The sequence below is a fragment of the Akebia trifoliata genome, chromosome 4 (assembly GCF_017979445.1).
Source record: "Akebia trifoliata isolate Shusen 1 chromosome 4, ASM1797944v1, whole genome shotgun sequence".
NCBI classification, from domain to species: Eukaryota; Viridiplantae; Streptophyta; class Magnoliopsida; order Ranunculales; family Lardizabalaceae; genus Akebia; species Akebia trifoliata.
This window is the reverse complement of record NC_141378.1, coordinates 31994985-32139163: the sequence shown is the minus strand read 5'-3', so window position 1 is coordinate 32139163 and position 144179 is coordinate 31994985. Positions and strand designations below refer to the sequence as shown.

General features: G+C 35.2%; 3 protein-coding genes and 2 pseudogenes across 6 annotated transcripts; 4 read left to right on the top strand and 1 right to left on the bottom strand.

The window, feature by feature from the left end:
* Positions 1-51914: 51914 nt before the first annotated feature.
* LOC147404737 (protein FAR1-RELATED SEQUENCE 5-like) lies at positions 51915-76426 on the top strand. 2 transcript variants are annotated; one of them, XM_086440804.1, is made up of 2 exons: positions 51915-54488; positions 75638-75774. In XM_086440804.1, the coding sequence occupies exons 1-2, from the start codon at positions 52335-52337 to the stop codon at positions 75683-75685; spliced, it is 2202 nt and encodes a 733-aa protein (XP_086296930.1). In that variant the 5' UTR covers positions 51915-52334; the 3' UTR covers positions 75686-75774. The 2 variants fall into 2 exon arrangements, with proteins under 2 accessions (XP_086296930.1, XP_086296929.1); XM_086440803.1 differs by lacking the exon at positions 75638-75774 and adding an exon at positions 76055-76426 and having other exon boundaries at positions 51916-54488.
* A 5717-nt stretch (positions 76427-82143) lies between these two features.
* On the top strand, positions 82144-82641 carry LOC147404736 (trifunctional UDP-glucose 4,6-dehydratase/UDP-4-keto-6-deoxy-D-glucose 3,5-epimerase/UDP-4-keto-L-rhamnose-reductase RHM3 pseudogene; annotated as a pseudogene).
* Positions 82642-96243: 13602 nt separating this feature from the next.
* Positions 96244-111827, top strand: LOC147404735 (pentatricopeptide repeat-containing protein At2g13600 pseudogene; annotated as a pseudogene). Its single transcript, XR_015177885.1, has 2 exons — positions 96244-99067; positions 111426-111827. The product of XR_015177885.1 is annotated as a pentatricopeptide repeat-containing protein At2g13600 pseudogene (transcript).
* A 2357-nt stretch (positions 111828-114184) lies between these two features.
* Positions 114185-116127, top strand: LOC147404734 (vacuolar iron transporter homolog 4-like). The gene is made up of 2 exons (XM_086437898.1): positions 114185-114554; positions 115594-116127. Exons 1-2 carry the CDS (start codon positions 114185-114187, stop codon positions 116043-116045), a joined length of 822 nt encoding a protein of 273 aa, XP_086294024.1. The 3' UTR covers positions 116046-116127.
* Positions 116128-124357: 8230 nt separating this feature from the next.
* On the bottom strand, positions 124358-128970 carry LOC147404733 (subtilisin-like protease). 2 transcript variants are annotated; one of them, XM_086440800.1, is made up of 4 exons: positions 128599-128965; positions 128434-128508; positions 128254-128327; positions 124358-124701 (listed from the first exon to the last, which is right to left on the bottom strand). In XM_086440800.1, the coding sequence occupies exons 1-3, from the start codon at positions 128761-128763 to the stop codon at positions 128274-128276; spliced, it is 294 nt and encodes a 97-aa protein (XP_086296926.1). In that variant the 5' UTR covers positions 128764-128965; the 3' UTR covers positions 124358-124701; positions 128254-128273. The 2 variants fall into 2 exon arrangements, with proteins under 2 accessions (XP_086296926.1, XP_086296927.1); XM_086440801.1 differs by lacking the exon at positions 128254-128327 and having other exon boundaries at positions 128599-128970.
* Between the last annotated feature and the right edge of the window lie 15209 nt (positions 128971-144179).

Sequence of the window (144179 nt, the reverse complement as noted above, 5' to 3'; positions counted from 1 at the left end):
ATCGACACGGAGTCGATAAAATATTTTTAAAAAGTAATTACTGAAATAAATCGAGTTAGAATAACCTATATTTTTGTTGGCCTTAATTTAGTTCTTTGAAACCAAGGTTGGCCAGTCAGATCCCTAAGGAAGAGGCGGCACACAATGCTTTCGTAGGGTCACTCTTAAATCACCTCATTTCTTTGAATAGACGTAGTATATCCCCCTCGTATCAATAGGGCAAGATCGTTTCTAGGCACCAACTTTGATCAAGGACTAAAATTAGCACTTTTAAATTTTTTGTTTTGTTTTAATTATTATTTTTTTTTCAAACCTAATTTGTTGGAAAACATTTGGTTTCATTTGGATTGATTGTTAACCTTGATGGATCACATATGGATCAGGGTTTGGGTTGAAATCAAATATGGGTCGTGGACCCAATTTGAAACGGATATGGGTCGTGGATCCAAATCTGAAATGGATATGGGTCATTGATTCATTTAGAAGTAGATATGGGTCGTGGATCAATTTGAAGTGGATATGGATCGTGAACCCATTTGAAACAGATATGGGTCGTGAACCCATTTTTGAAGTGGATATGGGTCATGGACCCATTTTTTAAGAGAATATGGGTCGTGGGCACATTTGAAAGTGGATATGGGTCGTGAACCCATTTTTGAAGTGGATGTGGGTCGTGGACCCATTTGAACGGATATGGGTCGTAATCCATTTTTGAAATAGATATGGGTTATGGACCCATTTGAGATGGATATGGGTCGTGGACCCATTTGAAATAGATATGGGTCATGGAACCCTATTTGAAGTGGATATGGGTCGTAGACTCATTTTGAATGGATGTGGGTTTGGACTCAGTTCGGAGTGTTTATGGGTCGTAGACACGATTCGAGTTGACCCTCGGTAATAGATTTAATTGTGGTTGATAGTATGCCACGTTGGATCTTGGTAGAGAATAAACGGACTCAATTTCGATTGCAAATGGACACTTAGAAGAATCGAAATCCTATTTAAAACGATGACGAGTGGTAGGCCCTGAACTTAATTACATAAATGATCCATTTAAGCATTTTGAGGCCTTAAATTCAAAATTAAAATAAACTCCAGAATAAAAATTGTCAAGACTGATGTCAAGAACAGAATGACCAAAAAAGAATTTTTTTTTTAAATATATATTCGTATTTCATGTACGGATACGGGTATTTTATACCTATCCGTGCCTGAAATACAAACTAGTACGAATTTTTGGCTAAATTTTTTTTTTTTTTTTTAAGTTTGTGAATCCAAAATTAAGGCACATTGCTTCTGATTTTTGGCTTGGGCCAATAAAAAAATACATTTTTCATTTTTTTATTTTTTATTTATTTATTTTTTGATGATATGCATAACTAAAAAAAATCGGATTTTCCCCTCTTACATAAGGGAATAAGTAAAGAAAAAAAGCACCTAAGCCTATACAATTTGCCTTCGCGGGCTTACAACTTGGGCTTCAAGGCCTCGAAAAAAAAACTTAAACAAATATACAAGCATGAGAACACGTGTCCTAACTCATATAATCGGACACATGCATGCGGCTAATAGGTGGCTTTACGGCTACCCGATCTTCAAATCTCGATGCATACCGGAGTACACACGTCGTTGATTGGTGATCGGATTTGATGTGTTCATCCCCGACACTTGAAATAATGATCTCAAGCCGTAGAACTACTAGGCATCGGGGCTAAATATATTGAAGGTGGGGTGGCTTGTGTAGTGGGCTATGCTCGCGAGTGCACATGCAACAAGATTTTTTATTTCTTTTTCTTTTCATCGACCCCCTTACAAATATGTAATGAAAGCAACAAAAGTAAATAAATATTACAATTAGGACATGTGAAAAATAAAAAAGAAAACATAAGAAACAAACAACAAACAAACATTGTTAGCAAATAAAAATATTTTTTTTAAATGATCGAGTTGTCATGAGGGTAAAACCTCGATCCCTAGTGGAGTCGTCAGTTGTAGATACGTGATTCTCGATTACGATGGCCACTTCTATGAAAGATTGGAGTCGTCACCATTCATATTGTAAGAGGGTGTGAATGGTCACCTGATGTACATTTTTTTTTTTAAAAATGGCATTTTGGCGTTTAGTGACTCAGGATGGATAAAGTACTAATCAAACCTTGAGATCGGGGTAAGCGGCTCGATTGGAGAAAAGGGAAGGCATTAAGCACGCTTTTCTCCCCGTCAAGTGGAGATAACCTCAACTCAACTCAACTAGATCATTTTAATTAAAAATAAAAATTAAATGAATTGCCACATGTCAACAACTTGTACCCTAAGTAGGGATTTATTTTTAACTTGATTATAAGACCATTCCATTTATGAAAATGATCCTTATAAACTTTTTCTTTGAGGATTACATGTGATTTGAAAAAATATTGGCTAAGGTTGAGGGTTCATTCTCATGAGTTGAGAAGGAACCACATACCTATTGCTTCAAAACAATTTAAGGATTAAAACTGATTTTGTTTTGAAAGTGATTATAACCCTTATACTTTCGACAGAATCGAAGTCCGATCTACTGGAGATAAGGGAGGGGTAGCATTACATCCTAGGTCTTTCTAAAATAAAATTAAAGAAAATGAGAGGGATATTAGAAGAGATATATGAAGAGGGTAGAGAAAGAGAGGGAGGTGTATTTCTTTAACCCACCTTGAAGCTTCAAAGTTACTTTCTTTCTTCTTCTTCTTCTTATTTTCCTTTAAGTCTTCTTGAGTTCTTAGTAGAATATAAGAGTATTGATCTTAGAATATTAGTGTGAGAGTAGAGAAGAGATGAGTGAATAGTAGATTATTTAATGTGAGACTTGGTAGGGGAGAATTGATCCCCATTTTTGGAAAGGGATAGGGGGTATGTATAGGTGTTGGGAGGATATTTTGGGAGGTATAATGAGGTGAAGGGTTGAAAAAGAGTAGAATAATTAGGGATTGAGTGTGAGGGGTATGTAATTTTGAGTGGATAGGAGGGTAATTATGTAATGGAATAAATGGGTTGTATTTTGATCCAAATGGTTTGGATCTTACCCAAACCATTTGAGTGGAGTCTTTGGTGAGATGAGATGAGTGGTAGAGAATGGTTGTGTAAGGGGTTAGGTGTTTGATTGAGTGTTAGATTGGTTGAGGAGTTAAGGGATTTAGATTAGAATAATGGATTGTGTAAGAGGTTAGTTGGTTGGATTTTGGGAGAATTGAGAGGATGATGATATGTGGCAAATGGAAATGGGAGAGTTAGGTGATGAGATTGGTTGATTGGTGATGGTGGTTGTTTGATTAGAGAGGAGTGTGGGTTGGTTTTGTGAAAATGATTTTGTAAGAAATGATGAGGGAGGTGTGGGTTGTGATGTAAGTTGGTGGAGTATTTTAGGGAAAGGTGATAGGTTAGGGTGTAAAAGATATGGATTGTGATGTAGGTGGTTGATTGTGTTAGAGAATGGTAAGGTGGGTAGGTTAGGGAAGGGTATGGGTTGAAGTGATTTTTAGAGAAAAGTGATGTGAGTAGATAGATTGTTAGAGAAAGGTGATGAAGGTAGGTGGTTAGATGAGGGAGGTGAGATAGGGTGATGACATGTGTCATTTTTTATAATCAAAATGGTGATTGATTGATGTGGATAATGGTTGGTGGGTTAGGGTTATGGGTATGGAGGTGTATTGGATATGGATAATGGTATATGGGCTTTTAGTGTATTGGGCTTGGGTTTTAGGAGGGTTGTAGGTTATTTTAGATTGGGTAGGGTTTGTTTTGGAATAGATTTTTGAGGGTGGGTATGTTTTAGATTTTTAAGTGATGTAAGATTAAGTTTGGGTAAGGTGAGAAATGTATTTTGTGAGTGTTGAGGGTTTGTGGGCTTTAAGTGGGCTTAGGTTTTTTCAGATTTGGAGGTGGATCGGTGGAGGGTAGTGGGTATCCCAAGTGTCATTTTACATTTTTTTTTTTTTAAGGAATTTTTGTAATCATTGGATTAATCAAAATGCCACATGTTGGTAAATTGGGCTTTTTAAGCCCGTTGGCAACTTTTATTGAAATCCAGTATTTTTGGTTTCGGGAGCGGAGCGGTGAAGGTAGGCATACACCAAATCTTTTTTGGTGGGCCCCCTAAGCCCTTAGAGGGTCTTACGATCCTCCAAATCGATCAAAATGTTGCATTTCATTGATTTGGGCCTTTGAGGCCCGTTGGTAAATTTTGTTGAAAAATTGGTATTTTTGGGCCCTTTCTAGTAGGAGCCCGTTCAAATTGTGGTGTCTACAACCCCATTTCCAATAATACCTCTCCAACTTTATCCTCTTTCGTTTTCTCCCTTACTTATAATACCTTCCAACTTTATTATCTTTATCTTCCTAACGTTTTTTCCAATAATACCCTACAACTTTATTTTCTTTCCTTTTTACCTCTTACACCCTAAGAGGATGACTATGCTACCTTTCTAACCCCTTTCCAATAATACGCCTACAAATTTATTATAGTTCCTCTTTTATCTTCTTAACCCTAAAGAGGATAATCGTATCATAACCTCGTAGGCATGGGCAAGCTCTAATATATATATATGTGTGTGTGTTCATAATAAAATACGACTATCTTCCCCCCAATGTTTATACCCATAAAGAATGGTTTACATTCAATCTCACACGTATTTGAAGAAATAATTTCAACTTCATTACCTTTTCACTCATTCCTATACAAGAATATCCCTTCAACTTTATTATCTTTTCTCTTCTATTCCCTTTCTAATAATACCCCTCCAATTTTATTATTTTTCCTCTTCTCCATCTTTTTCCAATAATACCCCTCCAACTTTATTCTCTTTCCTCTTCTCCCCCCTTTTTTCAATAATACTCCTCCAATTTTATTGTCTATACCCTTTTATCCCGTGTTCAGTAATGCCTCTAAAACTTTATTGTCTTTCACTTTTACTCCCTTAAACCTAAAGAGGATGACCGTGTCGTAGGCATGGAAAAACTCTAGTTTATATATAATAACAACATACATATATATTTATGTAATAGATTTCTTCGTTAAGGAAAAATAATGATTCACATTTGTTTTAAGTCATGTTTGCTCTATTTAGTGTACATGCATGAAAAGAAGATATCATCCATGAACTAAATTGGTTTAAATAATTTTCTTTCATTCTATCTAATTTGCATGCATGTGTATGAGAGCTTTCTCCCATTAATTAAGCAAATAGGGAATTTTCATCCATTAATATGAAATTACATTAATTTTTTTAATGGGAATGAAATTACACTAGAGTAACTTAACAAACAAAATAACTTAAGTTTTATTTTTTATTAATGCAAAAAAGATACATATTTTTATTATTGCAAAACTTAAGTTTTATGAATGGAAAGCCTTAACAAACAAAATAACTTAAGTTTTATTTTTTATTAATGCAAAAAAATACATATTTTTTATCCATTTGTAGATTAAGAACCTTCAATTTTTTTCGTGATTGTGTTGCAAACAATTACCATACAAGTATTGACTTAATGGTACAACATATCTTCTAAGTGGTAATTTAGTATTTTGGAAGATGTGAAGGAAAATTGAGCTTCATAAATACTCAAGTAACTAAGTACATGACACACAGTCCTAATGTTAATCATTTCAAAAAATAAGGGAAATGGATTTCACCATGTCTAGCAAATGCATAGAAGTGGTGTGCCATGCCATAAAGCGGCATGTCCCCGCAAAAAAATTGAAAATTGAAAGTGCCATGGTGACACTATGTTTGTCCAAATGAATATTTGTATCTTCAGTTTAAGATCTTATATTTTATGTGAACAACCAATCCATGTTGTTCTCATTTTTTCTATAAAAAAAAGTGTAATACATTAACTCAATTTTCATAAGAAAACTATTATCCGTCACATTGGTTAAGTCAATTTATATTACATAATCATTTGCTAGTTTCCATATCATGGGAGTATTTAACATAATTCAAACGATGAAATGTCTTATTCCAAACATATTCTTACTTGCACCTTCATAGCATTTAAAATTTTACTATTTATTGGATGGAATGGAAAAACTATGTAAATTAAGTTTCTTATATGGTAAAATTTAAAATATCAACAAAAAACATTTGAAGAATCTAACCAAACCCCATGTTAAAGACATTTAATGGCATTACTTGATGCAATATAGTCAAGGTGCGCACCTTGGTTCACGTCAAGTTGAGGCAGACCAAAGTTGCCTTAATAAATATGAAGTGGTGCAGTATAAGTGAGGCATACCACGCACGCCTTGACTGCACCTTAGTCAAGATGCAAGGCAAACCAGGCACACTCCTCAATTAAAATCAAATAAGATGAATGCCATTTATTAGTATAGTCTTTACATACAAAAAAATTTATTTTGGAAAGTACCTTTCTTTGTCATTTGAAATGTTTAATTTTACATTTTGACATTTTCATTCAGCCTAAGCCCATTAGGGTTGGGTTAGGTCTTAGTCAACTTAGGCCCACTAGGGGTATAGGGTTGGTCTAAGATATAACCTGCCTATTTAGTGCTGGTTTAGGGCTGAAACAATCACGAACAGAACCCACCCATTGACAGCCCAATTTGCTGTTGTGTTGTAGCAGCAACGACATATGTTATTGGCTTACTCATACTACTTCTCTGTTCTTCCTATCTAATTTCTCTGTTACTGTCGACCCTTCTTCTTATTCTTTTTGAATTACTAAACGAATACTTTACCTTATTTATAAATCATATTCATACATGTTATAATTGGAAATATCTAAAACCTATCTTTTATTCTTTAATTTTTTGAATTTTATAATTTTATTGTGCCTTGTTTCACTTAGGTGTACACCTCAAGAACCAAGAGGCCCTTGTGCCTTAAATACACCTTTCAACCTTAAATACACTGGCTAGATGTGATATTAAATATCTACCCAAAATATTGTTGGATTATCTAGAAAGAAAAGGATTAACATATTTGAGTTTTTTCATTGATTTTTTTTTTGTTTTAGCTCTTTGGAGGCTATTATGTTGAAGATCAAAATTGTAAATTTTTGGGATATTTTATTTAAGGGAATTGATTTAAAAAAATTATAGGTAAAGAAAAATTTATTAATAGGTGGAAAAGAAAGAACGTGTGGCTAAGATAGTCACCCACCAACAACCAACAACAACAACGACAAAAAAACAATAAAAGTAGAAAAACAACTCTTAGGGATTCAACTAGTTCGTCCCATCTAAATATAAAATCCTCAAGAAGATTCATTTGAATTCTTCAAATGCTCTAAACGAATAAAAGATCAACCCCTCAATATCTCCAAACCTAGCAGGAAAGGAGTACACTCTCTTCAAATGTTTTACTATTTCGCTCCAGTCAAATGCCCCGACACAAGGAAAAGAGGTTTAGGGATCAAAGAATATTTTTCTTGTTCGAGATTTCTTTAAGATGCCAACATTGAAATATGATAGAATGGATTGAAGAAAACACCAAGAGAACTTGAATAAATAGAGAAAATGGTTCTAGACCTTTGAAGCAAAGACGCAATGAATAAGCAAGTGATTGGCCAATTCCACATTAGATTTGCATTAGGAACAAAAATTCACAGAAGTTGTGCTCCTAGACATGATGATATCTGTAGTAGGAATTTTTTTCAAAGGCAACTTTCAACACAAAGAAAGAGATTTTTGAAGGAACTTTTAAGCCCCATATTGCAAAAATAAGGAAAAGAAGAGAACTTATTGAGGCCCAAGGAAACATAAAAAGATTGAAGAGAGAAATTACCATTTTTGCTACCTTCCAACCACATAAATCATGCGATGCATAGTCCAAATTTGTGTCGAGTAAACACTCCATGGGATGGGCCACCTTTGAATCTCTCAGTCATTAAAGCTCCTTTTAAAACCAAGATCCCAAGAAACACGGTCTCCAAATGGGATCACGAGATCTCTCACAGTCGCGCTCTACTTAAGAGAAAGTGAAAATAGATTTGGAAATTGGGCTTTCAGCGGCAATAATCCATACCAACAATCGTCCCAAAATCTAACCATATTCTACATCCTATCCTAAAATTGATCCTCTTACAGAACTTCAGTAAAGCCCTATAAATCCCTTTTGAAAAAATCACCCATAAGGGTAAGACACCAGCCCACTCTCCCAACAGAAACGATCAGTCCCATACTCGACATGTTTTAGATGAAATACTTTCCCTGCTTTTTTGAATTGACACAATTTAGAAGAGAGGGGAAGGAAAGATGGAACTGATATTTACATGAATACAACATACCATGAAGAACACTTATTTTAATGTGTACATACCGATTGAAATAGTTAAACAACAACAAAAACAACAAAGCATTATCCCAAATATTTGGGGTCATTTAAACGAATATTGTTCCTCTATTTCATTCTATCCACATTCAAGTTTATTACCAACTAAACTGGGTATGATTATGAAGAAAGAAAAAGATATAAGAGAGAACATGCGAATAACATAATAACCATAGAAAAATGAGGCCCAACATCATAAATTATAAATGAATAGACAAAAATTGCTTCTGATTCTTCAGATGTAACATAATTTGATCATAAAATCCTCAAAAGAAATTTCCTCAATGGCAGTTGATATAGTGCACCAGGTTAACTCTCTTTATGTAAATGAATCAAGTGATTACTAAAATTAAATATGAATATAAACATAGTTAAGTCAACAAATTAGGTGAAGAGAGCCAACGGGTCCAGAGCGTTCTCTTAGTTTCCATGTTTGTTTTTTTGCTTCTAGCATCTCAATGCGAGCTTCCGCAACTTCAATTTTTATTTTCAATATGAGATTATCTTACTCAAAAATAGAAAACAGAGCACCTTTTTTTGGGATATTATTTTCCATCTCATCCTTCATCTCTTACTTTAAGCATTTCTCCTGTACAAAATTCTAGTTTAAAAAGAAACACTAAGAAATCAATATTAATTTTATGCGTACAAGACATGTTACTTTACTTTTACAGCAACTACTTTTCCCCTTGTTCCTTCTTTCTTTCAATATATTCGGAGTTTTGTTTCTCAATCCAATACTATATTTCTCTAAAAAGTGGGTGAAATATTATGTGAATTATTTGAAATTAGGGATAAATGGGAAAAGAAAATGATGGAACAAAAGCGGCCTTTATCACTTACAGGTTGTTAAGAGCTTCATCACATAGAAAATTCAAGAGTTTAAGCTTTATCAAGAAGTCTAGTTTGTCGTATCCATCAACATCTCATCGAAAATAAGATCACTTGAAAGAATTGATTAATTGAAAAAAGATTTGAGCTTTCTTAGGGTATAATTCAATTGTCCAAGCAAGTTGTCCATTGCATTTTTATTACAATAAAACCCTTATTCTGTTAAGTTTGTTAGTCAACAAACCCTGGAGTGGGTCCTGCATCATTGTAAATAATTAAACTCCTATAATACCCTTTATAGAAGGAAAAATTGGTAACTCATCTACACTATACATGTGTTAGAAAGAGAACATGAATTGGAAGGTAGATGAAGATCTTGAAGGATAAGTAGTACGTAGGACAAGCCAATAGCCCAACTTAACCTGTTAGAAGAGCAGGGCACGGATCGAAGTCTGTCCTGATTAGTAGGACAGAATGGATTGAAGTTTGCCTTGAGTAGCAACACAGACCGAATTCGAGTTTTCGTTCAATTCTTTACCTCACCCACCAAGATTCAAAATTCTAGGAAGAATCCATTGATTCATGGAATACGTTAAGGAAGGTTCCATTTATGGAGTAAGATCCCCATGATTATGGGATCTTATGAGATCAAATCCTCTGTAAAAGGGAAACCCTGATCTTGGGGATGGGATATATAATAGAAGTGGGTCTAGTAGAAATGGATTTTTTTATCTCTGGAGATTAGGAAAAAAAGAGATGAATAACATCTTATCGACAATTCTAACTTGATCATCAAAGAATCATTGACAAGTACTACACTAGTGCTGGCAAGAATGAAGAACATCTTCGAAGAAGCAACAACATAGTAGATCAAGGTAAGCCTAAATCAGCCTCTACAAATTGGCACCGTTTATGGAGAACCAAAAAATTGATTTTAGTTGAACAATGGTGAGACCCACTGATTATAATTTAAAAATGATAGAAAACATCAATGAAAAGCAAAATAATCATCAAAGAAGAAGAGAAAAAAATGAAATAAGAGATGAGGAGAAGAAAAAAGAGAAACAAAAAAGTCAATGATAGAAGAACCAAACTTACCTCTATGGAATGATGGTTTACGTGTAATTCCTTCAAGCACAATTCGAGATAGCCTCGAGAAATTAAAGAGATGATGAGGATGAGTTCTTTGTTGCTATAAAGGGGGTGATGCTAGTTGAAGAGAATGATGTTGATGGTGGTTAGTTGGAGACGTTGAAGAAAAGAATGATGATGGTGGCTGCTATGAAGGAAAGTAGAGATGGAGAAGAGAAACGATAGGTTACTTTTTGGACTTTATAAAGATGGAGGATAGGATTGTGATTGTTGTTTGGACCTTGTAAATAGGCACAATGGGGTTGCTATTTGGATGTTATATAGATGGAGGAGAAAGATCTAGTTGTTGTTAGACGTTGTAGATATGGGGAATAAGGGTGATGGGGTTGTTGTTTAGACGTTGTAGAGATGGATAAGAAGGACGATGGGATTGTTGTAAAAGAGGGACGATATGGTTTCTGTAGAAGAGGGACGATGGGATTGTTGTTTGGACATTATAGAGATGGAGAAGAGGGATGATGGGTTGGAGAGATGGGTATTTTTCTTCCTCTTCTTCTTCTTCTTCTTCTTCTTCTTCTTCTTCTTCTTCTTCTATATCTATTTCTTGTAGTATTTTTATTTTTATGGTCCTTATTCTGTTATCCTTTCATAAGATTAATTGAAGAGAAAATAGCTTAGACAATGTAATGAGAGAGGAGAGAATGATGGGACATGCCTCTTTATAGGTTTTCTTAGTTTCCCTTTTTCTCTACTTTTTAATTTTTTTTATTTCCTCTCTTCATCAATTTTTTTTTGTCGTTGGATTATTCTCTAACGTAAACCATTTTCTCATTTTTTTTTTCTTTCCTTTTATATTTTCTTTATTTGGTTAGCCGACCCAATCTATATTACGTATGGGATTCTTGTTTTTTTTTAAAAAAGGGATGCGATCTCTTGCTTCATAATTTGATAGTCCCTTGACCATATTTTCTTCACTGATTGGTGAGATGATGAATTAAATTTCAATTTTCAGTTTTGATTGGTCAAGTAAGTTCAGATTTTAACTTGATTGGTTAATTAAGTTTAAAATTCAATTTGGTTGGTTAATCAAGATTAATTTTCAATTTGATTGGTTAAAATTTTTTATTTGGTTGGTTGAAATTTTATGTTATGTTTAATTAAGGTTAAAAAAATTTATTATGTTTAAAAATTTTCAATTTTTCCTAAGCTGAGATTTCTAAATTTTTTTTATGTGCGTGAATTTCTTGGAATTTATTTTTAATCATGTTTTCTTAAGAAACAAGGTCTTTAGGTAAAAGTCAAATATCAAAGGGTATTTTGGTCATTTTACAATTTTTGGTAAACTTCTCTATTTACATCAATTTTAGTCTCATTAAACTTGAAATCATATTATGAGGATAATGAGAGTACTTTTGAGACTTCTCAAAGGTACGAAACCCACGAGGGGTATTTTCATCATTTTGTAAATTTTTATAAATTTTTGTGTGCGGCTTCTTTCAATCCCAATATGATTGTTTCTTAGTCTCGAGGTCATATTTTTCTAGCGTTACGAGGTTTCTAAATTATCAAAATGTATAGCAATCCTAAGCTTACATATTTATTAAATTAAGTGTATAATATAGCGATCCTAGATGTACGTGATTTTATATGTTAAATCGCAATGAGTAAGAGAGATGAAATGACTAGAAACAAAAAAAAATTGGGAAAGAGACTCTCAAGCTTTCAAACTCTTCGCATATTCTACACTCATCATTAGAAACCCACAACAACTCGATGACGAATTATCGAATCAGACGGATGTAAAAAATAGGGCGTCTACACCTGGCCTCCTTAATAGTAGACTCAAGCTGAGCAGCACTAGCGAAACTGGAGGCTACTTGTATGCAATCCTCAAAGTCAGCCCTGATGGAGTTCAACTCCAGGTCCTCTCCCTAAGCTCCCCCCTCAAATCGCCTTCTCTAGACATGTTCTTTGAAACCTTCATGCTCCACTAAAAGGTTTTGATGGGCCTACTCTAGCTTCTGGTGCTAAGTAGCCAGAATGTCATTGGCCTTGGTATACTCTACCAAATTGGCTTCCAGCTCTATGATGATTTCCTTGGAAGAAAGAGAAAAGGAGGAGAATTTAGTAGTAATCTGAATCATTTTCTCCGCATACTCCCTGATAATGACAACAATTTCGTTCTGGGTGTCACGCTACTTGAGAAAGGCCAAGACTCCATAAGTATTGGCTTATGGAGCGAAGGAAAATAAAAAAACCAAGTTAGAAACTCTTCCCTTAGTAGTGTAGAATTTGGGAAAGGTAAAATCGAAAAATTACTTGGAAAAGGACCTAGTAGAACCTTTCCAAAAGCCATATCAGGGTTAGCCTAATTAGCAGTCTCCATATATCGAAAAGGGAGGGAGTGAGATAGGAAAGAGGTAGCTACCAATGGGTTGTTCAAACTGTTGTGTTGGTTGTAGACTAGGTTGGCGCTTAAATCGAAAGTGGGACACTGTAGACACCCCATTTTTGTACTCGCCTGATTAATCAACTCGTCAACCCGATCACAATGATTCCCAATGATGGATGTTATTTCCACTGCTTTATTTTGTTACCAGAAATGTTTCAAAAATCCAGATGAGGTATTTCGAACAGATAAAACTGTAAATACCACGCTACGCTAGGAAAATACGACTCCAGAAACATAGAAATCATCATTTTTCAGACAAAAAGAAGCTTCACGATAAAAATCACTAAAAAATGATCAAATTATCAAAATACCCCTAACCTTAAAATATCCCTAGAGCCTACATTACGCTTAGGAAAACCCTTTCGAACACATAAAATAACAAATCGAAATCAAATAAATCATTTCGCCAATTTTCACAGAATTTGACAAACATACGAAAATGCCCCTCATAAAGTTCACGACCATTTCACACAAAAAATTTCATAAATGACACAAACAAATATTTCCATTGAATTCCTTACAAAAAATCGATTCTAAAACATCATGTAACATAAAAAATCGACTTAAAACGCAAAAAGTCCTCTCCGGGGGCAAAACGATAATTTCACAATTTTCATAATTAAAAATTGTGAAGTTAATAAATAAAATATTAAATAATTAAAGTGAAACATTAATGAAATTAATTTAAAATTTTGAACTAAAAAAATTGATCAATCAGGCTCTCAGGCAAAATTGTTGAGGGTTCGCAAGATATTTCTTTAAGGACCCCTCTATTTGGGGGTCCAAAGAATTAAAGATATAATAGAGGGGGGTTCTCCAAAAAATCAAAGTCAACCAAGCAAGACTAAAGTCAAGGTATTAAAAGTCAATCAAGTAAGACTAAATTCAAAATTAAAGTCAATTAAGCAAGACTAAAGTCAATCAAGTAAAACTAAGGTCAAGGTATTAAAGTCAATCAAATAAGACCAAAAGTCAAAATCCTAATAGAGTTCTAATTAAATAATAACTCTATTTAATAGAGTTCTAATTAAAATATAACTCTACCTAAAACAATTTTAACTAAAATATAACTCTACCTAAAACAATTCTAACTAAAATACAACTTTAACTAAAAGAATTATAATCAAACACTAATTCTATCTAAATCAACCCTTAAAAAAATCTATAAATAGAGGTCCTCACACCCTATTTTCGTATCAAATCATAAACCCCAAGAAAAGTAGGTCAAAAAGTCCCCCAAGCCTCCCATAAACCCTAGTTTTGAAGTCCCAACTCCTTACCTAACACCCATACTTCGATTTTAGCCTAAAAAATACCTAAAAGCCCTTCAAAAACACCCCAAAATCCATAAATAAATCTGAAGAATCCAGATCTAAGGAAGGGATACCTCGCCTCAAAGATCAGAAATCAGATCCGGAGACAGACCGAAGCAAGGAATTCTGTATAAGGAGTTACTCTGTCAGATCTGAGGGAACGAGAACATTGTCTTTGGAAAGGTATAGATTTCTCAAATTTTTTTATTATTACTTAGGTCTTTTAGCGATGTAGGTTATTTGGAAATTAGTAGAGACCGGCGTTTGCCGGGCGGGGTTGGTGCCTAACACCTTCCAATCCCGTAACGTGATCCCTGGACCCTCTTTTCTTTCGTAGATTAGTAATATTTACCTTTTTTTAGAGTCAGTTTGGTTCCTAGACCGTAATAACTAAGTGGCGACTCCCAAACCTCAAGGGTCAAAAGCGGATCCGCACACTCCGCGGATCGAAGGCGCTTTCAGTGGCAACTCCACTGGGAACTTTGAGGCTCAAACTTGAAAAACCCCGAGTATGGGAGCATTGCTAAAGCGATCTAGTTTTTTTTTAGTTGTTAGTTTATCTGTTTATTTATTTATTTACTTGTTTTTTTTTCTTCTTTTTTTTGTTATTTGATCATGTGTTTAGATCATGAATATTCTGCCCTTGCATGTTCGTATTATTTTATTATTTATGGTTGAATCAAGGGTTTTTTAGAACGATCCTAAATGATTAAAAAATCAAGGAGTTTAATTGAGGACGGAGAGATGACTAATGAATTATGTAGGTTTGTTTTTTTTGTTTTTTTTATTTTTATTTTTGTTCTAAGGTTCTATTCTTAAGTAACATTTTTTTTTTTTAAGTTTTTGGTGGGCGATGTAGCCTTCGACAATTTTTTATTTTTATTTGTATTTTATTTTTTTAGGTTCCATTAATAATGATAATGGGCTGCAGGAGTTTAAAAAAAAAAAATTTAAGGTGCTGTCTACAACAATGTGGGGGGCTGGTGTGTAAAAAAAAAATCGATTTTTTTTTTTTTTTTAAATTTCGTTTTTTTTTTGGGTTCTATTTACAGCAACAATTAAGTGGTGTGTAATAACAAAAATCTCATTTTTCTACTACCACATCTTCTTAAAATATCCAAGTGGTTTCATTCTTTCCAACAGAGACCGATCTAAGCTCCAACCGATCGGCTGGAATCTCAGCCCGATCGAATTCGTCAGAGTTAGTCTCTCTCAAAAATAGATTTGATCTTGGGCATTTTAATCTTTCTACTACCACATCGTATTCCCCATTTGGTTCCATCGGTCTCAACAGAGACTCAAGAACCTTACACCCCGAGTGTTCCTAAACCATGCTTTGGTTTGCAAACCTCGGCCGATCTAAGTATCAACCGATCGAGGTAGCCCTCATCCTGATTACTTCTTGATCGAACAAGTAAGATGAACAAAGGGGTTGGCAGATCTGTTGTTTGGTTGTGTCTTTCCATATCGATATTGGTGGCTATTTTTTTTTCGATCGATCGTTCTTGTAAGATAGGTGCTTCTGATCTCGATCTCGAACGTGAAGATCTTTGTGGAGATTGGTTGAATCTCGGTTTCTCACTCTCTTTCTTTCAAATAAAAGATTCAAATCATCAGAAGGCAGTTCATAGAGAATTTCTTCGTCTCAGCAAACTAAGATGGCGAATAATTTATCAAAGAATTCCATGAATTTTTCATAGGCTGCGATTCTGTTTTGTTGGTTCTCTCGGTTCTATTCTTCACACGTTGTTTGCTTGATGTCTCCGCTTCACCAATGGGTCTGTATAAAAACAGATGGCTTTGAAGGTTCTGATTTTCGTGTTGAGTGGGTTCTTGTGTTTTGAATTAGATTCATTTAGTTCTGTTGTTCTTTAAACAGCACCTAAGGTTGATCTCGACGTGATAGTAGATGAGTTCGAATTTTTGGTGGCAGCAACATGTAATTTGTTTCATAAAATTATTTTGGGTTTTTAAAATCAATTTGTTCTCTGAAAAAAAATTAATTTGTTTTTTAAAAAAAAAGATAATAAATAAAGATTAAAATGGTTTTTTTTTTTTAAAAGAAAGTTCAAAAAATAAGAAAAAATCAATTTTTAAATGTTGCTAACAGCAACATATGTTTATGTTTTTTGATTTTGTTTTGTTTTCTAAATTTCTTTTGATTGGGCTCAATTTTTTTTTAAATAAAAATAAAAATAAAAATAAATAAAAACATCCTCTTTATCTCATCAATCATTATCATATCCTCAATTCGATATCCTTTGAAATTTTGAATTATTTTGGATCGCCCCAAAATAACCTTGATTGGACCATATAAATTGTTTTTGTGAGACTTGGAACTATGGGCTTATTTCAATGATTCGGACCATATTATTAGTTTATGTTAATTGCCTATTGAACATGCCATAATCTTGTTTGAGATACATGTTTGATTTTGATCATAATGTTGATGTGATGGAATGTGATCGGATTGGTATTTTAATATTCATGTGATATCAATGTTGTAGTAATATGATCAGGCCCATGGGCCCATATGTTTGAAAAAGGCCCCGGGCACACCCCACCCTATTTTACACGGTCTCTTCGGAGATGTGACGTCATTCATGAAAACCACAACTCCAGTTATGTACCTTAAGGTATATCAAACTGGGGCATCAATACCGTCTGATCAGGTGATTCTGAGAGATATATTGATGTACCCAGGTTGGAGCGACCTGAGCCTTTTACCTATTGTGAGCCACACAGTCACATGTCCCGATTGCTAACATAGTACTAGTACATGATCGATCCCCTCGTGGATGCCAAACCATTTATGAAAGCTACAACTCTTGACTCGTATCCATAGGTATGTAAACGATAATCTAAGTATATCAATTGCACTTCTTAGCCAAAATCGGTGCCTAAGCAAGATCTTGTCCCGTTGTATCCTACTGTACGAGGGGGATAGACTACGTCTATTCTAGATGAGAGGTATTTAAGTGAGCCCTTGCTCAGCATTGTGCGCCACCTCTCAACTGGAGATCAAACTAGTTGTTTTTGGCTTCAGAGAAGTAAGTTGAGGTTTTAGATTATCACCTATACGATATATCAAACCAAGTCACCACGTATCGAGAGGTATATAGGTGTGCTTGGGCAAGGGTGGCCAGATGAAAATATATTGTACGTAGTAAGCTTAGAGTCTAGAAACCTTTCCTGTAGGTCACGACTCGAATTTATCATGGGTGTTCCTAGGTTGTTTATTGAATGGGACCTTTGGATTGATGAATATATGTGAATGATGTGAATGATGAGATCAGAGTATATGATTGTCCCCAATGATCAACAATGTTGTTTTTGGAAATTAAAATGGGTGCACCGACCCAATAAAGAATCAATTCTTTTACAATAATGACCCAGTCCATCCCGATCCAACAATCATGGTGGGCCGGGCCATTTAAATTGAAATAGAAATCAAATTTTCAAAGAAGAAAAATGATTTACGAAGGGAAAGTATTTTCCAGAAAAAGTGTTATTCTCTAGAAAAAATGTTTTCCAAGAAAAAACGTTTTCCAAAAAATATTTCCATAAGAGCAAGATTTTTCAAAAGAAAATAAAAAATTGATCTTTTACATGGACCTTGGAAGAGTAGTAAAATACCCTTTTGTGTCAAACCAGGATGTTAGCCGCTGACAATAACCCGATCGACCAGTTAGTCAAAACAACCGTCATAGGAATGCACCCTGTAGAGAAGATCAATTTTGGGAGATTCATGTTGAGGAGTGCTCTCTACTTCCACGAATTTGAGATCGACTGGAACCTCTTACATGCTATGGCTAAGCGATGGAACCCCTATCTTCACATATTCCATATGGGGTATATGCACTTGTGCCCCACTCACGAGTATTATTGTGGCATCATAAGGATATCCACTTCAGGACCTCTAGTCAGGCCCTCATTGAAGATCAGATATTTTGGTGACCTCGCCACAGGACTGAACATTTCCAAGGAAGAAGCCAAGGCCTTAGTCCATGACGGGAGATTGGACTTAGTACCTTTATTGGGCCCGTATCGCTCCCGCAGTCATCCCGTCAATGTAAAACTCGAAGCCTGGCGAGCCACTAGAAACTATCGATTATGCCTAGGAATCAGAACCCAATACATACTGACCTCTAATAGTGATGGCCAAACTATCCCTGAGTCCTTCATAAATATAGCCTCTCAACTCTCAAGGAAAGCCAATCCGGTACCTCTCATCCTAGCTGAAACTTTCTCAGGTCTAGATGCCATAAAAAAGGGTGAACGGGAAAACTTCAAAGGAAGCCCCTACCTACTCTATATGTGGCTTTGTGATCGTCTCAAAATCGTAGATGTTCCCTCAAACCTCGAATATGGGCCAGAATACTTTTTCAAGAGAAACCTGTTAGTGCGTCACAACTCAGTCAAAGCTTGGAGCAAATGGTTAGATTATCACCTTGCCTGTCATATCGGTTTTAGGTGTCCTTGGTGGATGACTGATCCCCCTATTCTAGGAACCAAAGGATCCTACTATGTCCATCTGATTGGTTTAGAAGAAACGTCTTTTTACCATCCTAATCTGATCCCAGAACAGTACGACGTACCTATAGATTATCTTTACCTCAACACAAAGCTTTCTTTCCCCCCGAGCCTTTGACTGAAAAGTTAGTATATCTCATTGAGAAAGCTTGGAACAAGCGCACCTTAGGGTATCCAGACGGACCAACAGAATTCAAAGAGCCAGTTGTTAGAGCCAAGAGGGTCAAGCCTGACAGCAATCCTGATGACCATCAAGACAAAATCAAGCGTCCATGTAAAAATAGTTCAAGTCAAATGTGTTGAAAGATGTTTTTAATGAGAACATTTATTTGTCAATCATTTTCAATAAAGTTATTTTTTTTCTTTCAAATAAATATTTACTTCTTCTTTGAATATGCATTGTGTGAATGGATTAAGTAATGGATTGGTGCACAAACCTCAATAAAATGATTCCTTAAAATGTTATCAAGGGGGTAATACTGAAATTGACTAAATCTACCCTTAATGGGGTCATATAAGATTATCATTGCGCCCAAACTCAAGCGTCCACCTCCTAGTTGGAGTCGTAAGTCCAGTCGGTTAGAACGAGCCACAGTACCAAGTCAACAAGTAGAAATGGCGTCAGAATCTGAGCTCACAGAGATCTGTAAGATCTTGACAGCCTTTGCCAATGATATCAACAGTATAAAAGGCAAAGTGGAAGTGTTAGAACAGACCTCGAAATCGATGGGTAATCCTCTAGATGACCCAAAAGGAAAAAAGGTAGAAGAGAAACGTCCACGTGAAGTCTTCGAACTCGACGGAGACGAAGAGTATGTTGATGAAAATCCGGTGTTATCTAACAGAATGTCTCAATTGGAGTCAGCTATGAAGAGTATAAAGGGTATCGATGAAATTGCAGCAGGCATTGAAGCTCTGAACCGCATCCCTAGGATCCATTTGCCAGAAAAGTTTGTGATGCCTAAAATGGACAAGTTCAGTGGGACAGGATGTGCAAAAATACATCTTAAGGTGTATATTACCAACATGCGCACTATAGGGCTCAGCGATGAACAGATGACGTTATTGTTCCAAAGAACTTTATCAGGATCAGCACTACGTTGGCTAATATCTCAATATCCAGTTATTGTGGGTACATGGGAGAATATGTCAAAGGCCTTCTGGCATCAGTATAAATACAGTACTGAGATTGAGACCTCAAGAAGGGATTTGGAAGCAACTAAACAGAAAAATGGGGAAACATTCACTGATTTCATTGGTCGCTGGAGGGCCAAGGCTACTCAAATGTAGGATAGACCTTCGGAGAAGGAACAAGTAGCGATTATCTTGAAGAACCTCTCTCAAGGATATGCTCAGCACCTAGTGGCCCAATACCTCCCTACTTTTGAGTCCTTATTACAAGTCGGAAGCCAACTCGAGGATGCATTTGCCTCTAGGATTCTTTCTAACCCCTCAGATAACAAGCCTAAGAAACCATATGTTCCCAAACCCAATATCAACCATACTTACATTGCCAATACCTCAGTTACCTCAGCTCAACCCCCGGCCCGGACTAATAACCAGGTTCACCCAAGTCAACCTCGAACTCCACGTCAATTTACCAATTTAGGGATGACCCTTACCGTAGCTTTGCAAAAATTGTTGAAAAAAGGGTTGTTTACCCCGATTCAACCCCAACCTTTACCAAATCCCTTGCCAGCCGGACACAACCCCAACTTATTCTGCGAATTTCATCAAAATCCTGGCCATCACACGGATCGATGTATCACCTTGCGCCATGCCATTCAAAACCTTATTGATAATAAAAATATCACAATCCCTAGCCCACCAAATGTCACCACTAATCCACTACCTACCTATCAACCTCCACCAACCCTAAACATGGTTTCTCACGCCTCATTGCCATTTGATCCCGTCTCTCTTATCCATCCAATCCAAGTCAAACCGCCTAGTTACCCCTTGCCGGGATAGCTTTCACTGATGAGGTTTTCACTACGAACTATGAACTATTTGATCTAACCTCGGATGATACATATTATTTATCCTCACCTCACTACAGTAGTCTCGCATTCATTAGTTACTTGTTGGCTCAAATGAATCTGAAAAGCCATGTACCTTTGACAGACGAAGATCCATACTTTTTGACTGAAGAAGATGAGCCTTTCTCCCTTTCCTATGATGAAGTTAGACATATGACTCGAGGGGAAAGAGTTTTTAAGCCACAAGAACTCTGTGTTGATAATCCTGCAGTCCTAGCAAGAAAAGAAGGAGAAGATCCCACCAAAGAAAGCATCGAAGAAAATAACTCTGTGATCAAGCAGTTGAAAAAATCAGGGGCCAATATCTCAGTATGGGGTTTACTCATGGCTTCCACTGCTCATAGGGAGGCTGTTCTCAAAGCACTAAACATAGCCCAAGTCTCCCTTGATACTTTTCCAGATTAGCTGACCAGTATAGTAGGGGCAACTTACGTGGAGAATATCATATCCTTTTCGGACTCAGATCTCCCAAAAGAAGGGACAAGCCACACTAAGCCGTTGCACATTACAGTTGACTGTAACGGGATGAAAGTACCTCTGGTTTTGATCGATAACGGGAGTGCACTGAATGTTTGCCCGCTGAACACGGCTACTTGTCTCGGGTTTAAGGCTGAAGATCTCAAGCCCACTAATCAAGGTGTTAGAGTCTATGATAACACCAAGAGGGATGTACTGAGAATTTTGCACCTTCGATTGTCCACAGGCATAGCTGAATTTCCTGTGAAATTTCAAGTCATTGATATCCAGTCCTCTTTCAATTTACTGTTAGGGAGGTCATGGTTATACCAGATCAAAGCTATCCCTTCCACGCTGCACCAGAAGGTCAAGTTTATCAAGGATAGGCTAGTGATTACTCTCCATGGAGATGCTGAAATTGTAGGGATTATAAACAGTACTGAAGCTAAGGATGAGCCGTTGCTTGAGATTCAACCAGAACAACAGGGAGTAGAGCTCAGTGGGTTCGAGTTTGAAAAGATATGCTCAGTCAAATGGGATCAATCCATGAAAGAATATTTCCCAATGGAAAATACCTCTAATTGCTATATGGCCAATATATTTAAGAAAATGAGATTCTTCCCTGGTATGGGCTTAGGTCGCAAGCAGCAAGGTATTAAAGAGGTACCAGTGATTAAAGAGGTCATCGGCACATTCGGACTAGGATATAAGCCTACTAAGGAAGATTGGGCCCAATACTGGAAGACAAAACGGGACAAGGCCATTGCAAAAAGGCAAAGGCGCACCACAGATCTCATTAAAATGAAGACCTATCGAAAGACCCTCAATGGTTATTTTATGAAAGAAGGAGAAGACTTCCGTTATTGTGGGTTCCTAGAGCCGTTCATTGATCACATCACAGGTACTCGTCTGCCGGGGTTTGAAATCTTCTTTGGCATGGAATGGCCTGAAAAAGAAGCAAACATAGAAGTTAAAGAGAAGAAAGTTGAAGATTGGCAGCTCGATCTGGACTCCCTCAACATCGATCAGCTATTTATTGAAGATCATAGTGTCTTAGTGTTGTCAGTTGAGAAAGGGATCCCAAATCCTCAGTCCGTAATCAAACCCGCTGTTGGGTGTCTCTCAAATTATCATGTAATTAGTCATGTATTGCATGTCAAGGCTAGGTCTATCAGTCCCATTAATCCTGTTCAGTCTGACATGCCAGTTGAGTCCTTTATTTCTGTTGAGTTGAGTAAGTTAGTTATTTCTATTGAGTTGAGTAAGTTAGTTGTTTCTGCTGAGTCTGTTATTTCTAGTAAGTCTGTTTTTCCTGCTGAGTCAAGTGAGTCTGTCAAGTCTGTAATGTGTTCTGTTACCCCATCTCTTTTTAATGAAATGAAAGAAATTTTTTATTACCCCGAGCGCAATAATAATTTGACTAATAATCTAGCTTCGGAGGGAGAATCTTCTGACGAAGAACCTCCCCCTGAAATAATCAAATTACTTGAACAAGAAGAGGAACGTCGGGCTCAACCTCTAATAGAGGAAGTAGAGGTTATCAACCTTGGAACAAAACAAAGTCCTCAAGAAATTCGGATAGGGGTCACTTTTTCTCCCGATGAACGCAAAGGGATAGTAAACTTGCTCAGAAAGTTCAAAGACGTGTTCGCGTGGTCTTACGAGGATATGCCGGGGGTAAGCACAGATATTGTTCAACATCGGATTCCGTTATATCCTGATGCTCGACCAATCAAACAGAAACTTCAGCGTATGAAGTCAGAATAAACTCTGAAAATTAAAGAAGAAGTTATGAAGCAGATTAACGCTGGATTTTTGGAAGTAGTAGAATACCCTGAGTGGATTGCTAATGTCGTCCCAGTGCCGAAAAAGGATGGAAAAGTTAGAATATGTGTGGATTTCAGAGACCTAAACAAACCAAGCCCAAAGGATAGTTTTCCTTTACCACACATAGATGTTCTAGTGGATAGTACAGTAGGACACACTTTGTTGTCCTTCATGGATGGTTTTTTGGGGTACAATCAGATAAAAATGGATCCTCAAGATATGCAAAAAATGTCGTTCATCACATAGTGGGGAACCTTTTGCTACAAGGTTATGCCTTTTGGTTTGAAGAACGCTGGAGCTACCTATCAAAGAGCAGTCACGACTTTACTACATGACATGATACACAAGGAAGTCGAAGTCTATGTAGATGATATGATAGTCAAATCTAAGAAACGACTGGGGCACGTTACTGCGTTAGAAAAGTTTCTTACAAGGATTCAAAAGTACTAACTCCGCCTCAACCCGTAGAAATGCGTATTTGGAGTAACTTCTGGAAAACTGTTGGGATTTGTGGTCAGTCAAAGAGGGATCGAAGTAGACCCTGTGAAGATTAAAGCTATCCAAGAGATGCCACCGCCTGGGACTGAAAAGCAGATTCGAGATTTTTTTGACAGAATCCAGTATGTTAGCAGATTCATTGCTCAACTCACCAACGTCTGCAAACCTATTTTCAAGCTTCTAAAAAAGAATGAACCAACAGTTTGGAATGAGCAATGTCAAAAGGCTTTCGACCAAGTCAATGAGTATCTCTTAAACCCGCCTATTTTGGTTCCACCCACACCGGGCGAACCACTTCTTCTTTATCTGTCAGTCACAGAAGAAGTTATGGGATGCATGCTTGCACAGTATGACAAAGATACTCGCAAAGAAAGGGCCATCTACTACATCAACAAGAAGATGTTAGAGTATGAACAAAAATATTCATCCTTTGAAAAAACCTGCTTAGCACTGGTATGAGCTACTCAGAGACTCCAGCACTATATGCTATCTCACTCAATTATCCTGTTATCTCGGATGGATCCTCTCAAGTATCTATTCGAGAAGCCGACGTTGACAGGGAGAACCACGCGATTGTTATTGTTGCTATCAGAATTTGACATCACGCATGTTACACAGAAATCTATCAAGGGGAGAGCTGTAGCAGAATACTTGACAGATCACCCTGTAGTAGAAGGAATAAGGCATGTCGATCAATTCCCAGATGAGAACATCTTGCATGTTAAAGAAGAATTGCAGAACCAAACATGGCAGTTGTACTTTGATAGAGCTGCCAATCAAAATGGGTATAGAATAAGGGCAGTCATGTTTCCTCCGGAAGGATCCCACATTCCTATCGCTATTAAATTAGCCTTTTTGAACACCAATAACACGGCAGAATATGAGGCATGCATCACAGGGCTTGAAGCTGCTTTGAACCTGGGCATTATAGAAATTGAAGTTTTTAGGGATTAAACCTTGGTCATATATCAATCATTGGAAGAATGGAAGACTAGGGATGAAAAGTTGAAACCTTATCATGAGTATTTGTTAAACATAGTCAGAAAGTTTAAAGCTATCATGTTCCAACACTTGTCAAGGGAGGATAACTGATTTGCTGACTCCTTAGCAACTTTATCTTCAATGATCCATTTACCCCCTGGCATGGAATTGAGGCCGATCACTGTTGAAGTCAAAGACAAACCCGCATACTGCCATCAGATCAACATTACTACTCGACTACCCGATGGAAAACTATGGTCCACAGATATAAAGAGAGTGTTGGAAAAATAAGAATTCCCGGAAGGAGCATTGAGGAAGGAACGACAAACCCTACTAAGATTAGCATCTCAATTCATCTTGTGCGCAGGAAGTTTATACAAAAGGTCTTATGATGGGATTCATTTGTCGTGTGTTGATGAAGATCAAGCTGAACAGATAATGATTGAACTACATTCAAGAGAATGTGGCCCTCACATGAGTGGGAAAATGTTAGCTAAGAAAATTATGAGACAAGGATATTACTGGCCCACGATGGAAATAAATTGTCATCACATGGTCAAAACCTGTCATAAGTGCCAAATACATGCGAACCTTATACGCATGCCACCATCTCAATTAGTGGGTCTGACTTCACCATGGCCATTCTCAGTCTGGGGAATTGACATTATCGGTAAAATATCGCCTAAGGTATCAAACGGGCATGAATACATTCTAGATGCCATCGATTATTTTATCAAATGGGTCGAAGCTGCCTCTTATGCTGTCCTCACTGCGTCTCGAGTTGCAAAGTTTATTCAAACGAACATCATCAGTCGATACGAGGTACCTTCGGAGATGATCTCTAATAACGGGTCACACTTCAAAGCTGAAGTTATCAAATTGTGTTCAAAGTTCAAAATCTTACACCACAAATCATCTCCTTACCGCCCTCAGACTAATGGAACTGTCGAAGCAGCTAATAAGAATCTCAAGACTATCATCAGGAAAATGTATCAATCACATCTAGATTGGTCAGAAAAACTGTCATTTGCATTATGGGCATATCGAACTTCAATTCGATCCTCCACTGGAGCTACTCCCTACTCCTTAGTATATGGCATGGAAGCAGTCTTGCCAGTTGAAATGGAAATTCCATCTCTCAGGGTCTTGTTAGAAAGTCAGTTGTCAGAAGCAGATTGGGTTCGCCAACGGTATGAAGAATTGAATTTGATCGAAGAAAAATGACTAAGAGCGTTGTATCCCGTGCAAGCTTATCAAAGAAGAGTCGCCCGTGCGTTTGACAAAAAGATCAGGGCCCGTCACTTACAAGTCGGAGATTTAGTACTCAAAGAGAATCGGGCACCTATTTTTAACCCCAGAGGGAAGTTCAAACCAAATTGGGGAGGTCCATTCATCGTCAAGGAAATACTATCAGGAAAAGCTGTCAGGCTTCAAGATCATGATGGAATCGAATTACTAGAACCAACCAACCTTGACTAAATCAAACGATACTACATTTAAGGAAGCCATCTTTGACCGAATCAATTTTCCTGCTACCCAATTCAATATCTCCTTTCTCAGCCCTTTGCAGCTTTTTCAGTAAAAAAAAATGATGCCTTTTTCTTTCTCAGCCTATTCACCTAACCTAGGAGAGGGAAAAATTCAAACTACGTTTTGGTCTGATCCCAAAATTCTGGGGTACGTAGGCAACCTGAGAAGTTACTTCAAGCCCGACCACATCCAAAAAAAAACTATTTCCCCACACAATAAAAAATCAAGAAAAAAATTCAAAAGAAAAGAAAAATATCTTCAAAATGGGGAAGAAAATTTAAGGTAAAGTAAAAGAAATGCCACACAAGGGGCATTCAGGTTTTTGAGCCTCAAAATCCCTTTCTTTTTATACCCAGTCCTAAGCTTACCTATAAAAGTCCTCCTAAATACCGTACGAAAAGTCAAAGAAGATAGCAAAGCATGATCAGACAGTAACTCTAGAAGTTCAAAGGAGAAGAAAAAGATAAAAAAATGATGAAGCCTGCTAAGTTGAAAATTCGAAAAGGGCGACTTAGACAAAAATTAAGGTAAGCTCGCAAGGTTGAAAATCTGAAAGGACAAATTTGGCAACAATCAGAGCCAAGAAAAAAAAAAGAAAAGCTCGCTAGATCGAAAACCTGAAAAGGCGATCTAGACAAAAGCTAGAGCAAGCTCGATAGATTGAAAACCTAAAAAGGCGATCTAGGCAAAAGTTAGAGCAACAAAGAAAAACAGAAGAAAATCCCAAGCTGAGAGTGGTCCGAACTGAAACATCAGAAGTTCGAACAATCAAGTTCAATACTTAGCTTAAACCAGGCATAGACTCAGAAGCCATAAGTATCTTGTCTACGATCGATCTGAAAATTCTTACTTCCCCAAGTGAACCAAGGGAGATAAGGGTGAATTCTATAATGAGTCTCGAAAGGAAATAATTTTGTTATCTTGAGCCTGACTCAAAACCTTCAATAAAATTAATCAAAATTAAAAGTTGAGTCTTTATTGCGCTTGTGGTAATCAAATATTTCAAACCTTCATACAAGGGGCGTTTTCTTTCTTCTTTAATGTAACTTTTCCCCCTTATACTAGGGGCATTTTTTTCAAGGCCATGTTCATTGTCAAACTAGTGGCATTTTGTTTTTTAGCAATGTTAATCCTAAAAGATAATGAGAACCCCAAACTTAAGGTTACCCTCTTGATAACAATTTTTCAAAAAATTCTTGAGGTTCAAAAGAAATAAAAACTCAGGTTTTAAATTCATAAAAGTTTTGGATAAATTCATAGGAGATATGGCATTCTTTCGTTCCCCAGATTCTTTTCCAGATCCAATCATTCTTGGAATCGATCATTTCTCTTCCAGATTCATTATCTTCCAGATTTATTCGTTCTCCGATTCATTCTAATTAGTCTTCTCCAAATTCATTCATTATTTCCCAAATTCCTTCATTTATTTGCCAGTTTTGCTCAGATGCCGCCAAGGGTTATCTTGGATTTTGCTCAGATGCCGCCAAGGGGTTATCTTGGATTTCGCTCAGATGTCGCCAAGGGTTATCTTGGATTTCGCTTAGTTGCCGCTAAGGGTTATCTTGGATTTTGTTCAGATGCCGCCAAGGGTTATCTTGGATTTCGCTCAGATGCGGCCAAGGGTTATCTTGGATTTTGCTCAGTTGCCGCCAAAGGTTATCTTGGATTTTCCTAAGATGCCGCCAAGGGTTATCTTGGATTTTGCTCAGTTGCCGCCTAGGGTTATCTTGGATTTTACTCAGTTGCCGTCAAGGGTCATCTTGGATTTTGCTCAGTTACCGCCGAGGGTTTTCTCGAAATTATGTTCAGTTTATGCTCAGATTATTCTCAGTTATGCTCAATTATGCTCAGTCTATGCTCAGATTATGCTCAAATTATGCTCGATTTATGCTCAATTTATATTCATTTTATGCTCAGATTTTACTTAGTTCCAACTTAAACTCTTTGAAATTTACCACAGATTTTAAGTCACACACTTGCACAGTTGTTACATCAGTCAAGGAGAATTTTCTAAAATTCAAGGATCTGACACTGCCAATGAGAACTCGCGTTCAAGGACCTGACATTTTTTTTAGTTCGAGGAGAGTTTTACCCTCAAGGATCCGAACACACCGACGAATTGCTAAATCAGGCTGCAAAATGAACTGTCACTAGCTTTGGCATTCAGATATCGCACTATCTACCAAAATAGATTTGCTATCTAGTTTGCTTCAACCCTCTGCTAAATAGGAGCATCTGTAGACACCCCATTTTTACACTCGCCTGATTAATCAACTCGTCAATCCGATCGCAATGATTATCAATGATGGATGTTATTTCCATTGCTTTATTTTGTTACCAGAAATATTTCAGAAATCTAGATGAGGTATCTAGAACTGATAAAACTGTAGAAACCACGATACGCTAGGAAAATACGACTCCAGAAACATAGAAATCATCATTTTTCAAATAAACAGAAGTTTCACGATAAAAATCACTAAAAAATGACCAAATTATCAAAATACTCCTAACCTTAAAATATCCCTAGAACCTACATTACGCTTAGAAAAACCCTTTTGAACACATAAAACAACAAATTGAAATCAAATAAATAATTTCGTCAATTTTCACAGAATTTGACAAAATTACAAAAATGCCCCTCATAAAGTTCACGATCATTTCACACAAAAAATTTCATAAATGATACAAACCAATATTTTCATCGAATTCCTTACGAGAAATCGATTCTAAAACATCATGTAACATAAAAAACTGACTTAAAATGCGAAAAGTCCTCTTCGGGGGTAAAACGGTAATTTCACAATTTTCATAATTAAAAATTGTGAAATTAATAAATAAAAAATTAAATAATAAAGTGAAACATTAATGAAATTAATTTAAAATTTTGAACTAAAAAAATCGATCAATCAGGCTCTCAGGCAAAATTGTTGAGGGTTCGCAAGATATTTCTTTAAGGACCCCTCTATTTGGGGGTCCAAAGAATTAAAGATATAATAGAAGGGGGTTCTCCAAAAAATCAAAGTCAACCAAGCAAGACTAAAGTTAAGGTATTAAAAGTCAATCAAGTAAGACTAAATTCAAAATTAAAGTCAATTAAGCATGACTAAAGTCAAAATCTTAAAGTCAATCAAGTAAGACTAAGGTCAAGGTATTAAAGTCAATCAAATAAGACCAAAAGTCAAAATCCTAATAGAGTTCTAATTAAATAATAACTCTGCTTAATAGAGTTTTAACTAAATATAACTCTACCTAAAACAATTCTAACTAAAATATAACTCTACCTAAAACAATTCTAACTAAAATACAACTCTAACTAAAAGAATTATAATCAAACACTAATTCTATCTAAATCAACTCTTTAAAAAATCTATAAATAGAGGTCCTCACCCCCTATTTTCGTATCAAATCATAAACCCTAAGAGAAGTAGGTCAAAAAGTCCCCCAAGCTTCCCATAAACCCTAGTTTTGAAGTCTCATCTCCTTACCTAACACCCATACTTCGATTTTAGCCTAAAAAATACCTAAAAACCCTTCAAAAATATCCTAAAATCCATAAATAAATCCGAAGAATCCAGATCTAAGGAAAGGATACCTCGTCTTGGAGATTAGAAATCAGATCCGGAGATAGACCGAAGAAAGGAATTATGTACAAGGAGTTACTCTATCAGATCTGAGGGAACGAGAACATTGTCTTTAGAAAGGTATAGGTTTCTCAACTTTTTTTTATTATTACTTAGGTCTTTTAGCGATGTAGGTTATTTGGGAATTAGTAGAGACTGGCGTTTGCCGGGCGGGGTTGGTGCTTAACACCTTCCAACCTCGTAACGTGATCCCCGGACCCTCTTTTCTTTCGTATATTAGTAATATTTGTCTTTTTTTAGAGTCAGGTTCCTAGACCGTAATAACTAAGTGGCGACTCCCAAACCTCAAGGGTCAAAAGCGGATCCGCGGACTCCGCGGATCGAGGGCACTTTCAGACACCAATACCCACTTTCATTCCCCTTTGTGAGGAGCCTACCCCATCCAAGTCAGAGGAATGCCAGGTACTCAAGGGGTGTTTAGAAGTCAAAAATGCCCCTGAGCCCTCCTTCAATAGTCCCATCATTTCTCTTAGGGGCGGGCTCCTTTCTCCTACACGGCTTTTGCCATTTGGGATTTTTCTATTCTCCAAAGGAGGTGATTTCCAAAACCTTGACATCTTGGGTCTACTCAGCCTGAGCAGATGTATGCACAGGCAAGATAGCCCCGTTGTTGCTCAATCGGTCCTATGGGACCTCAGGATCCCTAGGAGTTTGTCCCTTTTAGGGATCTTGAGTGTGTTACTTCCTATTATACACCCTAGGTTAAGGAGAATGGCTTGGGGCAAAGGGGTATGGTTCGAGCAGGGTTAGGAAGAGAAAGGAAAAGTTCAACAAATCTTCATGGTGGAGGGACGAAAGGGGACCTCGGTAAAATAAGAGTGGGGATATGAGAAATGGGTTTGTCTAGTCTTAATGGCAGGCAGAGGGAAGAAATTATGGGAATGCAGGCTAAGAGTAAAAGAATGGTTCACCGCAACTTGCTCTGTTGGATGATCCAGGGCAGGGTGGATGAGGAAAGAAGATTTGGTTGAAAAAAAGAAGGGGAAAGGGAGGACAGAGCGGGTTGATCCTTGCTTGCCCTTTTCTTCTTCTTCTTTTTAAGTTGTCATTATTCCCTCCTTGCCTCGACGACAAAAAAATAGAAGAATCTAAAAATAGGTAAAAGAAAGCAAGGTAAGTATTTATCAAAAATTCCAAAATTGTAAAATTCCAAAAGTATGGAACATTACTCACCCTGAAATGTCTAGGGTACTCTGAACTCCTCACAAGGAACACCTAAGCCAAATTCCCAGTCCCTAAAAATGATAAGGGGGTTTTTGTGCCACTCCTTGTCAACACTGGGAAGGGCATGAACTAAAGATAGTGATACAGTTTTGACCAACATGAGGATAGTGGAAGTTGGACTCCAAGTTGTACCTGGAAAGGAAATCATTGGGGTTTACCCCCAACTCCTCTACTTTGTCAACCAGGCGATAGAAGTTGCTTGACATCTGGCCAGGAGCTCAATTTTTCTTACTTAAGACTTCCCTTAGAAAAGGGGAAACTCGGGCCAACCTTGATTTGACCAACATAGACCATTATTTTCACCTGACAACGGTCATCAAAATCTTCAAAGATCATTAAAAATCCTAAGGGACACTAATAAAGGGATTAAATAATTTTTGCAAAGTTTGGAAAGGTTAATGGCCATTGGGATCTAAGATTCGAAATAAGCAAAAAGGAAAGGGAAGAAATTACCTTTGAACAAGAAGTGAAAAAGTCTCAAAAGCTTGTATAGCTTAGAAAGTTCAGAGGTAGAGAAACAAAATTCCAAAAGCAAAAAAGTGGACAATAGAAAGATAAAAGTTTCGAAGTGGTGATCTATTTATAGCCCAGATGGAAGGAAAGACATGCACCCTTTAGCAAAAACCCACTTAAACTCTATCGTTTCACTTCTAGGGTTTAGTAAGAAACTTAGTAGAAACATGTACGATCAGAGATGGGAAACATGATATCTCAAGCATTCAAAACATGAAATGGTGTACCATTTAATGCAATAAGATGTTGACGGCGAATGAAATTATTAGAGTTAAAAATTACATCTTATTTAATGACACCCATTCAAGAGAATGAAAGTTTATAAAGATGATAGCGGAGCTTTGCATCTTTTCGATAGGGGGTAATTGTAGAGGATAAAATTGGTAACTTATCTAGACCTTACACATGTGACAAAGGGAACATGAATTGGAAGGTAGATGAAATCTTGAAGGATAAGTGGTACATAGGACAAGCTAATAGCCCAACTCATCCCATTAGAAGAGCAAGGCACAGATCGAAGTCTGCCCTGATTAACAGGATAAAATGGATCAAAGTTTGTCCTGAGTAGCAGGGCAGACTGAATTCAAGTTTTCGTGCAATTCTTTACCTTACCCACCAAGATCTGAAATTTTGGGAGAATCCCTTGATTTATGAAATATGTTAAGGAAGGTTCCATTTACATAGTAAAATTCCCATGATCATAGGATCTTACGATATCAAATCTCGAATATAGGTGAAACCTTGATCTTGGGGTGGGATATATAATAGAGGTGGATCGAGGAGAAAGAGATCTTTTTTCGATATCTGGAGAAAGAGAGAGAGGAGAAACATTTTTTCGAGAATTCTAACTTGATTGTCAAATAATCATTGGTATGTTCCACACTGGTGGTGGTAGGAACGAGAAGCATCTTTGAAGAAATAGCAGCATAATAGATCGATTTAAGCCCAAATATGCCTCTACACCCTCAATTCTTTAAATTAATATATGTTATATCATCTCACTTCTCGAAGTCAATTCTAGCCCCAAATACGGAGAGGATATAATGGGTATTTGATTAAAAAAATTCAAAGTATTATTGGTTTTTAATTATTTACAATGTTGTAGGTTCCACTTCAAGATTTGTTAAGTAAGCAAAACACTTTCCTTAGTAAGGAAAGTTTCTTACTGCATCACTTCATGGCATCTAAAAACATGATCAAAACTCACAATGTTGTAAAGGACAAAATTCTAAGAACTTGGAAAAAATTCAAAAAAAAAGTAATTTTCCTTGTTTAATTTTAATTTTAATTTTAATTTGGGAATTTGTTGGTTGTCCATTTTTCAACACCTTGGATCAAGTTCAAAAATATATATATTTTCTCTTTTTAATCTTACTTTTTCCATGAAATCTAGAAGGATGTGATGTTGGACTTCGATAATCCATGTGGACCCAATGATCCTTAATAAGTTTTGAAAAATTCTACTAAGTTAGTAAGACTAGCTTAGTTCATTTTATTATTAACCCTCTTATAATTCTAACAGTCGCAATCTTACTTGTTCAGTTGCTTGTTATCCAACAAACCCTGGGGTGGGACCTATATCATTTTAAAATACTAAATAACTATAATACCTTCATTTTTTTAAATTAATTGTCTTAGTCTCGAGATGAGTTAATATTTGATTAATTTCCTTTTTAGCAATTATTTCCATATTTGTTTAACAAGAAATACAAAAAATGACAAGGAAAAGTAATGAAAAATGGTATAAATTTTATATGGGGTTCGTCACTCTCGCCACATAGCATCCAGGTAGACCGTAGACTTATCTGTTGCAATTTTATTGAAAAGAAGGCTCCTTTGTAGTTTTGATAACTCAAATGAACCTTATTTAATCCAGTTTGTTAGCTAACAAACCTTGGAGAGGGATTATGGAATAAATGGGTCAAATTTTATTCGAATTTCGAGTTATTTGAATCCAAATTTAGTTGGTTTGGACCCTTTGAGTATATCAGAATAAAATGTGGGTTTATGTCCCTTGACCCAAGCCGGATTCGGGTCATATACGAATGTATCCTTATGCCTGTCGAATTCGAATGATATATTGCTCTAAAAATTATATTTTTTTATGTTTTCAAAATATCTTTTGTCTGAAAATTATATTTTTTTTATGTTTATATAACATGAATTCTTATAAAATATAAGAATTACAATGGTAAAATTGAATAGACGTTGAACAGTCCAAGATTATCCAACCCTATCGACCCAAATCAAGAATTTAGTCTGGTTGGGTTCGAATTTAGTGAAAGCAAAATGATTCAGATAAGGTTTTAGTTATTAGGATCTAAGTTGGATTCAGATATGTATATACTCATATACAACCCGAACCTGACCTTTTTATAAGCCTCAAATGGGATCCACGTTCTTTTAAATAAAATATTTAATACATATGTACTCCCATTCTTTAAATCAAATAACTATTATATCCTCTCTCCTATCAAGATCGACTATTTCCCCAAAAACCATGGATCAAACTCAAAAAAATTATTTTTATCTCTTTTTTTTTTGTTAAATCTGGTTTTTACCATGAAATCTAGAAGGTTACGGTGCTACATTGTTTCATGGTCATGTGGGCCCAATGATGGTTTTTGGAGAGAATAGATGTCGAGAGGAGAAAGAAAATATAATAGGTATTTGATTTAGAGGACTGATGGTATTATAGGTATTTAAGCTTTTAAAATGTTGTGAACCCATTCCCAAGTTTTTTGAGTAAAAAGTTGATAGAGTAAGGTTCCCTTGGAGTTGTCAGAACTTCAAGGAAGTTTTTTCATAAAAATGTAACATATAAGTCGACCAGAAATCTCTTATTTTATCAAGTTCGTTACTTAACAAATCTTAAAGTGGGACCCACACCTTTTTTTAAAAGATTAAATACATGTGATATCCTCTCAACATGTATTGTCCACAAAAATATGAAGATAATACAATCAGTAGTTGTTAACAAGAATTGAGGGTACTATAGGTATTTAATCATTTACAAAGATGTAAGTTTCACTGTAAGGTTTTTTAAGAAAGAAAAACACTTTCTTTTGTTAGTAGGGAAAGTTTCCCAACAATATCTGTAGACACCCTAATTTGATCGAACAAACCCAAGAGATCAATCAAATCCAATGATGAAGATACTAAATCTAACAATAATAAATACTAAATCAATTTTGCATATCCATTGGTGACAAACAGCCAAGCATAAACTTGCATGATCGTTAGTTACCTAAAGGGCTAGCAATGGATCGATTTGATATTGGATCAATACCACTCCAATACCGATCCGAAAATTTGTAAACATGTATCCGATCCTAATGGATTAATGGATATGTGAACCAAATCCGATATGTTTCATTTCATCCTTAATTTGAAACCAATCCGAACACATGCCTAATTTTCAAATGATCAATGTTCAACAAATTTAAAAAATATAAAATCATATAAATTTTTTAATAACCTACTTTCCAACTACAAATATAGAGGGAAATTAAAAAGTCTGAAACATTTTATCTATATGTATTTATATGAAATTAAGAATTACAAAAAAATTATAAAAATATGTTCGGATTGGATTTTTTCGAAGTGGATTGGGGTAGACTAAAACATTTTTATCTATATGTATTTGATTTTTCATATTTTTTCAGATCAAGCCGGTTTGGACATCGGATATATTTCAGATCATTGCCAATCCTAGTTCTAACTATCCTTTGGGTAATGTAGAGGTTTATTTTGCATTGGTTTTACTCACTTACATGTAATGCAATTTGGTTATTACTTTTACTCACCTAAAACTAGTTCGATTGGGCAGTTACACAAGAAAATAATTTTTAAGAAAATGACCCTCTAAGTCTTCCCTAATTGGTCATTTTCACAAGAAAATAATTTTTAATTCCCTCAATGCCCATGATTTGCCCCTTGATCAATTTTTCCATCAAGGTTCTTTAGTAATCTTCTCATTCTTCTAGCATCGACTCCAAGTCCTATTTGGTCTCCATTGACAAAATCTAACGATATCTTCCTGACTAGTATTTTGGGATGAGTTATCTGATTGTAGTGTCGGGAAGTGAGAAAACCATAAGCAATTCTTGCACAAGTGGCCCTACATGTGTCTTGCAAGTAACAAAGATGTCGAGTTTCAGGACAATGTTTTTAGCATTAACAACTTGATCTTTTAAACAAAAATATTTCAAAAAAATAAAATAAAAAATTCAAAGCACGACAAAGTGAGAAGCATTTTAAATTGAGACTTACCAGTCGTCAATTGGCCAAAATTGCTAATTACAAAGCTTAGAATTGTGGTGATTATTGCCTTCTGAAATATACTTTCTATTATATTATTTGAAATTGTTATGAGTTAATCTCTAGGCAAAACCAAATGTGAGATCCAAAATGCTTTTGTTTGACCCTTAAGGTTTTACCCAAAAGTTTTATGAATTTAAAACCTGAGTTTTTATTTATTTTTGAACCTCAAGGGTTTTCCAAAAAACTGTTATCAAGAGGGTAACCTTAAGTTTGGGATTCCCATTATCTTTTAAGATTGACATTGCTCAAACATAAAATGCCCCTGGTTTGATAACAAATATGGCACTGGAGATAATTGAATACATCATATAAAATAAAAAAATGCCCCTAGTATAGGGGGAAACTACATATTAGAGGAAAATGAAAAATGCCCCTTATATGAAGGTTCAAAATATTTGATTACCACAAGCGCAATAAAGATCCAACTTTTTATTTTGATTAATTTTATTGAAGATTTTGAGTTAGGCTCAAGAGAACAAAAATATTTCCTTTTGAGACTCATCATAGAATTCATCCTTCTCTCCCTTGGTTCACTTGGGGAAGTAAGAATTTTCAGATAGATCGTAGACAAGATACTTATAGCTTCTGAGTCTATGCTTGGTTTAAGCTAAGTATTGAACTTGATTATTCGGACTTCTGATGTTTCAGCTCGGACCGCTCTCAGCTTGGGATTTTCTTTTATTTTTCTTTGTTACTCTAACTTTTGCCTAGATCACCTTTTCAGGTTTTCAATCTATCGAGCTTGCTCTAGCTTTTGCCTAGATCACCTTTTCAGTTTTTCGATCTAGCGAGCTTTTTCTTGACTCTGATTGTTGCCAAAGTTGTCCTTTCAGATTTTCAACCTTGCGAGCTTGCCTTAATTTCTGCCTAATTCGCCCTTTCCGAGTTTTCAACTTAGCAGGCTTCATCATTTTTTTTATCTTTTTTTTCTCCTCTGAACTTCTAGAGTTATTGTCTAATCATGCTTTGCTATCTTCCTTGACTTTTCGTATGGTACTTAGGAGGACTTTTATAGGTAAGCTTAGGACTGGGTATAAAAAGAAAGAAATTTTGAGGCTCAAAAACCCAAATGCCCCTTGTGTGGCATTTCATTTAAAATTTGTTCTTGAATTTTCTTCCCCATTTTGGATGATATTTCTTTTTCTTTTGAATTTTTTTCTTTTTAAATTTTTTTTATTTGTCGGGGAATCTATTCTTTTATTTTGATGTGATCGGGCCTGAAGTAACTTCTCAGGTTGCCTTCGTACCCCAGAATTTTGGGATCAGACCAAAACGTAGTTCAAATCTTCCCTCCCCTAGGTTAGGTGATCGGACTGAGAAAGAAAAAGGCATAATTTTTCTTTTTGAAAAGGCTGCAAAGGGATTGAGAAAGGATATATTGAACTGGGTAATATGATAATTGATTCGGCCAAATATGGCCTCCTTAAATGTAGTACTGTTTGATTTGGTCAAGGTTGGTTGGTTCTGGTAATTCGATTCCATCATGATCTTGAAGCCTGATATCTTTTCCTGGTAATATTTCTTTGATGATGAATGGACCTCCCCAATTTGGTTTGAACTTCCCTCTAGGGTCAAAGATAGGTGCCCGATTCTCTTTGAGTACTAAATCTTCGACTTGTAAGTGACGGGCCTTGATCTTTTTGTCAAACGCATGGACGACTTTCCTCTGATAAGTTTGCACGTGGTACGAAACTTTAAGTTGTTTTCTTAAATCAAATTTAGTTCTTCCTATCCACGGACCCAATCTACCTCTAGTAACTGACTTTCCAACAAGACCTTGAGAGACAGGATTTCCATTTTAACTGGCAAGACTACTTCCATATCATATATTAGAGAGTAGAGAATAGCTTCAGTGAAAGACTGCATTGAAGTATGACGTGCCCCTTGTGTGAATGAAAGCTTCTCTAACCATTCCCGGTGCAATTGACACATTTTCACGATAATTATTTTGAGACTCTTATTAGCTATTTGCTTCAACCACTCCATTAATCTGAGGGCGGTAGGGAGATGATGCCGAATCTTTAACTTTGAATACAAAGTAATCCTTGACTTTGAAGTGTGACCTGTTATCAGATATCAATCCCAAAGGTACTCTGTATTGACTTATAATAGTTGCAGTGAGGACAACATTGAAACGTTTTGTAACATCTTCTTTGATCTCGTTGGTGTTTTCATTTCATTGAGCGAGTATCTATTCCATGTCGGACAACACCCAAGCTTGCACCTAACATATCCTCACCAGACCACGTGAACAAGTCTTTTGAAATTTCTGAGTAAATTCATTATCCCTTCGTGTTCCTCTAGGGATAGGATGGTTTCTATTTGAATCTCTGTAGGAATTATTTTCTGTTCCGAGGTTTTAGACACCCCAATTTGCACGAACCCGTTGGAAAAATCCAAATTTCCTCGAATTTATTCTGATTTAAAACTCAAGATTTTCAACGGACCGGTATTGCCACGTGGCATCATTTTCCATGCATACATGCATCATACCACATAATTTGCATACTCAACCTTATCCCTAACCCAGTTTAAATCCACTCCACCTCTATGATCCCATCCGGATCTGTAACCGTTCTCCATTCACCGCCCCATCACCTATACCATAACCAAGGTCCATTTCCTAACCCAACCTAAGCCCAAGACAAAGCCTACCTTCTAACCCAAATTCAAGTCCATTCTTTTAGCCCACCCTTAAAGCCCATAGTCCATAACCCAAGTCCATTACCTAAGTCCATTGCCTAAGTCCAATACCAAGTCCATTCTAAGCCCATTCTTTTACACCCCCTCAAAAGATGACACATGTTGATCTCTCATAAGCCCTCAATACCCAATGCATCATCTAATTGGAGATTCAACTCTTCCTTGTGAAAATTCAAGAATGCCCTTCCCAAAAAGGTTGGTCAAATCAAAAAGGTTCTTGGATATTTGGTAATAATCCATAAAGGTGAGAGAACTTCCCATTATGCCCTCAAAATGTGGGAATATTCAAGTACATACATGGAGTTCTCCCATTGGTCCATTTCAAAAATATACTTCCACCCTTGCTTTATGAGTTATTTACAAATGAATCAAGGTCTACTTTTCACCTACCACTTCACCTTTACACATGTCATTCTCTCATTTACCTTTCCAAAAGTACTTTTATTCTCCCATTAGTCCATTTCAAAAATACACTTCCACCCTTACTTTATGTGTTATTTACAAATGAACCAAGATCTACTTTTTACCTACCATTCCACCTTTACACATGTCACTCCCCTATTCATCCTCCCAAAAGTACTCATATTCTCTCATCTCTATTTACCAAAAAATCAAAGATCAAAGAATGTTTTTAGGATTTCTTCACAAATGTCATCTTTACCCTCATACAAATGAAAAATCCAAAAAGAAACAACTTAAACCTCATGTCCATTTTCTTTATTTTTAGGGTTGGACCACTTTATCCCCAAAAGTTCTCCAAAAACTCTATAAATACCCTCATTTTCTATGAACAACTCATGCTCTCAAGCCCCCATCTCTCAACCTAAAACTCTACCAAATTCTCTACTTATCTCTCATCTCTCAACATTCAACTCTCTCAACTCACCCTCAACTACATCCTTTAACTCTCAAGTTCATCTCTTAAGCTCAAGTTCATTCAAGACTTCCAAGGGGACAAGGTGGGATAATAGTTGTTTATTTATTTATTTTTAACTTGCATCTTCTTCTTCTATCCCTCTCCTTTTTCTTTTTAGAAATCCTTAGGATGTAATGGAAAACCCTTATTCATCCCGAGTAGATTGAACCTCAACCTTGGGCATGGAATGCTTGAGGCGGTTTGGTCGAAAGGATGGAGGTTGAAGTCCTTTTTAACCCATTCTCATATCATGCATCATAATGTACACTATGCACACACCTTACACATGTTTGGCTATGATGAAGAAATGTGTAACTCTCTTGATGGGGTTAAAACACTAAGTTTCTAGCTAAACATGCATGCATTAAGGTTATAGATCTAAGGGTACTCCATCCATGGAACTTCTCTAAAATCCTAAACTAACATCTCAACTCATGCAAAAGTGTGTTGACTCCATAAAATATCTTCTTCCATAAGATATTTCTTATGTCAACACCAACATCAAATCCTCTTCTAAAGAGGTACATACACACCATGTGCACCCACCCACTTCATGCATCCCATGCATTTTACTTATTATATTAATCATTTTTTAAAAATGGCCAAATCTAAAGGTAACCACCATAGGTGGAGAGAATGGGGTGCCTAACACCTTCTCCATTCTCTAACCGAATCTCCTTACTTAAATCTTAGGTAGACCATACCTTTTCCATGATTGAGAGTCACTACAATGCCATGAAAAAATGGTTTTCAAAATAATCAATTCGGGTGCCCATTCACACCGATTTCCAAAAAAGAATGGTGGCGACTCCAAACAATATAGCATTGAGGTTCAAAGATGAACATTATCATGTCTACAGAGGTCAATGACCTTTGCTTTCTTGATTGAAAGTGGTTGAGTCCAACCCTTATCTTCTTGTTCAGGAGAAAAATATATCCTTAAAATCAGATTATTAGTTAATTCGTTAATGCGTTCAAGGTATTCAAAAATTTTCTTTATCCAATCAAATTCAGAAAGGGCGACAAACACCTCTATGACTCGACAAACTAACTTGACTCAATAGAAAAAAGAGTTGACTCAATCTAAAGAAAACATGACCTCACTGGATTGATAAAAAAAATGGACTCGAGCTAATCCAAATGACTCATGAAAACTCAAGACAAGTATCAACAACAGGCTTGATTATGGACTGAGGACTCGAGACATTGCTTATAACCGGCAAGACGGAAACACTATGATCTTTAGGGAATAACTGTGTAATTTTGAGAAATTCTAAGATCATTTCTGACTGTTGACTTGATATTAACATTTGTTCAAACTGACTGGATTTACAACCTTAGCTAGACGATGAACGATTGAGTTTAGGTACAATGATAACCCTGAAATCTAATCGAATGTGGATTTAATAAATTTTAGTGTTACCCCCTTAATAACATTTTAAATAAACCCTGAGATTTTATTGAATTTTGTGCACCAATCCATAAAAAAATTCATCCGTTCAATGATTATTTATAAGGAAAATAATTTTATTGCACTCTTGAAAATTATTGGAAAATAATATTTTTATTATATAAAAATTTTCACAAATCTGATTATTTTTTGCAACATATTTTGGTAATTTTTCAAGGTCCATGCAAAAATAATTTTTTTGTAAAAAACATATTTCAAACATTTTCTATGCAAAAATAGATCTTTTGTAAATCATTTCCTTCATTTTCTTTTCTTTTGGAAAACATTTTTTCTTTGAAAAATATTTTTCATTTGGAAAATATTTTTCTTCTGAAAAATATTTTTCTTTTATTAAAATGGATTAAAACCCGAATTAGAAAAGAGTTTGAATTCCATTTTGATTCAAATAGATCGGCCCATAATGATCGTTGGATCGAGATGGATTGGGTCACTATGAATCATTGCAAAAAATGGATTCTTTATTGGGTTGGTGCACCCATTTTAATCAGGTAAAACAAAACCTTAATCATTGAGGACAACAAAATATTTTGATCTCATACGTACATTTTGATCTCATCATTCACATCATCACATACATTCATCAATCACAAGGTCCCATTCAATAAATAACCCGGAAACATCCACGATAAGTTCAAGTCGTGAACTATAGGGGAGTTTTTAGACTCTAAGCTTACTATATGCAATGCATTTTTATCTAACCACCCCTTGCCCAAGTACACCTATATACCAGACAGTACGTGGTGACTTGGTTTGATATACCGTATAGGTGATAATCTAAAACTTCAACTCACTTCTCTGAAGTCAAAAACAGCCAGTTTGATCCCCAGTTGAGAGGTGGCCCACTGTGCTGAGCAAGGGCCCACTTAAATACCTCTCGTCTAGAATAGACGTAGTCTATCCCCCTCGTATAGTAGGGTACAGCGGGGCAGGATCTCGCTTAGGCACCGATTTTGACCAAGAAGTGCAATTGATGTACTTAGATTATCTTTGATATACCTATGGGTACGGATCAAAATTTGTAGCTTTCATAAATGGTTTGGTATCCCACGAGGGGACCGACCACGTACTAGTACTACGTTGGCAATCGGGACATGTGATTATGTGGCTTACAATAGGTCAAAGGCTTAGGTCGCTTCAGCCTTGGTGCATCGATATACCTTTCAGAGTCATCTGATCAAATGGTACTGATGTCCCAGTTTGATATACCCTAAGGTACGTGACTGGAGTTGTGATTTTCATGAATGACGTCGCATCTCCGAGGAGACTGGGCCACGCATTAGTACCACATTGGCTATAAGGGACATGCAACGTGCAATGCAATAATATAAACGTGCTAGTGGTGTGTGCAAAACAGGGTGGGGTGTGCTTGGGACCTTTTCAAATAAGTGAGCCTATGGGCTAGATCAGATCATTAATGGGCCACAATCATAGTGAATACAATCATCAAAGATTATCAAGATCAAAGTCATGGCATGCAAATTAGGAGGAATTAAAATCAACCAATCAATCAAGACCAATCAATTAATTAAAACCAATCAATCAATATGTTAGAGTTAAGATTCCATCAATCAAGATATCAAAAAGGGTGTCATCATATCAATCGGGTATCAAAAGGGAAATCATGCACCCTAATCTAGCACATAACCTATTCAAATATGGACTCATCGAGTTAACTCATCTCATAGCATTCAATCTTCATATAACATGGAAACAATATCATCATAACATATCAAGGGAATGTATAAGAACAAGCAACAAATTGTATGAAACCAATAAATTCAAACGTGTTGACTCGACTCAATACGTTCAAAATTGGGTATCATGGCAACACATTATGGTAAAATCACACAAAGAGAATTAAAATAAATAGCACACAACTAGTTCCCCATGTGATATAAGATGAGCTCAACTGAGTTGACTCACCTAAAAATTCACTCCTATGGTTGATTTTCGAAATCCAATCTTTTTTTTTTTTTTTTTTTTTTTTTGTTTTTAAACACGAACAAAACAAAATAATTAAAAAAAAAAAAACTGAACTATGTTTTACCAAGCAAACAAAAAGACTATCTCTTTTATTTTAAAGAAATTGCATTTTTTAAAATAAAAGAACCTTTAAAAAAAAAAAACTACTAATAAAAAAAATAAAGTCCTAAAATCATGTAACGACAAGTGAGTCGCTATTGCCATACCATCATTTACTAATCCACACCAAGTTTTATGTAAATCACTAAGTAATCGCCCACAATTGATCTAGTCTTAGAAAAAATTGGTATGCCAATTGTAACTCTCAAGCAAAGAAAATGATATTTTATTTTTTTATAAAGAAAACGACTACTAATTAAAAAAACTAAAAAACAAATTCCTCAAAAATTTCGTGTAACCAACCACTTCCAGCATTTTTTTTATTCACATATTGATGATTTAGGATCCATCAACAGTATCTTTTGGAAGGTTTGGGAAAACCCAGTTGCGATTATCGTCACGTGGACCTCACCTGTGTATCAATTTGAGCACCAAAGATTATATTTGCAGATGGATTTGCCAAGCTAGTCACTATCTGTGACACTGTTCACTTCTTGCAAAGTTAGGTCCTTCCCTCCAGTAATATTGTAGATCACACCCATGAAACTGGTTTTGATGATGAAACCTTAAAACCTTCATTAAGAAGCTGAATAGCAGTATGAGTACCGATAAATCTAGCCTTAGCAGAGCCAAGTATGATCTTCTTGGGACACCATTGAAGAAGAGCAAAATTATATAAAATGAACAAAATCTTGAAAACCCATAAACTAACTATGAATCAGATACCGCATTATCCACATTTCAATAACAAATCATCCAAAAACAGAGATCCAAAATAGCCACATTTTCTACCAATTAGATTTAAAAAACCATAAATTCGAAATCATTAAATTACCCAAACCAAAACCAAAACTACTTGAGAATTTGAAGATCTTCAAGACTTCGGGGCAACTTGAGAAATCTCCCCAAAAGGTTAGGGGAAACTTCGATTCGGTGCTATTGGAAACAATTTTTCCTTTCTTTCTCTGTCTTGACGTTCAATTCTTGCCGCCTCACGGTTTAAACTTCACAAATTAGTTTAATTTTACTACACAAAACAATATAACACCAAGATGAATGATTCTGATAAATTCCAATCAACTACTTTTCCAAAATCCACTACTACAGAGACAATCCTGATTCTCTAAAATCAAAATAATTGCAATAAATCCACTAAATGAACACTCATTCCTTGTAAGACACCGAAACCTTCTAAGATCGCCATGGAAGGATTGAAACTTTCGTTTCTGAGAATGTAGTGAAATCCTTATCGGAGATTCGTTTGGACCATTGATCTCTGGGATTATTTGATCGGAATCTGAACCAGTTCACTCGAACTTCGAAATCCAATAAAACATAGAGAGAGAGAGAGAGAGAGAGAGAGAACAAGAAAAACGTCTTCTGTTTGCTGTTTTTCAGCATATGGAGAAGAAGATAAAAAAATCAGTAAAAATTGTTTTCTTCTAACGGCACACCACGCGTTAAAAAATAATTTTTGCGATTTTTTTTCTGATTTTTTTTCTTGAAATCCTCTCCTCATCATGAACAATATTAAGAAAGGCAATTTTTTTGTTTCTTAGTGCATTACTCACAAATAAGTTTTTTTCACAACTCGCCAAATATGCCTAGTAACGCACCCAAAAAAAATTTATCCAAATTTTTTTTTTACATAATCATAACTCTCATCTCAACCACCATCATTCCATCCTCAATTTATGTCAATTTGAATCTTTCATTATTTAGGGTCATCCCAAAACGACCCTAGATTGAATCATAAAAAAGAAAGATTCTCCAAGATGACTTATCCAAAACCAATCCAAATAATGCCAAGAAAAAAATAATACGACCAAAAAAAATATAAAATAAATCAAATAATGAGAATGGTTCAACAACTATTTTTTCCACACTAGTATCCTTTTGACATCCTGCATTATTTAGGATCATTCTGAATGATCATAGATTGAACCATGAAAATGTCCTAAAATAAAGTATTCGGAATCCAAACAAATGATCCATAATTAAGCCAAAAAGAATGATAAAAATAAAGAAATAAACAAATAACTAAAAATCAAATAAAAAAAAAAGTCTTATAGGCAATGCATCTCATACTTGGAGTTTTTCAAGTCTAATCCTCAATGGTCCCCAGTGGAGTCACCACTGAAAGCGCCCTCGATCCGCGGGGTGCGCGGATCTGCTTTTGACCCTTGAGGTTTGGAAGTCGCCACCTAGTTATTACGGTCTAGGAATCGAATACTGACTCTAAACGGATAAAGAAACTAATCTACTAAAGAAAAACTGAATCCGGGGATCACATTACGGGGTTGGAAGGTGTTAGGCACCAACCCTGCCCGACCAATGTCGGTTTCTACTTATCCCAAATAAGACTACATTTCTAACAAAAACCTAGATAGAAAAAATAAAAGAGATTTGCTTTCGAACGCAACGGTTCTATTCCCTCAGATTTGATAAAATTGCTCCTTGTGCTGTACTCCTTACTTCATTCTGTCTCCGGATATGATTTCGAATCTCCGAGGCAAGGTATCTCTTCCTTAGATTTGGATTCTTTGAATTTTGTTATCGATTTTGGGGTGTTTTTGAAAGGCTTCTAGGTGTTTTTCAGGCTAAAATTGAAGTATGGGTGTTAGGTAAGGAGTTGGGGCTTCAAAATTAGGGTTTATGGGAGGCTAGGGAAGCTTTTGACGTACTTTTTCTAGGATTTATTATTTGATACAAAAATAGGGTGTGGAGGCTTCTATTTATAAAGTTTTTTAGAAGAATTAGGGTTTGATTATGGTTTCTTTTAGGGTTTTAATTAAGATTTTGACTTTAGTCTTATGAGATTGACTTAGTCTTTAGGGTTTTAATTTAGGATTTTGACTTTAGTCTTATAAGATTGACTTGATTAGTTTAGATTAGGGTTTTGATTTAGGATTTTGACTTTAGTCTTATGCGATTGACTTAATTAGTTTAGATTAGGGTTTTGACTTTAGTCTTATGAGATTGACTTAGTCTTTAAGGTTTTAATTTAGGATTTTGACTTTAGTCTTATAAGATTGACTTGATTAGTTTAGATTATGATTTTGACTTTAGTCTTATGAGATTGACTTAATTAGTTTAGATTAGGGTTTTGACTTTAGTTTTATGATATTGACTTTAATACTTTGACTTTAGTTTTTCTTGATTGACTTTTAATATCTTGACTTTAGCCTTACTTGATTGATTTTAAGATTGACTTTAGTCTTACTTGATTGACTTTAATTTTTAGAGAACCCCCTTTTATTATATCTTTAATTCTTTGGGCCCCCAGATGGAGGGGTCCTTGAATAAATATCCTGGCAACCATCAACAATTTTGCCTGAAACCTGATTGATCGATTTTTTTGTTCAAATTTTTAAATTAATTTTATTAATGTTTCACTTTACATTATTTAATGATTTATTTATTAATTTCAAAAAATTTAATTATTAAAATTGTAAAATTACCGTTTTGCCCTCAGAGAGAATTTTTTACATTTTAAGTCGTTTTTCAATGTTCCAAGATATTTTGGAATCAGTTTTTCATAAAGAATTCGATAGGAATGTTGGTTTTTTTCATTTAAAAAAAATTTGTATGAAATGGTCGTGAACTTTATGAGGGGCATTTTCGTAATTTTGTCAAATTTTGTGAAAATTGGCGAAATAATTTATTTGGTTTCGATTTGTTATTTTATGTGTTTGAATGAATTTTCCTAATCGTAACGTAGGCTATAGGGTTGTTTTGATGTTAGGGGTATTTTGGTAATTTGATCATTTTTAGTGATTTGTATCGTGAAACTTCTTTTTGGTCTACGAGATGATGATTTCTATGTTTCTGGGGTCGTATTTTCCTAGCGTAGCGTGGTTTCTAACGTTTTGTCAGTTCGAGATACCTCATCCGGATTTCTGAAACATATCTGGTAACAAATTAAAGCATTGGAATAAACATCCAGCATTGGGAACCGTTGCGATCGGGTTGACGAGTTGATTAATCAGGCGAGTGCAAAAATGGGGTGTCTACAACTGTATCTTTGGTGAAAAATTTATGGTTGGATAGTACTAATCATGAGAACGTTGACTTCACAAATTTCTTGATGAATGTACAAATTTAATTTATAGTATATAGATTAAGTACACTTTAATAAATAGATTTTATTTAAATATTAGGAAATTAATGTGAGAACGTTATTTTTTTTTTTTTACTTTATTGATTATAAATTGAAATCGAACTAGAAGAATTTATTTAATTGCCATCAACAATGCATAATTGTTTGAATCTCCAAGAATTATTATGTAGTGTTTATCCTTGATTGAATAAATTATGTGTAGTTTTAAGAGATTATCTTACTGAACGAATAATTCTTTTTGCACATAATGACGATGTCAACATAATCAATGTTAAAGCATTAGATATATTTCCAAGAGAAAAAATTATTTACTTGGCCACATACAAGATGGAAGAAGAAGATGTAAATGATCAAACTATTGTAAATCGTTATCCAAGTGAGTATTTGATCTCACTTGATCTGTCTGGTTTACCACCATTTACACTCAAACTTAAGGTTGGATATCCCATAATGTTATTAAGAATTTTGACACTAAAGGATGGTCTTTGTAATGGCATATGATTGGTGGTCATAGGGCTGGCAATGGATCGGTTCGATACCGGATCAATGCCACTCCGATATCGACCCGAAATATTTAAAGGTGTACCCAATCTAAATGGATTAATGAATATGTGAACAGAATCCGATTTCATTTCATCCTTAATTTGAATCTGATTTTATTTGAACACATGCTTTATTTTCAAATAAATTTTAAAAATATAAAATCATATAAAAAAAAAATCAATTTTCCTCCTACAAATATAGAAGGAAATAAAAAAAATACTAAAACATTTTATCTATATGCATTTATATGAAATTAATAATCATAAACAATTATTGAAATATGTTTGGATCGGATTGGAGTACATCCAAATCCGACCCAAAATTATTTTGGATCTAAGATTTCAATCTGAGTCTGATTCGAATAATTTGATATTTCATGTTTTTTCAGATCGGAGCGGTTCGAACATTGGATATATTCAGATCATTGCCAACCCTAAATAGTCGTGCAATGCTTATCATGCATAATTGAAGTGAAGATTTTAACTGGAGAAAAATCTAATAATTTAGTATTTATTCCTAGAATCTCCCTAACTCTGCCATCTTCAGAGCTACCGTTTCAAATGACATGATTATAGTTCCTAATATGACTGACATAAGTGATAATGATTAATAAATCACAAGGGAAATATGTCAAATACATTGATATTAACATACAAAATCCTGTGTTTAGCCATGGTTAGTTGTATGTACTCTTTAGATGCACTTCTTCACATAGAATCAATGTCTCATATCTCACAAGATGCTACAAATTTCACAACAAACATTATTTACCCTGAAGTTTGCTAAAGTACTGAAACGATATCCGAATATTATTATTTGCTCGGATTACACACACAATTTTTAGGTACATGATGCATATGCTCTTTATAAATTTTATTTATATTATTTTCTGTCATCTTACATGAATTTCAAATGACATATGTTGCAGTCGTGGGGTCATCACAATAAACTAACATTGAAGGTGAATGATAAAGTGTGGAGGAATTGGCCATCTGACAGAAATATTGAACGTGAAAAGATAAAAATATATTTTCTTATTAATTTAATATTTCAATTTTATAATAGTTCATGCATTAACAATAACTAAATCAACATTTTTTTCTTCATCAAAGAAATTGTAATTTCTAATTATTTTTTAATGAAAAGGTTAAATTGGCCGTATACAGCCCAAAGTGGTCACACTTCGTACATGTGGATCATGTGACTTTCTCAAATGTAATTTTGAGAATATTTAAAGAGAGGTACATTTAACAAAAAAATTATGAATTTTTATTTTCATAGATAAATATGTTTAAACTAATGTTTTTGTTAACCATCTATAATAGTGAAAGGAAGAATGAGAAGAATGGATAAACTTGATTTTGTGGGGTAAGCTATAATACTTTTATCATTTTTTGTAAATGATATGATGTTAGGAAAATCTTATAGTTGTGAATGCTCTCCACTAATAACTAACATATTCCCTTAAAACCACCCAATCTGACACCCCATATAAACGGTAAGCCCACAAGAGATGTTAGGAAAGTCTACTTTGATATGCTACAAGGAAATGAGTTTTTTTAATGATATCTTTTAAATATAGAAAATACTTTAACTTACATAAAGGTTAGCATACGAGTTAGATTGAATTATATATATTACTCATCTAAATGCGAGGTATGTTCCATGCATCTAAGTACTCAGATTTTTCATCCTTTAAGTTTAATATATAATTTTAAATTTTAAATTGTATTTAATTCATTATCTTCATTTCTTATTGATTATTTTATTTCCATGATAAGGTTAATTTCATCTATATATACTTAGAGATTATAAAAAAAAATTGACACAATGACTTGTGCATCTATCCTAAAAATCCAAAATAATAATGGTGGATGCCTATTTGATGATTTTATCTTTCAAGTTGCTTTATAAGACAACTTGGGTGGAAGAAGAGACCTTCATATATTCTCTTTGTAAGAAAAATGTTTTTTTATTTTTATTTTGAGGAATTCGTGTTTTAGAAGAAAAAAAAATGAACATTTTTGCAGGTTGAGATGTAAAGAAGACATTTCGTTTGGTTTCTAGTAAAAATGACTATTTGGGAGCAATTGTGAATTTTTAAGATAGCGTGGATTCCTTTATGTGATTCAGTTTCGTGTTTTAGAAGATTTGAGGCGATAAAGCGTTTAGTTTAGAGGACATTAAATGTGTTATGAATTTTTCAGCCTTTTAAATGTGCTAAATTGATTTCTTTCCAATTTTAAATAAATTAATATATATAATCCTCTAGTAAATAAGGAATTATTTTTAAGACTTTTGTAACCTCATCCCACTGTTGAAGCTCTCCATTAACATAACCACCAGGATAAAAGGAAAAATGCAGAGAAAATCTGTACTAATTAAATAAGAAGAGAAGACCATTGATAAGGAACTTTTAAATGTATAGAGTAAGAAAATGAAATTGAATACTTGATATCCATCTCTAATAAGTATATTTTTAAAATGAAGAACTTCAATTGAAATAATGATTTCAAGATTCAATATTTAATTCTTTCTTGGATTTCTATCTATAGTCTTACATTAGTCAATATCATCCCTTTATAGAGAGTGGATCAAACTAATATGAAATTGTTACCCTATGTAAAAGAAATTCACATAAAAGACTATATCCCTTGTATTAGAATTTAAAATTGGCTCCAATAAGTAAATGTATGACTCAAGCATTTTTTTTATAAAGAAATGATATTCAAATAAAATAGACAAAACTAACCCCTTTGTACCCGAGTGTATATAACAGTTCCATTGACCCCAATCAACTAATTAATTGTACCCTTACATCCAATTTGTACACATGTCTAGAGAATGTTCAATTAACATCATTTTTTCTCCTTTGATAGATTTTTCTTCGTAAGAATGAAGTGGTGGAACCCTAATTTGCAGGCAATTAAAATGATTGGAGAAATTGTCTTTGACCTTTGGACGGGTTTTGAGTCAATAATCAAGTCAACTCCACGAGAGGATGATGAGGACATTTTTAAACCCGTTCGATTGTAGCATCTTCTGTGAATATCTTTTGATTTTGAAAAACCTCCATGAAACTATCAAATTTATCATCTTCCTCTAAAAACAAAGAAGATAAGTGAATGATTGAGAATAGCTAAAAGTTGGGGTGCCAATAGAAATTCTATCTCTCTCTCTCTTGCTAGATTTCTATTTTTTGGCTTTAAGATTTTTTAATTAGTAAATAACCATTGAAATTGTTTGAATGAGTGATACAATGTTTTGAAATGTTGAGATTATAATTTGAGCCAGACCTTTATAATGTTTGAAGAGTGTGTTTTAATATTTAATTGGGGTGTGATAAATAATTTAAGAAATTAGAGTGTAATAAGTAAAAGTTGGGTGCCAATAGCAGTTCTCTTATTTTATCTTAAGAAATGATGTTAGAGAACCAAAATTTAGGAGCTTAGAAATTTTTTTCTCAAAAAAAAAATGTTATTTTGCAAAACATTAGATCAAAACCATCAAAAAAATTCTGATTTTTTCTTCCTTCTAAATTTGTATTTTTCGATGAAATCTATAGGGGTGTGATGTTGGAGTGCTAACTTTGAAAATTAAATTAAAAAAAAAAAAATACAAAATCCTTTTTTTAAACACTCAAGGAACACATGCACAAATACATTAATTTGATAATCTCGATATCATTGCAATTTCGTGATCTAAATTTATCCCAAATATTTTTACAAATTTGTACTTTGACTAAAACATATGATTAGACAAACAAATATTTATATTAAAATTTCAAAATTTCAAGAATATTCAACATGTAAGGAACATGTGCACGTGTCACACAAGTATTGTAGGCACGAGCATTCCCTAGTATATTTAAACAAGATAGATTAAGATCCTGCGTGGTACACTACAAATCATTTGCATTTGCAAATGATAAACACTACAAATGTTTTGCAATACAAATGATTTGCAATGAATGATTTACTATTACTAAGTAATCATTGAAAAATCTCTTGCGAATCTTTTTTTTATTTTTATGATTGGGTGATCTTTGAAATAAAAAGATTTCATTGTAATTTTGCAAATGATTTGCGGTGTTTTTTGTTTTGCAAATCATTTGTTAAAATTTCTTAAGAATTCAAATGATTCATTCAAATATTTTGCAAAGCAAATTATTTGCATTGTGTAAGTTTGGTACCAATAAAATTAATTTCAAAAAATTATTTGCATTTGTGAATGATTTGTAGCACACCAACGAAGGCCTAAAAGTATAAAATTGTTTGAATCGGCTGAGTCTCTCAGCCGAGATTTTCAAAATACTGTTCTTGTCCCATCTCGTTTGTCTTGGGAGTGGGGCGAACACTTTGTATGTAAATCAATCTCGTTCGTTTAAAATAGCGAGATGACTCGAGCCCATCCCGTTCGTTTAAGATAGCGAGATGACTCGCCCGAGTCATCTCGATCACGGATGAGATTTGAAACCATCTGTCATGTCTCATGTACATCTTTTTCATCGTGGTGGGTTCGTGTCAAATACTGGATCATTGCCCTCTGTAACCCGCTGCAACTCCGACGCCCAAAATCCCAAATCAGAAACCCTTGAAATCCCTCTAAATACCTAGAAAGCTAGGGTTTTGGAAGCCATGGTTTTTGTTCTTCACTCTCTCCGCAAACTCCCCAAGAAACCCTAAACTAGAAATCTTGTTTTCTCTGTAAAATCCTTGAAAATTTTCTCTCTTTGTAAGTTTTTTTTTTTGCTGAAGATCCGGTGGAGCTCCTCTTCATCATAGATTCATCTGGGTTTCGTTCAATTCAAGGTCAATTTCTTTCTGATTTGAAATTTTGTATAATGCCCTAGATTTTTCTAGTTTTAATTCGAAAAACAAGAAATTGAGTGACACCAAGTGTGCTGTAGTTTATTATCGATGGAGTTCGAACCATTGAATATGGAAAACGAGGTTATTGAATTTGATATGGGGTTGGGAGACGACGCAGTCGACATCGAGCATCCCGTTGAGGATGACGATGAGATGGTCGAGAGTTCAATTGGTAGAGAATTTTATTTCCCTGATGGAGAAACAAATCTTGAACCTTATGAGGGGATGGAATTCGAGTCGGAAGAGGCAGCCAAGGCTTTCTACAATTCGTATGCTCGTCGTGTTGGGTTCAGTACTCGTGTGAGCATGACACGTCGCTCAAGGCGAGATGGGGCAATAATACAAAGATCATTTGTTTGTGCCAAAGAAGGTTTTCGTGTCGAGAGAGAGAAGCCTGGGAGTGATGGTAAGGTGAAACGGCCACGAACTGTTACTAGAGTAGGTTGTAAAGCGATGTTGGCAGTAAAAGTACAAGATTCGGGGAAATGGGTTGTGTCTGGTTTTGAAAAAGAACATAATCATGATTTGGTTCCCCCCGATAAGGTACATTGTCTTCGGTCTCATAGACATGTATCGGGTAGCGCAAAGTCCTTGATCGACACGTTACAAGGAGCCGGGATTGGCCCAAGTGGGATTATGTCTGCTTTGATAAAAGAATATGGTGGAATTAGCAATGTTGGATTCACCGAACGAGATTGTAGGAATTACATGAGAAGTAGTCGTCAGAGGACCCTCGGCGGAGACACCCAAATTCTTTTGGAGTACTTGAGAAACATGCATGCTGAGAACCCGGCATTCTTTTACTCTGTGCAAGGCGATGAGGATCATTGTATGGGTAATATCTTCTGGGCTGATCCGAAGTCTCGGATGAATTACACTTACTTTGGTGATACAGTTACCTTTGACACGACTTACAGGTCAAATCGATATAGGTTACCCTTTGCTCCATTTACTGGTGTAAACCATCATGGACAACCTGTGTTGTTTGGTTGCGCTCTCCTTATAAATGAATCCGAAGCATCATTCATTTGGTTATTCAACACCTGGGTTATGGCAATGTCCGGTCGCCCTCCCGTCTCAATTACTACCGATCATGATCGGGTTGTAAGGTCAGCCATCAAACAAGTATTTCCAGAGACCCGTCACCGCTTCTGTAAGTGGCACATCTTTAAAGAAGGTCAGGAGAAGTTGTCTCAGGTGTACCTTGAACATCCGAATTTTGAATCAGAGTTTCATAAATGCATAAACCTCACGGAGTCGATAGAGGAGTTTGAATCTTGTTGGTTCTCTCTGATTGGTAGTTATGATCTTAGGGAGCATGAATGGCTTCGATCGATATATGAAGCTCGCCGGCAATGGGTCCCAGTATATCTTCGGGACACGTTCTTTGCTGAAATGTCAATAACCCAACGGAGTGATAGTATGAACTCGTATTTTGATGGGTATGTGAATGCATCGACCACTCTACAGATGTTTGTTAAACAGTACGAGAAGGCTTTAGAGAGTCGGTATGAGAAAGAAGTAAAAGCAGACTATGAAACGATGAGCACAACCCCAGTTCTCAAGACACCATCTCCAATGGAAAAACAAGCGGCAGATATATACACAAGAAAATTATTTATGAAATTTCAAGAGGAATTGGTCGAGACACTTACTTTCATGGCAACCAAAATGGAGGATGATGGGGCAATCACGGTTTATCGAGTGGCCAAATTTGGGGAAGATCACAAAGCTTACTTTGTTAGACAAAATGTTCTTGAGATGAGAGCAACATGTACATGTCAGATGTTTGAGTTCTCAGGTCTTCTTTGTAGACATATATTAACAGTCTTTAGAGTCACAAATGCTCTTACTCTCCCATCTCACTACGTTTTGAAACGGTGGACTAGAAATGCCAAGAGTGGGGTTATATTGGAAGAACGTGCGAGTGATCTGTTGAATAGTAGTCGGGAATCTATTACTGTTCGATACAATAATTTACGTCATGAGGCTCTCAAGTATGTAGATGAAGGGGCGAAAACTGTAGATATTTACAATGTGGCAATGGGTGCTTTACAAGAGGCTGCGGAAAAACTTGCTTTGGCGAAAAAACACGGTGGGACACTTCCAATGGTCAATGGAAACAGTCGTGAAGACAGTCTTACTGATGGAAGTTATACCATTGGTGGTCATCAATGGGGTTCAGCTCAACCTCAATCTGTGGTCAGTTCTTTTCTTGTTGTGCATTTTAGAAATTATTACTTCTACATTTTCTTCTCCAAGAAATTGATCAATATTTCCATTGCCATGCTTTGTATTGTTTCTGTACCAAATTTTGTCTTTTGAATAATCCCTTTTTTTTTTTTTTTTTCTTTATTGATTTGTAGCTTTGCTTATGTGATTTTTAGGGATAGTATTACTGTTGGTTACCTACTCTTGGAATGCCATGATCTTTCTTTCTTTTGTGGACAAAGAAATGACCAATATGACTGGTGGTAAAAAACCCATTTGTACTTTTTAGTTATAATCTCGTATGAAACAGAGTTACTCAACTGCAACACCCAATTTTAAGAGGTATTCGAATAGGACTGGGCTTGGCAACTATTTTGACATTTTGGGGCTTCCTTTCACAAGCATTTCATACCAGTAAAAGAAAGGAATATGCATGCATTATCACAAACATATGGTATTTGAGGCTGTCGAAAAGTCTTTATAGGAGTTGGTTTTATTGATTTTGGGTTGTTGTTCATTTGGTGTAAAGTGTAGAAGGAATTTAGGCAAGTCTTTTTTGATGATTTGTGCAGAGATGCGATTGGGTTTGTAATCTTGAAATTATGTAAGGGTTGTTGGTCTTGTTTTGCTTGTTTTTGTTTGTTCTGTTTCAGCTGGTCATCTCGATTGCCTTTTTTTGCTTGGGTAAAAATCCATCATAGGAAACATGTGACACAGAAACAGAAGATCAGATTAAATCTTAAATGACACTGTTCCATTAGAAAAATTGGTAGAATCAAGACATTACAAGAAATCCTCAGAATCTTGGGATGATAGCCCAGAATGATTAAAGGAGTGGAATCAGCATGTTGAAAGGTTGTAGCAATGGAAAGTAGCAAGAATTAAGGCACTAACCTAGGAGCAAATCAGGGACACAAAGAGCTATAAAAATCAGAATACACCACAACAGTAAGGAACGCAAACAAAAACCTTAGTTTTGCCTTCTATTGGAAATTGAATTTGGCCTTGTTGTCGGAGAACTTCTTCTATTATGCAACAAGAATCAAGAGAAATCTTAAATTGGGTTGGGGAGCCTGGAATTACTTTTGGTCTCCTACTTTTCTCTTGAAGAATTTCTAATCAGAGAATATATCTCAAATAATTTCTTTCCTTCCCAAAAATGGTTATCCCCCCTTCTGGGCTTGCAACTGCTTGCCTTCACTCACTCTTGGTTAGTGTGGAAAACCTCATGTAGGTATTCGGTACTCCTCATTTACCATCTTTGCATGACCTTGGCATCATTTTCAGACAGTGGGGATCACACGATCACATCGATCACAACTTTTTGATTGTCTGGCACCAACATTCGGGGTGTGGATGGAGAAAGCTTAAGATTCTCATGCCGACCTCCTGTTTTTATCAACCATATACGGAAGCATGAATTGCTTCAACAGTGTATTGCTGTTGTTGTTTGGCAATATTCTCCCTCATCTATTCTACTTCTAGTTGTGGAGACAAATTTCAGGGGTTGGTTCAATGGAGGCTTCTATGCATGTTTTGCTTTTCCAACCTCAGTGTAGGGGTTACATTGGCTAATTCTGGCCATATTTCTTTTGTAGTCATTTCCCATAGATGACGCAAAAGATGGGGATGTTTTTTGTTTATACATAGTGGAGATTTGACCATCAAACGCCTATCACACAGACCTCCATCTTTTTTCCTTTTTGATTTCATGTTTTGCTCATGAATTGAGGCTTGGAGTACAATTGGTAGGTACCACATCGGTAAAAGGTACGAGTTACCTTCGTTGGGTCCTTAGCTCTAGTTTTGCCTTATATTTATAGCATGGAAGTCGTATTTCCACTAATCTCTCACAGAATTTTGGGCTAGTGTTAATCTTCTCAAAGAATTCTTGATTCTAGGAGTTATTGGATGTTGAGTCCAAGTGTGTGTTCCCTTACAAATAGCAAAAGAAAGATGTGAATTATCAACCATAGGAGCACTAAAGGAAGGAATTTTGCAAGGGATGTTACCTGAGTCCGAGGAAGGAATTACTAGCTGTTGTGGATCAGCCATTGGTTGATGTATTTTTGAATAAACTCTCAATTCTGTCTTCTGGCCCATCTTCGTCCTGTGAACTAGTAGAATTAATTAGTAGGGCACATGAACAATGGAAATAGGAAAGAAAATCTCTTCACCATTATTATCCCCTTGAAATGATATACTAAAAGAGGCAGAAAAAGAATAATCCATTGACACATGTATTGTGGATGATTAAATTTGTAACCTTTTGAGAAATTGGGTACCCAAGGAGGACGTACTTGAATGTCTTAGGATCAAATAAATACGGTGAGAATTTCGAACATGAACATAACATACACAAGCAAAAAACCTTCGTTGGAATAGAAAAGGTGAACGATCAGAAGGAGTTCAAATGGAGATTTGAAGTTTAATGCCAGATATGGCATTTATTAATGAGATATGATGTTTTAAGAACAATCCTTGGCCAAAAGTCTTTGGAACACTCATTCCAAACAGGAAAATGCGACCCTTCCCTGGCTTCCCATTGGATAAAGAACATTAATTTGTTTATCAAACTGAATAAGGATCATCTTAGAAAAGTATCGGAAAATGGAGTATACTTCTTTTGACTTTATATGATTCTCAAACAATGAAGTAGTGGGGAAGGTCCCCAAACATCAGTGTAAATGACGGAGAATGGAGTGGCACATTTATTACTACTAAAAGGATAAGAGGAACAACAATGTTTAGCTTACTCACAAACTTCACATTAAATATCCGTAGTAACAAAAGTAAACAAATGCGGAAATAAACGATGGAAAGGCTAAAAAGATAAATGAACAAAATGATAATGCCACCATACTTAGTGGGCTTTATCATTTAATCCAATACTATTAGAATACTAGACTAGTGAGCTTTAGAAGTAATTGGAACTTTATTAAGGAAGTACAGTCCACGTGCCCTACGACCACTATCTATCGTCCTTTTGTAGATATCGTCTCCCATGAATCTTTCTTTCCTTGTTTTCTTTTTTCTTTTGTTGTTGGCCAGCTTGGCCAATCTTTCACTATTTCAATTAAATTTTATACTTATAAAAAAAAGAGTCCTATAACACACAGTAACTTGAAAAAAGTTAGTACAATTCAAATATTTTGTAATATTATGAATAGACAATAGAAATGTAAAAGAGGAGACTAGACACATTGGGAAGAACCATTGACAATCCCTAATTGATGATAGAGAACCATGAGCAATACGAACTCTCTACCACAATTGACGAAGTAAGAGGATAACAATAGTCATACTTTTATTATGTGGTTTGAAATACTTGATTCAATAATCCATAATGGGGAATTAGAACTATGAGATGCCAAAAAAGTAGATCCATAAGTACTTGTCTATGCAAATGTTGATGAAGAAGTACTCTCTGGTTGGGACACCATACTAGATTTTCCAATTCGTACCCAGAAATTGAGACTATTCACATTTAAGGGAATAACCTATGCATGCATGTCATGAGTCATTATCTCTGAGTCTTGAGATATAGTGATGTCAGATGATTGCATACCCTCAAAAGATGAAGCATTGTTGATGGGGACATTAGAGTTCATGTGCCTACTTATTTGGGTCATGTAGTTTTAAGATTTTATTTTATTTTAATTATTGGGCTTTAGTTACGAGCCTATTTTATTTTTTTTAGTCTTATTTATTCTTGAAGTTTATTATGATGTTAGTTTAGGAATTGGATTTAAGTCTAGATACTATTCACGTCACTATTTTTAGATCTTATTTTGAGGGGTCAAAACTTATTGTATTAAGGTTATTTTGGTGTTGTTTGAGAGGTTATTAAGTTCCTATCCAACAAGTCCAAGATTTTGCGATTCCGATGAGTTTTGAGAAAGTTGTGGTCAAAATAGTGACAGGGTATTCGTTCTACATGAAATTTGCATCTCAAGGTCAAAAGTGTTAATATTTATATAATTTTATTATTAGGGTTTTGATTCTAGCCTATATATATGACTATTGTAATTGATTTCAAAAAGGTGATGAATGAATAAAAATCAAAATTATTTTCTTATTTTGAATGTTGGTGCATTCAATGTAGTTGATGTCATGGAAATCATTGGGGTGATTCCAAGGTAAGTATATCATTCTCTTTAATCATTTTATTATCTTTTATCTTCTTTCTCAAATTTTCTTTTCTACAATTCTTTTTTTTTGATAAATATAAATTTCATTAAAGAGGAAAAAGAGAGGAGGAGGCCGAGAAAGCCCCCAATCAACAATACAAGAAAAAACAACTAAAAAGAAGCAAGATAAAAAAATAAACCTGGCGGGGATCTACAAGTTACAAACGGTTTCCCAATTAAAGACAAAATCTTGGAAGTTCACTCCTTCAAAGTCTTTACTCAACTTTGACCAAAAGAATAGATACCCCAAAATCTCTAAGATCATCGTGTGAGACAAGCTCTCCTTGCTGTGGAACACCCTGTTGTTGCGCTCTCTCCAGAGACCCCAAGCAATTGCGAAAGGAAGGATAGCCTAAAGATACCTCTTCCTAGAAGAGAAGATATTGAAGCTCCAACCCTCAAAAAGTGCAAAGACAGATAAAGGAAGAACCCAATCCACTTGAAAACGAGATAAAAAGAACATCCAAATAACACGGGAGAAAGAACAATGAATAATAATGTGGTTAACAGACTCTCCGTCCCTCGAACAAAGATTACTAAAATTTGGAGTAATCCACCCCCGACATATCAAATTATCCAAGGTAAGGATTCTACCCAAAGAGGTAAGCCAAACAAAAAAAGACACCTTAGAAGGAACAAGCGAGGACCAGATGACAGAGGGAGCAAAAGAAACCTCACCCGACGGAAGCAAGCAGAAATAGAAAGACTTTACAGAAAACTTCTTATCCTTAGCCTTGATCCATTCTCTTCTATCCTGCTCGTTCTCTCTGAATTAGATCGTATTGAGGAACTCTAGAAGAGATGTAACCTCCGTCAATTCCCAATCATTGAAATTCCTCCTAAAACCTAAAACCCAAATCCCAAGAATCCGTGTTCCCGTTCCGAATCAGACACTGCCTTACTGAGTTATTTTTTTTCAAAGAACAAATGTACAAGGATGAGAATTGAGTAGACAGAGATGAAGTTTCATACAAAAAATCCTCCCAAAATCTAACCTTATCCCCAAACCCAACTTTGAATCTAATCTCCCTATCAAACTTATCAACACCCTTCGGTATACCTTTCCACACACTGCATCCATAAGTTCCTCTCGCCTCATCACTATACCAACCAAAACCCTTCTCACCATATTTAGCCTGAACCACCCTCCTCCACAAGTTGTCTCTTTCTTCCCCAAATCTCCAAAGCCACTTGCCCAGGAGAGCTTTATTTGTTAATCTTAGCCCTCTAATCCCCAAACCTCCATTCTTCTTTGGAGTACAAACCATCTTCCAATTCATCAAATGATACTTTCTACCACCATTGTTATTATTCCACAAAAAATTCTTCATGAGTCTTTCAATCTTAACTTCCACCGATTTAGGCAATGAAAAGAGGGATAATCAAGAAATCATCAAGAATCCATCAAGAACCCTTTAATCCTTTTAAGAAACCAATCCATAAGCTTTGTTTTCTTGTTTTTTTCAAGAATTCTTAATTCTTGTTTTTTGATTTCTTGAAATCTTGAATCTTGATTCTTAAATTCTTGATTCCTCTTTCCCCTTTCCTTTAACCCTTATCCAAACCTAACTAAAATATCGTAATTTATGAAATTTTGCATTTTACATCTCAATAGTCAATTGGGATTTTGGAAACCTTTTTCTTATTGTCGCCCAAATCCTTAACCCAAGTCCAAATCCCAAATCAGATTTCTCGTATTTTTCTATCATCGTATTGCATCAATTGTGCTGTGGAGGACCCTAATTAAGTGATCTTAGCTGGACGACCAACCAAGTCCCAACATGATTCTTTATTATGTCCATCCTACAAAAATTCCAACACTTCGATTTTTCTTTAACTTTGTCTTGCACTCCCTTTACCTCCTTTTGGAAGCAATTTAAGAGATGTAAGTGTTGGCTCATCCAGAGCTAGAACGTTGTACTATTGAGTAGCATTTTTTCTATTGTCTTCACTTTATATCTAAGCATATAAATGACATAGTATTCAACTCTTCTCTACTAAGTAAATGTATTCTATTTAATTCAAACTTTAGATCTGGGCCAATATGAAACTCAAATATATATCGATCAAAAAAAAAAAAAAAAACTCAAATATATAGGTAAATTTCTCCTTTTTGTAAGCAATGTCATCCTCTCAACCCAAAACTATCATAGTGAGAATGCTCATTCGCTCCACATTCTATGAAGAGAAGCAAAGTAACTAGTCAATGTTTTCTCCCTTTGTTGATGATGAGAGATATTTTAGGTTAGTTGTTATATCTGGGCATAGTTTTCATCGGGTTAGTTTGGATTATAGCATCCTAGATCTCTTTGGTGTCCTCAAGAATAGAAAACCCTTATTATTCTCTACCTACATTGAATGGAGAAGCCACGACATCACAAATAAATCATCTACTTCCATTTGTCGTGAGCAAGACCAAATAGGTTGGGTTATTGCATCCTTCCATTTATATATATGTCCAAGTTTACTTATAAAAAAAAATATATGTCTAAGTTTACCTCTTCACCAATAAACATCCCTGTAGACCGCGACCTTCTAAAATCCAAGTAATTTGATCCATCTAGTTTTATGATAGTAATATGCCACCCAAGTTTTTCTAGAGGAATATTTGTAGTATCGAACCCTCTAGAATCAGATGAGTTAACCTCCATAGTACTTATTGTTGGTCGGCATTTACTTTTTTTAAGGACTTACAAAATAACACTAGGTGATTGATGCAGGACGTAAGGGGATGTTATACGGGGTAGGGAATCTCGTTTGGGGTTGCAGGGTTTTATTCTGACGTTTTGTGATTACGAAATTTTGCAATAGGGTGTTGTAATTAGGTTTAGGGGTATTAATTAATATGATTAATTTTTAGATGCACCAGGGTAAGTTTGGGTGGTTTCTTGTAGACCAAGAAGGGGTTGGTAAGGTGGTTGTTGATTTTTGGGAAGGTTTTAGGGTATTTGGTTGGGATTGGACACGAGCTAGGGATGATCTAAAATCGAAAATAAAAAAATGGAGGTGATGTGAAGATGACGACGAAGAGGAGATAGTACCTAGGAATCACTCCAAGATGGCCTCACAGTCTCACACCATATCCAATCATTGGAGAAATCTTAGAAGAGATTGTTTTGGGTAGGCCCAGATGTGTAAGGAGATTGATTTGCAGTCGACTGGGCTGAACTTGCATTTAGAAAGGGCAATAGACCTGAAGGACGCGTCCTTAATGTGGGTTTTATCATTTTGGTTATTTCTGGAGGTCTGCTTTCAGAACCTTAAGTTCCTAACTCTTCGTAAGTGGTTGCCCAAGATCCTAGCCCTATTCCTCTCCATCCTTCTTCGTTGGACTTAGTGGTTCTTGATTAGTTTGTGTCCAGACATAGTAGTTTTAGTTCAGAGATTTTAAGGGTAGAGCTGATTGATGTGGGAGGAGGAAGTCGCATCCTTTCTTTGTTGGGTGGTGGTAAAGGGGTGCGTGTTCCATGGTTAAATTTAGTTTCTTTTAGAACTGTATTTGGAATTAGATTGGCTTCGACTAAGATTGGAAGGGGTGTGCATGGTGTGATGGATCAATCGAGATTAATCCAGCATGGAACAAGGGTAGGCAATCAATTAACTTGGGAAAGAGGGGATTCCTTTCGTTTGGATGCGGAGGGGGTTACTTTGGATTTGTCGTAGCTGTGGGTGAATGTTTCAGAAGCTCCAGAAAAATCTGTTGCTTTGGCTACTATGGTGGATGGTGTGGAGGTGTCGACTGTTGACAAGGAAGTTCAAAGTAACTTATTGCATCTATCTGAGCATATCTTAGCCAATAGGGTAGAATCTAGGTTGAAAGTGGGGATGTTAGTAAGAAATGAAGGAAATGTTTCTCAACTATTGATTAATGTGGTGTTGAAGATATGCAATGGAGTACAATTTTGTATGCAGAAGGTAGTGGGACAATGGTCTATTTTTGGTGGTGATTTGTCTGGTCAGGTGGCGGTGGATATGATGTCGAGGAACTACTTGAAACCTAGTTTTCCAAGATGAAGATAGTGAGACCCTTTTCTTGTTGTGACAATTTTTTTTTTGTGACAATAGTGTTAAGGAGAAGAATAAGAGCCTGAGGAAAGAAGTTCAAGACCTAAAAAGATTAGTGGAGGAGTTTCTGCTTAAGGCTTTAGACGGGAAGAGGGTTGATAGGTGCTCAGCTGGTCTTAATGTTGATTAAAATCTTCTCTTGGAACGTGGGGTATCTTAATGAGGCCTAGAAGAGTAGCGATTGAGGCAATTTTAAGTAAGCAAAAGCCGCATATTGTGGTATTGCAAGAATCAAAGTTGGAGAAGGTGAATGAGAGGCTAATTAGGGAGTTATGGGGGCTTCATTATGTTGGTTGGTATGTTCTTCCTTCATGGGGGGCTTCGGGTGGTATCATCTTATTGTGGGACAGGAAGTCGATGGTGGTGGAGGATTATCTAATTGGGACCTTCTTGGTTTCAGTCCTATGCAGATTGGTTGGTGAGTATTTTATTTGGGTTTTCTCAACGATCTATGGGCCAACTCGGGATAGAGAGCGGAGTCAGTTTTGGAAAGAATTAGATGATATAAGAGCTCGGTGGGATAAACCTTGGGTCGTGGAGGGTGATTTCAATGTCATTTGTTTTTATTTTGAGAAGGGCATTCGATGATCACTTCAAAAATGTGTAAATTCACGGAGTTTGTTGATCGGAATGAGCTAATTGATCTACCGCTTTGTAGAGGAGACTTTACGTGGTCAAATAACCAGGATAATCCGAAACTCATCAGATCGAGTCGTTTTCTTGTGTTGACATGTTCAGGGGCGGAGCCAGGATTTTGCCCATGTGGGGGCAACCAAGAGTAGAAATTTTTTTTTGTGGCGACAACTAAGTGAAAAAAATAGTTGTGGGGGCAAGAGTGAAAAAAAAAATAATTGTGGGGGCAATAGTGGTAGATTTTTTTTTCTACTAAAATCTTTCGCAAATCGCAATAGCTCACTATTCGATAGACTGAAAATTCTTGTGGGGGCAAGTGCCCCCATTGGAAATCTGCCCATGGATGTAACATTTTGGGAGGATGGGCCAAGAAAAAATTCCAAATCTTGTATCAGATCATTGTTCTATTTCCTTGGTGGCAGGGGATTTGAAGGATCGTCCTACTCTATTAAGATTCAAGAACATGTGGTTGTTGCATCATGACTTTGCAAATTTGATACATTCTTGGTGGAATGAGTTTTTGTTTGATGGTAGGCCAAGGATAGTGTTAAGGTTGAAACTGAAAGCGATCAAAGATAAGTTGAAGATTTGGAATAAGGAAACTTTTGGGTTTTTTAATGTAAAGAAGAATGTTGTGTTGTTGGAGTTACAAGAGATGATGGAATGGAGGAAATAGAAAGTTTGGGTGTTGTGGAAAGAACAAGATTGGTGAATCTTAAAGTCGAGTTCCAAAGCTAGTTGCTATGGATGAGATCAGTAGGAAACAAAAGTCGAGAGTTCGTTGGCTCAAGGAGGGGGATAGAAACACAAACTTCTTCCATCGCATGGTGAATTTCTACAGTCGTGTAAATTTCCTTTTGAAGCTAAAGGTAAATGGTTCGTGGAGGTTGGGTGAGGAAGAGGTGTATGATAGGGTAGTGCAATTTTGTAACAGCCTGTATTATGAAGAGTGTGAGTAGACCTACCCTCGATTACTTGCAATTTGATAGTATTACACTCTGGATCAATAGAGATGTTTAGAAAGGTTGTTTGATGTAGACGAAGTGTGGGGAGTGGTTAGTGGTATGGCTAGCGATAAAGCCCTGGGGCCAGATAGTTTCTATATGAGTTTTGTCAAAGTTTGCTGGGAGACTGTGAGAGAGGATGTGATGGCTACTTTGGATGATTTTTCAAGGAAGGTTTCTTGGATTTGGGTTCAAATTGCATTTTTATTGGCTTGATTCTAGAAGTTATGGGAGCGGAAGACATTTTGGATCTTAGATTGATTAGTTTGATGAGTTCGGTGTATAAGATTATTTCAAAAGTTTTGGCATCTAGGCTAAAAATGGTGTTCGGTAACATCATTGGTTCGGCTCAAGGAGCGTTTGTTGCAGGGAGACAAATTTTGGATGGTGTGCTAATAGTCAATGAATGCATTGACTCGCGAAGAAAATAAAAAATTCTGGGGTTGGTTTGTAAAATTGATTTGGAATAAGCATAGATCATGTAAATTGGAGTTTGGTGAAGTATTTGTTGAGTAGAATGGGGTTCAGTGAAAGGTGGGTTCGGTGGATTATGAAATGCATTTCCACACCTACCTTCTTGATTTTGGTGAATAGGTCTCCAATAGGTTATTTTAAAAGCTTGAGGGGGTTTCGACAAGGAGATCCGTTGTTACCTTTCTTAAGAAGACTTCCTTTATTTAAGAAAAGTAAAATTCAAGGTTGGGAGAGGGAGTAAGGTGAGATTTTGGGAGGATTGGTAGTGTGGGGATGAACCGCTTAAGGACCTTTTCCTGGATCTTTTCGATTTATCTTTGAAAAAGGATTGAGAAATTTCTTTGTTTAAAACCATTGGGAATGGGAGAACAATTGGGACTTTGGGTTTAGAAGGGCTTTTAATGATTGGGAGTTAGAAACTTTAGGGAGATTGATTTATTTGGTGGAGAATAGTCACATGGAGGTTTCTTTGGTTGATTGTAGATTGTGGGGTGGTGCTAGGGAGGGAGGTTTTTCGTCAAATCAATTTACCACACCATTGCACCAAGGAGTTCAGTGACATTCCCTCCAAAATTTTTGGGTTGGTAAGATACCTTCTAAGATCTCGGCTTTTAGTTGGGTGGCAGCTTTAGGAAGACTACCAACGTTGGATCAATTCATTAGAAGAGACGTCATTCTCCGAATCAGTGTTGTATGTGTAAATCATGTATGGGAACTTCAGATCACTTATTCCTTCATTGCCGGGTTGCTCATCAGATTTGGTCGCACTTCTTATCTCTTTTGGGTTTACTAGGATGTTTTATGTTTTTCTCGTTCGGTTAAGTTGGTATTGGATTTGTAGTTTGCTTAGGGAGGCTCATTTTCTTCATCGAAGCAGATTCTTTGGTTTTTGACACTGTTTGCAATCTGTTGGGGTATTTGGAAAGATCTTAATAGTCACATTTTTTATGGGAAAGTTTCTAAGATTGAAGATTTAGTTTTATTGATTTGGGCATTTATGTTCTCTTGGAGCAAACTTTACAAGGTATTCAAATGGGTTTTCTTTGAAGAATTTATTGTTAGATGGGATAGGGTTTATACTTTGTCGCCGGAGTAGTTGTTTGGGATTTTCTGTTCTCTCTTTTTTTCTTTGTTTCTCTTGTTGTTTTGGGTTGGTACCCTTGACTCCGTTTGTTTTCTTTTCTTTCTAAATAAAATTATCTTTATCAATAAAAAAAATAAAAAAAATCTTAGAAGAGAGCTGTAAAATTTTTATTCCATGAACTATCTGAAATCAATTACAATAGCCATATATATAGGCTCTTATGTTTTAGATTCTAAACCTTAAACCTAATATGACTTAAATATTGACATTTTTGACATTGAGAAACCAATCCCTTGTAAAAATGACACCCTATTAGTATTTTAGCCATGACTTTGTCAACATCTATCGGAACTGCAAAATCTTGGCTTATTAGATAGGTAATTGAATAATCTTACAAAAGACACAAAAATTAATTTAATACGACATGTTTTGACCCCTACAAAACAAGGTCTTAAGAAAATGGTGTGAATAGTATCCAAGCTCAAATCAAATTTCTAACATAACCTAAAACAAATAAGAAGAATCTTATCTCTAAAATCCTTCCAATCCATTAATGGGCTACAAAATCTCTAAATAACAACCAATGATCTCCGATCCCCCTATCAATTCTCCCTGATTGAGAAGATTTCGCCATCGGTGAAATAAAATTGTTGTAATTCCCTAATAAATGAAGTTTCGATAGTCTTCATGCAATTTAGCTTTGCTCTGCTTCGTAATATCAACCTATGCATCTTCCACACTCCAACAACTCATGTATTTTTCCAATGCGAGGTCTTCTGAATGTTATGCACTCGACATCTTCGAAGTCTAATTCCTCCTAGAGTGGGAGCTTCCATTTCAATTCCTCCCTTCATTCGATTTTTTCTTAGATGTAGAAATCAATGAGCTAAATACATAACCTCAAGGCTCATAGTCTTTGATGAATTAAAGTTGATATTCTGAGGTATTCCATGTATGGTGTAAACCAATATCTTATCTTTGACATTTTTTTACCTCTACTTTGTCATAGGATAAGGCTAGTGCAAGAGACAAAAGATGTGGCTCAACATCTCCTCCAATGGTTGCTCTTAGATTTTGTCAGGCTTTTCTAGACTTGATGGCATTTCTTCCAATTTCTTTACCGATGGCTCATATTCATCAAGCACAAATTCTTTGTCAAGAACTATTGACGCGTCACACTCATCAATCTTGCTCTGTGTGTGGCAAGACATAGATTTCTTCCTAGTTTTCCTTATTACTCATCTTGAGTTCAGGCTCATGGATGTCAATCCTATGCATTTCATTATCCCCATTCGGGTATTCCAATTTATGGTGTCCAAGACGGTTGTACTTGCAACATAAGTTCTATTACTTGAGTTTTTAATCTCGTTGTTTCTGTATAATATTTGATCACGTGCATAGCAAGATTATGCTCAAAAGTGGTGCATTCGAGCAAAAGTTTGCTATGTATGTGATCGTATTATACAGAAACAACAAGATTAAAAGCTCGAGCAACAAAACTTATGTTGCAAGAAAAACCGTCTTGGACACCATAAATTGGAATACCCAAATGGGAATAATGAAATGTATAGGATTGACATCCATGAGCTTGAACTCAAGATGAGTAATGAGGAAATCAAGGAAGAAATCTATTAGTCTGGACACCATGTTTGGTGTAAGCCAATGTGTAACGGCCACATCATCTGTCACCTAGAGTTAGGTGTAAGCTCGCCCCGAAGCTACCCGGGAGCACTCATGTAACAGTATGTAAGGCTCGTTATGAAGCCATGTCAGCCCCCATACCAGGGCATATCTGTTAGCTTAGGGTACGTGTCAGCCCCGTGCCAGGGCACACTTGTTAGCTTAGTGGCATTTTCGTAATAAGGGAGTATGACCGGCCTCTACTTTTGATGTTTCCTTCTGGAAACCTAGTAAAGACTTAGCATACACTTTGTAGGAAGGGTGTCAGTGCTATCCCAATCCCCGACCTACACCCACGTTGTTGAAGCCCTTAAAGCCCAGCTCCGTGGAAGTCCCGCGTGTCATAGGATCATCATTTGCTTGTAACGCATCTATTTGCTTTTGTAACGCGTTACACCGTGTAATCAATATTATATCAACAAAGTTGCCTCCGGGCTTTATCTCGTGTTGCCTCGTTTACTTGTTTGCTAGCTACGTGTGTGTGGTGTACGATCATTTTACAGGCTTGCAAGTGGATTTGACCCCCTTGCGCCGCACGACCCCGCTTCGAAAGAATAGGGCCGTGACAGTTGGTATCAGAGCAGCAGTTGTTTGAGCACAGTAGGTATTCCCCCTAGCTATTCCCCCGAGATTCCATTCAGTTCACGCGAACGATGGTAAGAGGAACTACTAGTACCGCGGACCTACCCGCTCCAAACACACCAGCACCACGTACAAACAAGGAACGCATCGAGGTATTGGAGGAAAAGATAGGTATGCTATCCGGTATTGTTGATGGTATTGCACGAATAGATGATCGCCAGAGCACGCTGGAGGAAAGATCCGAGACATTCAGAGCTAGAGTGACAGCCCTCGAGGAAGATACCCGAGACAACCTAGCCGTCTTACAGGAACAGATTACAGAACTCACTACAAAAGTAGGTCTCCTGGTCCGCGCCGTCGGTAACGAACGGCCTACCAATAGTGATGCTTCTCCCTCGCGCTTGCGAGTACCCGAGCCACGTACCTTCGATGGTGTTCGCGATGCGAAAGAGCTCGAGAATTTCCTGTTCGACATGGAGCAGTACTTCCGTGCAGCTCGTCCGGATTCCGAAGAGGTAAAAGTAACAACTGCTTCTATGTATCTTGCAGGTGACGCCAAGCTATGGTGGCGGACAAAGTACACCGAGATGGAAAGTGGCCAATGTTCCATCGATACATGGGAGGACCTCAAGAAAGAATTGAAGCACCAGTTCTTACCAGAGAACGTGGAGTTCATTGCCCGCAGAAAGTTGAGGCAACTCCAACATACAGGTACAGTTCACGAGTACGTCAAGCAGTTTTCCACCTTGATGCTTGATATCCGTGATATGTCAGAGAAAGACAAGCTGTTCTCATTCCAAGAAGGACTCAAGCCTTGGGTTCAGACAGAACTCCAACGGCAACGTGTGGAAGATCTCGCGTCTGCAATTGCAGCAACCGAGCGGTTGACTGATTATACTCCCGCGGGAGGGAGCCAACAGTATGTACATCCTCAATCGAAGGGTTACTACCAGCAACCTGAGTACACAAAGAAGTCTTCGAATGGCAAGAATGGAAGGCATAGAAAGAGTTCCAGTCCGGGATCGTCACGGAACTCCTCTCCTTCACAGAGCAGAAGTACCTCGCCAGTCAAGCGTCGTCACAAGCATGGATGTGTTTTGTGTGGTGGGCCTCACAAGACAGTTAAGTGCCCACAGCGAGCCAAACTGACTGCACTATTAGCTTCCCAGAGTGACCCTAGTCACGAGAGTACGAGTGGGCGAGATCATGAAGATTCTCCTCACATGGGAGCCTTGCATCTTTTGAATGCAATGAAGCAGACATCTGAGACTCAGAATAGCCAGAAACGGAAGGGTCTTATGTATGTCGATATTGAAGTTGGTGGGAAGACCACCCAGGCAATGGTTGATACAGGAGCTACTCACAGTTTCATTACCCCTGCAGAGGCGAAGCGTCTCAATATCCGGCTCGATAAGGGTTCAAGCCGTATGAAAGCTGTAAACTCCCAAGCCACTCCTATCCAAGGTTCGGCCAAGTCAGTGTCCGTCAAGATAGGTACATGGAAGGGTAAGCTTGATTTACTCGCAGTTCCGCTCGATGAGTTCAGAGTTGTCATTGGGATGGATTTCATGCGACAGAACAGGGTTGTACCAATGCCATTTGCCAACACCTTGGGCATGCTAGGTGAATGTCCAAGCTTTGTTCCCGTCTCCACAGGCAAGGAAGAGGGAAATTTGATTTCAGCCATTCAAGTGAAGAAAGGGTTGAAGAAAGGTAAGCAACCGTACATTGCTTCCTTGAGAGTTGAAGCCGAAGAAAAGGACCATAGTTCAACTCCCACACAAGTTACACAGGTTTTAGCAGAAGTTGATGATAAGATAGCGAATTTGCTTCCGAAGACACTACAGCCACGTAGGTCGAATGATCATCAGAATGAATTGCTACCTGTTGCCACACCTCTTATAGGGAGGCCTTACAGGATGAATCATCCAAGACTAGCTGAGTTGAGCAAGCAGCAGTATGGGTCTTCAAGACGTTGTATCGATTATCGAGCAGTGAAGAAGATTACCATCAAGAACAAGTATCCTATCCAGCAGAGTGCCGACTTGTTTGATAAGCTTGGGACAGCCAAGTGTTTTTCAGAGTTAGGTCAGAGATCAGGTTACTGTAAGATTCAAGTTGCAGAAGAAGCCCCTCAGCCACTTAGTTAGAGTGTCGGCAAGAATTGTGATGTACCTCAGAGTGTTGTCAGCGTCAGAGATTCAAGAGTCACAGGGAAGTTATGGAACGGACCATGCAGACTACTTAGATTCCAGCTTGATTTTCCGAGCAGTGTACATCATCAATCAGTTTGGCCAACGGAGAGATTCAGTTCTGCGTTGGAGTATTTTAGGCATCTTGCCAATGCCGATCATCCGAATTGGGTGAATTTGTTCAATTCCACCACTCAGAAGAACTCTTCCTCCAACAAGAGTACTTTTGAACTTATATCAGGCCAACAGTGTTTAACTTCTCACACTATTGTTTCAGGCTACAGGAGACACAGTCCAAGGACGTACAGGTTTGCTAAACTCTGGTTACCGTACAGGTTACACAGCATCTACTCTGTCCTCCATGCAAGAAGTCTCAAGCTGTACCAAGCAGATCAAGGAGATCCCGCGCGCAGCATTCCAACACGTACCACTTCTCATTCAGCTTTTCAGCCAGAGCGTGTTGTCGACAAAGTTCTCGAAGACGTCATTTCAGCAGCAGTTCCATTCAGCAACAGCAGCAGCAGCACGTGGAGTACTTCGTCACACAGGACATGCCAGAATTTGAAGCCACACAGGAGAGTGCAGAGAACCTACAACCTTTCAAGCAACCGATTGAAGAGTTTGCCAGGTCAATGCGACGAGGACGTCTGCAGAATAGGTGGGGGAGACTGTAACGGCCACATCATCTGTCACCTAGAGTTAGGTGTAAGCTCGCCCCGGAGCTACCCGGGAGCACTCATGTAACAGTATGTAAGGCTCGTTATGAAGCCATGTCAGCCCCCGTACCAGGGCATATCTGTTAGCTTAGGGTACGTGTCAGCCCCGTGCCAGGGCACACTTGTTAGCTTAGTGGCATTTTCGTAATAAGGGAGTATGACCGGCCTCTACTTTTGATGTTTCCTTCTAGAAACCTAGTAAAGACTTAGCATACACTTTGTAGGAAGGGTGTCAGTGCTATCCCAATCCCCGGCCTACACCCACGTTGTTGAAGCCCTTGAAGCCCAGCTCCGTGGAAGTCCCGCGTGTCATAGGATCATCATTTGCTTGTAACGCATCTATTTGCTTTTGTAACGCGTTACACCGTGTAATCAATATTATATCAACAAAGTTGCCTCCGGGCTTTATCTCGTGTTGCCTCGTTTACTTGTTTGCTAGCTACGTGTGTGTGGTGTACGATCATTTTACAGGCTTGCAAGTGGATTTGACCCCCTTACGCCGCACGACCCCGCTTCGAAAGAATAGGGCCGTGACACAATGGCATATCTTCGACATTTTTTTTACCTTTACTCTGTCATGAAATAAGTCTAGTGCAGTTGCTTGAGCTTTTAATCCCGTTGTTTCTGTATAATACGATCATGTACATAGCAAAATTATGCTTCAAAGTGGTGCGTTTGACATAAGTTAGACTATAATTTTGAACTCCTTCGAGAACATACCTATTGGGTCCATCTTCCCTCGACACGATCTGCTGATTTGTGTTGCCTGAACCTAGGTTCTGATTCCAAGTTGATGTGGGACAGGATGGAAAATGTAATACGGGGTAGGGAATCTGATTTGGATTTTCAGGGTTTAATTTTAATATTTTGCAATTATGAAATTTTACAATAGAGTGTTGTTATTAGGTTTAGGGTTGTTAAATAAGATTAGGCTTTAGATGCAGTAGGGTAAGTTTGGGTGATTTCTTGTGGACCAAGAAGGGCTTGGTTAGGTAGTTGTTATTTTTGAGAATGTCCTGGGGTATTTGGTTGGGATTGGACAGGGGTTAGGGATGATCTAAAATAGAAAAAAAAAAAAAAAAAAAAAGAGTCGTGATAATATGATGCCCCCACCCCCCCCCCCCCTCCCCCTCCTCCCCCTTTTGACATACGCCCCCATCACAAAACCGTAGATCATTTGCCTTGGGATACACAAGAAAAAGATTTATGGTTCTACGTATCCCAAGGCTACTGATCTATGGTTCTATGATAGGGGTGTATGTCAAAAGGGGGAGTTAGAAAATCATTATTAAAAAAAATGAAGTAGAAGAAGAGGAATATTACCTTAGAATCACTCCAAGATAGCCTCACACCACATCTAATCACTAAAAAAATCTCAAGAAGGGAGTTGTAAGAAATACTATCATGTTTTAGACACTAAACCCTAAACTTAACATGACATAACATTAACGCTTTTGACCTTGAGAAGCCAATCCCATATTAAATTGATATCTTATCAGTATCTCGACTATAACTTTACAAAAAATCATCGGAATCACAAAATCTTGGACTCGTTGGATAGGTAATTGAATAACCTTTCAAATGACATAAGAATCAATTTTATACAACAAGTTTTGACCCCTCAAAATAAGGTCTAAAGAAAGTTGATGTTAATAGTACCCAGACAAATCAAATTCCTAAAATAACCTAAAACAAATAAGAAAAATCTTACGTTTCTAAAATTCGTCAAGCCTATTAATGGGCTCAAAATTGACTTAGTAATGACCTATGATCTCTGATGTCCCCATCAGTGACTCCCAGGCAAAGTAGAGCCACTTGTCCTGGGCTGAGTTACACAATACGTCCAAGAAGTAATCTCACACCCTGAAATTTGATGCACACATCAAATAATACTCCCAAAGGTATTCCCACACTTGACTAGCACAAGTTAATAGATTTCTACAGACCAAACATCATTGACAACAGAAATCAGTTCTTGCTCATCAACATACAACGAAGAAATAATCTAACTTCTTGAAACTTAATGCACACATCATCAACTAATACTCCCAAAAGTATTCCCACGCTTAGCTGTCATCAATTAATAGGTCTATATAGACCACCTAACATTGCCAACGATGAAAACCAGCATTGGTCGTCAACATGCATGAAGGAAAAATCGACAAAACTCCTTCAATGCTGGAAGGAACTCAATAACATGTTTTGTTAACTTTATAAGAAAAAATTGAAGGCCAAGAAGCATCATGTTAAAGATTCTAGCATACCAGAAATGAGTATATTGAGATGGATGCGTGGAAAGACCAGGAAAATTAAAATTAGAAAAGAAGCATTCAAAAAAATGTAGTAGCTTCAATAGGTGATGAACTCAAAAAAAGTTGACTGAGGTGTTTTGGGCATGTTCAACGAAGGTCAATTATTACCTCGTTTAGAAGAAATATTCAAGTTGAAGGCTCTTCAAGAGCAAGAGGAAGATCCAAAAGAACTTGGATTGAGATAATCTGATAGTGATAGGGGATAAGGACGCGTGTTCAATAACATAAGACATGGCTCTGGATAGAGTGGAATGGAGGAATGTCATTTGTTTAGTGGACAACAAATCTTTGGGAGAAGGCTTTGATTTTATGACAGCAGAAAAAAAAAGACTCATCTACTTCAAATAAATCATCTAATAATCATTTCTAGTACTACCATCCGATTGTGCAAAATTGGATTTTTTGGGGAAACCAATCGGATATGTTCAAAGCATATCAATCAGCTCCAAAGGAATCAGGAAAATCACCAATAATCAATATATTTCTTTGAAAATTACCTTTCTTGAAGAGTGGGTGGGTGGGGGGGTGGGGGTGCTACTGTTGTGCAGTTTGACATTGGTAATTTTTATGGTCTTCCCAATTTCTATGATGATTTCTTCTTATTCTGCTACCAACTTTTTTTTGATCGGTAAGTTTGTTTTTAAGGAGTTCAGTAACTCAGTTCTAGCGGGATTTGGAAATTAGTTTCATCCAGCTTTCCCATACCAATTTCCATGTCCATATCTAGACATCTTATATGCTATTAAAAATCTCATTTTGTTTAGTGATACATACCAATGTTTCCAGACGCTAAGGCGCTCGGCAAGGCGCTCAGTTGGTTTACATCTCGAGGTGTAAGCCTCAAAGCGTAAAGCGCAAGCCTCACATGCATGATATTTTTAAATAAATAATATGATATAAAATTCAAAATTAGGATGGCCATTGCATATTTATATATTTCAAATACACACAATCGAATTTCAAGCTTTAATCCATAAAAATATAAAATATTATTACTTTATATTTTAGCTAAATAGAAATATTTGTATTACAATAGTTGAAAGTCTCTATAATAGCTAATTATTTTATATTCATTATAGAAGTACAATTAAATATTATTTTTTTAAAAACTTCATCTGTATAATACTAAATACTACAAAAATTATATATAAAATAACTTAACTCAACGATTTTCTTTGTATTCGAATTCATTTCTAAGTGTTCCAATTATATTGTGTTCAAGAAATAACAAAGAAACAAAAGTAGAAAAAAGGAGAAACTTATAACATCTCACTTAGATAATAAAAAATAAATAAATTAGCTATAAAAGAATATAAAGAATGAGGAAGAAATGCATTATTTAAAAAACTAAAATAATGTGAGGTGTATGCCATTTAGGTGCCTCATGGTTTTAGGTGTAAGCCTCAGCTGCTTTAAGGTTTTGACCTTATGCCAGTTCTTAATGAGACTCATCTTGAGGCTTGCCTTGAGATGTAAGCCTCACACGCCTCTAAAAACACTGATACATACTATACCTGTTTAAACACATTTTTTTATTATAAGAATAAACAAAGAATATATAAATTTATTATTTTGCATAAACATATTAACGTATCACTAAATATTGTACTGTTAGCATGAACAATAATATGATTGCTACCATAGAGTCTATAGATGAGAATATTTTGTATGGATATTAACAATTGAAGTTACAATTTATGTTGTCCATGGATGATTGGTCTGCATCGACTGTAAAGTGCAAAGGGTGCATATTTGTACATGTTCATTTATTTACTTATTGATTAAGTTGCATTTGTATCTGAGCTTGCAAAAGGCATTGAATATCTATTATTTTCTTGTTTGGTACATCTAATTTATTTTTACAGTTTGCTAGGTATCTCATTCAATTGGGTTTTACAGTTATTTGATCGATGATGTATGAGCCATTCTCCAACATTCATCGTACTTCACACATCCTCCATCCATTTCATCAAGATATGTGGGCTTGGTGTTTTATTATGATATTCCATACATATCATGATGTAGTTAGTTCATCAGTTCATCCTTTTTTTTGGATAAGTGAGGCGAGTTGGTGGTTAGTAATTAGTGGCCTGTATTATAGGCACCCCAATTGTTTGTAAGGGCGCCCATCTTAGTAAGGTCACCCTTTTAACTTATTTCTATGATTTGAGCACCCCACTTTTTATTTTTATTTTTATGTCAACATAGGCCAAAAAATGTTCTGGAGGCATGTCGACATGGGTGGAGTTGCTCTAATCATCACTACTTCGTGGGTGCGCTTATTAATACGGTGGGCACCCTTAAACACAGCCTAATTAGTAGGTGAGGGGAGGTTTTGAACCCAGATCGTGGTATCTACACTAACAGAATTTTAGCAATTTATCAATTCTCACTGATGTGCTTTGTAGTTTTCATTTTGTTATAAAATTTATGTGACGCTGTACACATTGATGACAGTATCGGTACCCTTGTTCTTTTTCTATGAACCAATAGATGGGTTGTACATGTTATGATGGTTGATTAATGGTATATGCATTTGATCATATCTTTTGATGACATGATGTTGAGCTCTGTTTTTTACTGAATTATTGAACAAATTTGTAATATCATGTTTTCTTTTTGTAGGATGACAAGGACAAGAAAATTCAGGACCTATCTCGTGAACTGAACCGTGCCAATCGAAAGTGTGAAGTGTATAGAGCAAACTTGCTTACAATCCTTAAAGACATTGAAGAACAGAAACTACAGTTATCAGTTAAAGTTCAAAACATAAAGCTTGGCATGAAGGATTGAACTTCTGTAATCACTCTCTCTCTCTCTCTCCCTTGTCTCTGTAGTTTAACTCGCCAGTCTTAACTAAGCTGTTCATCTTGTTGTGGAAAAAGTTTTAGCTATAGTTTGGGTAGTTGTTAAATTGTTTGTTGCATTAGATGCACAGAGGTGTTCTTCAAGATGAGGTAATCTTTGTACTTTGAAAGAATGATCTTTATCTGTGTATTTCCCCATAGCACTCACATCTAGGCTGTCAATGGATAGGATCAGACCTGAAATCTGCTTCTTTACGATCCAATAACTTTGGGTCTGGATCGATGATTCTGATGAGGATCCAATCTGATATCTTGTCAGATCGGAATAAAATGTGAGAAACTATATTATCAATGTATTTAAATATATGAAGTAAATTTAGAATTTGTACCTCAAATTTGGTTTGGTTGGATCCAATTGTTATTAAATTGGTTTTGGATCTTAATATTTAGATTCAATAAAAACCCCATCTGTTAAGAGCCTGATACGATCCATTGACAGCCCTACTAACATTGATGGTTTATAGTCTCAGGTTTAAGAAGATTTAAAATCCAACACCACAAAAAATGTTTGAAAATAATCCCTTCCCGTGGAGATAGTTTTCCATCAAAGATTTTGTTGTTCCTTTTCTTTCTGATAATCTTCTATGTAAAAATATCCTAATCTAACTAAGATTGGAACAGTTGCGAAGACTGAATCAATCCGAAGTATTTTAAGAAAATGAGTTCCCATTTTTATTAAGGTATTTTTTTTTTTTTTATCTTCAAAATGGACAGGAGACCAAACTGAAAGGGGTATAGTTAGTGGTGGGGCTGGCAATGATGCGATCTGAATTAACTATATGTATTTTATGAAAAATTGGATTTTTTGAACCGGATTCAGATTGAAATCTTAGATCCAAAATAATTTTATATGTACCCAAACCCGCTCCAAAAAAATCAAATCCAAATATATTTTAATAATTTTTTTAATTCTTAATTTCATATAAATATGTATCGATAAAATATTTTAGTCTTTTTGGTTTCTCTCATTGGAAAGTAGATTTTTTTTTTTTTTTTTTAATTTAATGATTTCATATGTTTAAAATTTTGTGAAATTGATCATTTGAAAATAAGACATATGTTCGGATTGGTTTCGGATTAAGGATGAAATGAAACGGATCGGATTCGGATCACATAGGGATGTACAAATCACCCATTACTTGAAATTGAACCGGACTTGGATCAAAACCCGAACGGACCGAATTGGACCCGATCCGAAAAGTTTCGGATTGGGTTTGGTTTCTATCTTTAACTCTATCCAAATGAAAATAATTCTTTTGCAAATATTGGAGAGGTGGCTAGTAATGAACCTGAATCGTCTAGTAGCCCTCCAAAAGAAAAAATACAACGATCTGCAGTTTGGAATTATTTTACGGTAGTAAAGAGTTTAAATCCCGATGAATCTAAATTTGAAAAAGTTAAATGTAATTGCGATAAATCTTTAGTTTGTTCAAGTACTGGGACTAGAACTAGTTCGATGAAATTTTTTTTGAAAAAAACATGTTAAAAAAAAAAAAAAAAAAAACCTAATCTTAGTCAAAATTTAATTAATTAATCAAGTGCGGGTAATATAAGCATGTGGTCTTATTTGGAAGACATAACACGATTTGAAATGGTAAAATTTTTTATTAGGGAAGAAATACTATTTTTAATTGTTGAAAAAGAGAGTTTTAAAGAATACATTCAAAAAACACATTTTATTTAACTTTCGATTTATGGTCTTCCGATCAAAATATACCATATATGTGTTATGGTACATTTTATTGATCATGATTAAGTTATTAATAAAAAATAATATTTTTTGCATTATTATCTACAAAATATAGTGGGGCTGTAATTGGTGAAATTATAAATAATATTATAAAAGATTATGAAATTTCTAATAAAATTTTTACAATTGTTTTGGATAATGTAAAAAATTAATGATTTACTTGTACCTTTTCTTAAAGATTATTTATTAAATGAAGAAATATTAAAAGATATATTTTATGTTTGTTGTACCGCACATATTTTAAATTTAATTGTAAAATCTGGTATTTCATATATAGGTAAAATAATTGATAAAGGAATGCCACAACAGCCAGTGGTGCATTGATCCAAATTGATTGTTTTAAAAGAGAAGTGAAGATTAGATAGAGATAATCTGCAGCTAACAAGCTACAACTAAGATCAAAGCAACTGTAAAAAATAAGAGACCAAAAGATCAGATGGGTACCAACACATTAAATGTAAATCCTAAAGAGGTGAAGACCATACTTGATTTGATGTTAATTTTTAACTTGTGTTTGGATTGAGAGGAATGGGTTGAAGAGTAAATAAATGAGTTTCTCTCCATTTCTCTTGTTTGGATTGTTAAGTGGGGAGAGCGGAGAAAAGAATTGGAGAGAAATGGAGATCCACGGTGAATTTTCTCTCTCTAAAAGTTGAGAGATTTGGAGAGAGACCCTTTTAAAATATTTTATAATTCCAACTCTGCCCCTAGATCTTTTCAAGACACTCTAAAATTTCAAAGTTGTCCAAATTTCTCTCTTGTCAATTGAAACATGGTGGAGAGAAACTGAGTTTCTCTTCTCTTAACCCTAACAAAGTGTTAGGGTTATTGGATTCGATTTAAATGGAGATAATAAATATAGACTTGAGAGGGAAATAAATAGAAAAAAGTCTTGAGAGATGGTCGAGGAGAAGAAGAGAGATTCGATCAAGAACACCTTGACGAGCATGGTCTATGTGTTAGATTACAAAGGAATAAACGAAGAGAATATTAGAGATTTGAACAAAAAGAAGAAGAAAAATCAAAGATTTATACCTTTGACTGATTGTCAAACTAGAAGCATGAACAACCCAAGTTCGTTGGTTGTAGACAAAGGAGCTCTTGTTTTAGGGGGTTACAAAGTAAAGAATAAGAGGAAGTTTTGAAGATGATAATGATTGTAATTTTCATAATTCACGAGGGGCATACTTGTCCTAGCATCGTCATTTTGACGATGTTTTGTGGTGCTATGCAAAAGTAGTTTGAGAATTACCAAGTATGTGTTATTCGATAGATACCTGAGAAGCGAACAAGTATAAATCCCCAATTTGGTGCTTATGGATTAATGAACAATTGTCTCCTAGAATACAACGACCACACGTGTAGATGAAGCACTACAAAATACACGTCTAACAAACCGAATGCTAAGTTTGTACTCTCAAAAAATGTAGACGAGAAATCAAAATGCAAGCAAGTTAAAACATAAAATATTAATAGACATGGTTGTAGACACCACATTTTTGCATTCGCCTAATTAATCAATTCGTCAACCTGATTGCAACGATTCCCAATGATTGATGTTTATTCCAATGCTTTATTTTATTGTCAGATATGTTTCAGAAATTTAGATGAGGTATCTCAAACTAACAAAACTGTAGAAACCACGTTACGCTAGGAAAATATAACCTCAAAAATATAGAAATCATCATCTTGCAGACAAAAACAAATTTTATGATAAAAATAACTAAAAAATGACCAAATTATCAAAATACCCCTAACCATAAAACATCCCTAGAACCTACATTATGATTAGGAAAATCCTTTTAAACACATAAAACAACAAATTGAAACCAAATAAATCATTTCGCCAATTTTCATAGAATTCGACAAAATTATGAAAATGCCCCTCATAAAGTTCACGACCATTTCGCACAAAAAAATTCATAAATGACACAAATCAATATTATCATTGAATTCCTTACGAAAAATCGATTCTAAAACATCCTGAAACATCAAAAACCGACTTGAAACGCAAAAGTTCTCTTCAAGGGTAAAACGATAATTTTCCAATTAAATTTTTTTTTAAAATTCTGAAATTAATAAATAAAACATTAAATAATGTAAAGTAAAATATTAATAAAATCAATTTAAAAATCTGAATCGAAAAATTCGATCAATCAGGCTCTCAGGAAAAATTGTTGATGGTTGCCCATATATTTATTAAAGGACCCCTCTATCTAGGGGCCCAAAGAATTAAAGATATAATAAATGGGGGTTCTTAAAAAAAAAACAAAAATATATTCTTAGTCAATCACATAAGTCCAAAGTCAAACCCTAATCTAAAGAATCTATTCAATCAAGTAAGACTAAAGTCAAAATCTTAAAGTCAATCAAGTAAGAATAAAGTCAAAATCTTAAAGTCAATCAAGTGAGACTAAAAGTCAAAACCCTAATAGAATTATAATTAAATAATAACTCTATTTAAAACAATCCTAATTAAAATATAACTCTACTTAAAATAATTCTAATTAAATTATAACTCTACTTAAAATAATTATAATTAAACACTAACTCAACAATTCTAATTAAAAATTAACTCATCTACAAGGCACCTAAAAAATCTATAAAGTAGGGGTCCCTACAACCCATTTTCGTATGAAAAAATAAACCTAGAAAAAGTAGGTCAAAAAACACCCCTAGACTCCCATAAACCTTGATTTTGAAGCCCCAATTCCTTACCTAACATCCATATCCTAACTTTAACTCAAAAAACACCTAGAAACCCTTTCAAAACACCCTAGAAATCTATAAAAAATTAGAAAGATTCAGAAGGAAATACTTTATTTTGGAGATCTGAAACGAATTCGGTAACAGAACAAAGCGATGAGTGTTGTACGAATAACTATTCTACCAGATTTTAGGGAACAAGACCGTTGTCTTCGTAAAGGTAAATATTTTTAAAAAATTTATTGATTAGGTTTTTTTAGCAATGTAGTTCTATTTGGGAATTAGTAGAGACTGGCGTTTACAAGGCGAGGTTGGTGCCTAACACCTTCCAACCCCATAACGTGATCCCCGGACCCATATTTTTCTTTCGTAGATTAGTAGTATTTACCTTTTTAGAGTCAGTATTCCATTCCTAGACCGTAATAATTAGGTGGCGACTCCCAGGTCAAAAGCGGATCCGCACACCTCGCAAATCGAGGGCGCTTTCAATGACAACTCAACTGGGGAGTATTGAGGATGAGACTTGAAAAACCCCAAGTATGGGAGCATTGCCAAGATGACCTAGGTTTTTATATTTTAGTTTTTTAGTTTTTGTTCTTATCATTCCTTTTTATGCAATTATTGATTACTTGTTGGATTTTGAATATTTTGACCATTTTTTTAATGGTTCAATCAAGAATCATTCGGAATGACCCTAAATAATGCAGAATGTCAAGAGAGTAGTTTCATTCAGGATAAAACAATGGTTGCTGGATCATGAGGTTTATTTTATTACCTTTAAAAAAAAAAAAAAAGGTTTTTGATTTGTCTTAGGTACGTGTGTAGATCTACCCTTTGGAATGTTTTATTTTTTAAGATCTGTACATCTATCGGTTGACAGTACATAACAAAAAAATCTGTTTTTATTAAGTGTGTGTCAATTTGCCCATTAGTAATATTATTTAGGCATGTGCCAATTGGCAACAAGCAATAGAAAAAAAACGAGTTTTTTTGGGGTGGTGTTGACAACAGCAATGCATGAGGGTTTTAAAAAGTGTGTCGTTCGTAAGAAATTATTTTTAATTATTAAAACCTATGTGTTTTAACTTAATGGCTGGTGTGTGAAAAGGAATTTTGTTTTTGACCTTTTCTATCTTCTTCTCAACATGAGAAAGAAGAGGACAGCAGGACGTCTTCTTTACCACCTCTCTCTCTCTCTCTCTCTCTCTCTCTGTCTCTCGATTTCTCGAAAATTACAGAAGTCAAGTTGTATTTTCTCTCTCAAATCTCTTACTTGTTTGAAGCACACAAAATCCTTTTATCTCAGCTCTCACGGACAACTGATCGATCTATCTAGATTTTTTGATCTTTCTGATCCTACTTCTAATTCTTGAAGTGAAGGCTGCTTGGATATGGCCACATATACACCTAAGAACATCCTAATTACTGGTGCTGCTGGTTTCATTGCATCCCATGTCGCCAAGCGGCTTGTTGGAAACTATCCTGACTACAAGATTGTCGTCCTTGACAAACTCGATTACTGTTCAAATTTGAAGAACCTTATTCCCTCTAGATCGTCCCCAAACTTCAAGTTTGTCAAGGGAGATATCGGCAGTGCTGACCTCGTTAATTATCTCCTCATTACTGAGTCCATTGACACAATAATGCACTTTAAAGCCCAGACACACGTTGACAACTCCTTTGGAAACAGCTTTGAGTTTACCAAGAACAACATCTATGGCACTCATGTACTCCTCGAAGCATGCAAGTTCACCGGCCAGATTAGGAAGTTCATTCATATGAGCACAAATAAAGTCTATGGGGAGACAGATGAGGATGCTGTTGTGGGAAACCATGAGGCTTCTCAGCTCCTCCCAGCAAACCCATACTTTGCAACAAGCTGGGGCTAAAATGCTTGTTATGGCATATGGGAGGTCATATGGGTTGCCTGTTATTACAACTGTTTTCCGATCCTAGGTTTCGAACTCTAAGGTTTTGGCTGCAGGTTCATTTGGTTTTGTTTGGAAATCAAGATACCTGTACATTTTATTTTAGTTCTGTTTTCAGCCTTTTTATGACAGCTGATGAGGTTAAATATGCTTCAACTCTTGAAAAACTTGAGATTCCATTCCCAAGGAAAGGAGATGATGGATGCCGATATCCTAAGTTGGGCAAACAATAAATTGAATAGCACTGACAGAACTTCTCAATTGGAATGCTGCAAGGATGAAAAATTATCGAATGGGATTTTCTTCCTCGAGCTTCTTAGTGCTATGGGGCCAAGGGTTGTTAACTAGAACCTTGTTATGAAAGGTGAAAACGGTAGGTTTCCTTCCAATCGGGTAGAATTTAACTCCATCATGAGTTTCGACATTGTGGTTGCTGTCTTTATCTTGGGATTTGGTTTTCAATCTTGAAAATTTTGATTTTAATCGTAGTTAAAAAAATATATAGAATCTTTGTGGCCAAAATTTCATCGTAGAATTGATCATTTGACACATTTTTTGATTCTGATTGAGAAGAACTCCATACAAAAGTTGATTTTTTTTTGTGTTTTAGTAAGGAGAGATTAGTTGACTTGGTTTTGGGAGCAAATTTGGATCAACTTCTCTAATTGTCAACATGTTTACGAAATCTGGTGCAATTTATCACTCGAGGAAGTAATTTCAAAGTGCAAACTATGATATTCTCCACGTAATTGAACACACAATCATAATTGCTTCTCCGAACGAGCTCAAAGTGAAGAGAGATTAAATTGTTGACTTGTGGATTAGCCCGTTGTACGGGATATGACTGCAACAAGTTACCAATAATGAAAGAGAAGAGAGGATGAAATTTATTTTTCTATTGTCACACCAATTTTTATTTATAACACACCATCAGTGTTTGTTAATTATTTATTCAAGTTGGTGTGGCCATGGGATATTTCTCTTTAATTGGGATGTGTTTTAGTTTTTTTTTTTTTTTTTCTCTTAAAAAAAAAAAAATTCATACTCCTTACAACCATCATTCTATCCTCAATTCAATATTCGTGGGAAATCTTGATTTATTTTGGATCATCCAAAAGTGATCAATGGTTGGACCATAAAAATAAAAAATAAAAATTTTGTTTTGATTAATTCTATGTTGATTTGAATGTTAGATCTAATTGAATATTCTATGATTACCCATCTAATATACCATGATTTGATGATGTGCATGCTTTGATCTCGAATTGAATGGATGTTGTTTATATTTGGTTCAATATTTGAAGTCCATATTGTGATAGTAGCCCATGGGCCCATTTGTTTGAAAAAGGCCCCGGGCACACCCCACCCTGTTTTGCACACACCACTAGCATGTTTATTTTATTGCATTGCACGTTGCATATCCCTTATAGTCAACGTGGCACTAGTGCGTGGTTCGGTCTCTTCAAAGATGCAACGTCATTCATGAAAACCACAACTCGAATCACGTACCTTAGGGTATATCAAACTGGGGCATCAGTACCATCTGATCTGGTGACTCTGAAAAGTATATCGATGCACCCAGGTTGAAGCGACCTGAGCCTTTGACCTATTGTAAGCCGTACAGTCACATGTCTCATTTGCCAATGTAGTACTAGTACGTGGTCAGTCCCCTCGTGGGATGTCAAACCATTTATGAAAGCTACAACTTTTGACTCGTACCCATAGGTATATCAAAGATAATATAAGTACATCAATTGCACTTCTTGGTCAAAATCAGTGCCTAAACGAGATCCTGCTCCAATGTACTACGGTACTAGGAGGATAGACTACGTCTATTATAGAAAAGAGGTGATTTAAGAGTGCCTTTGCTCAAGCATCGCGCGTCACCTCTGATCTGGGAATTAAACTAGTTGTTTTTGACTTCAGAGAAGTGGGTTGGAGTCTTAGATTATCACCTATACGGTATATCAAACCAAGTCACCACGTACTGTCTGATTAAGTACACTCGAGAGGTATATAGGTGTACTTGGGCAATGGTAGCTAAATAAAAATGCATTGCACATAGTAAGCTTAAAGTCTAGAAACCTCTCTTGTAGGTCACGACTCGAACTTATCGTGGGTGTTCCCGGGTTGTTTATTGAATGGGACCTTGTGAGTCATAAATATATGTGAATGATGAGATCAGAATGCATGGTTGTCCTCAAGGATTAAAGCTTTTTGTTTTACTCGATTAAAATGGGTGCACCGACCTAATAAAGAATTCATTTTTCACAATAATTCATAATGACCCAGTCCATCTCGATTCAACAATCATGATGGGCCGAGCCATTTAAATTAAAATGGAAATTAAATTCTTTTTTAAATTCGGGTTTCAACCCATTTTGAAAAAACAAAAATGATTTACAAAAGGAAAGTATTTTCCAAGAAAAGTGTTTTCCAAAAAAAAAAATGAAGGAAAAATAACTTACAAAAGATCTATTTTTTCAAGGAAAAATGATTTACGAAAGATCTATCTTTGCATGGACCTTGGAAATTTTCTAAAATCTTGTTTTTCTAAAGAAAAAAGGATTTTTTAAAAAATTTATTTTTGCATGGACCTTGAAAAATTACTAAAATATATTTTCCTAAAAAGAAAATGACAGCAAAAAATAATCAGATTTGTGAAAGTTTTTTGAAAACGTTATTTGTCAATAATTTTTCAGATTGCAATAAAATTATTTTCCTTTTGAAATAATAATTGTATGAATGAATCGTTTAATGGATTGATACACATAATTCAATAAAATCTCAAGGTTCATTTAAAATGTTATCAAAGGGGTAACACTGAAATTGATTAAAATTCACCTTCAATGGGGTATCTAGGGTTATCATTGTACTTAAGCTCAATCGTTCATAGTCTAGCTAGGATTGTAAGTCCGGTCAGTTAGAACAAACGTCAATATCAAGTCAACAGTCAGAAATGACCTTAGAATTTCTCAACATCGTCCAGTTGTTCCCTAAAGATCATAGTGCTTCAATCCTATCGGTTGTAAGCAATATCTCAGTCCTCAATCCTAATCAAGCTCGTGTGGGTACTTGTCTTGAGTTTTCATGAGTCATTTGGGTTAGCTCGAGTTCTTTTTTCAACAAAGTCATGTCTTCTTTAGGTTGAGTCTATCCCTTTTATTTCTATAAGTCGAGTTCGTTTGCCAAGTCTAGAACGACGTCCGTCTCCCCATTTGAATAAAGGAAATTTTTGAATACCTCGAGCGCATTAACGAATTAACTACTTCAAGGATAGATTTCTTTCCTGAACAAGAAGATAAGGGTTGGGCTCAACACCTTTTAATTAGAAAGCAAAGGTCATTGACTTTGAAAAATAATTCCTAAAGAGATTCAAGTAAAAACCATCATATCCCTAGAGGAACACGAAGGGATAATGAATTTACTCAGAAATTTCAAAAGACTTGCTCATGTGGTCTGATGAGGATATATTAGTGCAAGCTTGAGTGTTGTCCGCATGGAATAGATACTCGCTCAATGAAATGAAAACACCAACGAGATCAAAGAAGATGTTACAAAACGTATCGATATTGTCTTCACTGCATTTCAAGTTGCAAAGTTCATCAAAGCAAATGTCATAAATCAATACAAGGTACTTTTGGAATTAATCTCTAATAATGGGTCATACTTCAAAGTCGAGGTCATCACCCTATGTTTAAAGTTTAAGATCCGACATCACAAATCATTCCCCTACCTTCATCAGACCTATGGAGTGATTGAAGTGGAATTGATATCTGATAATGGGTCATACTTCAAAGTCGAGGTTATCACTCTGTGTTCAAAGTTCGAGATTCGACATCACATTATCTCCCTACCATCCTCAGATTAATGGAATGGTTGAAGCAAACAGCTAATAAGAGTCTTAAAATAATCATCAGAAAATGTGTCAATCACACCGGGATTGGTCAGAGAAGTTACCATTCACACTAGGGGCATATCGTACTTCAATACAATCTTCCATTGGAGTCACCCCCTATTTTCTAGTGTATGATATGGAAGCAATCTTACCAGCTGAAATGGAAATCCCGTTTCTCAAGGTCTTGAAAGAAAGTCAATTGTTAGAAACAGATTGGGTTAGTCAGTGGTATAAAGAATTAAACTTGATCGGAGAAAAATGACTTAAAGCTCTATACCACGTGCAAGCTTGTCAAAGAAAAGTCACCCATGCATTTGACAAAAAGATTAAGGCCCGTTACTTACAAGTCGGGGATTTTGTACTTAAAGAAAATCAGGCACCTATCTTTAACCCTAGAGGGAAGTTCAAACCAAATTGGGACGGTCCGTTCATCATCAAGGAAATATTACTGGGAAAAACTGTCAAACTTCAAGATCATTGTAGACACCTCGATTTGAACGGGCCCTCACTCGAAAGGGCCCAAAAATAGCAATACTCTAATAAAGAATTGGCCAACGGGCCTTAATGGCCCAAATCATCGAAACATGACATTTTTGCCAAAATCCAAGCCTCTAACACCTCTTAATGGGTTAGTAGGTCCACCAAAAGGATTCGGCTATCTCCCTTCTACCCCGATCCACTCAAAACACCGATTTTCGACAAAATAGGCCAACGGGCCTCTGAGGCCCAAAACATTTAAAAAATGGCATTTTGGATCGAACCGAGGTCCTTAAGACCACCCAACGGTCTAAGGGACCCACAAGAAGGATTGTGACCCGTCCCGCATGTGTGCAACATCACCGCTCCTCGCTTACATCAAGAATCGATAAAATCCTTCAACGGGCCTAAAAAGCCTGATTAGTCAACACGTGACATTTTTGATCAAATCAATAATTACAAAAACACAAAAAAGATTAAAAAATTAAAAATGTGAGACTTGGGATACCTACCCCTCATCTATCATCCACCACTCCGCCTCGAAATCCGTAAAAATCCTAAACCCACCTAAGGCCCACAAGGCCTCAACTCTTTCCTAAACCCATTTCCCAACCCTATCATTGACCTAAAATCAACTCCACACCACCTAAACCTAAAACTAACCTATCCTCAAAATCTCAATCCAAAATAAACCCTATCCAAGTCAATATAACCCACAACCCTCCTAAACCCAAGCCCAACACTTAAAAGCCCACTAACTATTACCCATACCCAACTCATTATCTAACCCATAACCTTAACCCATTACCCACATCAACCAATCAACCCGTCAATATCAAAAGATGACACTTGTCATCACCACCCTTCACCTCCCTCATCCAATCACCCACTCCCATCACCATTCTCTAAACAACTCATCTAACCCATCTCACCTCTCTCAAAAAAATACCTCAACCCATACCCTACCCTAACCTAACCTATCCCCATCCTCTAACATCATCAACCACCCACACCTCCACCCATACCCTAATCCATCACCATTATCTAACATCATCAACCACCCACATCACCACCCATATCTCTACTCATCATCTTCTTTAAAACACTCCAATAAAATCCACTCAACCCATACTTCATTCATCATCAATCAACTAACCCATTTCTCTTTCTCTAATCAAACAACCCCCATCAACCAATCAACCAATTTCATTCCTCACCCTCTCATCATGATTGCCACATGGCACCATCTCCCTTCTCCTCCTAAAAATCAATATACCCACCTCTTACACAACCCATTTTCCTAAATCTACACACCTCACCTCATCAACCAACCTAACACTCCTTCCCTAAACAACTCTCTTACACCCCCACTCCTCCCATCAACCATCACTCACCTCATCCCACCCAACACTCTACCCAAATGGATTTGGGTAGGATCCAAACCATTTGGATTGAAATACAATCCATTTCCATTCTTTACAAAACTACCCCTAAATTCACTCCAAATTTCATACTCTCATTTTCTAAAAATCATGCCATTCTCTATTCTCTCAACTCTTCACCCCATTAGATCCCCAAACCCCCTCCAAACATCTATAAATACCTCCCCTCTCACCCCAAAAGGGGTTACCAAGTCTTACAAGAAAAAATATTTTCTCCACTCATCTCTATCATACCATCTTCTAAAAAGAAATTTCACTTTCATACTACACTAAGGATTTAAGAAGCCTAGAAGAAGAAGGAAGGGAAGAAAAAAAAGAAGAACCTTGAAGATTCAAGGTGGGTTCAAGACCCCCCTCTGCTCTCTCTCTAATCTTCTTCTCTTCCCTCTCCTACCACCCCCTTTCTTTTCATTTTTAACAAGTTGAGTATGAATGGACCCCAAGGCTAATGGTCTAAAAGGGTCATTTCCATTAATGAAATGACCCTATGATCAAGCCAAAAATGAATCCCTATCGAAGGTACGAACACCTCCAAGTGGCACTTTATTTTCCCACATTTTGTTAAAATTAAAACGACCGGGTTACGTTGAGGTTACCGCCACTTGACGGGGAGAAAATGGTGCCTAACCCCTTCCATTTTCTCCAACCGAGCCACTTACCCAAACCTCTAGGTTTGATCAATCTTTATCCATTGTGAGTCACTAACGCCCAAAATATCACTTTTCACAAAAAATATACATCGGGTGACCATTCACACCCACTTCCAACTTGAATGGTGGCGACTCTAAACCATCGTAGATGTGACCGTCGTAATGACGAAACCTACGTAGCTACAATCATGATGGAATTGAATTACCAGAACCAACCAACCTTGACCAAATTAAACGGTACTACATTTAAGGAGGTCATCTTTGACCGAATCAATTCTCCTATTACCTAGTTCAATATATCATTTCTCAACCCCTTTGTAGCCTTTTCAAAAAAAAATCATGCCTTTTTATTTCTCAGCCCGATCACCTAACTTAGGGGAGGAAAGAATCTGAACTACGTTTTGGTCTGATCCCAAAAATCTAGGTACGTAGGCAACCTGAGAAGTTACTTCAGGCTCGACCACATCAAATATATATTTCCCTACAAAAAAATAAATATATATATATATATAAATAAAAATAAAAATAAAATATTGTCAAATAGGGAAGAAAGTTCAAAGAAAAAGAAAAAATGCCACACAAGGGTCACTCGGGTTTTTGAGCCTCAAAATTCCTTTCTTTTTATGCCCAGTCCTAAGCCTACCTATGAAATTCCTCCTAAGTACCGTGTGAAAAAGTCAAGGAAGGTAGTAAAGTATGATCAGACAGCAATTCCATAAGTTCAAAAAAAAAAAAAGAGGAAAAAAGCTTGCTAGGTTGAAAACCCGAAAAGAGCAACTTAGGCAAAAATTAAGGCAAACTCGCAAAGTTGAAAATCCGAAAAGACGACTTTGGCAACAATCAGAGCAAAGAAAAAAAAAGGAAAAGCTCGCTAAATTGAAAACCTGAAAAGGCGATCTAGGCAAAAGTTAAAGCATGCTCGCTAGTTTAAAAATCTGAAAGGGCAATTTAGGCAAAAGTTAGAACAACAAAAAAAAACAAGAAAAATTTCTAGGGATTTAAAAGTTAAGAGCGGTCCGAACTAAAACATCAGAAGTCCGAATAATCAAGTTCAATACTTAGCTTAAACCATACACGGACTCAGAAGCCACAAGTATCTTGTCTACGATTGATCTAAAAATTTTTGCTTCCCTAAGTGAACCAATGGAGAGAAGGGTGAATTCTCTGATGAGTCTCAAAAGGAAATATTTTGTTCTCTTGAGCCTGACTCAAAATCTTCAATAAAATTAATAAAAATTAAAAGTTGGATCTTTATTGCGCTTAGGATGATCAAATATTTCAAACCTTCATACAATGTGCACCTTCTTTCTTATTTGATATGTAGTTTTCCCATTATACTAAGGGTATTTTTTTTAATTTTTGCATGATGAGTTCAATTATCTCCAATGCCATGTTTCCTATCAAATTAGGGGCATTTTATTTTTAAGATTGAGCAATGTTAATCCTAAAAAATAAAAGGAACCACAAACTTGAGGTTACCCTCTTGATAACAATTTTTCGAAAAACCCTTGAGGTTCAAAAGAAATAAAAACTCAGGTTTTAAATTCATAAAACTGTTGAAAAAAAAAACCTTGAGGTTCAAACAAAAGCTTTCCTGATCTCATTATGATTTTTGCCCAGAGAATAAGTCACTTACTTAGAACAAGTGATAGGGCATTCTTTCATTCTCAGCTCCATTCATTCCTAGATTCGATCATTCTTTTTCAGATTCATTATCTTCCAGATTTATTCATTTGTTCCCCGATTCAATCGTTCTTCTCCAGATTCATTTTCAATCTCATTCAGTTTCATTTTAATCATTCTTCTCTAGATTCATTCATTATTTTCCAAAATTCATTCATTCCTCAGCCAGTTTTGCTCAGTTGCCACCAAGGGTTAACTTGGATTTTGCTCAGTGCCGCCAATGGTTAACTTGGATTTTGCTCAGTGGCCGCCAAGAGTTATCTTGGATTTTGCTCAGTTGCCGCCAAGGGTTAACTTTGATTTTACTCAGTTGCTGCCAAGAGTTATTTAGGATTTTGCTTAGATTATGATCACTTTTGCTCAGATTATTCTCAATTTATGCTCAGATTATGCTCAGTTTTTTTTTCAATTTTTACTCAATTTCACACAGTACACATACTCACACTTACACTTTTTAGTCAGAGAGAATTCTCTAAAATTCAAGGATCTGACACCGTCAGTGAGAGCTCGCGCTCAAGGACCTGATACTTTTTAGTTCGGGGAGAGTTTTACCCTAAAGAATCTGAACACCCGGACGAATTGCAATCAGGCTGCAAAATGAATTGTCACTAGCTTTGGCATTCAGATATCACACTATCTACTAAAATAGATTTGCTATCTAATTTACTTCAACCCTCTACCAAAGAGGGGCATCTGTAGACACCCCATTTTTGTATTCGCCTGATTAATCAACTCGTCAACCCGATTGCAATGGTTCCCAATGATGGATGTTTATTCCAATACTTTATTTTATTACCAGATATGTTTCAGAAATTCAGATGAGGTATCTCAAACTAACAAAACTGTAGAAACCACACTACGCTAGGAAAATATAATCTCAAAAATATAGAAATCATCATCTTGTAGACAAAAATAAACTTTACGATAAAAATTACTAAAAAATGACCAAATTATCAAAATACCCCTAACTTCAAAACATCCCTAAAGCCTACATTATGCTTAGGAAAATCCTTTTAAATACATAACACAACAAATTGAAACCAAATATATCATTTCACCAATTTTCATAGAATTCGACAAAATTACGAAAATACCCCTCATAAAGTTCACAACCATTTTGCACAAAATTTTTTATAAATGACACAAACCAATATTCCCATTGAATTCCTTACAAAAAATCGATTCTAAAACATCCTGGAACATCAAAAATCGACTTGAAACGCAAAAGTTCTCTTCAGGGGCAAAACGGTAATTTTTCAATTAAAAAATTTTAAAATTCTAAAATTAATAAATAAAATAGTAAATAATGTAAATTAAAATATTAATAAAATCAATTAAAAAATTTGAATCGAAAAATTCAATCAATCAGGATCTGAGGCAAAATTGTTGATGGTTGCCCATATATTTATTAAAGGACCCCTCCATCTAGGGGCCCAAAGAATTAAAGATATAATAAAGGGGGGTTCTTCAAAAAAAATAAAAATAAAAATATATTCTTAGTCAATCACATAAGTCCAAAGTCAAACCCTAATCTAAAGAATCTATTCAATCAAGTAAGACTAAAGTCAAAATCTTAAAGTCAATCAAGTAAGAATAAAGTTAAAATCTTAAAGTCAATCAAGTGAACCTAAAAGTCAAAACCCTAATAGAATTCTAATTAAATAATAACTCTATTTAAAATAATCCTAATTAAAATATAACTCTACTTAAAATAATTCTAATTAAATTATAACTCTACTTAAAACAATTATAATTAAACACTAACTCAACAATTCTAATTAAAAATTAACTCTATCTACAAAGCACCTAAAAAATCTATAAAGTAGGGGTCCCTACAACCCATTTTCGTATGAAAAAATAAACCCTAGAAAAAGTAGGTCAAAAAGCTCCCCTAACCTCCCATAAACCTTGATTTTGAAGCCCCAACTCCTTACCCAACATCCACACCCTAACTTTAGCCCAAAAAAACACCTAGAAACCCTTCCAAAACATCCCAGAAATCTATAAAAAAAATTAGAAAGATTCAGAAGGAGATATTTTATTTTGGAGATTCGAAGCGAATCCGGTGACAGAACGTAGCGAGGAGTGCTGTACGAAGAACTATTTTACCAGATCTGAGGGAACAAGACCGTTGTCTTCGTAAATGTAAAGATTTAAATTTTTTTTATTGATTATGTCTTTTTAGCAATGTAGTTATATTTGAAAATTAGTAGAAATCGGCGTTTGTCGGGCAGTGTTGGTGCCTAACACCTTCCAACCTCGTAACGTGATCCCCAGACCCGTATTTTTCTTTCGTAGATTAGTAGTATTTACCTTTTTAGAGTCAGTGTTCGGTTCCTAGACCATAATAACTAGGTGGCGACTCTCAAACCTCAAAGGTCAAAAGCGGATCCGCGCACCCCATAGATCGAGGGCACTTTCAATGGTGTCCCTTGAAAAAAAGAAGGTTCAAAGAAACATAATATCTCTTGGAAAATGAAGGATGTTTCTTAAGAGACAACCTAAAAAATTCGAATTTAAGCCCAAAACCAACACATAAATTAGCAAAAAGAAGATTTTTTAGACTAATGATTTAAATCCTTCTTGAGCCCATGGGTCCCTTGTGCACGTGCGTAGGCTTATCCAAGTCTCTTTCTCATATTTACTTAAGTGATATGAGAAGTTCTATATAAGAACTAGACAAATTTCTTATTCCTATCCGATGTGGGATTAAAGAATTTCACTAACAAATTCAATAGTTCTACAAACTACATGCAAAAAATCAAGGCTAGTAGGAGTTGTTTGGAGCCAATTTGTCATTTACCCTAAATGGATTTTTGTCAATTAAATAAATGAAATTATTCTCTTCAATGAGAAGAATAAGATCCCAAGTGGTCTCACCTCAAATAAAGTATGGGACCCACTTAAATTGTACTTCAAATAGATCTACTCAGTCACAAAAATCTGAAAAAACTACAGATTTCTTCCAATAGTATGGCACTTAACGAAAAAGCATAAAACAACTCCCAAGTGAACTACTTAAATTATGAAGTTCTTTGTCCAAACACTGTTGAATCTTCTCGTAGGAGCCAAAAACACTTAGAAAAGTCGATCAAACACCTACTTTTGCCACCTAATTAGTAAAAAAAGTCTTTATTTTCTACATTTCCTTCACCACATTAAGAATTTTCTTAATCACCCTCACCCCATAAATTTTTTTTTATTTATTTCTTAATGCCCCTCACTTATATTTGTTAATGCCCTCCTCACCCCGTAAAACTTGCATACTCAAATCCTCAAGATCGAAGATTTAACGAGTTGAATCATTTAAATGGTCATACTAAAACTTCGAACTCTAACTATCAATACTATTTAGTTTATCAAAAGAAAAAAATAATAATATTATTACTAGTTTTTGAACCGAGGTATTCGGGCCTCTAGAGCATCTGACTAATCCTCGATGCATGTGCAATCTCCTCCCCCTTATACACACCAAGCAAACCAAATATTTTATTATTATGATACATTAAATCTGAATTTAATTTATAGTGCTTCAATAAAATGATATTTTTTTATAGCCAAATATGAAGTTTATTACTATGATGAAGAGATGCATAGTGGTGAAGAATAGGGGTGGCAATGGGTCAAGTCATGCCGTGTTAAGGAAAGGGTATTATGAAAATTTACTTAGCCTAAACCCGACCCATTTAATAATTGTTCTAAAAAGTTAAACTTGAATCCAACACATTTATTAAATAGGTAATTTGACCCAATCCATGTAATCTGTTCAGTAAAATTAAAATGTTAAGTGGAAAAAATAAGTTTTATTTCTACCATCAAAATAAAATACAATTACTAAAAATAAAGTCACACAACCATAAACCAATATCTACCAATATAAATTATCAAAAAATAATACAAAATTAAGTATTTTTTTATTTCTTTTTTCAAAGTCCTTAGAATTTTGTCCTCTATATCCATGTGGAAACAGATCATGTTTTTTGATGCCACAAGGTAATGTAGTTAGGAAACTTTCCTTACTAACTCAAAAGAAAATTCTTTTTCTTTCTCAAACTAAAAACTTAACCCTTAATTATATGAAAACAACCTTTATAATTAATTTTTAAAAAAAATGAAATTCTAGTAAAAATAGGTAATTTTACAAATCCTTAAATAATTGTTGATATTTGGATATCTCTTACATTTCATGATTTAACAATGTTAATGAGATAATAATTAAACGTGTCAAAACAGGTTGATGTCCCTAACTTAGGTATGACTTAAACATGTTAGATGGGTTGACACTATTATGACTCAGACCCAATTAAGCATAACCTAAACCCATTAATTTAGTGTTGCTTCCTAGTCGTGTTAAAATTACCACCGCTAGTGAAGAAGCTATAGTGGGCAAGGCCATATTTGAGTTTTTGAGAGCGCAATTGAGCACTAGACCTCCCATTTTAAGACGTTTGCGAGTTCACTATTTGTTACATACAAATGTTGATTGAAAGAAGGATCTCTCTCTCTCTCTCGCTCTCTCTCTCTCTCTCTTTTCAAAATTTTTTAACATTTTCAACGGAACACCATAATATAATGAGTGCTGATTTTTAAACTCAATCTGACAGGAGGACTCTAAAACTCACGAACGTGGCATGGGCAAATAACTGTAGATTCTGTCCCTCGGAATACACAACCAACCTGCCATCTGTAGTTGTGTATCCTGAGTGAAAGAGTCTACGATTCTTTGCTCATGACACATCAATGAATTTTTGAGTTTGGCTGTCAAGTTGAGTTAAAAAATCCTTAGTCTAATATAATATTGGAAAGAGTCCGAATCCTATACACCCAAGTGGAGGATTGAAACCCTCTTCCCACGCCTCAATACATGTCAAGTAACCTATAATCTTAGAAATTAAAGTCAATAATATCTCATTTTCATAATTTTCTTGGATGGTATAATTTATCATAAAAGAAAAGTTGGAATTCGAATTCGAATCCAAATCCAAATTCGAGTCTGAGCCAAGAAACTTGTCCTTTTCTTTTTCTTCTCCTTCTAGCATGGTTTAAAATCTATCGTCCATCAATGGGGTGGTGAGATAAGGTGACTCAACTATGCGGAATCTCGTGAGATAAATGAGATGACTCGGCTGAGTTAATTAGGAATTTGTATATTTTAATTAAAAATAATTATTTTTTAAAAATTTACATGCATATTAATTAAATAAAATATGATATCATGAATAAACATCTTCTAATAAGCCTTATTTTATATATATAAAAAAAATTATAATTATTTTTATATAAATAAATAATTGTAAACCGAGTTGAATGGTATATCTCATACGAGACGAGTTTACTCTTCTGAGCCAACTCGGTCTCCTCATGGACGAGACGAGACGTCAAAGTGACATTTAAAACCATGGCAGGGGCCAGGCTTCCCTCGCATCAGTTCAGTTCAGGCCTCCACTCTTTTCCCACAAAAACAACAAATGAAATGAGATCTCACTGTTACAAAACTCTCTCTATTTTGAATGCTTTTCAAGCTTTCATGGCCGCGCTCCAAATTTCTTTCCCAAGACCTCCTCCGTTATTACATCACATACCCACAAAACTTCGCAATCGAAACCATGAAATCTCTCTATCTCGACTTCTCCACAGAAAAACCCTACATGGTTTTCTCCCAAAAGTTCTCCGAAGCCATGAAATCCTGCAAATCAATCTCTAATGCTCGAAAACTCCACGCTCACCTCATCTCCACTGGTTTTGCTTCTTCTATCTTTCTTCAGAACCACCTCCTTAACATGTACTCGAATTGTGGCTCAATCGAAGACGCCGTCAATGTTTTTAAACAAATTAAGGATCCAAATGTTTTTAGTTGGAACACAGTGATCGCTGCGTTATCAGATTTTGGCCGAATAAAAGAAGCAAGACAAGTGTTTGAAGAAATGCCTGACAGAGATTGTGTTTCTTGGAATTCTATGATGTCGGGTTATTTTCAAAATGGAGAAAGTGAAGAAACTATAAAGGTTTTTGTTTCGATGATTCGAGATTGTAACTGTAACGCAGATCCATTTTCGTTCTCCTGTGTGATGAAAGCTTGCAGTAGTCTTCGATTGCTTGAACTAGCCTTCCAACTTCATGGCCTTGCAAAGAAATTTGATTTCATAAGAGATCCATTTGTTCAAACTTCAATTCTTGACATGTATGTTAAATGTGGAGCCATGAGTTTCGCCGACCAAATGTTTCATCAGATTCCCAATCCAAGTCTGTTTTGTTGGAATAGCATGATATTTGGTTATGCAAAATCATCCGGTGTAGATCGTGCATTTTCTATGTTCAATCGGATGCCCGAACGGGACACCATTTCGTGGAACACAATGATTGCAATCTTCTCGCAACATGGGTTTGGGGCGGAAACTCTTTCTTTGTTGATCGAGATGTGGAGTCAAGGTTTCAAACCGAATTCCATGACTTATGCTTGTGTTCTTAGTGCATGTACAAGCATTTTCGATCTAGAATGGGGTAGGCATTTGCATGCTCGGATAGTTAGATCCGAATCAAATCTTGATGTCTTCGTGGGGAGCAGTTTGATTGATATGTATGCAAAATGTGGGTGCTTAGAAGCTGCGAAGAGGGTGTTCGATAACTTATCTGAACACAATGCAGTCTCGTGGACTTCTTTAATCGGAGGGTTTGCACAATGTGGGCTTGAAGAAGAAGCTTTGGTGTTATTTAATAAGATGAGAGAGTTTCCAATCGTATTGGATGAGTTGACATTTGCTACGATTCTAGGGGCTTGTTCAAATAGAAAGGATATTTTTCTTGGGACCCAACTCCATGCTTGCATGGTTAAGTTTGGATTTGAAGATGACATTCCCGTAGCCAATGCTCTTGTAACAATGTATGCAAAATGTAGAAGCATTCAATTTGCAACTCGTGTGTTTCAATGGATGCCCATGAGAGACCTAATATCATGGACGGCAATGATCACCGCGTTCTCCCAAATTGGTGACGTTGAAAATGCCCGTACATATTTCAACAAGATGCCAGACCGAAATGTTGTAACATGGAATTCGATGTTATCTGCATACATACAACATGGATGTTGGGAAGAAGGTTACAAATTGTACATGTTGATGCTAAGGGAAGATGGTGTGCACCCAGATTGGATAACTTACGCAACCCTATTTGGTGCGTGCGCTGATTCAGCAGTGTTGCGACTCGGCAACCAAATTATTGCTCAAACTACAAAGTTTGGACTTGATTCTAATGTGTCAGTTGCAAATGGTATTATAACCATGTATTCAAAATGTGGATGGATTGAGGAAGCACAAGAGGTTTTTGATTCAGTTATCAAGAAGGACTTGGTTACTTGGAATGCGATGATCACAGGTTATGCTCAAAATGGTCAAGGAAGGAAGTCAGTTAAGATTTTTGAGAACCTTTTGAAATCAGGTACCATCCCAGATCACATAAGCTACATTGGTGTTCTGTCGGGTTGTAGTCATTCAGGGCTTGTATCAGAAGGAAAATACTACTTTTATTCCATGAAAAGAGATCATGGTATCTCTCCGAATTCCGATCACTTTGCTTGTATGGTGGATCTTCTTGGGCGAGCTGGATTGCTAGAAGATGCCAAGAATATTATTGATGGAATGCCCATTCAACCCAGTGTCGGTGTTTGGGGAGCTTTGCTCAATGCTTGTCGTATCCATAGGAATACAAAACTAGCAGAATGTGCAGTGAAGCATTTGTTTGAGTTGGATTCGAAAGATTCGGGAAGCTATGTTCTGCTAGCTAACACATATGCCGAGACGGGAAAATTGGATGGTGTTGCAGAAGTGAGGAAACTGATGAGAGATAGAGGCATCCGGAAGAATCCCGGATGCAGTTGGATTGAGGCTGGGAATAGGGTTCATGTGTTTACTGTAGATGACACTAACCACCCACGAATCATCGATGTTCATAGAATGTTGGAGGAAGTAGTTAAGAAGATCGAAGATACGGGCAAATATGTGAGAAATAGTAGTTCTGTTGGATACCATAGTGAGAAGCTTGCAGTGGGTTTTGGTTTGATCAGCTTGCCTTCATGGATGCCAATACAAGTTATGAAAAATCTTAGGGTCTGCACTGATTGTCACACTGTAATAAAGTTGATATCGCTCGTTACAGCAAGGGTGTTGATAGTGCGAGATGCAAACCGTTTCCATCATTTCAGATATGGATCATGCTCTTGTAAGGATTATTGGTAATTGAAGGTATGAACTCTATATACCCTTTTTTTTTCAGTTTTTTAGTAGAGAATTATTTTATGATTTTATTGTTATATATGAAGATTCAACTAAATCTTTGTAACTTAACACAAAAGAAAACTGAAAGAAATGGAAATGTTTTCCTAGTCAAATTTTGAGTCAATAAAATTGTTTTTTTTTTTCCTTATTAGGTAAACAGAAATATATTAATAACGAAGAAAAAGGGAGTTGAATCAGCCACAGATACAAATTTTGAGTCTATAAAGTTGTCTTCTAAATTTAGTTCCAACAATTATAGTGGAGTTTCAGGTACCTTTGATCAAAGCCTTGTGTCTAAGTTTGGAGCCTTTTAAAGTAATTGATGTATATCAGTGGAGGTAGTTTTGTCCATGTGAGAGTTAGATTTAATTTGAGTCTACTTACGAGTAGTCCCTTGGAAGGCTTCAACTTTGTGTTGGAAAATTCTCACACCTCTAGATATGAATGTGAATTTAGGTTTACCACTTGGATCTTCTCCATCATCTCACTTATCGGAGTGGTACATGCCAAATGCACTCTGATGTTCAAATTAGGTCACACAAACAATGCAGGACTACAAAAAAGAAAAAAAAAGAGGATCCATTACTTTATAAAAGAGATTGAATCCAATTCATTATTTGGTTGTTTCAGTTGGACACAAAAATCTGATCAGTGGTATTTGATGACAACATTTTATCTAATTGTTCTATGGAGACACTTGTGTTCAATAGAATAACTAGAAATCCTTGGAATGAATTTTCAAAAGTCAATAGTGTTGGACAGAAATATAACTTATTCTAGAGAGCTTTCGAAGATGTTCTGTAGTGGAGAAGCTGGATTATTATTATTATTATTGCTAAAGATAAAATTATTAACAAGAGAAAGGAAAGGGGAGTCTGAGGAGACCAACCAAAGAAAACAAAGAAGCAAACAAAAAGAAGAAAGGAATGAAAAGAAAGACCCCCAAACAAAGCTAACCCAACCTCAAGTTACAAACCCTTGCCCATCTTACAATAAAATCTTCATAAAAGATCCCTCTGAACTCCTTAAAGAGTTTGCTCCATGAGAATAAGAAAGCCAAAATAGATAAAACAAATCTTGAACCTCTCTCCCCTAAAAAAATATGATTATTGTGTTCTTTCCAAATACTCTAAGAAATCGCAAAGGGGGCTAGGCACCAAAGAATCATCTTGGACAATGCAAATGGGCCTCCCCAAGCAAGTCAAAGTTCAATCAACGACTTAACTGAATGCAGAAGGCAGCCCACTAAATCAAATAGAGATAAGAAATGCGATAAAATCTGACAAGCAACTTGGCAATGAAAGAACAAGTGATCTGATGTTTCTGCATAGGATCTACACATACAACATACATCACTGATTAAGAGAGATGAAACCTCTTCTGATTAATTGGTCCAATGTTAGCAACCTTCCCAAAGCTGCCAGCCAAATACAAGTCGAGACCTTTGAAGGCACCTTTCCACCCCAAACAAACACGTGGGGGAAGTTCAAAGAGCTCCCTGGTGGAGGAGATGGATTGAAAATGATTATAGTATTGATCCCTAAAATATTAACCTTTCTGTGTTCAAATACAAATTATTTACTATAGAAATTGTGTCAAAATTATAAAATTGATATTAATTTAGTAAAAATAGAAATTAAATTAGAATTGCTCAACGAAGTGGAGGCTGAAGTAGATTCAATTTCTTGCACATAATTTGATGTGTGTGGAGGTCATTTTAGTCACACCACAAAATATGGACCCGTGTCAACAACTAATAGTGTAAAGGAATAGGAGTCCACAATGAAGGGTGACTAAGCCACGTGTCTCAGGCAGAATATAGTACAACATGGAAGGATGGATGGTATCCTTTTTCAGCATCAATGCTATAAAGTACAAGTAAGCCCAAGAAGTTTGAGTTCGGTCATAAACATTCATCGTTCTCAAAGAAGAAGTAGATTAACAAAGGCATACTTAGGAGAACCAATGAGACCAACCATTACTGCTTGTTTCAAAACCGAGGTAGTAAGTAGGAAGTATAAGCTTGCACCCGAATGCCACGAGAAAATTAATGGGCATAATTGAGACCAAAGCTTCGCAAACCACACGTAAGTTCAGTTGATCACTCTTCACTATGAGCCTAGCAAGTCGATCCGAAAATAACTCAAGTCAAAAGACCACTCCCTAATAAGACAAAAAAGTGAATATGATACGCGCTCTTCTGCGCATAAATCTCGACATTAAATGCAAGATTTGAAAGTTCTTATCAATAGTAATGAGGTTTACTCTGACATACCAACTCATAAACAACAAAATCACACCCATTATGCATAAATGAGGGGTAAGACATTACAAATCAGTCGGAATAAAACATTAATGAAGAAATATGGCATCGATCTCAAAAAAGCCAATGATCTCCATCAAACAGAGAGAAGATAGAGAGGGACACTTGTTAGTAGGGAGCTGAGATATAAGAAAGAAAGAAGAGAAAAAAAAAAAAAAAAAGGAACTGTGAGTAATTCGACTATTCATCATCCTTGTCTTTTAGACTTTTTTCTCTCTTTTAGATAAAATCATCGAACTAACAAGATTGGCCAGAGCAATTATTTTTCTTGGCCATACCTAATCCTTGATCAGTCCTGGATTGGCCTTACCTACGACCAGAGGTGGTTTTTGGTATTGTCCATCTTCACCCTCAACCATAACAAGTGTTTGGCTTGTTTTGAACTTCACCCATGGACTGAAATAGAACCTGGACTTTTTCCCACTCTTTTGACTTCTTGTGGTGAGTTTAAATCCAAATCAAGTGTGTCTTCACATTCTTACTTAGAGTTGAGCCAAGGGTTCATTAGTATTGAGGATAACCTTACTCTTAGGTTCAAACTCAAGGTCCATTGAAGTATTCTAGATTTTCTCAAGTATAGGATTAAGACTCAATGTCATCACTCCAATTACCATAGTTTCCCTATGCATTTAAGTGGTTAATCCTTACCTGGGTAAACCTAATCGAATAATTTGAATTTAGAAAATCCTAAAAAAGTTAAGAATTCGTTTCGCATCTTGATCATACCAACCTCTAGGATTTGTGGTGTTCTTTCCAAATTAGACTTAAAGTTCTTATTATTTATATCTAGGTGTATATATAGGTCTAAAAGTACTCATCCTTTCAAATCCAGCTCAAATCCCTAAGTCTAAGTTGCTAGTCACTTCAACTCCAAGAGAGGTGAAATAATTTTCATTTCAATCCCTAGGATAGACCTCCACTCTCCCTTTCTTAGAACTTCGAGATTTTTTAGAAACATAATGCTATCAATTCTCATCTATTTTAGGTTTGTTAGAATCTCTCATTATCGATCCCACTTATGAGCCACTTCATTATTCCTCACCGACAAGGGTTGTGCAATGCCTTCAATTCTCATCCATTTTAAGTTTGTTAGAACCTCTCATGATTGACCCCACTTGTGGGTCACTCCAATCATCCTTCGCCAACAAGAGTCGTGTACACAACCAATCTTTATCTGTTGTAGGTTTATTAGAACCTCAAAGCTCAATCCCACTCATGGGTCACCACGATCTTCGTCGGCAAGGGCCGTGCAATCCTATCAAAATTTCATGGGTTCAAATCTTATACAGTCGAGATACCTATTTCCAAGGTTGAAAGACAAAACGATCTTATACAACGAACCTTCTCCAAGACCTTTCGGGTTCAAATCTTATACATTCGAGACACCTACTGCCAAGGTTTAAGGGCAATGCGACCTTATACAATGTACCTTGTTTAAGGTCATTTGGGTTTTGCCTCGTACACTTGAGGCACCCAACTTAAAGGTTTTAGCATAGCACTCATACAAGGGACCTTTTCTTTTATGTATCCTACATTCGAGACATTTTCGTAGATTTTATCTTTTAAAGACCTTTGGACCTCTTAAAGATCACCTTAGATTATAGATCGGGCTTCTCAAAGACTTTTGGACCTCTTAAAGGTCAACTTTGTACACTTTTCTTTTGTAGTTTGGGTCTCTCAAAAACCTTTGGACATCTTAAAAGTTAATTTATGTCGTAGATCAAAACTCTTAAAGATCTTTGGACCTCTTAAAGGTCAAATTAGCTCGTATTTCCTTTCGTAGTTCGGGTTTCTCAAAGACCTTTAGAGCTCCTAAAGGTCAAATTAGCTTGCATTTTCTTTTGTAGTTCGGGTATCTCAAAAACCTTTAGACCTCTTAAAGGTCAAATTAATCGCATTTTCTTTCCGTAGTTCAGGTCTCTCAAAGACCTTTGGACCTCTTAAAGGTCAAATTAGCTCGCATTTCTTTTCGTAATTTGAGTCTATCAAAGACCTTTGGACCTCTTAAAGGTCAAATTAGTCGCACTTACTTTAGTAGTTCGAGTTTCTCAAAGGCCTTTGGACCTCTTAAAGGTCACCTTAACATTCATTTATTTCTTTTTCGCTTTTTTTTATCACTTAAGAGTTCTTAGTATAACGTCATACATTCGTTTAGGATAGTTCCTCTACATTTCTTTAAGTGTCAAAAAAATATATAAATAATAAAGGGTTGCAATTAGGATCATTGTTTTTCCTAAGTTTTTCACGGTTTGTTCCAATTCCACCATAAGAGGAGCTTGCCTTGACCTAGACTTTCATTAAAATAAAAGCAATCAAATTAAAGTTATCTTATTATGCTGCTAATGCTAATTTGATTTCTTCTGTTATCAAGGTATCAAGGATCACACAAATGTTGGTAAGTTGATCTCAGTTAATTTTTAGGTCATTCTGGCCTAAAAAAATATTATTTAAAAAAATGGTTCTTTTAACTATTGCATTCCCTCTAAAGATCTTAATGGACTTTCGTCCTCGGAGGGTATTTGTTTAGAAGGTCCACCTTTATTAATAAAATCTAAAAAAATTTAGAAAATCAAAAGCTTGCAAAGTTGTCTGAGTTTGGAAATATGTAATTAAATGATTGTCACCACGAATCCAACTTCGATCTCTTAGAGATTGAGGAAGAGTTTGGTGTACAAGAGGTCGATGTACCAAAAGAACTGAAAAAGCTTGTAGAACGTCATGAATAAGAACATTAAGCAAATGTTGAGGAAACAGACTCAACAAATCTCATAATCGAAGATGATCCAAAAATAATCAAAATCAGATCCTTTCTAACCCCAACCCAGAAGACATAAATGATTGAATTCCTTCGATAGTACCAAGATGTGTTCGCATGGTCCTATCAAGATATGTCGGGACTTGACACCAATCTTGTAGTACACCATCTACCCATTCTTCCCAATGCAAGACCTACCAAGTAAAAACTCAGAAGATTGAAACTAGAATGGACTCTCAAAGTCAAAGACAAGGTGATGAAGTAGATTTAAGCAGGATTTTTAGTAGTATCAACTTATCTAGAATGGCTTGCAAACAAAGTGCCAATGCTGAAGAATAAGTCGATGAGAATTATGTTCGACCCAATGGATTGGTTTAGTTAATCAAGTAAGTTGATTTTATTTGGTCGGACCAGTATTTCGGATTCAATTTGAGCGGTGTGGACCAATCCGCTTACTTACTTGTTGGTTGGATTAAAAATTGAGCAACCTGAGAATACCTATAGTTAATTCAGGTTGTGGCTTATTGGGACTACACATAAGTTTGGATTTATAAGCTCACTACATGATTGAGCCTAGGTTACGAACAAACTTAAGTCATTTCAGCCTAGAACATCAATATACGTTCTAGTTTTGCTTGGTCAAACAGTACGTGATGTTCAATTTGATATATCTAGAGGTACTAGACTGAAGTTATATCGTTCGTATGCGTTACCTGTGTCCCGAGGGATCAGGTTAGTAGTGCTCCGACTACGGGGCTTTTAGAGTCAAGACATGATGTAAACATGGATATATCTCCTCCTTCCCTCTCTCCCACTCCCATTATATATCTCCATGCCATTATCTATGCTCTGATACCATCTTTAATCGTTTATATGACCAACCAGATGCTCCTTACTCGTCGGTTCCACACTTGCCTCGATAATTGTAAACTCTGAAACTAAAAAAAGAAAAGGAAATGGTGAGTAATAATAGTTACCTAGTAGATAAATAAACAATTCTCACTAATAACTTCTCTTAACATGAACTAGTATGCATTCTCAATTATTTTAATACATGTGTACTTTTACAAGATAAACTATGATTAACTAGTACATATAACCAGGGATGAGTAACTAAATAGTTAAAATTCACATTTCAATGAGTAGTAGTACTGATAATATAACATTATCTTTTTACATAATTCTAATTGATAATATTGAAATAGTAAACATGTTTTTCAGTTTATAATTCAAAATAGAACAATAGATACATAATACACAATGGTGAAGTAGTGGAATTAGAAAGTTAGAATTCTACAATTGAATCGTTCTTAGTTGGACATGATGCTGCAAATACTTTACTGGTTTTTAGTTCCTGATTTGTGGCTGGTCACTACATTAGTATGGTTGGTTGACCATTTATTCAATTCTAACTGGTCGTTTGAATTCTCTTTTCAATGTGTCAAAACGTTTAACTACTGTGATTGTTAGTGATTATTAACCAATCATCTTCATCTATTCCTATTAGGAATGTGCGTGATTACCATTATACATCCCTATTCGTGTATGACCACCATTACAATACAAGTTCACTGGTAAAGATAGAGAAGAGTAAACTTGGATTCCAATTGTAATACTCTCATACATTACAGGATAGTACATCACTTCGAATGATACAACAGACTATCCTTTCAAGCATTCACAACCTCTTTAACAACTTTCAAAATAACTATATATATATATCATTTTTCTTTGAAAACAAAAGAGAAATTAACATAACATAGTTGAGAATGAATATCCAATTTTCTACCATGCAATTGTGGCCTCTGGCCTAAAATAAATAACAGTATGGAAAGTAAACCAACGCCTCACACTAACAAAAAGGAAATAAACATGCAACCGAAATAATCACCCCTGGATATTCATTCATCAACCCACACACAACACAACAATGTAAAATGCAAATATCACCCCTCGGATGTGATTCTAACATTCCACCATTTCATTCCTTCTTATTTTTCTTGTATTTTCATTTTTTGAATTTTCAAGCACCACATTCATTTTCTGATATTCATCAACTAAATATGAATTCAGTGAATATCACATCATTTTTCAAATTTTAAAATTCATTTTGACAATTAAATTGAAAAAATATCACAATTTAGTCACAAATGGGGTCCAGGCAATTATGCGGAACCAAACTTCCAAAACTATGAAAAACTAGTGGAAATTTGGCCAAGTGCTGGAATAATGATTTTTCATAATTCTTTAAATTGAAAATGGGTTTTTGAAAATAAAAGTCTTGAATAAATAAATTGACATTGCATAATTTTATAACTCAATTCAAAGTACCGCAAAAGATACTAAGGTTTAAATATGTGAAGAAAACATTGAAATTTACGTTTTGTTCTTGGAACAAAAAATTAGATTTTGATATTTTGAGATTAGGTTTTTAAACCATTTCCTCATTAAAGAACTTAAAGTAAATGGACATTAAAGAGTACATTTACTTAAATATTTTTAATGAAATAAATGGTAAAAATTACATATAAGTAGTGGGGAGAACAAAACAAGAACAAACTTTCAAATTTGTCAAAATTTTGGTTCTAACGACGGTGCTATTATTCCTGACGTTGGCAAACGGCAGTGCGTGCTAACAATAAGTTGCTATCTATGCATAAATTTTGTCTTTCGTCAAAAAAATTTAGATTCCTTCACCGTTTCTTTGATCCATTAACCCACCCACAAATCAATTATTAAATCATGTCAACACCTTTCAATGATGCATGCTGAGTATCTTCTTCAATATCATAAACAATTTCTGAAAGTCTTCATGGATGATTTATTTGTGTTTGAATCTAGCTTCGAAAATTGCTTGAATAATTTGAAATGAGTATTAGGTAGATGTCAAGAGAAAAACCTAGTGCTTAACTAGGAGAAGTGCCATTTCATGATAACCTATGGTATCATTCTAGGACACATAGTTCCCCACAAAGGAATAGAGGTAGATAAGGTAAAAATTGACTTTATCGCTAATCTACCTCCACCAAAAACTGTCAAGGAAGTCCGATTATTCTTAGGGTATGTAAGATTTTATAGGTGTTTTATCAAATACTTTGGGAAAATTTTCAAACCCTTGTGTGAATTACTCGCTAAAGACGCTTGATTTGAATTTTCAACATCCTATCTAGAAGCTTTTGAGAAACTCAAAATTAAATTAACATTTGCACTTATTATCTAGGCACCTAATTGGAACCTCCCTTTCGAGGTAATGAGCGATGCATCATATTACGCTATAAGTGCTATTTTGGGACAAAGAGTTGAAAAACTCCCCCATGTTATTAAGTATGCGAGCAAAATGCTTAACGATGCCCAACTCAACTACTCTACCATAGAGAAAGAACTACTAACAATAGTTTTTGCATTGGACAAATTTCTATTCTACCTAATTGGATCTAAGATCGTAATTTTCATAGACCATGCTGCGTTGAAAAACCTTTTTCGCTAAGAAAGATGCAAAAGCACAGTTAATATGATGGGTCCTCTTACTCCAAGAATTTAATCTCGAAATTTGATACGAAAAAGGATGCGAGAATGTGGTTGTAAACCATTTACCCAAGTTAATAGTTGAGTCTAGTTCAGATTCTTTTCCTACTTCTGAAAAAATTTAGATGAGCAAATCATGTCAATCTCCAATCTTGACACACCATGATACATTGGCATTGTTAATTACCTGGTAACAGGATAAACTTCGGTCTCATGGACTAAACAAGAAAAGATGAGATTTTTCACCAAGTCCAAATGATTTTTCTGAGATGATTCCTATCTATTCAAATATTGTCCAGACCAAATATTGGCACGATAAGCACATTCGTAGAAAAATGTTTAATGTAGGTTAGAAGGTATTGCTTTACAACTCTTGCTTACATCTATTTCCTAAAAAGTTAAAATGTTGATAGACAGGACCCTTCATGGTTCATCATAATTACCTACACAGAAACATCAAGGTAATTAATCCAAAAGATGATAGTATTTTTTAGGCCAATGGCCAAAAATTGAAACCATTCATTTACTTTCTTACATCTCAAGAACGAGAATCGATTTTGAGTGATCTTGTGTACTAGGATTAGCACCATATCTTTGTCTGGCTGAAGACTTTAAACTTAATGCTTTTGGGAAGCAACACTTGATATAGAAGGCTTACAAAATTATTTTTGTTGCTGCGTAGGACAATTTTTTTCACTTCCTTATATCAATTTGAACTCACCATTGAGGGTTAAAATGAGTTAATTTTGAAAATTTTTATAAGCAAATTTTCGTAGAAGATTTATTTTCTTGTAAATCTAATTTTCCTGAAAATTTGATTTTTCAAGAATTTTCCAAATCAGAAAACTTATTTTCATGAAAAATTGAGCACTCTTTTAAAAAACCTAAACCTAATCTCTTTCTCATCAGTTCATCTTCTCCAAAGCCTCCATTTCCATTTTCACTCATTTCTCAATGATTCGGCCGAATGAAATCCAACCGTTCAAACTTCAATCCGATCACCTCATTATATTCCTCTATGCAAAACGATCACCCTCTAGCCTCCGCACCACCATCAACCACCACCCACTGCATCGCCTTCTCCATTGAAGCCACTATGATAATCCTAGGGCTTACGGTGCCATTTTTTCGAAAAAGATTCCCATCATTTTACTCTTTCGAGCCATGGCTTCAAAAATTTGATCAATTTTTTCTGAAGAGGTATACTACGATGAATTCGATACACCCCTAGGCACATAGTTTAGCAAGGAAATCCTTGCACATGGTCGGAGTCATCTACTCTATAAAGTGGAAGAAACATTTGCCTATGAATTAATCCAGGGATTTTATAGTTCTTATGTCTCCATCGATCCCTCCACTCCTTTAATCACCATTAATTTTTGTGGCATCTTGATCATGATCGACGCTGTAGATATTCATGCGATCTTAGGAATCGAACTTGTGGAAAATGGCGTGTGTGAGCCCACTTTTGGTTTCGATTACTATATCACACGCCTCGGTCTCTCCAAGCAAGATTCGCATCAAAGATGACGGGTTGAAATCCAAATTTCTTTACGAAAATCAAGATCTATGCTAGCACTGGATCACGACCAATGTACTCAATACAAAACATTCAACGGAGATGTATACCAAGCATCTCTATATCTTGCACGCCATTTAGACACGTGACCCAACATTTTGTCCGGTTTGTTTGCTTATGGAGACACTGGTCGATGTCATGACCAACTAGAGTCGATCATTTGCGTTCTCTTATCTTGTCTATCGCATTCTCTAATGATGAATGGGTGCCCAAATGTCTGGTTTGATCACACATGGTAGACTTGAACGAGTTTCACCCTTAAAAGGTAAAAGGGCTTTAAAAACCTATGTGCAAGACTTTTGGGCCTAAGGCATCAATAAGGAAGAACACGAAAGCCCCATGGATATAGGTCCCCAAGAAAAGAATTTGATGAACAACCTGAGGAGGAACGAATACCAAGCCCAGACTTCGAGGATATTTCATGACTCGATCAGATACATTAAAAAGGGCACCACAATGCCTTTTGGAAAAAATTTTAAGGGACTCAAGAAGGTCAACCAACGCTACAAGGATCTACAAACTGGTTAACACTTGTTAATTGAACAGCAAAGACAGATAATGTGCTATATTGAGGAACATAAGGCACGTGCGAGTGCACAAGCTTTTGCAAGTTCAGATTATGATGTATTTTCTTAGATTAGTCATTGTTTTCCTAGTTATGATGCTTTCTTTTTCATAGTTAGGATTTCTATTCATGCAAATACCTAACGATTATACGTATGTTATAACTTTTAAATCTTTGTAGATAAGTTGTAACATCAATGCCAAATATTGCCAAAATTTTTTCAGGTGTGATCTAATGTTTTCTCTTTCTTTATTGTTTCATATTGAGGAAAATATTTCGTTTACAATTGCATTATGTATTTATTTTCAAGTTTTCAAAATAGATGAAAAATCAAAAAAATATACAATACTTTTGAAATATTATCTTCAAATTCCTTGCATGTATTATTTACATATGAATTTCAAATCTCAAGCTCATGTTTTAATTTTTTGATCATACATTATTTTTATTTCTCATTAAGAAAATCATAAAAGATTACTTTGAAAAATTCACGACACTTCCGATTGAGTTACTAGAAAAAGAAGATTTTATGGAACAAGAGTTGACTCTCTTCTCTATTTAGAATATTAGGGGAAACCTAGTATAGTGAACTATGACTTCTTTGTCCTTTGGCTGGCTAGTTAAAAGAAAAATAGAACTAGGGTTAGTATGACTTGGACAACAGCCATAGGATTAGACTAAGTACCTTGAAAACAGTTATCTATTTTTTTTAAAAGAACACCAGAAAAATGGTGATATGTGAAAAAAGTTAAAAAATAAAAAATAAAAAAATGTGAAAAAGACCAAATCAAAGTAAAAATGCTTAAACTGAAAAAATATAAAAAATGAAAAGAATCAAATGAGACCAAATAAAGTATTTTCAATAGTGTGAAAATCGCCAATGGTAAAAATATGAATAAGGTGGAATATCACAGATAAAGCCCCTTAGACGTATTAAAATGAACATCCACATATCTTGCAATCCTAGGCAGGATGCTTAGTTTCGAGTTAGAACTTAGGTAAAACCAACCATTTTTAGTAATTAAGAGGTGAAATCTTATTCCTAAAAAAGATGTTTCTTTTAAAATTAGAAAAATTGCATGGACGCTAAAGTTATTTTTGAAATTTTATAAACTGAGGAATGGGAACTTAGAACTTTGCTCAAATGTAAAGGACTTTTGACTAATTTGTGAAATGTCGTTATGTTCACTTTACATACTTTGATTTTGATTTTTATATTTGCCTAAATTGTTGAAATTTTGTGGGTATATTTACTACAAACCCCCAAGAGTCAAACTCGTCCACTAGGGGTAACCTAGGGATTTAAGGACTTGCTATATTCGCTTAAAGCAGTTGTGTAACCTACAAAAGTGGTTTATAATTTAGTTTTTACTTAACTTTTTCTCGGGACTAGAAAAATCTAAGTTTGGGGGTGTGATCAGACTTTAAAAAAGTAGTTTCTAAAATTCTAATTACATAGACTTTACGAGTAAATTATACACTAAATCCTCTAATTATATATAATGTTAGCCCATAATAATTATTGACTTTCATAAAATGATGTATTTCGAATTAATTATAGTTATTTTTGTGTAACAGAAAAAAGTAACAAATTTCCAGAAACAAATCAGAAACTCTGAAGCATTCATTACGATCACGAATCCAAATAAAGTCAACTGACCAAAACCCAGACCCATTGGGCTCATATAGATCGCATCACCCAAATTAGGTAGGGCGGTGCAATGAACAGAGCATGAAATTCCTCGAGATTTGTACAAAGTGTTGACAATTGAAAAGAATTTTAATTGAAGTCAACTTTTAGAGTCGTGTGAAGTCAGAAGATTATCCTAAACTTCAAAACCCTAATCCAGTATCTCTATAAATAGGAGACCAGACCAGAGCTTAAGAGATATGGAAAATAGGAGAGCTGAAAAGAAGAGACCAAATATCTCTACAATTAGATTTAGAGAATTAGTTTTTATATTTCTTGCTATTTTCAATTTTTGTAAGAAGACTACTAGATCAGTAAAATATATGTCTTTCTTTTCTCATCTATATTCTTTTTATTTTGCTATTATTGTTCTTACAATGTTTATGGGTTAAACCTCTGTTAAAGAGGTCAATGAAACCAAAGTAATATATAATGAATAAACTTGTTCTGAATTTATCTTATTTAATGTTCTTAGTGATTTACTTTTTTATCATAAATATCAACAATCAATTTTAATTATTGAGAGTTCTTATGGTTTAATCTTAGATAAGATCTAGTTAAATCATGCCTATTTCCAATAGTTTGATTTTGATTTTGATATTTGTTTATTTAAAAAGAGAATCATACTTTATAATTAATTATATGTGCTAAATCATATTTACATTCCAATCTTCGGGGATTAGCTTTGTCTGAGTAGATTGAGATAAAAAAAATTCAAACTTGGGTGGATTTGATTGATCTAAATTTTTCTCTTATAATTTTAATCTTTTCTTTTTATTAGTTTGATTGATAAATATTTTCAAATTAGTTTTTAATTAGTTACCCAAAATCCTTATTTGATTTGAGTTAGAAAGATTAATTGGATAGCGTTGTCTCTGTGGATCGACCATTGCTTACCAAGGTTATTTTATATTTTGTTCTATTATTCTTATTGATTTAATATTCGAAGAACATAAATACAAATAAAAAAGGCCTAATATAGTTTAATATCCCTTGACCTGACTCGAATCCAAGTTGGATACAAATCCATCCCTAGATCTACTCAAATCCAAATGATATATCACTTTGAAATTTATATGTTAAGATTCTCAAAATATCATAATCTACTATTTTCTACAATATGAATTCTTATACAATGGAAGAGTTGTAATGCTAAAACATAATAATATAACAATTAGCAAAGAAATTAAACACCAAAAATAAGGCCAAACAGTCTCGAATTAGTCGACCCAAATCAAGTAATTCGGATTGGGTCGGATCTGACTTTAGTGAATACAAAATGGTTCATAAATGCTTTTAGTTAGTAGGATTTGAGTTGGATCTAGATTTGGCTCAATATAAAAAATATGGATGTGACTATGAATATACATTTACTTATGACTCGGTCCAATCCATTTTATTCCCTAGTGTTCTACAGGGGGTTAGGGCAAAGTTGAAAAATGATATATAAAAGATAAAATTGAATAAATTAAAAATAATTCACCATAGATTTCGAAGACTTTGAAAACTATGGAGTTTATTTAGATATAGAAATCAAGGGCATTGTAATGGTAAATATTTGGACTTACCTCAAACAACTCAAAGTGCTCCGATTGTGTGTGAGACCTTTTTCTCGTCTGATAAGTTCGGGCTTCATTGTGGAACCTACCAAACCCTCTTCGACCCTTAAATTAGATTGGAAGTTGCAGAAAATAATGGTTATGAGACTAAAACCACCTTTAAAAAAAACATCCTTTCCTTCATGGCCTCCTCCTATATTTGTAGGTTAATCCATTTTCTTAACCCCCTCCTTTGACATGTCACCCATTTCCTTACTTGAAGTGATCTTCTAATATATTCTTTTAGATCTTCAAGGTCAATTAAGGGAAAACCTTCTCAATATTGGACGTTCCTCATTTTGGAAAGATCGTGATTCGTATAGTTAACTACTCCTAGATTCTTGGGATACCATCTTGATCTAACTATAGAAGTACTCGTCTTGGGTGCTTACACTATTATTCTGACAAGTAACTAGGTCGACTCAGTCGTGTAGAGTCGATCAATTCTGCAGGTACCACACAATTGGGCCATGTTGGAAGACAAACCTTATTCATTCCTCCAACTCCTCATATCATTCCACGTGTAGGGATAGGATTTAGCTCAAACTGTATCCTATATAGGTTTATTAACTAAAGATTAAAGATAAGGGTATTTATGACCTTTTTCATTAATTTATAGGAAAAGGCCACATCTTATATTTTTAAAATACAGGGGGCGTCCCAAATATTCTCCTTAATGTGTAGGGGTATGGCGAGTTTACCCTCAACGTTATTGTTTTGCTAATGTGTTTCTGTTAAGAGGGGGGAGAGAGAGAGGAAAAAATAAAAAATAAAAAATTCGCTTAGACCTCAACGTCCTCCCTCTATTATTCTACGGTACCACCTATGCCCACTGATGCTTCCTATGAATCCTATATTCCTGGATTGGCTTCTTTATGTCTTAACTTTTTTTAAAGATAGAAGAATAGATAAATATGAACACACGCGCTCTGAACGTGTTCTAACATGGAAAGCCACACTCCCCCTCTCCACATCTAACTCAATTCTCTTCTTCTTTTTTGTTCCATATATATATATATATATATATATATATATATATATATATATAAATGGCCGATGAAACGATACACGTTGTTATTGGTGAAGACGAAGATGAAAGAGTGGAACAAGAACGAGGTCAGTGGGTCCGAGCTGCAATACTTGGAGCAAACGATGGATTACTTTCGACCACCTCACTCATGCTTGGTATAGGTGCAGCCAAGGAAGACCGTTGGTCTATGGTCCTCTCTGGATTGGCTGGCGCTGTTGCTGGTGCTTGTAGCATGGCTGTTGGTGAGTTTGTTTCGGTTTCCACTCAAAGGGATATTGAGGAGAAGGTTCACTCTCGACGCCTAAGGATTTCTGAAACTCAACAACAAAACCTCAATTCTACTCTACCAATCACCGCTCCCTCGCCCTCAACTAAGACTCATATTCAAGGTGAACAAAATTTGAATGTTTTTTTTTTTTTTTTTGTGTGTATCCTATTCATAAACTCATCGAGTCGACTTGAAACTCAACCGAGTTGAGTCAACTGATCAACTCGATCGAATCAGCTAAAACATGTACCAAGTTGGAACAGAAACTTTACTGAGTTATTTAGTAAAATGTAATTTTTTTTTTTCTTTTTGTGGAGGATAAAAAAATAAATAATTTCATTTATTTTAAAATATTAAAACTCTTGTTTTAAATAATTATAAATTAGAATATTCTTTTTTACTTATATGAGTCAACTCGTGAGTTTTTGAGTTGACTCTACTTGATGGACATTCCGAGTTAGAGTTTTCCAGTTTTAAATAAAACAAGAGGAAGGCTAACTCCCACGTTCCTACTTCCTAGTGTGAGAAGGGCTGTCGATAGATTGGGTGTGGATCAGATAGGGTTGATTTGGACCAATCCAATAAACAACGGATCCAAAACTGACCCAACAAACATCGGATAGGGTTTTATTGAAATCCAAACCCAAAGCTAATCGAATCAAATTACAGGTCTGACCATCCAGAAGCCACACCCTCTACATTTTTCTTAATATATGTGACTTAAAGGCACACCTTAAATACACATTGAGAATTGATTTTTGTCATCAAAATCAATAAAATTTATTTATTTTTACCAAAAGTATCCCAAATGCTTATTTCCAAGGTGTAAATTTAATGCTGGAACACATGTTAAACAGAAGCCATATTTTTGATACCTTGATGTTTTCAAGCTGATGACATGAGCCATGGTCTTCTCTGATAAAATAATAGGTGGTGTGACCTCAATGCCCTAATCTTCATCACTATCACCATATCCTCATCGAATCAGATCCTAAGTTGAACCCAAAATCCTTGATCCGGATTCTGGACCTAGATTAATCCAATCAAGATTCGGATCTTATCCAATTGATTGGTAGCACTACAGATGAAGTTACATAACAAGAATGCATATATAGATTATATACATCTCTAAAAATATCCCTTCATTTATTCTATATCAGCTGCTATGACACCCGATAGGAGATCACAAATTATGTCTCCTGGACGGTCCCCAATGATGAAGGTGATTTCTGTGGATACAACCACCAAACCTATAGAATCAAAGATGAAAGATGAACAAGGGTTTGAAGGAGAGGGGGAAGCACCACTAACACTACTACCAAGCCCAACTAAGGCAGCATCAGCGTCAGCTTTCGCATTCCTTTGTGGGTCAGTCGTGCCATTGGTGTCGGGTATGTTGGTTAACGATAACAAGACCAGAATTGTGGTGATTACGTTGGTAACGTCCATAGCTCTGGCTGTGTTTGGGGGAATAGGGGCTCATCTTGGTGGGTCAAGAGTTAAAGTGTCTGCAGCAAGAGTTCTCCTTGGAGGCTGGATTGCTATGGCTATTAGCTATGGCTTGCTTAAGCCTTTTGATGATAAAGGTACCAATAAAACAGATGAAGATTAATTTCACCATACCATAGAGTGATAAAATTAAGAATTATGTAAGGTGATTTCTATGTTTTGGTAAAATATTTTTCATTATCACATTTTGGTGATATTGTGTGTGGAATTGGTGAATGTTCCTAATTTCCTTGCCACATTTTTGTATTGAATCGTGATAATATGACTCACCAGGTGGCATACTCAATCGGCTCCATGACGGGGACCGTAGAGATCTACACCTTGGGATACACTTTTTTTATGGGGAAGTGCAATCATGTATCCCAAGGCGTACAGATATACGGCTCCCGAACTTGTCACGTCATGGAGTCGACTGAATATGCCACCTAGCGAGTCATATTATCATGACTCGTTCTTTAATTATCAAAAATGACAATTCCAGGTATGAGTGAAAATATGATAGAGTAGGATATTTGACACCTTCGTCTCCATTTTATAAATGAAGCTACTGTTATACAATACAACACAAACACGAACTAGAGATTTTTGTTTTAAAATCTCTTAAAGACAATGTTTTCTTCCATTAAATTCCATGAATGTTTGTGACTCTAAACTATAAGTACAAGGTTTGCACACATCATGAAGTTCCATGTACCTTACGCAGATTAATTTGATTGACTACACATTCTACCCCAGTGCCTAATTGGAAAATTTCCTTATAATAATTTCCAAATCAAAAGATCTTTTTGCCAAACAAAAAAATCATCAGAAATAAATATTTTCTTTCCAAACTAATAAATCAAGAAAATATTAAAATCATAGTTAAAACTGCAAAATTGATAAAACCTAGAAACATAGATAAAGGGTAAAATGGTCAAGATTGATTTCAAGGACATTAATGATTGGGAAGTCAACTTGGTTGCCATCCTTATTAGGGGTATCAATGGGTACCCATTTATCCGGAACCAAAAACACAGTTTCTGGATCCTATTTTAGTGAAACCGATAAGAATCGTGTCTTTTGATAATCCAACCATTAGTAACCGAAACCGATGGATGTAATCCAATGGGTACCCACGGTTATTCGATTCGAACTGAATACCATTTATTCCCAAATAAGAGTTTGAACTTTGAACCATAGAAATTCCTCAATCCTCTTCCTCTCATCTTCAAATCAAAGAAAAGCTCTCAAGGTGCGACGTCTCCGTTGCTTCAAGGTATGCAATCTCTCTCTCTCTCTCTCTCTCTCTCTCTCGGTCTATGTGTATATGATTTTGATTTTGAAGGGTAAGGATCGATTAAACCCCTCATCATTATAAGACTTTGAGGTTTCATTTTGGATATTGATTTGATTTTTTATTCAAGGTGTTGCATCCAATGTGTTAGATGGATTGTGTGAGAGAATAATTAATGCAAATAGGGCTACAATTTTTTGAGTTAGGAAGTCAAAAAACTGGTTTTGTGAGGTTGTTTTAGTAGTGTAAATCTTCATCCTTGATGCCTATTTTTACACTTTTAAAGAATTTTTTCAAACTAATTTTGAATGGTAAAAGAAAATTGGATTTTATGACTTGTTTTGGTATAACAAAAACTTGGATTTTGGGACTGGTTTTATGCTGTCGAACAGATTTTCAGGGTGGTTGTGATGATGTAAAAAATTATGATTTTTGAAACTTTTTTTTTTTTTGGGTGGGTGGGGGGGGGATTGCTTTTAGTGCTAAAATGTTGTTTGTAGGGACTGATTTGATGTCATAAAAACTAAATTTTGGGGTTATTCTAATAATATAAAAAAAAAGATCTTTGGGGATTGATTTTCATACTATAAAAACCAAATTTTTAGGACTGTTTTGATGTGATAAACTTGGATTTTGGGATTATTTTAATAGTGTAAAAATCAATTTTGGAGACTATTTTATTGGTACAAAATGTTATTGTAGATAATTTGATTTATTTTTTGTAGATCAAAAATGTCATAAAGAGAAAAGGATAATTATCAATTTCTATGGAAAAATCAATTATTGATATGCCTACAAAGCGAAAAAGAACCTCGGAGATTTGGAATGAGTTTGAAAAAATTGAAGTAGATGGGACGATTGCATCAAGTAAATATAAGCATTGCAAAAAGGGTTTGGTAGTGAATTGTAAAAATAAGACTAGCAATTTTTATAAGTATCTTACTTCAACATGTTTAGTTTTCAAGAAAAAAAACAACAATTAATGAGTCAGACGTTGCTTAAAGTAAATGAAAGAAAAGGGGAAGGGACTGCTAATTTTCACAACTTCAAGTTTGATGCGGAAGTAATTCGTGAAGCAATTGTTGAGATGATTATTTTGCATGAGTATCCATTTTCAATGGTTCATCATCTTTGATTTAAAAAAGTATTAAGTTCAATGCAAACAACATTTAAAGCAATCACATGTAATATAGTTAGATTAGATTTCATGAAGATTTATGAAAAGGAAAAAAATAGATTTTGTATAAGAATCTTGAGAAACTCCAGTATTGCATGTCATACATCTAATTTTTGGAGTTCAGGTCAACAAAAGTTATATGACTTTGACAACCCATTATATCAATGAGGCATGGAAATTACAAAAGAGAGTTTTATACTTTTCCAATATGAATGGTCGACATACTGGAGAAAATATTACTAATATGTTGTTGGAGAAGATGTATGAGTGGAACATAGATAGGAAGTTAGCAATCATTACATTGGACAATGCTTCAAAAAATGATGTGTTAGTTCGTGAACTTTTTAAGAAACTCCAACCAAAGGGGACTCTTATTTTAGATGAAAAATTGCTTCAAGTGTGTTGTTGTACACACATCTTTAATCTCATTGTTCAAGATGGATTGAAAGAGAACTTGAGAAAATTTGTGGTACAATTAAATTTATCAGACACTCACCCCAAAGACAAAATAAATTGGAAGATGTGCTCAAGTCGGGATCACCCCCAAAAGACTTGTTCAAGATGTATCAACAAGATGGAATTCTACATATATGATGCTTGAGGTAGCATTAGAATTGAATGATGCATTGTTTCATTTTGCCAAAGTAAATTATGATTTCAATTGTATCCATCTTGAAATGGAATGAAATAATATCAGACTTGTTGCTGAATGCTTTAAGGTTTTTTACGATGCTACACATATTTTGTCTGGACTAGATATGCGACAGTTAATCAATATTTCAATTTAGCTTGTACTATTTATTTGCAGCTTATGGAGTGGAACACAAGTGAACATTTATTTCATTTTGTTAATAGTAATAAGAATAAAAGATAAATTTATCAAATACTAGAACATCACTAATTTGATTTTTGTCATAGCTTCTATATTGGATTCTTGACAAAAGATGAAATCGATTGAGTTTTACTTATCACAAATGTATGGAGACAAATCAAGTGAGAGAGTAACAGAAATTTATGAAACATTGAAAAATCTTTAGAATGAATATGTAGCCCACTTATCTATGTAAAATCAGATATTTCCATGGAATGAAGGTGTTAATAACAGTATTAGTGAAAGTTTCTCATTGGGTGATACTAATGAAATTAGTAGCATGCCTTCACATAATACCATCACATCAAAGTTGAGTTTTGAAACATACCTTGAAGAGAGTTAAAAAAATATTCAAGTGAAGACAAATTTGGAGTCTTATTTGAAAGAAGTTACGTACCCAATAAAAAAAGGAAAATGTTTAGATGATGAGACATCTGACATCTTAGGTTGGTGGAAGTATAATGTATTTAAATTTTCTATTATGGGAAAAATTACACATAATATCTTAGCAATTCCTGTATCAACCGTTGCTTTAGAATCAACCTTTAGTACTAGTAGGAGAGTAATTGAATCTACTTTTTGTGGATCTAGATCTTGTGAGTAGTTGAACTATAAAGTTTCCTTTTCATAAATCTTCATGAAATCTGATCTAACTGTATTACGTGTGATTACCTTATATATTGGTTGCATTGAACTTCATACTTTTTTAAATCCAAGAAAATAAATCATTGAAAAGGGATACTCATGCAAAATAATCATCTCAACAATTGCTTCACGAATTACTCCCGTATCAAACTTGATGTTGTGAAAACCAACAATCCCTTCTCCTTTTCTTTTATTTACTTTGAGTAATGTCTGACTCATTAATTGTTATTTTTTCTTGAAAACCAAATATGTTGAAGTAAGATGCTTATACAAATTGCTAGTGTCATTTTTACTATTCGCCCCCAAAAACTTTTTGCAATGCTTACATTTAATGGATGCAATCTTCCCATCTATTCTAATTTTTTCAAACTCCTTCCAAACCTCTGAAGTCCTTTTTCGCTTGGTAAACATATCAACAGTTGATTCTTCCATAGAAATTAGTAATTCTCCTTTTTCTCTTTCTAACATTTTAAATCTACAAAAAATAAATCAAAGTATCTACAATGAAGTAAATACAATGACATTTTGTACCAATAAAATAATCTCCAAAATTGATTCTTACACCATCAAAATAAACTCAATAATCTGAGTTTATTCACAACAAAACAGTCTTAAAATCTGGTTCTTATAATATGAAAATCAATCCCCAAAGATCTATTTTTTTATACTATTAGAATAGCCCCAAAAATTAGTTTTTATGACACCAAATCAGCCCTTAAAAACAACTTTTTAGCACTAAAAACTGTCCCCCTCCCCACAAAAAAAAAAAAAAAAAAAATTTAGCCTCAAAACTCATAATTTTTTACATCCATCCATTATTCTCTCACACAATTCATCAAAGACATTGGATGCAACACAAGAATCAAGGGCAATAATTGCAATTTTTTACATTAGCACTACAACCTCGAAAATCTGTTTTTACAGCATAAAACCACCCAAAATCCAATTTTTTGTTATTTCAAAACAAGTCATAAAATCCATTTTTCTTTTAGCATCCAAGACTAGTCTAAAAAAATTATTTAAAGAAGAAGATTTATACCACTAAAACAGTCTTACATAACCAATTTTTTACACCTCTAAACAATCCTTAAATCTTGGGTTTTAAACATCAAAACAATTCTACTAAGATCCTAACTCAAAAAATTACAACCCTACTTGCATCCATTATTCTCTCACACAATCCATCAAACACATTGGATGCAACACCTTAAATAGAAAACTAAATCAATCTCCAAAATGAAATTTCAAAATCTTATAATGTTGAGGGGTTCAATCGATCCTCACCCTTCCCAAAATCAAAATCATATACACACAAACATTTAGAGAGAGAAAGAGAGAGAGATTGCATACCTTGAAGGAATGGAGACGTCGCACCTTGAGGGCTTCTTTAGTTTGGAGATAAGATATAGAGGAAAAGGATTGAGGAATTTCTATGCTTCAAAGTACCCTTATTTGGGAATAAATGGTATTTGGTTCGAATTGAATAATCGTGGGTACCCGTTGGACTCTATCTATGGTTTCGGTTCCTAAAGGTTCGGTTCTCAAAAGACCCAATTATAATCGATTCCACTAAATGAGATCCAGAACTTGTGTTTTCGATTCTGGATAAATGGGTACCCATTGACACCCCTAGTTCCGGCTCTGATTCCAAATAATTTAAAATCGAAATCGAAACCGATAAACTAAATGGTTGGCGGTTCTAAATTACCGACCCATGGACACCCCTAATCCTTATGCCAATTCCTGCACTTGAATGAGGATGCTAAGATACGGACCAAAATGTAGTCTTTTCCTTCAAATATTTACTAATTTCTATCAAATTCTCCTTTTGAGCATTTTCAAACGAGTAATGATTTTCTGACTCTCCTGCATGGCATATTCAAAATATTCTCCTGATGTGGCATGTGCTAGAACCATATATCTTTTTTGCCCCGGGATACACAATTGCACATAGTTATGGAGATGTGCATATGTGTATCACAAGACAGAAAATATATGATTTTAGCAAATGCCACGTCAAGAGAACATTTGGAATCTAGCATGTGGGAGAGCTAGATTATCCCGACTCTTTTTAAAGTGTATCCTTTTGAGGGTCAAACATTGCGTCCAAAGTGCTTTTTTTTTCTCTAGAAGTTCTCTTTGTCAATTAATGCTCCTTATGTAGTAGCAGCAAGTATATGGGCACATTAAGACAACAAGGAGCTACTTCCGAATAATTAAGTTCACCTTCTGCTATAGAGAATGCAACAAAGCTGTCGACTTTCTTGTTTCGCTCCTTCCTTCTTTAGGCAAAGTTATTTTTTAGCATAGGGACCTCCCTCAATGGTTGGTAGACATTATATGTAAAGATGCTTCTGGGCATACCTATGATAGGTTGTAATCCTGTTCTTTCTAGTTGGGGGTATGCCTAACCCCCCGTTAATCGACAAAAAAAAAGTATATGGGCACAATCTTATTAATTACAGGCTCGCTCAAACCCTTTGGTCCAATTTTTGTTTAAAATTTTATGAGTGTAGCTTTCCAAATTGCTAAGAGTCGTGATAATCTGACTTAGGCACGTGGCATACTCATTCGACTAACCTGACATGATAAGCTCAGAAATCGTAGATCTACTCTCCTCAGGATACAAAACTGCACCTTTTTATGGGGAACCATAGTTCTGTATCCCGAGGAGAGCACATCTACAATTCCCAAGCCTGTCACATGAAGTCGATTGAATTGCCACTTGCCTAAGTAAGATTATTAGCACTCAAAGACGTGTTAGCAATGAGTGAGACTGGGTTACAATATCTCAACCCGAATTGTTGAGGGTACAAGCAACCTGACTCAACCCGAACCCGAACCCGAACCCGATGCCATATATTATATATAAATATTTTTAGATTAATTATAGATTTTCTATGTAATTTTTTTTTTATTCTATCTTATTATTATAACTAACTTGTGGACAATTAATTAATATCAAGGTGAACTTTTGTTTAGTATGATTTGTCTAAATATTCTCTCAATGATAGATTTGAAGGTAGTAGTTTTTGTTTTTTAATTATGTATACCCTTTCTTTTTCTTTTTTTTTTCTTTTCTTTTTTAATATTAAATTTATTTGCTAATGAAAATGAAATTATGGTCATTCAATGAGTCCAACCCGATCAAACCAGACAAAATTATCTAAACTTGGACTATCCAATTTTATACTATCAAGCTCAAGTTAGTGAGCTTAGGCTCAATGGTCAGGTTGAGTTGAGCTCGAGTTGAGGGTTCAGTTACTTGGGTTGAGCCTGGGTAAATTTACCCTCCTACCCACCACCCAGGTTGCAGCCCTAAAACAAACTGATTAGAGCCAGGCTAAAGTAACTTAGTAAGATTTAAAATCTTACTAAGAATCTTGGTCCCACATGGATTGTCATATTGGCAAATCCAACAACACAGCCTCCTAGGTTTCATGAAAAAATACTCATATTCAAAAACCAAATCTTTTTTTATCTTGATCCAAGAATTTGAGAATGGACGGCTGGCTACCAAAGCTATTAATTCCCTTTCAAGATGGACTCACTTTCCCTTTAGCAGGCAGAAGATCCTTCAGAGATCATTCCTTTCACTATCTATTGGTGCATATGGAAAGAGAAGAAAAGGAGTGTTCAATAATAGCAAGAAGAGTGAGAAAAGGGAGATCATCATAGTATTTTTAGTTTGTCGTTGCATTGCATTGCATTGGTGGGGAAGATCTATCTAGAATTAAGGATATATAGCTTCTTTTTTGAAGATTTTATTTTTCAGAGTGGAGTCAGTGTTCGTCAATGAAACTTGACAACAGTGAGCTGTAATTGTTTATTTCATTCCTTCATGGATTTTCATCCTTTCTAGGATTATTGGGTCTTCTCAACCTTGTGATTCTACTTACCTAAATGAAATTTTATACTTGTCAAGAAAAATAGTCAACAACCAAGAGTTTAGATAGTAGATACAATAAATGCAGTCAGAACTAAATAGACAGTAACACGTATTGTAAAGAAATAACAAGGGTAAAATTGAACTAGATTTATTCAATAAAAACTAAAAATGTAATAAACTACCAAGCTGAAAATGAACAACGTGCGAGCAGATTATGTTTAAGGCTTCTTTCACACAGTTCTTGCAGTTTCCTAGACCACCTAAATAGACAAACATTCCAAGCGCAGCAGCTTGGACCACGGATAGATAACATATTTCAAATAACAAGTTAAATTAAGCATGATTATACTAATAAGTATAGTATATGTGTTATGAGAAATTTTCATTATTAGCCATCCCATATTTTGATCAGCTAGTAGTATAAGAAGGCATAGCTTTTTTAACTATAGGAGGGTCATGGGTTCCATTACTATAGATGGCATCAAATTAACAAAGTAATTTTTCAAGGCATGCCGAGAGGAAATGTGAAAACCCATTCAGCCTAAACATACAAATCTAAATGTTAAAAATATAATCTCCTCTATATTTCTTATTACTTCATAGTATACACCAAAACTTAGGTAACAAAACTGAAAAGACTTTAGGTAGAGAAAGGCAACTAGTACTTTTAATAAATTGACTTATTCCAAGCTTGCTATTGATGGGAAAGATTTTAATTACAATAGAGAAAAAAAAAATAGCAGATTACACTAAGCTAAAAAGATTTTATCAAACTGATAGATTAACTAAGACACTGGACCTTTCAAGAAATCTTTCTTTTGGTAGCCAAGAGTTTGATTTCAGTAACAGTACGATGCCCCCTTTCTGAATCTTGTCTTCATTGAGGCTGATTGATAATATAAACCTGTAAAAATAATGCTGTTTTATGAAGCTTAATTGACAGAATTGTAATTGAAATTTTCAACAAACACAAATAGTAGGCAAGGATAGACAAAGAGATGGTAACGAGTTTCACGGGTAAATCAATTATTTAAAGAGAAGTTGTTCATCACTGGACCAATGTGCCTGAGCCTGGTGGGTATAGTAGCAGCAATGAACATTGTTTATGGAGAATAAATAGGTAGAAAGCATCGGGCAATGAGGAACATCAAAAAATTTGATCCCATCAAAGTCTGCATTGAATCCCCAACAAACTAACGAATATAACCAAATAGCACATCCCTCCATTAAAATGGGTTGAAATGTTTGTATGCCTAATCAATGCAAAGTGGGTTGTCACAGGCAATGTTTTCAGACATTAAGGCATGAGGCGAGGAATTGGGATCTCTAGTGCCTCGAGGCGTAAGCCTCATGCTCTTAAGTTTATTTTTTTAAATAAATAATACAAAATATAAAAATAAATTAAATTAAAAATAAAAAAATAAGATAACCAATATAGATTTCTAATTTTAATATTCCAAGTTTCAACCCCCATACTCAAATTCAAGTTCCAATCCCCTATAATTAAGAGTTGATAGCCTATTAATACTAAGCATGTCCACACTCCACCATTATAATAAATAAAATTAAAAAGTTCATGTCCACCACTAAAAAATAATCTCAAGACCCAATCACTTTCAATCTTCTACCATATAAAATGCTTCTACAACATCCATAATCCATATCATCTTCTTCTTGATTTGGTCATGTGGTATCATTTTTTACAACACATCCATAACAACTTGTTTAGTATTATTGAAAGTATAGGTGCTTAAAAATACTTAAATAAAATTCAAAGTAAATTTATTTTTTTTAAAACAAAAATTGATTTACAATTGAGGCTTAAGCTTTGAGGTGTACGCCTTTTATACGCCTCAATCACACCTTAGATATTTGGTCACCTCACCCCTAACACCCCGGCACCATTTTTGTGCGCCTCAAGGTTTACACCTCAAGCACCTCTAAAAACACTGGTCAAGGGTTTACTATGCAACCATAAATTTTCCCATTTCTAAATGTTTTAGAAAAACTAAAAACTTCGAGTAAAACCCAAAGAGTTCTAGAAAAGTGTGGAATTCTCTGAAATAATCTTAGAAGGTTCTCGTGGTGTTCCATGTTATACGTAGTAGAAACTTTTAGAGTGTGTCTAGATACTTCTTTAGGAGACTCCTAGATTTGGTATGTGTAGAGATTTTGGGAAGGTTCTAGAGATTTGGATAGATGTAAAATATTCTAGATAATTCTTGTAACCTCCTTCTAAGTCTATAAATAGGGAAGGAGACCTCATTTGTACTCGAACTTGAAGAGTGAGTAAAGCTTCCAAGTTGCAAACAAGTGTGCGTGAGAATTCTCTCGATTGTGTGTGTTCTTAAGTGAGCTGAGGTGACTCCTAGGACACGTGGGCAAGGCTGACTTGAGTTAGACCGCGGGGATTAGCTTGAGTGTCGCACAGTCGCTAGGTAACAATGCAACTAGGCCCATAACGGGGTGCTTTATTCAACAAAATAGGATGCCCACATGTTCAATTGGTTTGTCACCTCTGGAATGGGGTAAAGTCCACCTGTTAAATATTATGAATTTATAATAATTCAAATAGTAGGCTTAGACCCATAGCTCAATTGGTTTGACACATTGCAAAGCATAATATTAAATTTTGACATATTTCCATGAAATATACCAAAATATTTCCATTTCCACAAGTTCCGACAGGAAATTTAATTGACAATTTCTTTTTTTTATATATTTTGGTGGAAATCACTTTCATTTCGTGAAATATTTCAATGAACAATGAATTTTGATCGAAATTATCAAACTTTGGGTATAAAAATGCAATATTTCAATGGAAATATTTCGATGAATAGTAAACTTCAACTAAAATATTCTTTTTTTTTTTTTGTTGAAAAAACTTATAATTGCTTTTAGAAGGAACTTATAAGTTACACATAATATTTCCTAATAAAAATTGCACCTAATATTCATCTATCAATATAAATGAATTATTATTAGTTAGTTATCCATTTCATCTTATTCTCATGTATTATAAGCATATTATTACGTTTATACAAGCATGCACACAATGAGTCATGTTCTAATTAGTTACAATTTATTCTAACTTCATCAAAAAATAAAAGACATACTAACACATGAATGCAATACTTAATAGTTTCTTCTTTTCAAAGCTTTCCATATTAAGTTATACGTTGTTGATGCAACATTATGATTATTTCCACTGTTCGACTCTCAATATTTGCGCGTATGTGTAGCAAAACATTGTTAATCTTCAATTTCACACTCCATATGATAGTTTATTCTTATTGTATTTTGATGACTGAATGAGTGTATTTAAATGCCTATTTTATCATTTTCTGCAAGGTCAATGAAAATTTCTTCAATATTTCTACCATTTCCATAATTTCCAAAAATCTTATTAATTTCCACATTGATCGAAATATTTCTATTTCAAGACTAATTGAAATAGAAACCGAAATCGAAATTTAATACCTTGTTGCAACGTAACTTAGGGCATGGGTTGGGGCATGCATTCAAGTCCAACTTTACCCATAAAAATATAATAACAATAATAATTCAACTAATGCATTTTAGGTTTAACTGTGGATTGATTCTGATCCCATGTCTGTGGTATGATAATTCAACTCAATCCAATCACAGTTTTAGATGAAATCCGTCAAATAGGCCAATTCTTTCAGATCACACAATCATTTCAGCCAAGTACTACACAGTCTCTGCAAAGTTTAATATTTGAAATACTGCTAGAAGAAAAAAAAAAAAAAAAAACTAATTCTGGCATAAGGTGGTGAAGAACCATTAAAAAATGATTGGTGTCTGAGCTAGGTGTATTTTTTCATGCCTTGGCACAACCAATCTAATCATCATGATAGACAATTTATATGCATGCCTATGTTGTACTCAGTAACACAATTTTTTATTATTAGAAATTAAGCGATTTTATTAAAGGAGGACAAGATGGCCTTGGAAAGAAAACAACAACAAAAATTAACTTAAAATAAAACCCTCAAAGAAAAGACCTCTGAACTCTCTGAAATATTTAAACCACAAGAAGAGAAAGCCTAAAATACATATAACTACTTCCCGGATCGCATGTTCCTTCCCTTAAAAAATTCTAACATTTCTTTCCTTCCATAAACTCTATCAGACCAGATAGGGAACGAGTTTCCACAAAATCCTTTCTCTGCCAGATGGAGTAGAGGAGACTTTCAACTTTTAAATATTCTTTAGTTTCTACTCCAGTTTGGCCCCAAACCAACATTTGAATGCTAAACTTTTCTGAAATTTTGGTGAAATTCAAAACATTGTCACATAATTATCCACAACTATCGTTCTTGAAAACAAGGATACAGAAGGCAATTGGTCCAAAGTAGAATGTACATCAAAGCACATGCAAATACATACTAAAAGTAAAAGAAACGATGAAAAAACACATTAGAACACAACTCACAATTCGCAAACTTGGTCAAATCAATCCTCCAGATTCGTTGTTTTATTCTTCTTTCCGTATATCAAACCAGTTTCCTGGTGATAATTTTTCAACAAAAATTCAGATTAAAAATTAAAAAATAAAAACCTAAATTAAACTTAAATCACTCATATTTTTCAAATCAAAAGAAGATAAATATACCTGAGGATCAGGAATTGGTTTTCTCTTCTCAACGTACCGATATGGATCTGAAGCTGCAGCAAGAGCTGCCCTTTCCTGAAACCCAGATAACAATAAGAACCATAAACCCTAAAACCATGAGATTAAAATAAATAAAGAATCAATTATGTGGAGATTTAAGTAGACCTCTTGTTCTCTCTTGAGTTCTTGAGAGGGTTTGACCCAAAGATAGTACGCCATGGTTCCTGCAACAACCCAAGAAGCGAGATTGCTTCCTCCTCTTAAACCTCCCATCGAATTACCGATGAAAGATCTCACGTTTCCCAGTGTTCTTCTCCAGCTGCTCGTCATCTCTCTCTCTCTCTCTCTTCTTTTGTACGGTAGTTTTATTTCGGGGTTTTCTCTATTGTTTCACAGAAACTGGATGTCTGGTTTGAAAACTCGTCTAAGAGCAGAGATGATTCGTCCGAATCCGACTTCATAGAACTCGACCGAGTTTTTATGGCCGAGACAACCGTCGATCCCACTCCAACTAGAGTTATATTGTATTCGTCTTGAGAACTGCTCTACTTTATAGAGCTCGGTCGTCCCACACTCCCACTCCAGCTAGAGTTTTCTGAGTCGGATCTAATCCATGTCTTGAGAATTGATATTGGCACTCCAACTTTTACTTATTACATACCAATTTTTTAAATTATTCCACACCACTTCTCGGGCATTAAAAATGTTTGGCTCAAATTATAATCTCAACTTTACAAAACATTATAACATTAGTTGAAATAATTTTCGTAATTGTTTAGAATTATGATGAGGCAATTTCTATTGGCACCCCATCTTTTACGTATTCTTAACTATTCACTTATTTTCATAACTTTTTATTAGGGTGTAATAAGTAAAAGTTGGGGTACCTTTATCAACTCTCATATCTTTTCTCTTCACTGCATTTAACTTTATTGATTTTCCCCTTCTCTTGGGATGGCAACAAGGTGAGTTTGGGCTGAATTTAACTTAACTCGACCTTGATTAAAAGTGTTCACCCTGAACTTGCCTTGACCGCGACTCAAGTCTAATTTTTTTAACCCATCCCCACCCTTAATAGTATTTTTAAAAATCGACTCCACCCCATCCAGCCCTTTAAACAATTTTTTTTCCCCTTTACTTAATTAAATTAGAAAATCTCCAATTTTTAAATTAAAGCAAATCCTAATAAGATTTTAAAAGATACACGTCCCTAATAGTATTCGTATAAACTATCTTAAGGGGCATATATATATAAATCGGGACTGGCGAAATATATCAAAAGCATCTCTGTCTTGAATCTAACTCGTTTTTTTCATTTTTAATACCAAAATCGTCCCAAAAACATTTCAAGGTGTGAAAACCTAAACCTATAGAGGCAGGTTAGGACGGGGAAAAATTACCATCCCTACTCTCCTCCCCCTTCTTTTTCGATAACATCCCTCCAATTTTGTTATTTTTCCTTTTTCACCTCCTTTTTCAATAATATCTATCTAACTTTACCATCATACCTCTTTTACCTTTTTAATCTAAAATGTCATGTTGTAGGCACGAGCAAACTTTAGTTTTTTTATATTAAATTTTAATGATTTATAATCTAAATAAAATAAAATTTTATGATTGAGCCATATATTGATTCCCTTACAATTAATAATAATAAGTATGAATTTATAATGATAAATATTTTATGGTAACGCTTGGTTTCGAACACACCACCATAGGGAGCAAATCTTTACTAACAACACTTGTTTGAATTAAGGGATTAGACATTGATACTACCAAGATGGCATCAAAAGTCCTAGGACTTGTGGCTTGCTTGATAAAGGAAGTAGAAAACTTCCCTCAAAGACCCAAGTTAGTTAGTTGTGTGAAATTTAAGACTATCCTAAATCATTCCACATAGTCATTAAACCCTATAAATAACCAAGATCATGAAATCACATGTATGTCAAGAACTTATAACATGTTTTTCTAAATCACCATTCAATATATAGCCAAATGGCTATATCAAGCTAGAATTGCATTTAACACTATCAAATTAAAGAGCTTCAAAGTAATGGTCGAGGCAATAGTTTAATTGGGACGTGTCTTCAAGCAACTTTTTTATCATAAAATAAGATAGTCATTGTAGACACCTCAATCTGAACAGGCCCCTACTCGAAATGACACAAAAAAATCGACTTTTCCAATATAATAAATTTGCCAACGGATCTAAAAAATTCAAATCGTCGAAATGTGGCATTTTGATCAAATCAAAAATCCTTAAGACCCCTAAAGGTCCAATGGACCCGCAATAAAACTTGGCATATCCCCCACCTTCCCCATCTCTCACCACTCCATTCTCGAATCTGATACTACCCCAAGCCTGCTTAAAGCCCACCAACTCTCAATTCCTAAAAAAATTCATCTCACATCACTCAACTTAGCATAACCCTAACTCCATACAACCCAAACCCTAAAACTCATTTATCTTTAAAAGCCCATCCTAAAATAAATCCTAACCAACCCTAACAACTTAAAATCCTAAGTCCAACATATCAAAGCCCACATCCATAACTCTAACCCACAAACTATTATCCATATCAATCAAACAACATTTGATCATCAAATGGGACATTTGTCCTCACTACAACCAACTTCCTAAAAATTACTCTACCCCAACCTAACCTATCACTTTTCTTCTAACAAAATCACCCCCTACTCAGACTCGAACTTACTGGAGGGCCACATTTCTCAGGCTTAGATTCACAGAAGCCTCATTAAAATACTACTTGAACTCGCATTTCAGGGTTCAAAAAGTTAGAGCCTCGTTTCTGAACTTGAACTTACTGAAAGGCCATGTTTCTCAAGTTGAGGTTTAGTTAAAGCCTAGATATTGTCAGGCTCAAAGATTGAGAGATTGGACTTTTATTGGCTTATCATACATCTGGATTCATAATTAGTATTGGGTTCCACCAAACTTTTGAGTAAGATTTTCTTTTTGATCATCTGATTAAGAATGAAAACTTCTAAAAAAATTTCCTAGTTCAAAGTTTAGTTTCTAACCAGAGTTTGACTATGAAGTTGATTAAATGCATTGCACTTAAAAAGTATGGATAAGAGACTATGGACTCTGATAAATGACAGACAAAAGAATCAGCATTCTTTTAAATTTTCAAGACTCTTAAGATTATCATATGTGGAATAAGGAATTAATCATTTTCTTTCAAATTTCTTTTGAAAATGCTTGAGCTAGACTTAAAATCTTGATAATTATTGGAATAAATGATCTTTTTCTTCAAAGCGATCGATGATTCTACACTTTCCTTTAGAGAATACTTAGACAAGTAAATATACTCTTGAAGATCTAACGTGTTTGAAATGGCTTTTAAGTTTCATCGACTCTAAGTCTAATAGTCTTGACTAAATGTGTGTTCTTTATTGAAAAATGGATGTTGTGATTTCAACAATTTTTTCACATTTTCCTAACTTCTACGTAAGTCTCCTCTTGAATTTTCTACTTAGTGGATCTTTCATTTCCTCTTTTTAGTATCCTAGTTTTTGTCTAGGTGCCTTTCCAGGCTTTCAACCTAGCGAACTTTGTTTTTTTTATATGGGGATGCCTTGATTTTTTTCTAGGCCATCTTTTCCGGTTTTCAACCTAGCATGCTCTTCTTTTTTATGATTATGTCCTAATTTTTGCCTAAGTCGTCCTTTCAGATTTTTAGCTTAATATGCATTCTTTTTTTTTTATGATCTAAAATATTCAACTCAACAACTTTTGGCTCCATACACCTTAATCAAATCAATTAGTATTCAGAAGGACTTAATAAGTGGGCTTAGTACTTGGTAAGAGAGGAAGATGATTCGACCAATGAAGGCCTCATTTGTTGAAATACTACTTGATATGGTCAAGGTTCTAGGAACTCGATGTCTTGATTAATCTGTTGAGTAAGGTCTATTTTTTATAACGAATGGCCATACCCCAAACGAGTCTCCAATCTACTTTTATGAAATTGAGTATGATTGAGTTTTTTATATTTGACAATGAATCGTTCAGCTCTTTTAGAATTTTGAAACACCTTTTATTCTTCTACGAATAAAATTCTTCTTTCTCAAGTGAAAAGCATGATGGATCCTTTTTGTAGGTCTTAACACCTTTGTCGATGATTTCAACTGCATCATTTTTTACTAACAATCTTTAACTTTAAAAAAATATTTGAATTTATGTCTTGATCGGCCCAGTATTTTGGTGCAACCTGATATGATATTAGTGCTTATATTTGAACTATTCTCATATGACCATGTGGAAACACTAGTGAATTTCTCAAGTTAATTTATCTTTTTCTTATGTTCCTATAAGGACGAAGTAGTACCAGATTGCACTTTTTGAGTATACACTTCAATTCCAATATTTATCAAGTTTGATTAGTGCTTTGAGTTTTTCTTCACATTAGATCTTATGCTCAAATCATTATTAGGTTCATGATAATTAAAAGATTTCTTTATTTTAATGGAATTAAGAAAATATAAACTGACAAACTCAACTAAAATTTAACGACTGATGTTGAAATGCCTCGACCCTTTTTACTAAATAGTTAAAAGGAACCTGATTGATTAACGGGGGGTTTTCTGAGAATTGGGAGCCGCCACCTAGTTTAGGTCTAAGAACCAAAAATAACTTCAAATGGATCTAGATCGGTCCATAGATAAGAGAAATAGGTAAGGAGTTAGATTACGGGTTTTAGAAGGTGTTAGGCACCGAACCCGCCCGATCGAGATGATTGGTCTCTACTACAATCCAAAACTATCATATGGTTAACATACAAAGACTAAAGTCAAACCAAGATCCAATCATCATCAATTTATATTAGATTTGCTAAACGAATTTTACGGCTAAAATTTTTCAATTATTTAAATAATTCCTTGAATTTCGGACAAAAGGGAAAATTTGTGAAGTAACATTAATTATCCCATGATCTAAAGTCAATTAACAATCCACATATGCAAATATTTTTCAAATCAGCAACAATGAGAATTTATGAAAAAAATTTCAAAAGTAAAAAATTAAGAATGTGAAATTTCTAAATTGGTAACTTATGAAGTTTCTAAATTAGATATTTATAAATATATGATGAAATCCAAATTAGAAATTTATAAAAATAAACTTTGCCAAAATAGAAAATTACAAATATGTGATGAATCCAAAATTAGAAATTCACAAAACATGAATTTTTCAAAATAGAAAGTTTCAAAAGAACATGAAATTTCAAAATTAGAAGATTACAAACCAAAATGGAATTTCTAGATAGAAAAGCATGAACCTCCTACATTGGAAAATTACCAAAAAATATCCAAAATTAGAAATTGATGGATATGAATTTTCCCAAGATAGAAAATTATGAAATTTCCGTATTAGAAAGCTCCAAATATAAATTTTTCAAAATAAAAACTTATGAACATGAGTTTTTCAAAATAGAAAATTTATGAATTTGAGTTTCTAAATTAGAAAATCACAAAGGCATGACGAATTACAAAATTGGAAATTAACCAAATAATGATGCATGTACAATTTTCATATGTGAAAATTTTCATATTCATCCAATTTCGAGTTTAACCAAACAGGCACATGTACACAATTTTTTATTTTTCCAAAATAGACATCACTTAAAATATGCATATTCATCAAAAAATACATCATCATACAGAACCATTCTCCAATCCCCACAAATTCCTAACTACAAAATGCAAGTCATCACGAATTCATCACACAAAGCAATTCAAACATGAAATTATTACAAAAAATAGAAATTTTTGCTTCAAACTCTATCTATCAAAAGAATAAAAAATGAATTTCTGTCATCACTATCATAAGTCATATGAAATCAATTGAGCACAATGTTCATGGAGTGTTCAAAAAAAAGATAAATAAATACTTCTCTAACCCTACTAATATAAGAAAAAGGAAAAAAATAATGGGAAAGAATAAAAGAGCGACAATTTCATATAACCCAAGCCACATGCCGATCATAATTTTTTTTTTAAGTAGAAAATAACAATGAAATAATCAAGAAAATGAATATATATATATATAGAAAAAAAATTAAACAAACACAATCAGTCTTACCTCTATGCTAGAATGATAATTATTATAATTCCTTCAGACACAACTTGGGATAACGTTGGGTATTGAATAGAAGGAGAAGCAAGCACATCGTTGTTGGAACGTCGTAGGGAGGAAGAAAGAGTACAATGAATTTGCTGTGATAGCTATGAAAATGGCAATGGTTGAAACTGCTGCTGTATTCAATAGAAGAATGATGGTCAATGGAGGCTGTATTAAAGAGAAGAATAATGGCTGCTGTGTTATATATATATATAACACATAATAAAATATGAGAAGGGGAAGAAAAAAAAATTAAACAAACACAATCAGTCTTACCTCTATGCTAGAATGATAATTATTATAATTATTTCAGGCACTACTCGGGATGACGTTGGGTATTGAATAGAAGGAGAAGCAAGCACGTCGTTGTTGGAACGTCGTAGGGAGGAAAAAAGAGCACAATGACTTTGCTACGATAGCTATGAAAATGGCAATGGTTGTGACTGCTGCTGTATTCAATAGAAGAGTGATGATCAATGGAGGCTGTATTAAAGAGAAGAATAATGGCTGATGGCAGTTGTGTGTTGAATCCTTCTTCAAGTCCTCTTCTTTTACAAGATGAATCCAGGACCAAAAAAAAAAAACTCAGCCTTCTTCTTTTTTTCTAATGTTTTTTCTTCTTTTTTTGTTTTTTTGTTTTTTTTTTTTTTTGTTGCTAGGTCGTCAGCCAGAATGGAAACGAAGGAGTAGAAGGTGGAGAGTGGAGACTGCTGTAAAGAGTTGGAAAATGTCTGTTTCAGCCAAAAATCTTTAGAAAGTTTTAACCTAAAAACGTCTAAAGAGTTTCAGCAAAAAAAAAATTGTGAAAGAGAGTAGTAGAGATGTGGGAGAGAATGAGAATCTGAGAGAGGTGACGGAGAGGGAGAGAGAGAGGGCAGTGAGAACATGTAGAGAGTGAGAGAAGGATGTGAAGTGATAGAGAGAACTAGAAAGAGGGTTCAGGACGTAAAAGAGAGATAGCTAGAGCAGAAACGTGAGGAGACTGTGGACAGAAGTTGTCTAGAGTGTTTCAGCCAAAAAGAAACATACGAGTAGAAACGTGGGAGAGGAGTGCATGGTGGGTCTTCATGGTTGCCTTGAAGAGTTGGAGAATGACTCAGCCTTTATAACATTTTCTTTCTATTCTCCTCTTCCTCTATTTTTTTTATTTCTTTCAATAATAAGACGTCCTCTTTAAGAGATCTTTCTTTTTTTATCTTTTGATTTTTTATTTTTAAGAAAAATGGGATGTCCTCTTGATTGATTTCTATATTTTCTATCGATCTTCTATTTTTAAAATATAGAATGGGACATTTATTATAGAATTTCCATTTTGATTTTTTTTATTCAAATTTTCCATCTTTTAATGAGATATTTCTTATAGAATTATATGGGTAGTGATCCCATGTTACTCGTGCTTCGGTAGTTCTCTAGTCATCAATTTGATTTTCAATTTTAATTTGATAAGTTAACTTTAATTTTTATTTTAGTTCAATTGGTCAATTTAATTTTTGGTATTGTTGATTAGATTTTAATTCTAATTTGATTGATTGGATTTTAATTCAATTAGTCAGTTGGAATTTGATTGGCCGATTGAATTTTAATTTCAATTTGATTGGTCTATTGGATTTTAATTTTAGTTTCAATTTATTAGTCAATTGAATTTTAATTTTAATTTCATTGGTCGACTGGATTTGTTTTGATTGATCGATTAATTGAAGTTAAAATTTTTAATTTTTGACTTTAATCATTTAAAAAAAATTATTTGTTTTTTTATCTTTTCATGTGAAATTTTTTTTAGATTTCTGATGTACATACCATTGATGATTTATTTTAGATCACGTTTTTTTCAGAGTCAAAGTCTCTAGGTCAGAATCGGGCATTGAGGGGCATTTCAGTCATTTTGTGATTTTTTTATAAACTTCTCTGTTTTCACCAATATGGGTCCCGTTAGACTCGAAATCATATTCTGAATGTAATGAAGGTACTTTCAAAAAAAATTTATAAGTCTGAGATTCATGAAGAGTATTTTCATCATTTTGTTGATTTTTACTAATTTTATGAATTTTGGCATAAGATTTCTTTTAGTCCCAATATGATTATTTTTATGTCTCGAGGTCATATTTTCCTAATTTCGTTATATCCCTAGGTTATCAAAATGTGTAGTAAACCTAATTATACATACTTACTAAATTGGGTATGAAGTGTAGTGATCCTAAGCGTGCGTAAATTTCTATGTCAAGTCGTAATGGATCAGAGAGATAGAGGGATTAGAAACAAGAAAAATATGAGACAATAATCACGAGCCGTCGAGTTCTTTGTACTCATCATTAGGAATTCACCACAACCGATGGACAAATTGTCAAATTAGACAGATGCAAAAAATGAGGTGTCTACAAACGCAATTGAATCAAAACTAAATGGAAAACTCATAGATGTTTGACTACAAAGCAAAGTGATCATTCTAAATGGATGGACATAACATTGGGGTGTATACCATTTTGGATATCTCCATAATGGATGACTTGAACCCATCTACTTTCACCCCCTTCATGTTCTTATTCGAGCCTGTCAAATACTGAATAACCTATCACTTCAGTAGACTCCTTGTCTCCCACTCCGTCATGGTCATGATAGATGGGTTCATTCTGATAAAGTGAAGATGGACCATTAGGACTGATCGAGTGAAAAAAGGAAATTTGATTGATTGACTAGAGTTTGAATAAAGAGATTAGATTTAAAATAGGTGAAGGTTGGTTTTGAAAGGTACGTAAAGAATTAATTTTAATATTAGACCCGGTAGGAATGGATATGATGACTTTTAATACACCCATCAAAGACGTGGCTAGGCATCTGATAAAATTCATATCACTGCCCATTATCCAAGTTTGGATGGAAAAGATTAGGTAATGGCTTAGGTTGCAATGGTGTCAATAATCCATTTTTCATCAATTTTTGAAAAATGATACTGAGAGACATTTTAATATTGGAGAATTACCTCCTAGGCTTGGGTTGCGAGAGTTGAGCGACGTGAGGAACTAATGCAAAAGACGTATTGGCCAGTTGTAAGGAATTGGCATTAGATTTAAAACTTTTAGGCTTTGACTTAGACGAGTTACCAAAGAGTTCTAAAGAAAATGCATCTTCAACCTGATTTTTAGCCTCAAAGAGTGATTGAAAAATGGGAAGGTACTGAGGCATCAAATACTTAACAAAATTTAGAGTAAGATTCCTGAGGATTATCTTAACTTGTTCTTTTTTTTATGTTGGTCCCACAACTGAGCATCTTTAGCTCTCAATCGGGTGATGAACTTAGTAAAGGTTTCCCCAAGCTTCTGTTTGGTTATTTTCAAATCCCTTTTTGTGAGTTTAATGTCCATATTGAATAAATATCGATCGATAAATTCCTTCATCAACTCATGCCATGTTCTTACATGAGATGAGTCTAGTGACATGAGCCAACTTAAGACATGTCCTGTGAGAGTTCTCTAAAAGAGTTGAATCATATATTCCTCGCTGAGTCCTTGAGATTTCATAATGCCAATATATACTTTCAAGTAAGTCTTAGGGCATCCAATCCCATCAAACTTATCCATATCTGGCATTATGAATTTTTTTGGCAAGCAAACAATAGGAATAACGTCATTACCCCTAATCCAAGGGAGATATCATCTGGATCATTGATATTCTTCACAATTGTTTCAACCTGAGTTATTCAATTGGTTAAGACAAGATTAATGGGTACTTGGTCCCTTCCTTGATCTTCAGTGAGGTCAAACACAATTTGAGGTTTTATAACTTCATTTTTCTTTTTTTTAGTCTTTAGGCTATAGACACCCCATTTTTGCATCCGCCTAACTTGACGATCCGTCACCTGGCTGCTGTGGATTCCTAATGATGAGCACAAAGAACTCGAAAGCTTGTAAGAAGTCTCCTTTCAATTCCTTCTACCTTCTAATTTTATTCTTTCTCTTTGCCACGCCACATAGAATTACGCACGCTTAGAATCGCTACACCATACACGCAACTTAGCAAGCATGTACACTTAGGTTCGCTATACATTTGGACAACTTAGAGACCTCACTACGCTAGAAAAACGTGACCTCGAGACTTAGAAATAATCACGTTGCAATTGAAAGAAACTACACGCCAAAATTCACCCAAATGGATAAAAATTGAAAAAATGATGAAAATACCCCTTATGAATTTCGGACCTCCGAAAAGTCTCGGAAGTACTTTCATTGTACTCATAATAGGATTTCGAGTCTAACGAGACCCAAATCGATGAAATCAGAGAAATTTAGGAAAAAATTGAAAAATGACCAAAATGCCCCTCGACCTCCAAACCCAACTTAGAGATCTCGATCCTTAGGAAAATATAATAAAAATTAAAATCAAATTAAAATTAAACAATTAAAACTTAAAATTTAATTTAAAATTAAACAATTAAAATATAATTCAAAAATTAAAAAATTAAAACTTAAAATTAAACAATTAAGATCTAATTCAAAATTAAAAAAAATTAAAACTTAAAATTTAATTCAAAATTAAACAATTAAAATCGGATTCCAAATTTAAACAATTAATTTGAAAACTTTAAACCAAAATTTTATCAACCCATCAACATAAATAAAAATCCAAGCAATCGATAATATTTAAATCAAATTGACCAATCAACATGCAAATTAAAAGCAATCAACCAACCAAAAAAATTAAAATCGACTAATCGACATTCAAATCAACCAATCAACTTGAAATTAAAATCCAAATCAACCAATCAACGTTCAAATTGAAATTAAAACAAACTAGCCAATGAATCAATTCAACCGATAAACTTAAACTACAAACCTATGCGATGCGTGGGATCACCTCCTCTAAGAAGTCCAAAAAATTAGAAGTAAAATCTCTACCTTTCTAGGTTCAGTCAACAACTTTAGCAAGAATAAAAAATCAAATCAAATCAAATAAATAAAAAAAAACAAATAAACAAAAAGGGAAAAAAAATAAATGAAACAAAGAAAGAGAAAGAATAGAAAATAGTAATAAGATATTATAAAAGGGAGAGAGTTTTCTCTCTTAAGGGGGGAATATTGTTTTTTAAATCCATGAAAGGAGAGCTGACATTTTTTTAAACAAAGGAGAAGAATCTGACGTCTTTGGTACAGCAGCAAGAGAAGGAAACAAAAAAAAAAGAACAAGGAAAAAGGAAAAAAAAGAACAAGGAAAAAGGACCCATTCTTTCTTCTTTAGTTCCTCCATCTTCATCGTCTTCATCACCCCCACCATTATTATTGATTTTTCATTCTTTCTTCTTCATCATACAGCCACGTTTTTTATCTTCTTTTTCCATGTATTTCACTCAAACAACAGTCATCTCTTGATTGTCTTCACCATCGTCTCAAACACTTTCCATAACCATCATCCATTAACATCCTTAACAACTCCCTTGCTGCCCCAAAAATCAGCAACCTTACAGCACCATTACAGCCCCAATCACCTCCAAAACACCAGCCCCATCCTTACTTCACCCTCTTCACCCTTCTCTTCTTATACCTGCACCACCATCTCTTATTCTCCTCTCTTCCTTTTTGTTTTATAGCATCCTAAACATCCCTCTTCTCCTTTTATTTTTCAACCCATAGCCATTCCAATCTTCTGTTAGCAACCTGTCCATTAACAACCAACAGCCGTTCTAATTTTCTGTTAGTAGCCACTAGCACCTTCATCCTCACACCAACACCTCCAAAACAGCAGCCCATCCTTACTTTGTCCTCTTCACACCTTCCAACACCTATCTCTCTTTCATCTACTCTCTTGATCCATCTCCATCTCACCCTCATCACCAATCAAGAACACCTCCTGTCAATCACGGTCAACAGCTGCAGACACTTCCTTGCTCACAGTTCAGCCTCTCCACTCACATCCATCACCATTTCAGATTCTCTCTGTATCTCTCTCGGCTATAACTCACACCCACGGCTTCCTCTCCATCACTTCTTTCATCACATTTTTTGGCCCATTGAATTAAACACAACAACTTCTCTCTCTTTGATGTCCTTCACTTGATGAAAATACTCCCTCTCTGATTTATTGGATTCCACACAGCAGTCATCTTCTCATCCTCTTCCTACATTTGTTGGCGTCAGACACTACTTCGAGGTTATTTTTGAAGGAATCCAAGCATCCGAAGTTGTTCGGTGAAGGTAAGCTTTTTCATTTATTTTATTTCTAAAGTTTTTTTTATGCATCCGAAGTGGTTTGCCGGTTTTTATGTATGTGTCGTTAATTGTGATCTTTGATATTAGTCAATTGATATGCTGATTTTTGGTGTTAATAGATTGATCGAATTAACTCTCATATACCAAGTTAGTGAGTCGGCTCATTGGTTTTTAATATCATCGGGTCGCTTCATCGATTTTTTTATATTGTCGAACCGGTCTTGAATTTGATATGCAATGGTATTGCATTTGATTAATTCCAAAGTATTTGGTTGAGTTGATTCATAGAATTTGCCGACATAGATATAAAAAAAAATGATTTTCTTTTTCCAAAATTGAAACTGAGTCAACTCACTGATCTTTTATATACATGGAAATTTAAAATCATTTTTTTTTTACAAAATGAGCATGAGTCAACTCGCTGAGTTTTTGTGCACATAGAGATTTAAAATTGTTTTTTTTTTATATGCAAGTGAGTCGACTCACTGTTCTTTTGTGCACATAGGGATTTAAAATTGGTTTTTCTTTTATATATATGCAAGTGAGTCGACTCACTGTTCTTTTGCTCACATAGGGATTCGAAATTGTTTTTTTTTTAATATGGGTGTGAGTCAACTCACTGAGTTTTGTGCATATAGGAGGTTTTAAAATCGGATTTTTTATTCTCTTGCCACGTGAGTTCATTCACGAATTTATGTGTATATAGAGATTTCAAAATCAATTTTTTCAATAATATTGCCACGTGAGTTGGCTCACTGATTTTTATGTACATTGGAATTTCAAAATCGATTTATTAACAAAATGGACATTGAGTCAATTCACTGATTTGTATGTGTACATAGAAAATTAAAATCGATTTTTTTGATAAAGTTGACACGTGAGCCAATTCACTGATTTTTGATGTACATAAAGATTTCAAAATCGGATTTTTTTGATGAAAGGGGCGTGAGTCGACTCATTGATTCTTGTGTATATGGGAATTAATTCACCAATCAATTTATTAATGTTTGCCACATGTTCGTAATTTGAATGTTTTCATATTCATAAATCTCATTTTCGCAATGTTCACTTTTGGAATGTTCTAAATTTGGGATTTTGTAATTTTCAAATCAAGGGAATTTTATGATCATAATTTTCTATTTTTGGAAAATTCGTATTTGCCAATTACTAATTTGAAAATTCATCATATTTGTGATTTTCTTATTTGGATAATCTCGTATTTCCGAATTAGAAATCTCATAGAGTACCACTTTAGAAGTTCCAATTCATAACTTTCCAATTTAGAAAATTTTCACAAGCTTCTATTTTAACTAATTGGAGAATTATTTGCGGATACGGATTTGTAATTGAAATGGTGCCACGTGGACTTTGAAGCATAGACCGGAATTAAAGTTTTTTTCAAATATTTCAATATTTATGCAAAATTCGAGAAATTATATGATATTTGGGGAATATTAGCCTTGAGATTTGTTTAGCAAATGCGATATAATTTGATGATGATAGTGATGATGATTGGACCATAATCTTGACTTTAGTCTTTACCCGTTGACCGTAGGACAATTTGGATTGTAGTAAAGACCGATCATCTTGATCGGGCGGGTTCGGTGCCTAACACCTTCCGAAACCCGTAATCTGACCCCTTACCTATTTCTCTGATCCGTGGACCGACCCGATCCATTTTGGAGTTATTTTTGGTTCCTAGACCTAAACTAGGTGGCGACTCCTTATTCCCTAAAAGTCCCCAAGTTTCCAATCGGACTCTTACCCACAATTTGGTGGAAAACGGGTTGAGGCGATTACATAGGCTCTCAATTTATATTTGAACAGAGGCAATGATTTGTACTTGAAAAGATTTCGAAATCTGATGGAATGTTGTTTTGTCCATGGTAGTTGTTATTTCTTGTGCAAAGAGTTAACTATTTGGACTTGATGATGATACCCTAGCAAGATGACTCTTTTGACGGGTCCAAAGTAGGACAGACAGTAGTTTGGGACATTTAAGAGAAATTATTAGTTAATTAAAATGAAACAAGATTAACCGTTAATTTTAAAGGACAGACTCTTAACAACATGATTAAAATTTTGATATGAATTAACCCAAGTTCGGTGGCAATCATTGAGTTTGAATACATTATAAGTCCATAGTGACCACATGAGTGATAGCGGGTTTACCCCTGGTTGATCAAACAAAATGAGTTAACTGTAGGATCAAATTTTTTTGGTGTGAATTGGTTTGAATCTTTGAACTCAAAATCGATTGGTCCAACTGGTTTAATGTTGATCGGTTAGATCCATTTGCTAATTGGGCTAACTGGTTTGTTTGGTTCATAATGATCGGTATTTTTCACCAATTAGGTCGGACTTGTATTGCGGGTTCAATTTGAGCAGTCTAGACCGGTCTGCTCACTTACCTATTGGTTGGATTAAAAAATTACAACTTATGAGCACCCATAGTTAATTCGAGTACTAACTTAATGGGATTGCACCTAGGTTCAGATTTCTAGACTAGCTATATGATTGAGACTAGGAAAAGACAAAGCTTAGGTTATTTCAACTTGAAACACTGATATACCTCCCAATTTCACCTGGTTAGACAATACGTGGTACTTCAGCTTGATATGTCTAAAGGTACGATACTGAAGTTGTAGCATTCACGTGCATTCCCCGTGTCCCGAAGAATCATGTTCGCCTGGATCCGATTACGAGGCTAATAGGGATATGTAATGATGCAAATATGAATATAAATGCTTATGAGTATGTACAAAGGGACAGGGTGCGCCCAAGGAATTTTCGCAAATCATCACCCAAGCAATCAACAAATACAAATGATCACAATCACAGATAATTAGAGGAAATAAATTATAAAAACATACTCACAAAAGAAAGGACAAAAGCTAGCATATTCTAACTCTTCTTGAGTCAACTAGATTGACTCAAATGTCTACCTAAGGAAAGCCTCAGATCATATCAAGTTTGACCCTAAAATCACAAGCGAAATCATCATTTAAAATGCCTTGACACTTTATACATAAAATAATTGGGCATTTTTAAGGAATGGAGGTCGCCACCTAATTTAGGTCTAGGAATCAAAATTATTCTAAAACAGATTCGAATCGATCTACAAGTAAGAGAAATGGACAAGGGGTCGAGTTACGGATTTCAAAAGGTGTTAGGCATCGAACCCGCCTAATCGAGGTAATCGATCTTTACTACGATCTAAGAAACTCCTACGGTCAAAATGTAAAGACTAAAGTAAAACTAATGTCGTAGGGTTTAATCATCATCATTTTATGTCAAGTCGGCATATCGATATCCTTATGGCTATAATTTCCTAGAATTTCATATGCAAGGATAAAAATGAACAATTTGAAAAGTCTAAATCATCTAATGTCCTAAGATTTATGTGG

Bases quoted from the DNA above. Each gene is read 5' to 3' on its own strand.
- LOC147404737 (XM_086440803.1), top strand. From the start codon at position 52,335: ATGGAGTTCGAACCATTGAATATGGAAAACGAGGTTATTGAATTTGAT. The intron at 54,489-76,054 runs GTCAGTTCTTTT...TTCTTTTTGTAG, and splicing joins CAGCTCAACCTCAATCTGTG to GATGACAAGGACAAGAAAAT.
- LOC147404734 (XM_086437898.1), top strand. From the start codon at position 114,185: ATGGCCGATGAAACGATACACGTTGTTATTGGTGAAGACGAAGATGAA. The intron at 114,555-115,593 runs GTGAACAAAATT...ATTCTATATCAG, and splicing joins AACTAAGACTCATATTCAAG to CTGCTATGACACCCGATAGG.
- LOC147404733 (XM_086440800.1), bottom strand. From the start codon at position 128,763: ATGACGAGCAGCTGGAGAAGAACACTGGGAAACGTGAGATCTTTCATC. The intron at 128,509-128,598 runs GTCTACTTAAAT...TCTGGGTTTCAG, and splicing joins AACTCAAGAGAGAACAAGAG to GAAAGGGCAGCTCTTGCTGC. The intron at 128,328-128,433 runs GTATATTTATCT...AATTATCACCAG, and splicing joins AACCAATTCCTGATCCTCAG to GAAACTGGTTTGATATACGG.